We start from the raw sequence: 133,852 nt of genomic DNA, 5'->3' as shown, positions 1-133,852 counted from the left end.
ATCCTTTTTTATTTCTGTAAAGTAAATAGTAGTATCCCCTCTTTCTTTCCTGGTTATACTAATTTGAGTCTTCTCTTTTTTTCTTGGTAAGTCTAGCTGAAGTTTTGTCACTTACTGATCTTTTCAAAACAACTTTTAGTTTCATTGATTTTTCTCTGTTGTTTTTCTGTTCTCTATTTCACTTACTTTTGTTCAAATCTGTGTAACTTCCTTCCCTCTGCTTGCTTCGGGTTTAGTTTGCTTTTCTTTTTCTAGTGATTTAAGGTAGAAGGTTAAGTTACTGATTTGAGGTCTGTTTTTCTTTCTTGTCTTTTGCAGGGAAAAATTTTAATCATATATATATATATATATATATATATATATATATATATATACACATTTTTTTAAAAGATTTTTTTTTTTATTTATTTGCGAGAGAGAGAGAGAGAGAGAGAGAGAGCGAGCACAGGCAGACAGAGTGGTAGGCAGAGGCAGAGGGAGAAGCAGGCTCCCCGCCGAGCAAGGAGCCCGATGTGGGACTCGATCCCAGGACGCTGGGATCATGACCTGAGCCGAAGGCAGCTGCTTAACCAACTGAGCCACCCAGGCATCCCTATATATATACATTTATATACTTACACATATGTACATGAGTACACACAAAAAAAGAATATATATATTTCAAATACATATAAGTACAGTTGACCCTTGACCAACACAGACACAAGTCTGAACTGTGTGGGCATACTTATATTTACTTTCAATAAATATATTGGAAATTGTTTTTGGAGATTTATGACAATTTGAAAAAAACTCCCAGATGAACCACGTAGCTCAGAAGGATTGAAAAAATTAAGTTAGGTATGTCATGAATGCATGAAATATATGTAGGTAGTAGTCTATTTTACCATTTGCTACCATAAAATATACCCAAATCTATTACAGATGTTAAAATTTATCAAAACTTATGCACAAACTTACAGACCATATATGGTATCATCCGCAGTATAGAGAGGTGTAAACAAACAAGGATGCCATATTAAATCATAACAGCTAAAACCACAGGACATACTGGACGACTGTAATGCTTTCGAAGCCACCTCCTGTTGCTGTTGGGATGAGTGTTGCTCAGGTGTTGCGGGTGTCTGCTCAAAACTCCGGGACGCTCATCATGTCTGCAGGAGCAGTGTGTCTCCAGTAAATTGTAGATCGCAGTAAAAAGTGAGCTCTTATGGCTCTTGCTCTTAGTAGTGAAGCTGGGGTGGGGCGGTGTCGGAAGTTCTGGGCAGATTTTTGACTGTGGAGAGGGAGGTCAGTGTCTCTAACCCCCCCGCATTGTTCAAGGGTCAACTGTATCATATCTGTATCTCAAATGCATGCAAGGATATATATGCTGTATTTATATAGAGGAAGAATGGGAAACACAAACTGGCTGGTTATCCACAGGGAAGCTGCCTGAAATCAATACCTGTTTTTACCACTTACCAGTGGTCAGCCTGACCGAGTCCCTTATCCGAGTCAAAACTCGGTTTTTTGAGCCACAAACCTGAGATAGTAATCCGTCCCTCGCTAGGTTTTGTGATGATTAACAAAGCTGGTGTCTGTAAAGTGTCGTCCGCACGGTGTAGGCACAGCACCAGACACACAGTTCGTGCTCGGGAACAAGTGGCTGCTGCAAGAACAAAAACTCACGGGTAGCGGTCATTACCGTTTGTCCACCCTCTCTGTCCTGGCAGTTCCTCTGTGACGAGGGTGCTGGTATTTCTGGGGACTACATTGATCGTGTGGATGAGCCCTTGTCCTGCTCTTATGTGCTGACCATTCGGACACCTCGGCTGTGCCCCCACCCTCTGCTCCGGCCCCCACCCAGTGCAGCCCCCCAGGCCATTCTCTGTCACCCTGCTCTGCAGCCTGAGGAGTACAGGGCCTACATTCAGAGGCAAGCTGGTGAGTAATGAGAAGGGCGAGATACAGGGAGGGACCAGCAGAAGATAAGGGATTGAGAGCCCAGAGGCGGGTGGCCTTGTCCTGCCCACACGCTGTTTCTCAGTAGACTCCAAGCAATACGGGGATAAAGTCCTCGAGGAGCTGCAAGACCTGGAGCCGCACATGTGGAGCGAGGTCCAGCTGGGAGCAGGGCCCTCAAAGAGAGCAGGTAGGACCTTGTTAGTCCTGTTCCACGACAACTCTCTCTGGTCCTTCCCTTCCCCAGTCTTACTGTCCTGGACTGACTGTTGGGGGTGGGGAGGAAGTGGGTCCTGATTCCTTAGCAATAGTGAAGGAGAATGGACCCCATTCTGCTTGGTCCCTTCCATTTCTCTCTTCCTTCCCAATTCCTCCCTGTTCTCTGTATCCCAGGTGCACATCCCACCAAGGACGAGAGTAAGGAATCAGATTTCTGGAAGATGCTTCATGAGCCAGAGGAGCAGACCCCTCGGGTGGAGGAGGCTCAGGTTGAGGTGAGAGCCAGCTTCCTGGCCATTATTCTGATGAGGCTGGCCCTGGGCAAGCTGCAGTCATCACGAGATGACCTATACTGGTCTAGGGAGGCCAGGATCTACCCAGAACCACCACCTTAAGAGTGTGGTAGGCATAAACACGCTTGTGTACTTGACTCTGCCCTTTTCTCCTCATCGGGAGCAGGAACCCAACCTTGAGACAGCAGATCCAGCTCCTGCCCCTCCCCAAGGTGAGCGAACCGTCCCTGTCTCCTTTCCTGGTTTGCATGTATTCTGAGGTTGGCGGGGGTGGGGGTGGGGTGGAGGTAAACATTGGTTGGGGAGTTTGGGCTGCCAGGCCAGCATCGAATTCATTTTTACAGGAGGTAATACTGTTGGCAGACAGCAGTTCTGTTCTAGGGAGATAGCAGGACACAGTGGTTCCACAGCTTGCTGACTTTGTAATCCTGGGTGATTTCACTTAACCTCAATTTCCTCACCCCCAACAGTGGGTAATACCCCTACCTTACAGGGTGGTTGTGAGATTAAATGAGAATGAGTCTATAGTTCATAGCACAGTGCCTGGAACAGAGTGGACAATAGTTTATATTTGTGGAAAGAGGAGAACAGTATCCAGGGAAGAGGAGCCTGTGGCCTCAGAATCTCTTCTGTAGTCCTAAAAACTGGAGTCATTACCAGTGGGGCTCCGTGGTGCCCTCGCCAGCAGCTTGTTAGTGTTCCCTCTCTCACCTGTGGGTCCCCCTTAGGACAGTGCTCTCCAGGGGGTTACGTTGGCCCCTAGCTCACTGACCAGACAGGTGGCTCCTGGAGGCTGGGACCATGTCCTTCCATGGTCTCCTCCTCTCCTCTCCTTAGGAAATCAAAATAGAATTTAGGACACAACTGGTTCACTCCTGCTCTTTCATTGCAGATTTTCAGAACAATGTGCAGGTCAAAGTCATCCGGAGTCCTGCGGACTTGATTCGATTGATAGAGGAGCTGAAAGGTGGCGCAAAAAAGGTATGCGCCCTGCTTAAGGGAGGGAGAGAGCCCACCTCGCCTCCCTGTAGGGAGCACTTAGCCAACCGTCCCTGACCGGGGCCTGCAGTAAGCCCAGCGGGGGTGACTCCCTTTCTTTCCCCCTCCCGAGACCCCCACCAGTGCGCTCCGGCCACTGTGTTTCTGCTGAAACAGCAACTGTCCACCTCTTTCTTCCGGTCCCCATCCACCCAGGGTAGGCCAAACGGAGGCCCAGAGCAGCCTGCAGAGGATGCCCCTGAAGGCCCTCAGAGGGAAGCAGAGGTGAAGGAAAAGAGTGACACAGACCATCAGAACGAGGTGGAGGAAGAGGAGGAAGAGGAGGAGGAGGAAGATGAAGATGAGGATGAACAGCAGTTACTGGGAGAGTTTGAGAAGGAACTGGAAGGGATACTGCTCCCGTCTGACCGCGAGCGGCTCCGGTCAGAGGTGAAGGCTGGCATGGAGCGGGAACTGGAGAACATCATCCAGGAGGTGCGCGCGGCCCTCGCTCCCGTGTGCACCGGCCCACTGCCCTGTGGGCTGAGGCGGGGTGGGCAGAGGGGCCCAAAGGGAGCACAGGGCAGCCTCCAGGAGGTTGTTCACTTAATGAAAGGGGGACAGTAGGGAAGGGGGACCCAAGAGAGGGCTGAAACTTAACTAGTGCTCTTCTGTAGAGCGTGGACCACTGACTTTCACCCCCCAGACCCTTGACTCTCCGCTCCTGCTTTGGGCATTCCAGACAGAGAAGGAGCTGGACCCAGATGGATTGAAGAAGGAATCTGAGCGTGATCGGGCAATGCTGGCCCTGACATCCACTCTCAACAAACTCATCAAAAGGCTGGAGGAAAAACAGAGTCCAGAGCTGGCACAGAAGAAGCACAGGAAAAGGAGGGTTGTCCCCAAAAAGCCTACCCCTTCCCCCAAAACCGCAGGTAGGAGCTGTCAGACAGGGAGGGGCAGTCAAGCCCACTGTCTTTGGTCCCTCAGCTGGTGGACTCTGGAGGGCATCATGTTCTTTCCTTTCCGAGAAAGCATACTCCCTTCCCTCTTTCTGGAACACTGTTTTCACACCTGCCTTCCCACGGCCTCCATCCCTTTGCCTCGTTACCTCCTATTCATTCATCTTCTTGGGAAGCAGCTTCTGGAGTGTATCTGTCTTGTTTTCTGGCTTGCTTCTGTGCACCCAGCGCCTAACACTTCCCTGGCGCATAGTGGGTAGTCAGGAGACAGTAAGGGAATGACTGCAAGCAGGCCTGTGTGCTGAAGACCACACAGGGGGGAAGGAGGCAGCTTACCAACACTGAGCCCTGTGTGCTGGGGGAGGCCCCAGCTGGTGGGGTGTGGACACACAAGCCCAGCTATTCCTAAACTGACTTCCTGGACAGACTTGCAGTTACTGCTGCTTCTCGTACTCCCTGATCTCCCTTCCACAGGGTCATATGAGATCAGACATTCCAAATGGAATATTCTCTTTTCAAACCGTCCATCCCACTATCTCTATAAACACTGGAATGTCTTTCGAGTAGCAGCATGTGGAGTACCAAACCACAGTTTTCCAACCTGCTTCTTAAGAGACAAAACTTCTTTGTTGGCTTGGGTGGCCTGATTTTTGCTTCAGAAAACACAGTCATTTTTCCTGTGGGGGAGAGGCAGAGACTTCCCAGTCCGGGAGGGGAAAGGGAGGCTGCCGCTGGTGGAGGAAGCTGTAGAGGACTGAAGGGGAGGGCATTAATTTATTCTGAGCCCCCGTTCCTCTATGTGTTTGTGATGGAAAACTGCCCAAACCAGTGGATGGCCGGGGGAGAGGTGACCACCACCGCCCCTAACCTGGAGTCACGGCTCTGCTTTGTGTCTCCCTGTGTGTCTCCCCCTCTAAGAGGAGGATCCTGAGCACAGAGTCCGGGTCCGGGTCACCAAGCTCCGTCACGGAGGCCCCAATCAGGATCTGACTGTCCTCGAGATGAAACGGGAAAACCCACAGCTGAAACAAATCGAGGGGCTGGTGAAGGAGCTGCTGGAGAGGGAGGGGCTCACAGCGGAAGGTGGGCCCTGGGGCTGGCTGGCTTCAGAGCTGTTGGCAGGGCCTGCTGCTGGAGGTGGAGGGGCTGGGTCAAGGCGGACTGGAAACCTCGCTGGGGACCTGGGAGGCAGAGGGCCCTGCACAGAAGCGCCCATCCATCCTTTCCCCTCACTACCCTCACGGCTCCTTTCCAGGGAAAATTGAAATCAAAATCGTGCGACCAGGGGCTGAAGGGACAGAGGAGGATGCACGTTGGCTAACTGACGAGGACACGAGAAACCTCAAGGAGATTTTCTTCAATATCTTGGTGAGAGGCAGCCTACTCCCCAGCCCTGGAGCTCCAAGCCTTCACCCCGCTCTAGTGCGGTGGAGTGGAGAGCATGGCCAGGGGCATCCTGGCCAGTCCCAGCCTCACCACCTTCTGAGCTGCGGGAATTTCTGGCAACTGGATGGATGTTCCCTTGCGAAGTGCAGGTGCCAGGTCCCTGCCCTCCCCACATGGCCAGTCCCTGGATGCTCTAGTGCCATGCGTGCCCTTGCCTCACCACCAGCAGCCCCTCACCACGTGCCCTCCCCGCAGGTGCAGGGAGCAGAGGAGGCACAGAAAGAGCGGCAACGGCAGAAGGAGCTGGAGAACAATTACCGCCGAGTGTGGGGCTCTCGAGGCGGGGAGGGCACAGGGGATCTGGAGGAGTTTGACTTCTGAGACCACCTCTGCCAATGGCTGGCCAAGGAGTCCAGAGCCTGCCTAGACTGGCCCTGCCTCCTCCTCCCCTCACCGGCGCCCGGGGCCCTGAAGGCCAAACAGCAGAGTAGAGCTGAGCTGTGGACCTGGCCTCCTTCTGCCTCCCTCCTGGGGGGTATAGAGAGGCCCTGGGGTGAGCACGCCACCCCCCGTCACCACTGCTGCTGCTCAGAGCCACCCAAGACCTCGCGGGCCTGTGGGGTTTACTCTCCCAGGCTTCTCCCCATAGCCCCTTACTTTCTCCCTGGCTCCCTGGTACCCATCCCCTAACTTGTCGGTTCCTTTCCCCTCCCTCCCTGGAGAGTTGATGAGATCTTTTGAGTGAAGGAGGGTGGGGAGAGCAAGAAGAGTGGGGCAGTTCAGCAGGCCCCTCACACCCTGCCTGAGCTGCTCTTTGGGGCCACCGCCTTCCCTTGGATCGGCTCAGGATGCCCTACTCCTTTCCCTGCCCACACTGTTCCCTACAATCCGGGCTTCCGATTTGAGGTGCCTTCACCTCTGTTTCTGAGGAAATGGGAGAAAGTTGCCCACCACCTCTGACACAATCCCACTGAAAAGGGTGGGGTACAGAACCACCCACCATGTTCTTGAACAATCAGGTTTCTCAATAAAGAACTGGACCATCAATCCATCAATCTGTGTTTTCTTCTCAGGGGTGGGTGGAGCCGGGGCTCTAATAGACCTGAGGCTTCATATTCTCCTCAGGGTGGGGTGCACACTCTCCCATCCCATTCTGTGCCACCCCCACCCCTGCCAGGTGGCACCAGTGGGGACTGGGACACACAGGAAGAGACCAGGACAGAGAAACAAAGCCCTCTGACCTGCCAAGGACTGAAGCACTTGTAGTTCCGTTGTCCCTTCTTTTCCTCCTCTTTCTATTCCTTCTTTCCCCCTTCACATCTGGAAAGTGGGGTGCACAGCATGGAGTTACCCCATTTGAAAAGTAACTTTTCATGTGATGCCCACCATAGCGCGCTGCGGCTTCTGTTGGCTGCCTGCACCCGTGCCCACCTGCCACACAGCGTCATTTCACCAGGCCCAGTGCCTGCCTACTCCAGCTGTGACTGTGCCCAGGCCAGGAGGGTCTGGGTAGGTCTCTTCATCTCCTCCCTGTTGCCAAGTGCAGACACGGGGGCCCTCACTTCCCCTTTTTCTCGTCTTGCTGTCCATCTCTGAGAGGTACAGTTTTCCTGCTGAAGATGGCACCAACTCACAGGTAAGCTGGAGCCCACTGAACTCTTGGGTCTCCAGAAGTCAAAGTGAGATTCAGTTGTTGAAGAAAGTTGTCTGAGACCCGCCCTCTTCTTTCTGAATGTCAGTGGGTGCTTATTTTGCATGTTATGCTTACATTGTTTTATGGAGAACTGTAAATGGGAAGACTTGTGAAACCCTGCTTCCTCAGGTCCATTGGGGGTCTTGCAGGGAAGGAATGCTTCCCCAGTGCAAGATCTGAGACATGGCTCACGGGCAGCTGTAATTGGGGTGCTGGGTTCAAATCCTCTCTTTACTCGGCGGGGCTGTGAAAGACTTATTTAACCTTTCAAGTGCTATTTCCTCTCGGGCAAGTTGTGGATAACATACTGGTCTCCAATGGTGGTTTTGAGTATTGAGCGGAACCTACTGTGTGTTTCATGCTCTTAGCACAGCACCAGGCCCACAGAAAGTGCTAGGTAAGTTCTCATGAACCAGCTCCTGAGTTCTGAAGACATTAGATGGTCCTTGGAGGCAAGAGTCTTAAAGGCATCTCGAAAGCTGATCTGAAGCTACAGTGGAATTTGATGAGGATAGACACGGAGTTCTGGAAACCTCATTAAGTGGAATAATCTTGTCCTTTCAATAGGAAATTCCTTTTTGCTTTCCTTTAGCTTTTAGTGAAACTCCCATGGAGAAAGTTGGTCTGTCCCAGCTGTGCTAAGGCAAACAAAAGGAGGGGAGCAGGGTGTGTGTCAACAGTTTGTGGCAAGAGTGGGGGTAAAGAGGGGCAGCAGGAATCTAGGTGAGGACACCCGAGGTGAGCTGGGAAGGTGGCATGGATGTGAAAGGGCAGTAGCTCTCCTCAGCAACCCCCCCCCCCCAGGAGTCTCCTTCTAGAGTCCTATTGTGCATAACCCGGAGAGCGTGGCGTTTTGTGATCCCACACACTCCACCTTCACATTTCCCACAAAGCTCAAGAGGGAGCCAATGATAAAAAAAAAAACAGCCAGTGGATTACTTAGTGTTGGGATTTGCGGTGGGGTTGCTGACACCCTGACCACCCTTCACTGGCTGGAAAGGAAAGGAACTCCCCACTGGCTTGTGGTTCCCTGTGGTAATTCTATGCTCTCTGGGGCCCTTGCTTCCTCCACAAACTCTCTCACACTTGAGCTTCTGAGAAAGATAGTGAACTTTTGCCACCAAGAAGTAGAGTGGAGATGGATTGTGGGAGTCCAGGGTCTCTGAGCTGAAAGAGGGAATAGCCAGGTATTCCACCTGAGGTTAATTCCTTCTCTTCCCTTTTTTTTTTTTTTAAGAGGGGGGGGGAGGGGCAGCAGGAGGAGAGAGGAGAGAATCTCAAGCAGGCTCCATGCCCATCAAGGAGCCCGACACAGGCCTTAATCCCACCACCCTGAGATCCTGACTTGAGCTGAAATCAAGAGTCGGACACTCAATCGACTGAGCCACCCAGTCGTGTCACCCCCCTCATCCCCCTTCCCCTTTCTTTTGATTTGCCCTCCCAGAATACACACCTGCCTCTGTACATGTCACTGCACCTGCATCCCTGAGCTCACCTTTCCCTATGTCGGACTGCTATGCTGGGTGGTCCCCATCCTAGAATCCTGGGTAATAAGGGCCTCCACGTGATTGGGACCTGGGCCCACTGCTGCCACCATGCCTTGTTAGCTTGATGGCACACCAGCAGTTGTCTGTCGTTGTGGGGTGGGAGGTTCTGAGCCTCTACTGGAAGTTCTACCAGAAGACTCAGGGCCATTGACTGAATGACATGTGGTGGCTGTGCCCAGCCTGCTTTGGCTGCTGGCCAGTGCCACTCCAGCCAGCCCCTCTATTGGAGCAAACACTTTTTGCTGCCCACGAGAGACAGCAGGATGGGCTTCATGCTGAACCAGGAAGCACTGCAGCTGTTGGGGGCAGCACTGGCCTCAGTGGCCTAGAGGACATGGAGGGAGGCAGATGTCTACTCCATCAGCTGGGCATGAAGTGTGTGAACACCAGGGACCTGTGCGGTTGTGAGATTTCCCAGCTCCTACCATAATGAGCTCTACTTCTGGTACCAGGTCCCTAGGGCAGTTCTCCATGGCCAGTGTTGGAGTCCTCACCAGGTCCCTCTGAACAGATGGTTCAGATTACCAATAAACAGGTGCCACCAAGGTAACCTGCCCAAGACCACCTAGCCATGAAGTGGAAGGCCCGGCTTTAAAATCAGATCTGATTCCAAAGATCCTCCTCTCAACCAAAGCTAGCCCAGCTTCTCCCCCTCTCTAAGCAGCCCCCTCCCCTGTCATCTCCTCTAAGTTCCACACCCCAGCTCCTTCCCAGAAAGGGGGTCATGCTGGGAGTCATTGACTTTTCAGCTCCCTGGATCCCTACTTTTGCTCTGACCTTTCACTACAGGGGGAAGTATCTGACCTACCAGCTGATGTCCTGCCACCAGCCCCAGCAGGGGCACCCGCTGCGAGCCCTCTCCCACCTCCAGTTTCCCACTTTGACCAAGTCCATTCCCTGGCCCGCCTCTTCAAGAAAAAGCCAGCAGCTCCCCCCTAGACAAAAATCACTTCCTCTTTAATTGTTGTTGAAGAAGATTCACACCATCTGCCTCAGAGGAGATGAGGGCATTTCCCTCTGCCCCCGTCCCTCTCCCCTCCCCAATTACCTGGTCCTTTGCAAAATATTTTAGCTGAGAAAAAAAAAAAAAAAAAAAAAGACCGGAAACCACTGACACAGACGGTCCAAGGGCTGGATTGATTAAAGGAGGCAGGGCTGGGCCAGGTAAATCCACCCCACCACCCGCTTCCTGGGGATGGGGAAGGAGGCCTGGAAACCCTCCCAGCCACCTCACATCCTCTTAGCCCTGGCTGGGAGGGATCATGGGGTTGAAGGACGGGTCTGGAGCTGCTCCAGTGGGAGGGAGGGGCTGGACAGGAAGAATAGTGGGGGAGGGGTCCCATTGCAGGGGTGCCCCCTACCCCAGATCACCATGGGCGCTGCACAGTCACAGGTACGCAGTCACGGTCACAGACACTCACAACCCGAGAGCACCCCACCCCACCCCACCCTCTGCCCACCCCTGGCTTCCCCTACCCTGAAACGCCCTCCCCGAGTCCCTGCCCGCCCCCGCCCCCTTGTTGGGGAGCAAAGCAATAAATTACAAGGTCCCTCCCCTGTCCCCTTAGCCCGCTCTGCTCCATCTCTTCTCCTTCCCGAGATAATAGTGAGGAGGGACCCAGGCTCTTGGCTCCCCCGGCCCTTTAGCTTCCATCCATGGGTGGGTGTGGGGGGACGTCCTGATTTCCACTCCTCATGGTCCCTTTCACGGAAAGGGTTGGGGACCCCCCTACCCCCTTGGGCAGCAGGGGTCCTGCCCCTCGCTGCCCTTCCCCCTTCACTGGGCAGTGAGATTAGCATGGAAGGGGTGGGGTCCCCGGTATTGGCCCCAAGTCCCAGGGCTAGCTCTCCCACGTACTAACCCCTCCCTCTGGCGTGGCGTTGCCCCAGGAGCCAGCCTGGGTATGTGCTCCCGCCTTGGGATTGTCGAGCACAAGCAGGACTGGGTCTTCCCCCCTCCACCCCTAGGGGGCGCAAGCGGGTAAATCCAAGCTCCCAGGAGCCGGTACCGCGACTGGGGGTCTGCTTCCGCAGACACCCAGCGGGTAGACCCAGAGCAATCCGAGTGTGGAAACGGTGGAGAGGGGCGTGTTGAGCTGGGGTCTCCATGCCTCGTTGGGGAGAGGGAGGTGAGTTTGTGTCTTCTGGGAGACGTGGGGGCTGTGCCCTCGTGGGGGAAAGAAGTGCTCCCGTGGGGCGGGGTGCGGATTGGAGAGGTGAGTGGGTGCATCTGTCCAGCGGTCCGCCCGATGTGGTCGTGCCCGGCCCGTGTGGGAGTGGGGGTGTCTCTCCCGCTAGGCAACTATACCAGCGCGACGGGGGCGTCAGCGCGACCCATGCTGGCGGCGCTGCTCCGGCGGCGGGGGCTGGGCGTGGCGGTGATGCTGGGGGTGGTGGCTGCGCTGGGGGTGGTGGCGGTGCTGCCGCCCTCACCCGGGCAGCCGTGCTGGAGAAGGATGTCGGCGCATAGCTGGCTCCCAGCCTGGCGGGCGTAGAACAGCGCCGTGTGGCCCTGTGCGTCACGGGCGGCCACGTCGGCGCCGTACTAGAAGGACAGAGACGGCCGCGTCACCAAGACTCCCCGTAGGGCCGACACCCGCACGCCGTCTCCCCAGAATTTCCAGGCCCGCTTCCAGGGTCCTTTTAGGGACATCAGGCTCCCCTGCGCCTGGCTGTTTCCCAGCGGGAGCCCTCCAAAAGCCCTTTCCCCAATCCTCACTCACGCACCCACAGCAGCAGCTGCGTGATGACAACGTGGGCGAGCTCGGCTGCCAGGTGAAGGGGGGAGCGAAGCTGAGGGTCCTCCACGCTGGTGTCGAGCGGCCCGTGTCGCGCATGGGCCAGAAGCAGGAGAACGGCGGCCACGTCCTGGGCCTGCACCGCGGCCCACAGCTGGCGGCCCAGCGGTTCCTCGGAAGTGCCCAGCGGCGCCAGGAACAGCAGCTGCTCGTACTTGGCGCGAATCCATGATTCACGCTCCTCCCTACAAGACCAGAGATGAACAGGAAGGGCTCTAGACCCCCCACCCAGGACCTCTGCCTCTCACTCGGGTAACCTCTCGGGATCCGCACACCCTAAGCGCCCCGCTTCCCTACCACGTACCGCGAAGAGTCCCGCGTGGGTTTGGTGCGGCCCCGCGTGTCGCTCTCCCACACGCTGTTGGCCATGTCGTTGCCAATGGCCGTCAGCACCAGGGTCAGCTCCCGAGGCCAGTCGTCCAAGTCCAGCGAGCGAACGCGGGACAGGTGTGTGCCCAGGTTCCGGTGAATGCCAGAACACTCTATGCAGATGAGTGCGCCCAGGTTCAAACTGGCCCACGTGGGGTCTGGGAAGGGAGTGCAGAGGTTGGCTTCCCTGCGGTGCAGGCAGCATGGGCACCCCAGCCTTCCCCAACCCCAGCGAAACACACTCCCTCCCAGACCCTTTCACTGCCCCCTTGCGCTCACTGGGGGCCCCGCAGTCCACGCAGATAGAGTTCCCCTTGGCGTTCCGGATCGCCTGGATGGCCACTGCTTCACTTTGGCTGTCTGTGCGCAGCTGCAGAAAGGGTTGGGGTTTGTATTGACTCTCCCTTGTATTGAGCCCTTCTCCAGACTCAAGACACCTCTGCTCACCCCCGACCCTCACTCCCCACCCATTACCTTGACTTTGCTGCTCTCACAGCATTGCAGACTGGCTAGGATCTGACTTTCGATAGCCTGGACCCAGGCATCCCGCTCCTCAAAACTGGCGGCCTCAAAGTGCCACGTCTGACCAGTGCTGGACACGATCAGGAATTCGAAGTTTTCCTCTGGGTGGGGGGATGGGAGGGGGTCATGAGGGATGGAGTTCAAACAGGGGTGGCCTTCCCCAAACCCTTCCCCCCTGATGTCCATCCCAAGCCCCTGGGAGTGGGGCAGAGGGGTTGGGGAAGCAGAAGGTGGGGGAAAGCAGGAAGCCCGAGCACATGCAGGGGAAGGCAGGGGCACCCCCACCCCTCTGCACCCCAGCTGAGTGCCCCTCCCAGCTCCCCGCTTGTTACCTGCTTTATAAATATTTCTTAAACTACCAAAGGATTTTAGTTTCCACATTTTGCGCTTGGCTGGTTTCCCGAAGCGAGGGAGATAGAGATAGAACGGAGAGCAGAACAGAGAAAGAGACCAAGAAAGGAGAAAAAGAGAGGCAGATGGAGAGATGGAGAGAAATAGTGACAGAGTGCCAGAGACAAAGCAGGACAGACAGATGGGGAGAGAAAGCAGAACTAAAGTCAGTGGCCCCGGAGCAGAGTAGAGCGGAAGCCAAGAGCCATGAGAGTAGGCAGATCTGGAACCTGGGTCTGAGCACCCAGCAGAGAGCAGGGCATGGGGACCAGTTATCATGACCAGTGAGGAGCCAGGTCTCTGGGAAGGGAAGGGATGGTCAGGATCCAAGTGAACACAGGTAAGGGGGACAGAAGTTTAATCACGGGCCTGGGACAAGGGGGCTGTGGGGTTCCGGAGGAGTCTCAGAGGCCTGGGGAGGTCACTGAGGGCAGGAATGGGGATCACTGTGGTCAAGGGCTGTTGTGGGAGCTTGGTGATTATGAGAAGCTATTGGGAACAGGGGCCTGGTCGTCACCGAGTCCCAGAGCTGAGGAGTTAATGGGTGACACTGAAGTCAGGTGCTGAGTCACTGAGGGCCACAGGGGGTTCTGGGTGCAGGGCCTGGGATGATAAATGGGGTTGAGGGCAAGAGCAGAAAGTAGGGGGTTATTAAGAGAGGAAGCAGGAACTACAGACCAATGATAGTCATTGGGTGTGGGAATGGCAGGACTGGGAACTACTGGGGGGAAAAGCATTGCCTGGGGAATGGGAGGAAGGACAGGAGCTGAGGGATCTTCTATTTTTCACTAAGTTATGTGCAGAGTGATAATGATAGTCAAGCACTCAGCTCAGGCACTTGTCCTCCTCCTGCAGGAGCTGGGCCAGGGATCTGGAGTTGGGGGTGAGGGTCCGGGGTGGGAATGGAACTGCCCACCAGGGCCTCACCTTCAGCCTGCCCAGCCGAGCCTTCAGTCTTGGATGGTGTTGTCAATTTTTTCCTCCTCTGCTTCTTCACCATGGGAGAAGGAGGGGGTTCCCGATTCAGGGGGCTCAGGTCTCCAGATGGCGTACAGTCTTAGGAAGGGGGGACACAGCTGCCTCAGTTGCCCCCTCCACAGATTTCCTGATTTCTCCAAAGCCTGTCTCCTCCCCTGAACTAGCTCTGGTTCCCCTCCTCTCCAGGAGGTCCCCCTCGATCATGCCTGGGGAGGTGGGCAGATGAGTGGTTTAGAGTCAGACCTGCACTCAGATCCTGGCTCTGCCACTAACTGGCCTTGAGACCTTGAGCAAGTCACTTAATCTTCTGAGCCTCAGTTTCTTCATCCCTAGAATGGGGATAATAATCTACACCTGACAAGGTTGCTGTGAGGATTGCTGTTACAGTTTACATGTGTGTGTGTGTGTGTGTGTGTGCATAAGTATATTGGCATAAGTATATTGTAAATTGTAATTTTTTTAAAGATTTTATTTGTTTATTTGACAGAGACAGAGATCACAAGTAGGCAGAGAGGCCGGCAGAGAGAGAGGAGGAAGCAGGCTCCCTGCTGAGCAGAGTCCGATGAGGGGCTCGATCCCAGGACCCTGGGATGATGATCTGAGCCAAAGGCAGAGGCTTTAACCCACTGAACCACCCAGGCACCCCGTAAATTGTAATTATATATAAATACTGTAATGTTAATATAAATATGTATATAAATCATACATAAATATAAAACCTTATATAAATATAAAGTAATTATATATAATTAGTTATATATAAATATGAATTATATATAAATACTTGTATATAAATATTAAAATGTACACAAACATATGTATATAAATATTTACAGTAAGTAAACTGTAAATTGCAACTGTATATACATATTCTACCTATGTATGTGTGTATATATATATGTATGTATACATCATATATATATATATATCTTCAAACACTCCAAATACTGATGGCTGACTATGTGCTAGACAGTGTTCTTAGTTTGTTTAATCCTCAAAGCAACCTCTATCTCCACTTTACAGATGAGGAAACTGAGGCACAGAGAGGTCAAGTAACTTGCCCAGTGGCGAGCCAGGATTTAAGTTCTAACCATTTAGCTCTAGAACCCACTCGTGTTAACCATTATGATAATCACGGTATGACTGAGCTTAGTGCCTGGCCCCCAGTAGACGCTCAGTGTGTCTGCTCATGCACTGATTCCAGCCTCCAAGCCTGTACCACAAGTTCCTTTCCCACCCACATCCCATTCACATCAGGAAGATAGTGGATGGAGGGTGGGTCCTCACTTACCGGTGCTGAGGGCTCGGGCCAAATTCCGGTCTGGCTTCAGCAGGTGCTTGGATGTCTGGTCTGGTGGTGGCTGCAGGGAACTGGGGCTGGGGCTTGGGCTTGGGGTGGGCGTGGTGGCTTCTGTTGGAAGGAGAACAAGATAAAGCTTCAGTGAGCCCCTCTGTCTATGGGACACACTTCTGATGTAGTCCCTCTTTATCACCCACCTTCCCGCTTATCCAGTCCCAGCCCCCACTTCCCTATTACCCCTCCTCATCCCCCAGCTCTGGCAACTCTTCTGCCTCTCTGCCATGAGCCCCACTCACCAGGACCTTCACCCATCTGCACAGTGCTCATGTCCTTGACCAACCCGTTGATGCTGGCTGAGGGACCAAAAGCAGAGATGGCTCTTGGGGGCCTCTTGCCAGGGACCTTGACAGTTGTTCGCAGCAAGTCCATTTCCTTGCCATGGGTACTGTGGATGTAATCCTGGAGGGGTACCAGAGGTTGAGAGTGTGGGAAACCTGAGGTCCTTGGTGGTGTTGGGAAGCAGCCAATAGTATGGGCTAGAGAGGACCTGGAGAGGACTGAGTTCAGATGAGCTTCTAGGGGATGGGTTCCCCAGATTTGGCCCAGTACTATCTCCACCAGAAAGCATTCCCTGGGGGCCCCTGGGTGGCTCAGTGGGTTAAAGCCTCTGCCTTCGGCTCAGGTCATGATCCCAGGGTCCTGGGATCGAGCCCCGCATCGGGCTTTCTGCTCAGCGGGGAGCCTGCTTACCCCTCTCTCTCTCTGCCTGCTTCTCTGTCTACTTGTGATCTGCCAAATAAATAAATAAAATCTTTAAAAAAATAAAGAAGAAGAAAGCATTCCCTGAATGGCAGACCAGGTGGAGGTCCTTCCTCCATTCTCTTCCACTAGACTGCAAGTTTGTCAGGGGATGTCTCTATTTTCCCCTCTCCAGCGTGGGTACATAGTGGGTGCCTAACACATGTTTGCTGAACCTAAGAAAATGGGACTAGGGCTCCCCAGAAGTGATGGTAAATTTTGTCAGAGGCACAGATTGGTACAGGTGGAAGGGTGTCCAAGGCCAGCCAGTGTGGCCCAGCCAATCTAGACCACTCACATTAATGCTGGGGTGGTAGAGTAGGAAGCCATTACTGGACAGGGTCACATATTTCTTCTTCCATTCTTTGTTCAGGGAGTTGCCACTTCGCTTCAGTAGGAAGCTCTGGAGGATGGAAAGAGACATGTGGGAGAAAAGCCCAGTCAAGACCAGGTATGTCCAGCCTGCCCCCAGCCCCTGGACCACCCACCTGTTTGATGGGGATGGCTCGTCCACTCCCTGTTGTCTCTCCCCGACTGTCCAAACTCCGCTTCTCAGAATCACTGCCCCGACGATTCTAGAATGGTTATTGGCATCAGTTAGAGAATGAGGAGAGGAATCTACTGATGGAAGGACAGGGAAGGCAATGAATGAAAAGGGGCCCAACGGTGGGGTTTAGGGACCAGGGAAAATGGGCAGGTAACAGCCAGCCAGAAGATGGGGGAGTCATCATGTCCAATACCGCGAAGAGGCTGGTCCTGCGTTTGGCTGCCCGGTGCAGGGAACCTGGGGTGCTCAATCCAGCCACTGCCGCTGCCTCAGCTCGGAGCTCCCGGTGACCAACATTGGGTGAGGATGGGAGGGAAGAAGAGTAGTCGCTAGTGTGGCCCCCATTGCTAGCCTGGGGACGGATGAAGGAGTCAGCAGAACAGCTCAGATCCCCCCACCCCACCAAGCTATAGTTACATTTAGTTAGGAGGAATTCCAGACATTCCTTGATCTCATCGCCATTTGATTGCATTATCGTTCATAATAAAACTCCTCACTGTCATATGCTTTCCATTTTGCAAGTATCAGGCCATACAATTTTCCTGAAACCTTGGGAGGTTTAGGTGACTTGCTCGAGGACATTCCAAACAGCATTTCAAACCTGGTTGACTTCCAGTCCAATGAACTTTCTACAAATGGTGTCACTGCCCTTTCCCTTTGCCCTCCCCCCCCCCACCCTCGACCTCCTTGGTTGGTACTCGGTACCTGTTCCTGGATCACCAGCCCCTCCTCTGCATCCTACCAGCCCCTCTGTGGACCCTGAAACCCTGACTCACCTGCCCAGCTACAGGAGTAGAAGCAGCCGAGTGGCTTGGAGAGCTGGGCAGGGACTTACAGGCGGCCAGAAGCTGTTGCTGCTTTCGCAAAGTCACCACCTTCTGGGCCACTGGAGGAAGGGGGAGGGGAAGGACGCATGAACAGGGCAGATACCCAAGACCACCCTCTGTTGCCCAATTTTGAGAACTTCCCAGGAGATAACATGGCCCCAACTTCATTGTCACCGTGGCCTTTGTGCACCTGGAGTCTTGACAGCTCATCCAGCCCAGAAAGACCACGGGGTTATTAAGCAAACCTTTTCCGACCTCCCTGATGTCTCCTCCCTCCCACGCAGGCAGGCCCCTAGCTCCCTGCTCCCCACACACGCAGGGAGTCACCGTACTCACCCTCCTGGAAGACACGGTCTACATTGAGCCCATAGGTTGCACATGTCTCGTAGTAGCTGCAGCGTTTCATTTCTGCGCACAGAGCCCTGGCGCGGGCATCACCCACCACTCGAGGGGAGGAAGCACTAATCCTGTCTGAGGGGACAGGAGAGAGGCAGGATTGGACAAGGACATCACTTCCCCACTCTTCCTACTTGCTTTTCCCTTCGGCTCCAGTCCCAGGCCGGACACACCAAGGACAGGCGAAGAGAGAATATCCCCCTCTTCTCTAAAGACTGGGCCCCAGCTCACAAGTCCAGCTGCAGGAGGAGTAGGCTGGGAGAGCTCTGTATAGGTGTCCTCAGAGAATACCCAAGAGGGGAGCAGAATTTCTTGACCAGGTCTGAAATGGCTGAGACTCAAAAGGGCCCGTCACCCTGCCCTGCAAATCCAATGACCCCTGAGCTGAGTGGAAGTTCACCTTGGAAAAGGCTGAATGTCCACGGGGAACAGGTGGACTGTCCACTCCACATCAAGGAGACAGGAGGCAAGGGGCGAGGGGAAGTAGACTCCTGCAGGATAGGCATCCAGGCAGAAAGTCGAGCCAGCTCCATACAGGTGGGTACTGGAAAAGTTTCTCCTGGACTTGGCTCTGAGAGCCCCTGAATCACTTCCTTGAGAACTCAAACTTTAGGACCTCTGTATTTTCTCCATTGTTTCTTTTGAGATACATTCCTTTGAAAAGTGTCAGCCTGACCCAGCTGTAGCAAGGGGAAGATAGAAGGCTTTCTATCCGCACTAGAGCCTGAGATTTTCTGTGTTTGCCATGGTGGTGACAGGAAATAGCAGTGTGAGAACGCAAGGTAGGTGACATCTCCGAGGAATGGAGATTGCTCCTATAGCTGTCCCCGTCTTCCTGGAGGGTCCTCTTTTCTCTGCTTAGACCCTGGGAAGTTTTTTTGGTTTAATGACTCCCTTGTGGGAGACCGAGGCTCCTTCCAGAGGGTTCCTGCAATCCAAGTGACCATTTCCACATCTTACCAAGCTCTCACCTGTGTTGGTGAGAGCAGTCATCTCAAGGACTCCCCCCGAAAGCAGTGCTTTCCCAGGCCCTCCTTACCTTGTGTCCCCACCAGTGCCAGTGCCAGTCCTCCTCGTCCTTCCCCCCGAAGGGAGCTCAGCTGCCCATGGAGACGGCTCACGGCCTGGAAACTGTTTTCATCCTCCAGGCTGAAGACCAAGATGACAGCATCTGCCCAGCCTGAGAACTTGCGGGGGGTGAGGGAGCAAAAGGGGCGGGGGGTCAGACAAGTCTACTCCTCTGGACACTATGCCCAGGGAGTTCTGGGAAACCAGAGCTTTCTCCCCTGGCCAGTGCTGACCCCAGCCAGCCTGCCTATCCCAACATCTCACTACTCACCTTGGCATCAGGTGCCCCAGCTTCCTCTCGGATCAACACCAGATGAGTCTGTCCATCCACCAACATCTCTTTCTTGTGCTGCTCACCTGTCCAGAGGGGTGGAAGTAGTAGTAGGTCAGAGGTCACAGGTCACCAATTTTTCCTATGCTCCCTGTATTTCAAACTATTGCGGCTTTATCCTTTCCTCTGTTCTCCACAGCTGCCTAGTCATTGATCCTGGACTCCCGACCCAAAACATTAGCTTACTATGGCTCCTGAGAACTCACTTTCTGTCTTCTCCAGCACTTGGTAGGAACCTGTCAAGAATCGGTGGATGAGCGATGACTTCCCACTCCTGGCGTCACCCAGCACACCCTGAGAACAGGTTGTGGAGCAGAGATTGTGAGAATTAAAAGGAGGCCAAATGGTTGGGTCTGAACACTCCTGAGAACTCAAAGAGATTGGCAGTGTCAAATCATTCAAGCTGGATCCTGCAGGCACTGGATGATGGTCAGAAGAGAGCATTTGGGAAAATCAGGTGAGTGGGGTAAGAAATGATCCAAAGCTCAAAGTGGACCACAGGCTGAAGATTCTTAGCAACCCAGTCCGTGCTTGGGGGAGGGGGGGAGAGGGGCGTAACATCACAGCCCTAGACACTGGTTGGAAACTTTTACTCAATTCTAGGCGATAGAACATGAAAGACTAAAGGGGAGATGCCAGAAATAAAGAGAAGCCTGGACAAGGACCATGAACAAACAGGAAAAAAGAAGGAAAAATGGCAAGGATATATCAAACCCCAGGAATGTGCTGTGAAGGTAGACTCTCAGTAGTACTAGAAAATCATCCCCCATTCCCACAAGAGAGGGAAGGGAAGAGGTGAAGGGGAGAGAGTTGAGAGTGCGATGCGTGGGAGTTCAGCCTTCATACAGACCAGGGGACTGGGTTACCTACCAGGCGCAGTTCAGGAATGGAGCGGCTCAAAGTCCATTCCTGGCTATTGACCACAGCCTCTGAAACAGGAAAGGAGCCGTAAGAGAGGATGCTCCCAGCCCAGGAGCACCCCTCATCCCTCAGCCACCCCTCCTCCTTTTGCAGCTTCCCTTAACCACCAGGACTCTGCCTGGGCTGGAGAACTGTGTGGAAAGGCTAGGTTTGAGAGTGGTCCCCAGTCCTCCCTTCCTAGCCGCTCTCCCCACAGCTGTTGCTGCCGCTCAGTGGTTGCTTAGCAACGGAACCAGCTAGACAAAAATACTTCAGTTGGCATCTCCCTTAAAGCACATCCCCAAACGTAAGTCTGCCCCAGACCAGGGACCAGGGTTCTGACAGTGGCGGGTTTTTCCCCTCCGGAAGAACGGGAGAGGGTCTCCTTCCTACCAGTCTGACTGGGATTCCGAGGCAGATCCTGGGAGAAGGGGCTGGGTCAGGGGAGGGAATGGGTGTTCCTCAATCTCCATTTCACAAGAAAGAAACTGAGGTGAGGGATATCCCTCCCCTTTTTCAAGGTCAACAGCATGGTGGCCCTGACCGCTTTCCACAGCCCAGGCAATGGAGCTTGTACTTGCCTAAGCTTCCCTCTCCCATATCCTCCCCACAAGCACCCTCTGAAACAAGTATGGGGAAGGGCTCCATTCCTTGGCCGAGAGAAGCCACAGGCCTGGGGGCGGGGGGTAGGATGCTCCTTCCGCCTGCCGGGTCCAGCCCCCGCGCCTGACACTGGCCGGACGTTCCCGGGGCGCCGCAGCTGCGGCGGGAACTCTGGGATCCGGAGCCATCTGCTCCCACCCGCTCCAGAGCCAAACCCCGGGGGCCGCCCCCGCTCCGAACCCGCCTCCCCTCCGGGGAGTGTAAACTGCACCAAGAGTCCCTAGACTCTTTCTCCCAGAAAAAAAAAGAAAGACACCTCCCTCCTCCCCCCCAAAACTACCTTCTCGGTACCCCCTCCCAAGTCTCCAGGGTTAAGAATTGCCTTTGCAGCAGTTCCGTCCCCCTGAGTCACTCCTGGGCAGCCCCCTGGGGGTTTCAACTTGGCTGTGGGGCCGGGGTGGGCAGCGTGGGAAATGAAGCCTCCTATCCGCCCCCTCTCACTTCGCATTCAAGTATTCATCACGTTCCAGCCCCCGCGCACTCCCGTCCAGCCCAATCCACCTTCACTGCATGGAAAGAAACAAGAGTCCCTTCCTGCTGCCTCACTAGCCTGGTCTCAGCCCAGGGAAGACCTATCCCCTGCGAGAAACTGCCTGCAAGGTCACTCTCATGCCACCTGCTCCAAGTGCTCTGGAGAAACTGAGGCTTCCTCATCCTCTTCACCTTCACTGTTCATCTAGGCAAGGCAAAGCTGTGTTCCCCTGCTCCCAGAGTCCAGCTGAGACTAGAAGTGGGGTCTGGGGCTTCCCTGGGAGTAATTTCCTATAGTCACTCTGGCCAAGGGCATTATTTTCCCAGAAAGCTGAGGCTTTCTGGGTCCCCCTGAAACCAAGTCATCTCTCCCCGACGCACGTTGTAGCTACCCACCCCCTTTTAGGACTGCTTAGTCTTTGCCCCAGGCCTTGACAGAGGAGTGATTGTGGTTCATCCACCCACCCAAGAGAGAAGCTTCCCTAGTTCAACCCTGCACACCTCTCCTCCACCCCAAGCTGAGCATTCCACGTGCCCTCCCCTCCCTGTTCTCAGGCCCTGGTCCTACTCACTAGGGGAGGCGCGGAGCTCTGCGCCCAGCAGTTCCCTGGACCCGTTGCCAGAAGACAGGCCCGGGGGACCAGGAGGGGGCCCGGAGCCAGGAGGCCCCCCTGTGCTCTTGGTGAAGATCCCGCTGATAAACTTGAGCATCTTGCGATCTCGAGTGGATGCTCGGCCCCCCTCCCGGCCCCGTTTCAGCCCTGGAGCTGGAGGCTCCAGAGTGATGGGAGGTGCAGGCCCAGTGGGCTGCGCGGAGGCGGCGGTGACAGCAGCGGCAGGAGCCGGGGTTGCTGGGAGGGTTAGCGGAGGAGGAGAGCCAGCAGTTGGTCCGGGGTGCAAGTCACTGTTGTCCAAGGTCTTACTCTTGCCTTTCCGAGGGGACAGCTTCCCTCGGGCTCCCGACCCAGCCCCGACCCCACCAGAGGTCGGGGCTGCCGCTCCTCCTCCCCCGGCGGCGGCGGCGGCGGCAGCGGCAGCGGCAGAAGCTCCAGTCCCGGCGCTGCTCTTTGACCCCTTGACCCTGGGCTTGCCTTCGCTTTCGGGCCATGACAGGCGGCTACCCGCGCCCTTGCCCCCGCCGGCTTTGGCGCCACTCGTGGTTACGGTCTTGCAAGGCTTGGGGGCCGGCGGAGGAGGCGCCACCTTGAGCCTCCGACTGCCGGTGCCGGGGTGCGGGGAGGATGAGCCCGGGACGCCGCCGCCCGCCCGGCCTTCAGGTTCCGGGCCCCCCCAGCTCGGGCTGCTGAGCAAGGGGCGCCGGGAGGTGGGGGCGCCCCCGGGCTTGGGGTCAGGGCTCAGCCCCCCGGAGAGCGGGGGCCCCGGAGGGGCGGCCCAAAGGGAGAGGCGGCGGCCGGGAGCGGGGGAGACGGGATGGGCCGGACTGGCCGGAGCCGGGGACAGGGCGGGGGGCTCGGCGCCCCCGGCGCCCGCGCTGCTCGTGCTGATCCACAGCGCATCCTGCCGGTGGAAGAGACGCTCGTGCCGCTTCTTGCCCGGCTCCTCCGCGCCTCGGGGGCTGCCAGGATCCCCGGTCTCCGCACCTCTGGTCCCTGGGGCGCCGGCTGCGGCCGCAGACGGAGAAGGCGGCGGCGGAGGCACCGACTCGAGCTTGACCAGGGTCAGCGAGATGAGGTAGGTCGTTGTCCGGCGCTGAAGCGCGCCCGCGCCCCGGCTCATGGGGCCCCGAGACCCCCGAGCTGGGGAGGGGAGGGGACTCCCCTGGACTGCCTCAGGGGGGCCCGGCCATGGGGCCGCCCTGCTCGCTGCCCCCAGCCCCCGGACCCCGCTGAGCCCCCAGCCCGGCTCCGCTGTCGCCGCCGCCTCCGCCGCCTCCGCTTGCGCCCCCCTCCCATCACACGGGGCGCCCCCTCCCCATGCTCCCCGCCCTGCGCCCCCACCCCGTTGGAGCCCCGGGACCTTGGTGCTGCTCCAGGGAGGCGCGCCGGACCTTGCGCCCCGGCCTGGGTGGGGGCGCCGAGATGGGCGGAGGAGGGCGGGGAGGACAGTAGTGGGGGCAAATAGGGGAGAGGGAGGAAAAGGGGACAGAAAAGAGGGACCCGAGGCTGGGGGAGAGGAAGAACCAGTGCGGGGGAGGCAGGGGCGGGGAATGGGGACAGGGGACAGGGGCTGTGGGTGGGGGTCGGAGAGGGGGTCTGAAGGAAGGTGGGAAGCTAATAAGCTGGTCGTGCGGGGGATTCGCAGGGGCGCGGGGAGGATGCTGGGGATGGAGATACAGGCGCCGGCGGGGGAGGAAGGAGGGAAGCCTTAGGGGGTGGGAACCCACGGGTCTGGGGTCTGGGAAGGAAGGGGCGTGAGATCCGGGCGAAGGGTCCGGGGGGCTCGCCAGGGCTCGGCTCGGTCCGGATGCGCGCTGTGTCCCGGCGCTCCCCTCACATTGAGGAGGAGGCGGCCCCCCGTCCCCCCTACCCCATCTCCCCCCCCCACCTTCTCTCCACCAGCTCGGCTGTCTGAGAAGGCGGTGCAAAATCCAGGACTGGATTTCCCTCCCAAATCCTGGGCTGGATTTCCGAGAACTTGGACTCACCTACTCCAACAATCTAGCCCCCTCCCCCTAGCACACCACGGTTAGGGAATGCGACTGTTGGGTGTGGCATTTAGGGATAAGGGTAAAAATCCGTACACGGATGGACAGTCCGCAGGGAAAACGGAGTGATTTTAGCGGTCACTGCCAATTATGGGCAAGTTCAAGTGAGGAAATGGGGAGTCCTCAAATCCCTTTCCCAGGACCCCTTGTCTCCCACAGGTGATTGCACGCATTCTTTTTCCCATCACCCAGCCGCCCTGACCACCCCACTCCACCCCCCACACGCAGTATATTGATGGGGCCATGACTTGAGTGCAACTGTCCCAAAGTGAACTTGTAAAGTGTTCCCTGGGGATGGAGACAGACATGGAACTTAGCAGGGTAGGAAGGAGGGGGGTGTCTTAGGAGGGGAGAGATCCGAGAACTCCAGGAGCCCAGGCCAAAAAGTGAGTCAAAGGCTCCAGCTTGAGGTGGAAGAAGAAGGAATATGTCTACAGATTGACACCCCCCATACCAAAATGCATCCAGTCTCCATAGCAACCGTAGCTCCAAGAGTGCCTCAGAATCAGCGGGGATAAGCAGAGAGGAGAATCGGTGTATATGGTGGGTGGAGGGACCTGCCAGGGGATTGGGGGTTCATGGAGGCACCATCCTCGCATCTAGTTAGCCACATGTGGGGTATTTAGTACCCCTGAATATAAGGACCCCTTCAGTTGTGGTGGGAGCCGGCCTCTTTTGGGTTCCCATTCCGTCTCCTGAGGTTTTCCAGGTGGAGCTCTTTTAGAAGGTTAAAGAGGAGATAGAATGGAAAACGTCTGTCTGCTCTGTGTTCACCACCTTCTAGGGACCCTGGAATTCAAGGCTCACTGTCCTCTATCCTGGGGAGAAGGTTGAAGGGGGTAGGCCAATGGGGAATGGAGGCTGAGACTTGTCAGGGACAGACCAGAGTGGTGGGAGGGCTTCCCGCAGGCTTGGAGACCCCTCCCTGGACTCAGGAAGTCTCAGCATTCCCCTAATTTGGCATCCCACCCTCCTGACGCAGCTGAGACTATAATAAGTGCTGTCGTGGGCGGCTCTAGGAGGCAGGAGCCAGCAGTGTGCTTGGCCTGGTAGGGGGTGAGGGGGGGAGTGGAACCAGCATGCTGGATGCCCTTTGTTTTCCCTGGGACCTGTACCCAATCCTGAGGTCAGCAGCCCCCTCTCCACCCCACTCCAGGAGGACACCATTCCCAGGACAGGGGATCGTTCAGTAACCTTTTCTGAATTTTCTGGAAGAGAAGGTGAAGGAGATTTGCTAATTCTGCCTTAATTTTCCTTCCTTCCTTTGGTGGCCTCAGTTTTCCTTTCTGTTAAGTGGGAACATAATCCTGACTCTTAGAGAAGGAGTGGAACAAATCACTTATGAAGAGTGGAGTCTTCTGGGAGATTTCAGCCTCCACCCCTCCTCACACCCTCCTCCAGAGCTAAGCAGAACTCCTCCACCAGGACTAAACCTTTTTCCTCCCCCTCTTTTTTTTTCCTACAGGGGTGGGGCTTGGAGTTCCTCCGTAGGAGGCCCCATAGGGCCACTCCCCCTAGGTCTGCCTTTCCACCCACTGAGGCTATAGGATAGGTGTCAGCCATTGTTCTTGGCAAACGGTGGGGACAGGAGGTGAGGACACTAGCTTCAGAAAGGCAATGGGAAGGGGATCAGACTGTCCCCTTAGGATCCCAAACCAAATGTTCCTCCCCCAAGTTATGGTCTGGGGGCCTCTACCTTCAGAGAGGTCTGGCAGGAGGTGTCCCTGATGGAAAGAATGGCCTCTTGAACCACCACCCCACACCAGGTAGGCAGCTAAGACTGGAGCGGCTGGGAGACCAGGCTATGATGAAGGATGTATTTCTCCCAGACACCTTTCAGGAACAACATAGCTGGCTTTTGTTAGCTCTTTGCCACCTCAGAGGTAAATGAGAGGAGAGTAGGCTGGAGATGACTTTCAGTTCCACCAGTTCCTTAGTGCTGGGGCCCTGTGGATAGAGAGAAACTGTTCCTACTGGGGCCCCACCACAGGACTGAAGGCTGGGGTGGGCAGGAGGATGTGGCGGATGGTGTTGCCATGGCAGCACTTCCTCCCTGTGTTGTCATCACTTGCTCTAATGGCACTAAGGAGGTAGAGCGGAAGGTGTATGTGTTGGGGGTGGGGAGAAGGACAGGAACAGGAGCATGGGGAAGAGAGGGGACCGAAAAGAGTCTTGGGGACTTCTTTACACTTTGGCTATGCAAAGCATACAGTCTGAGCGATAGCGTGTGCCTGAGAGCCTGGGATTCTCTGTATGGTGTATTTCAGTGTGTGTGTGTTTCTCTCTACAGCTGGAGAACAAGAGGTCACCGATCCTTTGTGGGTCCTGGGAATGAACACATTATCCAGTCCCAGAACCTCCTGCCCCACACTGCTTCCTGCTCTGGACTTCCCAGGCAGGGTCCAAGTCTACCATGGGTCTGTCACAGCCTCTCTTCCCCATGCTCACCCACTTCTCCATTGCCAAGAAGGTCAGTTCAGCACTGACTTGTTTTTTTATCCCCTGGGAGAAGGATCAGAGTTGAGGAAAGAGGAAGAACAACACCTCCCATATCTTTTTTCCATCCTGTCCAAATGTATTCTTCCCCTGAGTCCCAGCTCCATCTAGAGGACTAGGAAATGGCTGGTTGGGAAGTGATGTATGACACAGCAGGCCCTTCTATGCCCCTGCTGGTCCCCGATACACCCAGGGTGGGAGCTAACCCTTCTCTTACCTTGCACACTGTCCAGTGAGGCCTGGATGCTGTCCCGAAGTTCAGGATCGCTCACCCTCTCTGCCAGCTTCCTGAGGCGGCTTAGAGACTGCTTGGCCACCTCGTGTCGTCTGACTTCTGCTCTCACTGCAGCGACAGCCAGCTGCCTCTGGGCATGCATGTTGCCCAGACCTGTCTTGCCGGGCTAACAGCAACCTCTGGCCTTGAGGCCCATGGCCCCGTAGTCCCCAAACACCAAAAGGCCCCTTCTGCTGTGCCCCAGAACTCCCCACTCCTGCCCGCCCTTCCGTCTGTCGGCCTCACTTCCTGACTGGTGAGTTTCAAACCCACAGCCTGGGACAGCACTACCTGCTGCACCTCCCACCCCCTCTAGCGTTGGCCCATGAGCTCTGCCAGCCAGCCCCTAGGATTTCTCAGCCAGGTGGTTGAAGAGACCTTAACAAACATCCTAGAGCCTCCTGTGGGAGGTGGCTAATTAAGATGGGTGTTGGTGCTAGGAAAATGTGCCAAGCCAGGTCCCAATCTCTTGGGTGCAATCCAAAACTGTTGGTGACCTACGGATTTCTGTTCAGTCTCAAACTCTGACAGGAACGTATACACACACACTTGGTCTCTCACCCTAACAGTCCTGCATTCCAGCTCGCAATTGTACTCACCACCCACTCTGTACCCATCACATCCAAAGAGCTCGTGTACCTACATCTTGCTCCATAACCCTTCCTCAGACAGCTGCCCCACTGTAACCACCTCCTGCTTCAAAAGGCCACGTAGTTATGGAGAGAACAGGTTATGGAGGAGAACAGCAACTATAACCAGACAAAACCACCATGCTCTCTCAATTACTTTCATAATAATTGTCTATAACAATAGTTTACGACACACTTTCAAATATATGGTCTTTATGATAGGCCCAAGGGGTACAGGAAAGGAAACCAAAGCTCAGAGAGGCCGATAAGAGGTGAAACAAATCTATGGGTCAAGGTCTTTTTTTGTTTTGTTTTGTTTTTTTTAAGATTTTATTTTTAAGTAATCTCTACACCCAAGATCACCCTGAGATCAAGCATTGCACACTCCCTTCACTGAGCCAGCTTCCAGGCACACTTGTTGAGTCTAGGTCTTCTGATTTCAACTCTGGTACTCTTGTTCACTATACCACCCAACTAAGATGCCTGCCAACCAGTTCCCCTTATTCCTAATACCATTGTCTTGCCCTTGATTTAGGACCTGAAAAAGAATAGGGTGAATGAGGAATTAAAGGACAGAATGAAGATGCAGGGTGTATATGGTGGGGGGTTGGCTAATTTGATCTAATCATTTTGTTTCAGGACTCAAACCTTTCTGGCCCTGCCAACTGTCTCTTCTGCATATGTTCTTGATACTAATTTATGAAGGATAGGGGATTATACCTATGTGACTCTTTGTATAGTTGGAGATAAGGGAGTTGGAGGCTAGGATTACCCACTGGAACTTATAGCCTGATGAAAATAACTGAGTGTTGACTGTGTGCCAGGTCCTGTCCTAAGCATTCTGCATATATCAACTCATTCAATTCTCACAACAACCCAAGAGGTGGGTGTATTGTTATTTATCCCTATTTACAGATGAGGAAACAGCCACCAGGAGCCAAAGTTTACCAGGCAGGTAAGTGGCAGAGTTGGAACCCATGCAGTCTGACTGGCAGACTCTCCTGCCTCGGCAGTTATAGAAACTAAAATCAAACTGAAATCATCCCGTGGGGTTGAAGGGAGGTTTTTTGTGTTCCCATTGCGACTGTTTCTCTTGGGGGAAAGAGGAATTATGCCTTTTCCCATCTCCATGAAAAGCATTTATTCAATAATAAGCATACTGATCAACCTCTACGCCCAGACCCAGAGTGAAAATGCGGAGACCCTTCCTTCCCCTATTCATATTCCAGAACCTTCCCTTTGACTTTTCTTTCTTTCTTTTCTTTTTTTTTTTTTTTTTTTTTTTTTTGCAAGCCCAGGATCAGGCACGGGCTCTGAAGATAACCGAGCACACTCAGGTCTGCGTTTGTGGCTTTGTCACATACAGGAATGCCCTGGCTCAAGGCAGCTGTTTTTCACACTTAACTTCTAGCATATTCACACCCAGTTAGGAGGGGATATGAAAAACGGATGTGTGTACTAGTGGACACACCTGCAAATGGGTGACGATTTGTTGGACGTTACTGTGCCCAACCCGGGGCCTCCGTGGCCGGGCTAAGAAGCTCGATGTTTTGCTCCTCGGGTGTTCCCGAGTGTGATGCAATAACAACAAACAATGGCGTCATCATGAGATCACTGCAGGACTAGGGGAAAGGGGCGGGGAAGGGCGCTCCCTCGAGGGGAGGAGCCCTTTCACCCTGCCCTGGAAGCGGCACCTTCTCCTCTTCCACTAGGGATCTCCTGAGCCTCCTCCCTCGGATCAGCCCCCTCCCAGGGACGACCACCGAAAGCTCCGCTTTCAATCCGGGGTTTTGAAGTTCAGGCTCAGGTCCCTATAAGAATCTATGGAAGCCCTACCCCCAGTTTTAAGTTTCAGCCAATAAAGAATCTTAAGGAGGGGCCAGCAGGCGAGTCAGTGACGCAATGCAGACTGATTGGCATTCAGGCCACCGACGTCCTGGATTAGCCCCGAGTTTCGCCAATCCAGAGGCAGGGGTGGGACGGTGCAGGCGCAGAGGATTGGGTTTGGCTGGACTCGATTTAAAGAGACAGAAGCTGTCGGGATCTAAGAAGGCAGTCCCCAAGACCCTCCCCCCAAGTCCTTGGGACCACTTAGGTCCCCAAAGCTGGGGAGATGGTTTGCGGTGGCTTTGCCTGCTCCAAGAATGCACTGTGCGCTCTCAACGTGGTCTACATGGTGAGGTTTTGGAGGTGGGGGGAAGGTTCGGGGCGGAAAGAGGAGTGGGGAGAATCTCTAGGGGACTTCCGGTGGGAAAAGGGGTGTACTGGGGGTGCCGGGAAGATTCCCGAGAACTTCCGGCGAAGAGGGAATTCCAGGGGACTTCCGTGGGAAGAGGGGAGACTTCCGGTGACCACAGGGTTTGTCTGGGGGTGGGGGGAATGAACTGAGGGATGAGGGAATAAAGCCCCATTCCGCCCTCCTCTCAATTTATTTCTCCAGTATAGAAGTGATGCATGAAGCTAAAGGTTCCTTTTTTATGCTCAAAGACTCTACTATCCCTGTTGCCCCCACTCCCATCCCAGCCATTCTGACCTCTGGCGGGCGCAAACACCTCCTCTCCTTCGCACACTCAGTTCTTTTTTGTCCAAGACTCCCTGTATGGCTTTTGGCTGTGCTAGAGTTCTTTAGAGAAGTAACCTACTCTGTTTCTTGTAGCTGGTAGGCTTGTTGCTCATTGGAGTGGCTGCTTGGGGTAAGGGTCTGGGTCTGGTGTCCAGCATCCACATCATCGGAGGAGTCATTGCCGTGGGAGTCTTCCTTCTTCTCATCGCTGTGGCCGGACTGGTGGGTGCTGTCAACCACCACCAAGTACTGCTATTCTTTGTATCCTGACCTTAAGTGGGGCTCTTGGGAGGGCTGAACTGGCTAGGAATGTTCGAGAGGTAGACTTGGAGGATCTTGGGGACATGTCTCCTGGCCCTGCCCTTTACCATACTTCATGAAACAAGAGCTGATGGTTTTGTTTTCAACTAACATGGCTTTGTAAGTTCTATGAACAGATGACATCAGATGGTTATTATAGGTGCAACATAAAGGAATCTAGGACTTTTTTTTTTTCCCGTAACTTCCTCTCAGTACATGATCATCCTTGGTTTGGTCTTCATCTTCCAGTTTGGAATCTCTTGCTCATGTCTGGCTATTAACCGAAGCAAACAGGTAAGTGCACGCCCTCTCAAGTACTTGTTTTCCCCTCTATCCTCTTAATTGCCCCCCCTTCCCTGCCCCCCATCCAGTTTGGACCTCTTAGTAGGCCCGCTGCTTCCAGACTCTTCAGTTGTTTTCTTCCTCTGGGAAGCCTGGGCAATTTTCCATGAGTATTTTCCAGAAGAACCCAAGGTAGATTCTTACAATTTTCTGTATAATACACCTTTGTTTCTGAGGGATGTTGACTTGACTTTGCCGGAATACAGAGATTGAGGCACTTGAACTAAGAGCAAGATGTAAGAGACCATTCTTAAGGTCAGCAGCATCCAATGACTTCCCTCTGCCTATATTCTCCAGACAGATGTTATCAATGCTTCTTGGTGGGTCATGAGCAACAAGACCCGGGATGAACTGGAAAGAAGTTTTGATTGTTGTGGCTTGTTCAACCTTACAACCCTGTATCAACAGGATTACGCTTTCTGCACTGCAGTGAGTTGGTGCAGAGATTGGGAGGTGGGGGGAGGTGCAGGAAAGCTGATTAAGGACAATGCCCAAATGGGCAGATTTAAGAGTTTGAATGTGATTGTCTCTCTTTAGCAGCTCTCTTGCCCTGAGGCCATGTGCTGGTAGCAGGAGGGAGGTATGGATACAAATGTTAAGAGAATTTGTTAAGTGGGATTTCAGTCTGTAGGATACTGATCACAAACTAGTAAATAATTTCTGGGACCCTTCACCACAGGTGTTGGGACAGGGAAGCCTAGCAACTCTGCATCCTCTAAACACACATACATGTTTTATCCTCAGATCTGTAAGAGCCGGAGCTCCACGTGCCAGATGTGTGGAGAAAAGTTTCTTAAGCATTCAGATGAAGCCCTGAAAATACTGGGAGGTGTTGGACTCTTCTTTAGCTTTACAGAGGTAACATTCTTCAGTTCTCTCATATATACCCTTTCTCTGTCTGGTTTTGCTCCAGAGATTCGGAATTGCTGATAATCTCTTTTCCTTTGCTTTTTACAGATTCTTGGTGTTTGGCTAGCAATGAGATTTCGGAATCAGAAGGATCCTCGAGCTAACCCCAGTGCCTTTCTATAAGACTCTAGATCCTTTTGACATCTCTCCTGCTCTCTATTCTCCCTAAGCTTTTCTTCCTCCCTTAGGGAAAACCTAGGGTCTGTAGCCCTTTTTGTTTGAGAAAAAGGAAAGATCCTTTGCCACATCCCCCAAAGATGACCGAACAGCCAGGCTGTATGCCTTGACATGTTTAGCGGGAACAAGATCACAAAGAATAAAGAACAACTTCCTCCCTCTCTCCCTAAGAGAATATGGGAAGCTCCTGGAATGCATGAAATGGGATGGGGGCTGGAGTCATTCCTAGCTCTGTTTCCCCTCTTTTCCCTTCCATATGCCAGACCACCTCAACACATCTTGGCCTGGCTTCAAGGGTAAATCAGGGATGGAACCAGGGGAAAAAACCACCAAGAACTCTTTCTTACAATACACAGGACCCGGTATGGGGAAGTTCAGTGAATATAAAAATAAAAGCCATTTAAACTCCATATTCAAAGAAACAACTTAAGTGCCTTTTCTTCTCTTGCCAGTTGAGGGGCTCTCTGCTTGCCTATATAGGCCCTGTGACCTAGGGAGAATCTCTTAAGATTCTATAGGGAAATTCCATCTTTCAAATGGTTTTTCCAAATCCCCAAATGGCAAAACCCATCAGAGAAAGAAATATTTAAAAAAAAAAAAAAAAAAAAGACCGTATTTCTTTGTTTTGTTTTGTTTTTCCTGTATAAAAAAGATCCCAATATCAAGATAGGAAAGGGGAGAACAAGGGACATACCCCTTGGTGTATGAAAATAAGGGAAGAGGAGAAGGATAAGCCTCAAAAGGCAGGGAAGGAGGGGAATGTCATTAAGGCAGCCAAATATTCAGTAAAAAGTGGGAGGAGTTGTTTCCATAGCCTCAGAGATGAAGGCCAAGATGGCCTTACTCAACTGGGGAGCTCTCCACTCAAGTGTTCAAAGGAAGGGAAATGACAGCTTCTCTTCTCACAGTCCTGTCGCAGCCACTCCACTGCTCACTCTGGGTTACCTTCTGGCTTTTGTAGGTAAGAGTGCTGCAGGGCTCGGAAGGCAGAGATTCGCTTGTGTGGGTTAAAAGTCAGCATCTCCTGAGAAGGGGAGGCAAAGATCAAAGACCATGAAGACAAAAAAAAAAAGATAAGACAGACTTGCTCACTCCCAACAATACCCAGGATAGGCTGTTTTCTACATCCCTCTTTGTGGATGGCCTATTCACAGCAACCGTAAAAACTAGCCCATGAACCAACCAAGTCTTAGTTACGTGACGATCTGGGTCCCTTTTATACTGCTTCATTCCCACCCCAACCTCACCCTGTGCCCATGCCCAGGCCCAGTACCAGCAGCAGCTGTGCTCCAGACTCCTCCATCTCAGGTACCACGGACTGCACCGGACGGGGCCCTCTGGGGGAAAAGGCTCCTCGGGGTAGAGACACATCTCGAGGCCAGTCGTCCTCTGGAGGCAGCCCGATCAGGCTATAGGTAACAGGAGAGCTCTGGTCAAGAGGGTCCTTCTCGGGCGCCTGGGTGGCTCAGTGGGTTGAGCCTCTGCCTTCGGCTCAGGTCATGATCTCAGGGTCCTGGGATCGGGGCCCGCATCGGGCTCTGCTCAGCGGGGAGCCTGCTTTCTCCTCTCTCTCTATGCCTGCCTCTCTGCATACTTCTGATCTCTCTCTCTGTTTCAAATAAATAAATAAAATCTTTAAAAAAAAAAAAAAAGGGTCCTTCTCCAGCCCACAACTCCAGAGGCAGAGCCAATTGCCACCCAGGGCTCAGCAGAAAAAAGATTCAGAATGGAAAGTTTTCCCCATGCTGGTCACTTACTCAAAGATTTTGCCTAACTGGTCGGCTTCAGAGTTTCCACAGAAGAGAGGCCTAAAGTAAGAAAAACACAGGTAGCAGTCATTCTCAAAGATATGGTAGTGGAGTCATTATTGCTAGTGGCTCAAAACCGAGGGTACGGACAGGAGAGGGATATGAAGTTCCTAGTCCAGGACATTTCAGAGTTTCTGGTTAGGGACAAAATGGTCAGTGATACTTAAATGTAAGAATAGGCAGGGAATGGATGTGGTTTATGATTACGAGATTTAGGAAACTCCAGAGAATTCAGGATACTTGGGTCCCATACTTGCGACGAAACATCTCTGCGAAGATACAGCCAACGCTCCACATGTCCACGGGTGTTGCATATGTAGACTGCAGAAGAACTTCTGGAGCACGGTACCAGAGTGTAACAACCTTACAGGAATCGGAAAAGTACATGAGGACCCTATGGGTTACGACGAACCACAACGGCTTGACTAAAATCACAAAGCCCATGATTTCTCAACTGCTATGGTCAACCACTCTTCTACCCCCATCTTTCTACTGACCACAGGTGTAAGTGCCATCTGGTAGCTGTAGATTCTGGCCAGGCCAAAGTCAGCTAGCTTCACTGTCCCACCACTGGTCACCAGAATGTTCTCTGGCTTCAGGTCTCGGTGAACAATGCAGTTGGCATGAAGGAAATCTAGGCCTCTTAGAAACTGGCGCATGAGATCCTGGTTTGGAAGGGGAAGGAACAGAGGAACTAGAATCTAGGCACCATACCTGAAATCAAAACAGGTTCTACTACAAAGGTCTCAATGTACCTTCTATGTCTACCCACCCTACTCACCTTGATGGTGTCCACTGGCAAGCCTGGGGGGGGTGCCTTATCCAGATACGTCCTCAGGTCTTGGTCCACGTGCTCAAACACCAGGGTCACTTTGGTCTCCCGGTCAGTTCGGGCGGTGGCACAGACATCCATCAGCCTGGCCAGAACAAATGGTCACTCACTTACTTGATCAATCCTTTTGGACCCCCTATTTTCTCAGGATCCCCACTTCTCTCCTGACCCCACTCCCCACCAAAAGTTGTCTTTTCCCCTTTACTACCCACTTCTAACCCTCCACCGTCTCACCGGACAACGTTGGGATGCTCAAAAGCCTCCAGCCGCCTCAGTAAGGCCACCTCACGAACTGTGCTGATGGGAAGGCCCCCTCCAGCACCTCCTCCATTAGGGACTCTCACGCTCTTGAGGGCCACGAAGTGGCCACTGTGGGGATCACGGGCCTTGTATACCGTTCCATAGGCACCAACACCAATCTCAGCCACTGGCTCATATCGAGGAGTAGCCATTCTCAGAACAGAGAAGACCCTACAATCACAAAGACCCCTGCCACCGAAAATCCCTTCCAGAGTTCAGATGGTATGAACCTACAGCAATAAAGTGACTCCCACAAAAGACATCACAAAGACACCCCACCACCATCTCGTCCCTTCTCCAATCTTCCATGAGGCTAGCCCCTCAGGCAACACAATGACAACACAACCCCTCCAGCCACGTAAAACCCTAAAATAAAAAATTCCTTTTCCTTTGGGACGGACCATCGCGCCCCGCACAGGGTTCCATCTCACACGACACACCCCCCGCATCGAAGACCCGACATCCAGGCCCCAAAATGACACCTCCATATGACCACAAAGACACAAATTACACGCTGCCCCACTTCCCGCCGTTGAGCGACCCTTCCATAACTTGTCCGCGTAGGCAGCCGTGGAGAGCGAAAACGGTCTCCATTCCTGGGAAGGGGATATACTTACCTCACTCCGTGCCGGGAGCTGCGGGGGCGGCCCGTTATCGGGGCCGCGGAGCCAGATCCTGCAGCGCCATACACTCGAGCTCTGGACGGGTCAGCAGGACGCTACGGGCCCGACCATAGACACAGGCCGCAAGCTAGAGCGGCCCCCTTACCCCCACCCTCACCATGTGACCAGCTGCCAGAGAGGCGCGCGGAAACTGGCGGGGCGGGGCGAAAGCCGGACGTTCGGGGCACGTGACAAGCCACTCATGCGCAGAGGAGTACCCAGGAGAGGCTATGACCGGGAAGGGGGCGGGGAGGGGAAGGGGGCGGAGTGGGGAGATGGCAGCCACGTGATCTGTTGCTACCACACGTGACCCCTTGACTTAGCTCTGAAGAGCCTAGGTGTGGTTACGCGGCGGCGCACGTGACTGACTACCAGACCCTGGCGGGGTTGGGGGGGGCGAGCGGCGGAGGAGACGAGAGAGGGTGGAGTCCAATGCGGTGCCATGGCAACCTGGGCCACCCAGATTCCCAACTCAGGGCTGCAGGCCGAGCCTGAGCGCTGCTACAGCCTCACTACATATTACACGTCTCTCATTCTCTATATGCTGGTCAGGGATCGGAAGGATGGGACGGAGAGCCAGAGGTGGTGCTGTCGCCTCTGTGCTTCACTGCCGTGGGAAAACATTCTCATTTGTGTCTTTGTTTCATTCATTCACTCATTCAACAAATTTTTACTGAATGCTTGCTTGTGTGAATGCGGGTGGTTTTTTTTTTTTTTTTTTGGTGTCTCAGTCACTAGCCCTTTAAAGTAATGATGAGGCTGTCTGTAAAGATGTAGCCAACAGTGTGTGTGGTCGTATAAGAGAGTAGACAATACCCATTTGAGGGCAAAACTAGGATTAAAGGATTGATGGAGGGTAGATTAATGCAGTAATCCAACAGGAAGAGAGTCAAGGTAATGCCCTCCCCTCTTCTAACTTCCACCCCTTCCTGGTAGTGTTAAAATAACGCTTTCTGGCAGAGAAGGTATCAATGAGCAAGAGACAGGAATATTTAGCCTTTCAGGTTCTTTCCAACACTAAGATGCTATGATATATGTGTATCTGTACATGTGTATATATGTGTATTTTACACATTATATATAGATGGATAGATACGGGAGTGAGCATGTGCAAGAAAGTTACTTCCACCACCACCTCAGACACTGGCATTGCATGAGAATCATTTGTGCTCTTCTACAAACCCTGTCTGGGGTCGTTCTGCTTCTCTCTTTTCCCCATTGCAAGCTTTCTTAGCCCTTGCTCCTGCCCAGAACACAGACTTTTCTAAATAGCTTCTGTTCATAGACACTTAGGTAGACAACAGAGAGGTTTCTCTGACTTTCTTTGTCTTACTGGTTCCAGCTTCCTTTCTGATCTCCTAACACTTTATGGGAAGGAGAATAAGGAAGAAAGGGATCAGTATCTCATTTGCAAGAAATTGTCTAAAATCTGAAACCATTTTATAGCTCTATTTACCACTCTTTCCACCTTTATTTTTTATTTTTTTTAAGATTTTATTTTTTTAATTTATTTGACAGAGAGATCACAAGTAGGCAGAGAGGCAGACAGAGAGAGAGGAGGGAGCAGGCTCCCTGCTGAGCAGAGAGCCTGATGCGGGGCTCGATCCCAGGACCCTGAGATCATGACCCGAGCTGAAGGCAGAGGCTTTAACCCACTGAGCCACCCAGGCGCCCCTCTTTCCACCTTTAAAAAAATATTTTATTTATTTGAGAGAGAGAGAGATCAATGGGGGAGGGGCAAAGGGAGAAGCATAGTCCCTGGGAGCAGGGAGCCTGGCACAGGACTCTAACCCAGGACTCTGGGATCGTGACCCCAACCAAAGACAGACATTTTACTGACTGAGCTACCCAGGTTCCGCTGGCCACTTCTTCCACCTTAACTTCTATTCTCCCTAACCATCTAGTGGAGGATATAACAGCTCAGGCTTGAGATGACTATAAACCACGCTCCAGGGCAAAATGGAATACAGGTCAGTACAGATTCCCCTTTTTTGCATTCTGATAGTTGTAGCTCTGGCCTTTGCAGGCAAGCGCAGCTGGGACACTGGAAAAAAAAACCTCAAGGTCTAAACTGGCTAAGGGGCTTCTGACCTGAGGTGAATGTTTTATTGGCTCTTTTACTGGGACTGGTTGGTTTATAAACCTTGTGGCAGGCAAAGTGAGTTTCTCAAACTTCTTTCCTACACCAGCAAGGTCTACTTCAGCTTCACTTTCCACACCTTACTGTCTTTAGAATAAAAGTCATCCTCTATGTTGCCTTAGGTTCTAGCCCCCTTTGCGATTCATTCATCCATCCACCCAATACATTTGAATACTTCATTAAAGCATTACTCTCCTTAATCACTTTTATTGAGGAGACTTAGTTTGGCAGTCTGTCCCTGGTTCCATACCCTCCCTTCTCCTGTTAATTACTCTTTTACTAATTAATTTTTTTTCAGTGCATTTGACCCAAAGGGCTCCTCTGGAATCCCTTTTCCCTCAGCCTTGGAGAGAAAGGATATCAGTGTAAGGCAGAAATAATGTGATGAGGGGGAAGAACTGGTTCTTAGGGTCAAGACCTCCGTAAAAGCAAAACCAAAGAGCTGCTTGCGCGTAGGTGTGTGTGTGGAATTCACTTCAGTGTAGGGTGGTGGGGCAGGAGAGTACCAGGAAAGACACTCTCATCCCTTAAGCACGCTTGTTTCCCTTGCTCACTCACCTCCCTCACACATTACAATTACACTCTTCTGTTTTCATACAATCCAATTGCATTCCTTACACACTCATCTATTTTCCGCCGTCGGTCTTCTGTGTGAAAGTGTTTATTGCTTGAGTCCATCTCTGGCTCACCTTCCTCACACCTCAGACACTTGCATAGCTCTTTCTTTGCACACTCCCATCTTGCACAAGCTTCTCCCTCCCTGATGCACCTGTCTTTGACCACTCACCTTCCATCCTCAGCCGCTCCCACCCCTCCCCCGACCCCCATTAACACACCTATTCTTTACCCGTGTGCACAACCCCCCCTCCTTGGCCATTCCCCTCCCTCCACCCTCCCCCCGGGCTCGCACACTCGCCCCCGCCTCTGGGGACACCTGCTCGTGCGGGGCAGGGCGGGGATGCGCAGCCGCGGCCACTTCTCCTCTCCCGCTCCCCGCCCCGCCCCTCCCTCCATCCCTCACCGGCTCCCCGGCTACCCGGCTCCCGCCCCGCCCGCCCCGCCCGCCCGCCCGCCGCTCCGGGGGGGTCTCCGCCGCCGCCGCCGCCGGAAGGAGCCGCCATTTGCCACCGCCGAGCGCGCGGGCCGAGCCGAGTCTGAGCCGGGAACCGGAGCGGGACTGGAGCCAGCAGGACCGCGATGGGGGGCGGCCCCGCCGCAGGAGGACTGGGGCGCGTAACCCCGGGGGCCCGGCCCGCTCCAGACCCGGACCCGTGGGGCGCGGCACCTTGAGCCCCCCTCCCCGCCCCCTGCCCCGACCATGGCTGCCCGCCCCGCCGCCCCCGGGCCACCAGCCCTCTCGGCCCCGCAAGCCCCGGAACCCCGGCTGTGGCAGCCGTGAACGGCGCTCTCAGGCCCCGAAGACCCCAGCCGGGCTCGGCCCTCCAGCGCGCGCCCCCTTCCCGGCCCTGTCCTCTCCCTTCCCCCCGCCGCCCGAGAGCCCCCCTTGCACGCCGCCTCCCGCCCCCCGGCGCCCGGACGATGCTCAAGTCTCGGCTCCGCATGTTCCTGAACGAGCTGAAGCTGCTGGTGCTGACGGGCGGGGGGCGGCCCCGGGCCGAGCCGCAGCCCCGGGGGGGCGGGGGAGGCGGCTGCGGCTGGGCGCCCTTCGCCGGCTGCTCGACCCGGGACGGCGACGGCGACGAAGAGGAGTACTACGGGTCGGAGCCGCGGGCCCGGGGCCTGGCCGGCGACAAGGAGCCGCGGGCCGGACCCCCGCCGCCGCCCGCGCCGCCGCCGCCGCCCCCGGGAGCGCTGGACGCCCTGTCCCTCAGCAGCAGCCTGGACAGCGGGCTCCGAACCCCCCAGTGCCGAATCTGCTTCCAGGGCCCGGAGCAGGTCAGGCCTGGGTACCGGGCCGGGCGGGGAGGGGTGGGGGCGCGCACCTGGGGCGCTCAGGCCGACCAGGAACAGGGGGCGGGGCCTGAGGAGGCTGGGCGGGACCCAGGACTCAGAGTGGGTACCGGGTGCGTCTAGGGTTGGGGGGTTTTGGCTGGAGAGTCGAGGAGCGCACGTTTGGGGTGGAGGGGGTCGGGTTCCCAGGGAAAGGGTGGGGCTTTCTCCTGGAGGGCTCAAAATCCCTCTCACCCACAAACGTGGAGAGCCTTTTTGCCCAACTTCTCTCACCCCGGGGTCCCTGTAGGCTGAGGGGCCTATTCACTCTGAGGTGGGCAGAGTGCTTCTGTTCCCCCTTTGAAGGGAGGGGCCCTCCTGACGCCCTTGCCTTACTCAGTATTTCTCTCCATGGGGCACTTTTCTTCACTTCCCATACCGTAACTTTCCATCTCATTCCAAAGAGTACTCTTTGTTTAAATGTTATGGACAAAGTTGTCCCGGGATAGTGCTGGGAGTGTACCTACCTCACGAGAAATATTCCTTGATTAAAGGGGGAAACCCTCCGTTCCCACACCCGGAACCCTCCCCCCTTTTTGATACTTGGAAATTGAGGACAATAACCCATCCCAGTCTGCACCACATGTGTGAAATACTTTACAGCGATGGGAAGGAGGAGGAAGGCATGGCTCAGAAGCTCTGACCCTCCTGTCCCTTCAGATCCTAAGGAGTAGCTTTCCATTTGGGAAGCCTTAAAGAGCACCCTCCCCAAATTTGAGGAGAGGAGGAGACACAGTCACTCCCCAACCCCATTTCTTTTTATCCTTCGTCTGTTTGGTCAGGGAAGTTTACCTTGAGCTGAGTTGTTTCTTTTTTGCTGTGGTCTTAGCCTCTTGCCCTGTTTTGGGTGAAAGGCTTGAGGTTTTTTTAAACGTTGGAGAATGACTGGCCAGGAGAGATTTCCCTCTCTTGGAGTGGACAGGAGTGGGGTGGTGACAGCTGACGAGGACCCTCCTCACTCTTCCTCCAGGGGGAGCTCCTGAGCCCCTGCCGCTGCGACGGTTCAGTGCGCTGCACACACCAGCCCTGCCTCATCCGCTGGATCAGTGAGAGGGGCTCATGGAGCTGTGAGCTCTGCTACTTCAAGTACCAGGTCCTGGCGATCAGCACCAAGAACCCACTGCAGGTGAGGTGCAAGGAGAGAACTTCCAGACGGGGGCAAGGGCCTTTCAGTAGTCAGAATCAGGGACTCTCCAGGGAGCCTATTTATCCGTTTCATCTTTCCCCTACCCACCCTTACCACAATCTCCTGTCTGCCTGTAAATCCTCCCTTCCTTCATTTATTCACATTTATTGAGTGCCACCTGTATTCCAGGCACTGTTCTAGGCACTGAGACAGAAAAAAAAAAAAAAAAGCAGCAGCAGAAGAAGATGGGGCTGATGATAGCAAACCTGTAGTGTTTTCTATGTGTTACACTCTTGGTGTATAGTATTATCTTCATAATAATCCTGTTAGTTATGTGCCATTATTATCTCCATTTTAAAGATGAGGACATTGATGCTCAAAGAGATTTGAAAGCTTGCCCAAAGTTACTCAGCCAGTAAGTGATGGAGTTAGAATTTGGAATTCAGACCTAGATGGTCTGGGTTCAGAGCACTTGCCTGATCCTGCCTTTCTAAAATAAGATGGGAAATGGTCTCAAACAAAGGGTAAAGTGCTCCATACTAGGCCTGATCAGGTCAGAGGAGACGGATTGCCAATCCTGCCTGAAGGGGTGTCAGGAAGGCTCTGCAGCATCTTCCTCTTTAGGGCCACTTATCACCTGGCCCTCCTTCTCTTTCTGTGACTTTTTGGAGCCCTTTCTCCCACACAGTGGCAGGCCATCTCCCTGACGGTCATCGAGAAGGTCCAGATTGCAGCCATAGTTCTGGGCTCTCTCTTCCTCGTTGCCAGCATCTCCTGGCTCATCTGGTCCTCACTCAGCCCTTCAGCCAAGTGGCAACGGCAGGATCTGCTCTTTCAGATCTGCTACGGCATGTATGGCTTCATGGATGTCGTCTGCATAGGTGAGGGCACCTCTCTCCCCCTTACCTGCTCAGTGTTTTCCTTCAACTCACATACTTGACTTTCCCTGCCCATTCCTTCAGCTCCACAGCCACATTTTTTACCATTGGGAGCCTTGAGGGCTATCTTGGTGCCCCTCCCTTCCCTGCTTCTTCAGGCCTTTTACAGACCCCATCTCCTCACTCTGGAGAAATACTTGCTTCAGTACCTCTAGCCTAGGTCTGGGCAGCAGGTGACCCTGGATTTCTTATCCCTTTTGCTCAGGCCTCATCGTCCACGAAGGCTCCTCTGTCTACCGCATCTTCAAGCGCTGGCAGGCAGTGAACCAGCAGTGGAAGGTCCTGAATTACGACAAGACCAAGGACATAGGAGGAGATGCAGGGGGAGGGACGGCAGGGAAGCCGGGCCCCAGGACCTCACGGACGGGCTCCCCCTCTGGGGCCACCAGCCGCCCCCCGGCTGCCCAGCGCATGCGGACGCTCTTGCCTCAGCGCTGTGGTTACACAATCCTGCACCTCCTTGGACAGCTACGGCCACCAGATGCCCGTTCCAGTTCCCATTCTGGCCGAGAGGTTGTCATGAGAGTCACTACGGTCTGAAACTGAACTTCAGGAGCAGGGATCTTGAGTCGATGCATTGGCCAGAGATGAGCTGTCATGGCTGCTGGAGGTACCTCCTGGACAAGGTGTTTAGGGCACACTGCCCCCACCACTGAGGATCTCTGGGGGCAACCTCAAGCTGGAGACATTGTCTGGCCTGTGCTACCCACTGGGTAGAGACACCTGGATGACATTCCAACCCCACCGATAGCTCCTCACACTCATCCTGGGGCAGCCAGTGGGCAGGTGGGAGAGCATCTTTTCTTCCCTAGAGAACCGTCCTTACCTCAGCTCCTAGGGCCTCCAGCCCCCCAGCTCCACCATGGTGACTTGGTGAAGGGGGACCAATGCCAGAAGAAAGGGGTTGTAGACCCCCTATTCCCCACCCTATGGCCACAGGGCAGCTGGCAATAAGACTAGTATACATTGACCTCCCGTTCCCTGCATGAGGGCGGGGGGGGGGGGGACTTCGCCCTGCTCCACCCCCCCCATTGCATGGGGGGAGGGCATAAAGAATCATTTATATGCACGTGGAGACTCCTTTCTCATCTGGGGCCTTTCTGGAGGGTTGGGAGGTGTGGGGAGGTTTCTCTGCAGAGGTTGCAAATCCTAAATGCAGCAGTGGGTTCTGAATTGGAGGTGTAACTCCCACTTGCTGGCGAATAATTCACAGTGGCTGCTAGGTGGCAGTGCTCAGAGGTGTCTAAGGGGTGGACCTGCCACCTGCAAGTTGTACGATTTAGGAAAAAAAAATCTCTCCGCCGTGGCTTTCCTGTCTACCTCATAGGGTTGGAATGAGGATAAATGAGGGACAGGTTGAAAGCCATTGCAAAGAAAATTAGTGATGGCGTAAAAAGATTTCTAGACTAGTTGGTTGTCCATTTGTTTCAAATAGTAGCTGGTTAACAAATTCCAGAATGTGTTTTTCACCTGGAGTTTCACAGAGCCTTGGAAATTTGTGTTGAGTGTCATAATACAAATGGAAATATGGGGGGGAAATAGAAACTGCAAATATGAAGGATGGCGGTTATTTGCAAAAAAAAAAAAAAAAAAAAAAAAAAGAGCTCCTGCAACACCCTAAACCCTGGGAGCTGGGGAAGGATGGAGCTATCCTTCTTGCTCTGGGGATCTATCAGTCCTTCCAAGATAATGTGTTCCACCCAGGGAAGTGGTGTGAAATGAATCTGGACTTATTTGGAGTGAGACAGAATGTCCCAATGTTATGGATCTCCAGCCTTGGCTTAAGCTTCTTCTATGGCAGTTCAGGGTCACAGGTCTGACCATGTGCCCCAGCTAGTGGTATTCACTGGAAGGTGTTGTGCCTGGAGGCAGCAGTGTAGAGGGCTGTTGTTATAGAGAGAGGGTTTGGGAAGGACTGGTTAAAATGTGGGTCAGCCTGAGGCCCACTTCCTTTCTCCTGAGGCCTTGGGGCTGTGTATTATATGAATTATGGTGTCTTTTAAGTGAACTATTCATCAGCAATTAAAATAATTACTTCATACATTGTTAAGTCAGATCCAGACGCCTTTCCTATTATTGGTCCTTTTCTCAGGAAGGTTCTGTTCTGCCTCCTCCCTGGGGATGTTTTGGGGGAAATGCTTCTCTACTAAAGGTCGCACACCCTAGCCTTGGAAATGGTCTTCCCTGTCCTTCCCTAAAATGGTCTTGGCTGCTGTCCATGGTGCTGGCACCCAGACTTACCTGGGAATGTTCTCATTGAAACTAGACTCAGGCTTGAGTCACCTGGAAGTATTGAGGTGTATCACTTCTAACCTCTGAAGAGATCAGAAAGAGGGGACAGAGGCCAAGTGCCCCATTTTTTTTCTCGTGAGATATTATTTCTGTAGAGAGACAACCTTCCATATTCTCCACCTGGGAAGACAGAAGTGCCAGACTTTCCTGATTTGCTGTTCACAAAATAGCTGGTGGAGGTCAGAAAGGAGAGGGCAAATCAGAGTGACTGCTAGTACCTGTCCTGGCAAATACGACCGGTAGGTATGCCACAGGTGGGGTTTCTTGTGCCAGGCCCAGACTGTCCCTCATGATGGCCCTCCATGGAAGCTTAGATGTGCTGAAGAACACACAAACACAAACACACCCTCTCCAATTCCACTCTGTGTCCTAAAACTGGGCCAAGCGAGATAGGATGTTTCCCTCCCTTTCAGTCCCATCAGAGGTCTTGCTTGGTATGGGGGTTGGGACCAGCAATAAGTATGGTCCCTTCTCCTTCCCTTTTTCCAACCTAAAGAGATTCTTGTCATGAAGGGGTGATGGGAACGGCTATCCTCCTCAAGTAAATCAGTCATACTTGCCCAATGAGGAATGTGGGTGTACAGAATTCTCATCACTGATTCCAGGGGGAAAGAGTGTGAGAGGAAATTGGGTTTATTCTCCCTCAAAGTTCGGATCTGCTAAAAGTCAGGGCACTCAGGTTCAACTTAAGCTTAGTCATAGGGGAGTGGGGGTGGACAGAATACAGTAGAAGAGTCGAGAGGTGGGGCAGTGAAGGCACAAAAACCTTGGTCTCTGCATAAGGCCTCGGGTAAGCTGTACCCCTCTGTAGATCTTACAAAGATAGATGTCCTCAGAAGGCCCAGTGGCAAACAGTGTCTGTAGTCAGGGAGCCCTGTCTAGGGCAGGGGGCCAAGCTGGTGGAGGAGGAAGAGGAGGAAGTGTCTCCATCTCCATCCAGCTAATTGGAATGGAGAGGAGCAGGAGACAGGGGGCAAGTCCTGACATGGGGAGGGTAATCTAGGCTAGAGAGGGGCGGCAGGGAGTGTGCTGAGAGATTTATTTGTATGGAAGATGAGTTAATCTGTATACACTGCAAGGGGAGAACTGTGCCCAGCGTCTGGGGGGGCCAGAGAATGCTGACTCAGGGAAACAGAGGATCCTTCTGCCCTACCTGCTTCTGCCTCAGTGCCCCAGGGCTTCTGGATGCCTCCACACTCAGCTTTCATCCTGTCTGTCTAGCTTCACTTCTGTGCATGTATCCCTGTCTTTCTCTGAAGGAAATTACCTCAGAGCAACTTTTCCAGAGAGGGCAGATACCCTTTGGTCCTAGCAGTCCAGGTTCCAGAAATACTTCCATCAGAGTCAGTTGCCTCTGGCCATCTCTGCAAATCCCTAGCTCCCCAACCCATTTCTACAGGCTAACCCTTGGCATTACTTTTCACCACCACCCCCTTAATCTCTTACAGGGAGCCAGACTCTGGCTCTTCCCAGTACAGACAGAAACGTGTTGGGTTTGTGAGGCGAACCACTCTCCCAGGTGTCTAGACCTCCCATGGTTATGGAGGTCACTCCCAGGACAAGAGAAATCAAAGCAGGGGATTTGGGTGAGGGTCTTGCCTCCTGGACTTGTAGGAAGTAGAAATGGAAGAGAAGTAAGTCAAAACCAAGGATGGAACATTTGATTCTTTTATTTCAAAACTATGAATATTAAAAAATACCAATATATAAAAGGAAGGCTTAGGCAGGTATAGGCCCAAAGGCGTCTCTGCCCAGGAACTAAGTGGTGAGACAAGCCAACCTCTAATGGTGACCAGAGAGACAAGGAGAGTTTTAAAAACATTATAAACCAGGTGAGGGCTGACTCACCTTGCTAGAGACAAGATGAGGAAAAAGGAGAGTAGACAGTTCCTGGTAAGCTGCTTATCCCTTCTGCCACATGGTCCAGATTCAGTCTGAGAGCCTGTATGGCACCACCCAATCAGGGGATATAAAGACGGAATAAGGTCTCATTCTTCCTCTCAAAGAGCTCACATGCAAGAAGAAAAGACCAACCAGGTGCAGACCAGATGCATAACTGAGCTCATGTGGTGGTAAGTGCTTACCCAGCAGCTCCTGAACACCGTGGAAGCCTAAAAAGGCAGTGGTGGAATCCCTCCTCAGCCCACCCAACACTATGAGTTCAGATCTGAGCTGGCCTTTGAAGGATGCGTGTGATTGAAACCAGGAGAAAAGCTGAGTAGGCAGAGGAACTCTGGTTTTCTCAGGACCCGAAGGGTCAGGCCAAGGCATATTTCACACCTTGGTCAGGGCTGCTTCAAGCAGTTTGCTAGGGTCCTTCCAACCAGTCTAGTCAAATAGGTCTCGGGGAATCCATATCTCTTGGTCTTGTGGCTAATAAATCCCTACAATGAGAGAAAGGGTGATGATGATAGCCTCCTTCCACAGGACTATCTATCTACAAACTGTAGGTTGATGCTTCTCTCAGGTACCAGGACAGTCCGGGTCATGGGTCGGATTGGGGCAGCGCCTGGCTCAGGCTTCACCTCAAACTGGGTCAAGATCTGGAAAGGGAAGAAGAAGGCTCTCACTTTGGGAGGGGTCTATAATGGTGGGTTTGATTGGTAAAGGGTATTATTAGTGTTAGGTTGGTCAATTCTGAAATGACACCCGTGGTCAGTAGGGAATTTCTTAAGGGATTATGGCAGGGCAAAAAAATAGTCCAAATATCCTTGCTTACTCTAGACTTAAAGCAGAATTGCTAAATTTCAGAGGATTAGGTTTACCAAGTCATACATTTTGCTATGCTTGTCAGAGGAGACCTCATAGCTTTAGAGGGTCAGGGTCTCTCATGTTTGGGGAAGGTATGTCCAGATCACTCACCTGAGCCAAAGCCATCTGCAGCTCCAGCTCTGCCAGGCGTCTCCCCATGCAGCTGCGCTTGCCGAAGCCAAAGGGAAGAGAGGCAAATGGGTGGGGGGCTGGACCTTCCCCCAGCCATCGAGCTGGACGAAAAGAATTTGGTTCTGGAAACTGGGTAGGGTCCCTTGAAGTGGCATAATGACACAATGTGACCAGCGTCTGATGGGGAAGGAACATAAACTTGTCAGTTTGGGCCCACAGAAGCAGGGAGGGACATGGAAAAGAGGATATATGGATTGGAGAAAAGGCAGGCGCTGGTTGGTGATGGGGTAAGTTTTCTGGGGCTACTTTTGGAATGATTGCTCCATAGCCCCAGTACATTCCAGAGAGAGGCATTCAGGCCAAAGGGAAGGTGAAGGGCTTATATGGAGTGTTTGAAAACAAGATGGGGCCTATGATTGTGAGGGATGGCTTAACAAAAGGGGCCCATAGCCTCTACTCACGTTTTTGGGGATAATATAGTCACCCACGCGAATGTCTTTGTCTGGGACACGGGAATTTCCAGGTACCACAGGGTACAGTCTGGATTGCAGAACAAGAGGGAAATAGCAAGGTGACGCTGGGGGCTGTAGCCTTCCTCTTGACTCCAAGCCCTCCACGTCCAAAGCCATTCTTGGTCAGGAGTATGCATTTTCCTTGCACTTCCTCCCCACTCCCATTCACCATCTCCTTCCCCAGCCCTTCCCAACATTTTCTTTAGCTTCTCCTCTCCTGTCCCCTCACCTGAGCACTTCCTTGACTACTGCCTTCAGCAGGGGCAGCTGGGATAGAGCAGTAGCTGAGGGGTGGGAATTGGAGCCAGGGCCCAGGGCCGCTGTGATCTCAGAGTGGAGAGCTGTCTGGACTTCGGGGTGCCGGGAGAGTTCATACAGAGCCCAGGAGAGTGTGTTGGATACCTGGGGGCAAAGTTGAGAATCTCAGAGGTGTTGAGAGTAGACAGCCAGTAAAGGGGGCAGAATATGAGGCCATCTGGAGTTCAGGAAATGTTAAGCCAAGCTGGCTGAAAGGGTCACAGTGGATCCCCTGCAGCAGCAAAGTGGCCCCTGAAACTGGAAAGGCTAAGCTCTGGAAGTGGGGCTCCCAACATGGAGAAGAACCTCACTGTGTCCACTCCAGCCAGCAGCAGCTCCGTCACATTGCCCAGGATGGACGGAGCAGGCAACTCTTCCCGGAACAGGAAGTAGGTCAGGTGTGTCCCAGATCCCAAGTCCTCCTCAGGCTTTCCCTTGCTCCTTAAGGCTACCTCAGCCTCCCGCCTCTCCAGGTGCTGCTGGGCTGTGTGGGGGAGAAGGTACAGGGATGCCTCACCATCCATAAACAGCTTTATGTTCCCCTAACCCCACTTCATTTCCGGGCCTTACCAAATGCAAACATCTGGTCCCAGTCTCGGCAGAGGCGGTCCCAGGGTCCGGGGACGAGGCGGTGAAGCCAGCTGGGCATCGCCAGGGTCAGTAGCGTGGACACAAACACCGATCCCACCGCGCGGATGAAGGTCTCTGTGTCCGGAGGCACTTCGGCCTCCAGGCAGCCCAGGCGGGAACCCAGGAGCACCGCTGCTATGCCTGGGCGGGAGGGGGCGCTGTCAGGGCACCCGGAGACCAGGCGGGAGCCTCCGACGCTTGCCCCTGTCTTGGGACTCACCTTCTAGTCCAAACTTGTAAAACTCTCCAGCCACGTCCCGAACCAGGGTGGGCGGTCCAGCACCGCGTCCCCGTTGGTGCCGTAGTCGCCGCACAAGGTCATGGACCACGTCGTCCAGGGTCCCGGCATATCGGGAGGCCGCCTGAGGCCGGAGGAGCAGCGGGGCCAGGAGGCTACGGAGCTTCTGCCATTCTTCGCCTTCCCTGCGGGTGTGCAGAGAGGGGGCGCATCAGGGCGGATGGGGGTGTGTGGAGGCGGCCGACCGGGCTGGCTGCGGTGAAGATGGAGCGTATTCGGCTGGGGTGGCCAGGAAAAGGATTGCAGCTGCTCCCTTGGGGTACAAAACCCTGCTCCTGCCTGCGCCTGCTTTCCGTCCCCCTTCCTCGTTACTCATTTCCTGGCCGGGGGGGGGGGGGGGGGGGCAGGGAGGGCTGCGTTCCTGGGTAACTTGAGTCACGGAATCTTACATTCCATATAGGTCCTGGTACCTTCGCTCCTTCAAGATTTCCAGGATTCCGGACTCCAAAGACAAGGAGATGGGTGGGGGACCAAGGCGGGGTTCTACCTGAGCCTGAGCGAAACAGGCTGAGGTGGGAAGCACAATGTGCCAGAAGGTTGGGGGGGAAAGGCCAGTCTCCTTCCACACCCCGAGACAGACTGTTCCCAGACCAGCTACAGGAGAGGGACGCAGCAGCCGGGCGTTGGGGCTTTTGGGCCAGGGAATACTCACGCGGTGAGCAGCCCGCAACCCCGCTGCTGGCGGCGACGGTGCTCTGCCCAGGGTGAGAAGCTGCAGCGCTCCGGCTGGGGCCCCTCCTGTCGCAAGAGCTGCTCGACGAGGGCAGGGGCCGCCACGTACACAGTGCGCACGGTCCCGAAGCTGGCCAACCACACGGGCCCGAAGCGTGAAACGCCCTGCACCTGGGAGAATGGGCATGGAGGACACTGGAGACCCCAGCCGGGGCCCTCCAGCTTGGTCCACGTCAACGTCAAGGGTGTTGGCTGGGTTTTGCAAGAGGGAGCTTGTTTCTTCACTGGCTCCCAGCTAGTATATAGCCGTGATGCTGCAAACCCTTCCTCCTTTTCTTTCCCCCACTGCCCATCCCTAGGAAGTTTGAGTGTGATGGGCAAAACGGAGGGGCTCTGTACAAAGCAGATATTCAGGACTTCTCTTAGGTCACCTGGCCTGAGCCCAGGCAAAGAAATCCTTGAAGGCTCCTCACGTGGACTATCTCAGAACGAACCCCTAGTAACTGAAGAGCGCCTGTAGCTTTAAGTCTGACTCGCGGGGAAGGTACTGTGCATTTCCACCTCCCCCGCACTTGTTCTAGACCTACCTGGCCCCCATTTCAGTACCGCAAGAAGGCGCTTTTTGAGCGCACTCTTCTGCTGGCTGTGGGGATGGACCCCGCGCAGGTCCAACCACCGCCCGCAGTCCCAACTTTTCTAATTCATGGGCATCTGTTGTCACTGGCCCTCCTCCTACTTTGTGTACTAGTCTGTCTTTTCTGGTGTTGTCAAAGCCCGTTTCCCCAGCATTCCATTCCCATGAATGTCCACCTCTACCTGCAGCTCATGTAGGCGTGACAGACCCCCCTTGCAGAAGAGTTCAGCAAGGAAGACTGGCATGGAGGGGCCTGGAATGTCTGCCAAGCTCCGGGGTGCTGAGTCGGAGCCTCTGGAACCCAGTGAGGTGCCCAGCTTGGGAGCACAGTGGACACGCTGGAACACTCTGGAGGCCAGCTTGAGGGTCTGGGTCATGGTCTGCTTCAGGGAACCCACGAAGGAGAGGACTTCTCCCAGGCATCTTGCTTGCTTTCCTGAGCCCCTATTTAACCTTTGGGTGAGATAGTGGCAACGCCCCCTCTTCAAGCTCCTCAGCCAATCCCCTCCTAAGTGGTTGAGCTGAAGATTAGCTCCCAGGCACAGTAGGCGGGGCTGGGGTTATCTTGCAGCTCTCTTGGGTCTCTTGTTGCTATGACCCTCTTGGGAAGGGAGGTCTGCCTTGGTTCCCCCTTTCTGGGCTGGTGCCCTGGTCCAGTTGCTTAAAGATATCTTCCTGGTAAAGGCTCTTTGGTGAGGTTTAGGATACTGAGGTACAGAGTCAGTCTCTAGTATTCTCACTTCCCCAGGGAGCCAGGCCCTCTTGGGACCATTGTCAGGAATTCCCCATCCTTCAGCCTTTGGGAAGGGAAGAGGCACAGCTGTAGCTGTCTCCATATTCTTGGTGTATGGGGCTGTGCCTTCTCCGTAGCTAAGCAGAACTTGCTGGCACTCCCACAGCTTTCCCACCTCCTGTACCTGACACTGGGCAGATGGTGGGTAGGTTAATGGGTTAAAATGGCTCCAGGAGACTTCATCTTTGTTCCTTTGGAAGGGGTTGGTCTTTTAGGCCAACAAACACTGTCTTTCCAGCCATGGGAACCTAGGGCTTCAGGAGCAGAAACAAAGGAACCTTTTACAAATTAGAAAAGTTGAGAGATTTCTCTGGGCTCCTTGATGGAATAAGGGCTATGTGAGTGCTCTGAATCTCCAGCTGACTCAGTCCTCTTTGAGAGGAGGGGGGATTTCTAGTCAGCAGTCCGTTTTTGCTTTTAGCCTCAGAATCCTGCACAGTTTAGTTCTCTGCTCCTCACTCCTCCACCCTGCTGCCACTGGGCTCTGTGCCAGTGAGTTAGCTCTGAAGTTCTGGAATCGAAGGTCAACATGAAAAAGGAGAGGGTCTCCACCACCCCGACCCAGGACTCTCCAGAGACAGCTACAATAAAGACAGCAGATTCCTCAGGTCAAGTTTCAGGCAGGGAGAGGATTGGGGGGTGGGGATGGGAGAAGGCATGTGATACATGCTCTAGCCTTTCCCTAGAAATAGCAGCATGGGCAGGGGCACACGCACACACGTTATCCCCAGGACTGCAAAGTAAACACAAGTAGACAGGCAATTTGAGTCTAGCAAGCTGTTTAGATGGATAGTGGAGAACTGCATTCCTCACTTTCGCTGAGAAGGAGAGATCCCAGAAGAAGGGAGTGCTAAGGAAGAGCAAGACCCCACACCCTTCCAAACATCCCTTCTGGTCCAAGGTCTTTTGACCTTCCCAGTTAGCTTCTTTTGCTTTCTGTTGGTGGTAGACAGGCAAGAAGATGAGAGGTCAGTTGTCAATCTCAGGCTTCTGGCTTGGGAAGTTCTCCCAACTTCTTTGAAAAATTGTCCCCTCTTGGCCCTGGCAGTCTCAGCTAGGAAGGTCCTGTGGTCAAGCTAAGGCAAAGTAGGCTGTCAGTGGCCAAGAGGGGTGGGACTGGGGGTCACTGGCTGGAGGGTGGGATCCTGTATTCTTCGGAAGATGGCTGGGAAATTCTTGCCTCCGTTGCGTAAGACTTTCTTTCCTTCCTCAGTTGAGGTGCCCAGATGTCCCACAATGGGGTCTTCACTCTGGGAAAAAGAAGGATTCCATAAGTCCTTGCCCACCTTTCAGACGGCCCCCGGCCCTGAGACTCTCATCCCATCCTCCCGGCACTGAGCTGGGTTCAAAGAATACAGACCACTCTGGAAAAGGCCTGCATCGTCACAACTCCCCTCAGGGCCCCTACCTACCAGTTCCTCCAGGGGCACGCGCTCAAAAAGGGGGTGCCTTTCAAAGTGGGCGCACATCCAGTCATGTAGCTCCAGCACATCAGTTATGGTGTATACGAGCCCCTGCAGAGGCAAAAATCACCCGAGGTGGGGGGGCTGCATGCAGCTGAGCAGGGCGATGATGGGAGTGGTGGCCTGCGTCCTAAATGCTTAATTTATTAATTAAGTGGAATTCTTAGTGGAAGGTCTCTGAATAGGCCACTCACCCCTCCCTCCCTCCCACTCCCAACTCACCCCGACTCTAAGCACGTAGGCATATTCTGCCAGCAGTGTGGGACTGATGATTCGCCACTTGTGCTTCGTCCGCTTGAAATGTGGGTCAGGGAAGAGGAAGAACATCTTTGTCAGCTGTGAGACAGATAGGCATTGACAGGGTTGAGAGCCTGGCTTCAGTGCCATACCTGCCTACCAGCCTTACCCACCGGAGCCCCTCCCCACCTGGCCCTTGCGGAAGAAGTTAGGAAGGTGTTTCATGGCATTGCTACGGAGACAGGCGATGTTCTGGAAGCCACCTCCAGGAGCTGCTCGAAGGGCCCGAATCCGGTCTTGTACATAGTCTGAGACTTTCACCCGGATCTCCAGACCCAAAATCAGTGTGTCCGGGAACAACGGTGACAGTTCCACTGGACACAGAAATAGGAATGGAATCGTCAACCTCATACTTACAGGAAGTACAAAGGGGTCAAGAAAAGAAAGGAACTGCCAATCTGCAACTGCCAAAATCACGAATGGCAAGTGTGGTTGGAGAGATATGTACGTGGCTGGTTCTACGTTGGAGAAGAGGGTTAAGGTTAGGGTTAGGCTTAGATCCAAAGACTATTACCCAGACTGGAAGTGGGAGGGTCTGGGAATACATGTATTTTTGCAAGTGCTTCCGAGTTTTCAGTGTTTTCACACATTGTCTCAGTTAATCCTCCTAACACTCTGTGGTAAATTGAGAAGATGAGGATACTGAGGTCAGAAATGCCCAAGATCACAGAGCTAAGAAAAGGCAGAACTTGAACTTGAAACGAGCTCTTCTGCCCCCAAGAACCATGTTTTTCCTCTCTCTGTCATACTGTTACCTCTATGGGAAGATCTAAAAATAGAGAAGTGGCCTGGCATGCAGGGCTGGGACAATACAGACAATACAGGAGGAACTTGAAAACACGAGAGTAGAGCAGAAACGATGAGTTTTGGTGAAGGAGGGGGGAGGAGAGGGAGAGTGGTGGAATCCCTCAGAAAGACAGTTCAGGATCACTGGCTACAGTGACTAATCTCTGACGCTTGTGCTGACCAGCTCACTGACCCGGCACCTTGCAGGGGAAATGGCTCAAGGAGGGACTGAGGCCAGGGGTGGGGCCAGACAGGACAACCCAAGTTCTAAGAGGCATTTGAGTCAACACCCTCCCTTCTCCAGGACAAAGGCCACAGACCCAGAGTACGGGGAAAGCAGAGGTTCTCCACACTGATGTCACAGCACTGGTGTCTGGTCCGAAGGGGAAAGGCCAACTGTGGCCCCCACCAAACTTGCTGAGGTAGCAGAACCTAGACATTGCCTCTCCATGCCCTAGAGAAAAGGCCAGAGTGTTACCTAACAGGCCACCATAGCCACAGCCTATGTCTGCAAACTCCACTTGGGCCTGAGCTCTCTTTTCTTTCTTATCCTTTGGGTCATCGTGGCTCTTATTTTGAGTCAGTGGAGTGAAGAACTCTGGGTATAGCTCGGACCAGTCCATCTCTTCAGGCTTCACAGGGCTATTGGAGAGAAGACACGAGGGACATGAGAAGGTTGGTCAAGCCATTGGGGAAGTGGTACTACATGTGTGTGGGCAGATGGATAAGGGTGGGAGGTAATGGGAAGAGCTATTCTCAAAAATTCTGTAACAGTGGGCTCTGTGGTCTCTAGCAGACACAATGGAAACCACCCTTAAACCCCAGAGTGAATCATAGGCCCATCATGAGGCTCATGATTGCAGACCTGCCCATCTCCACTTCTAGGAGTTGATGTGACTCTGGTCAGGCAGCTCTCCTTCCTGGGTCCCAAGTTCCCTTCCCCCAGAGATTGGCTGCCCAAGGCACTGGGACCTTACTTACTCTGTTTATATGCTCTGTGGGAAGAGGATGGATTAAGGTGTGGGTGAGATGTGTGTTTATGTTTGTCTTTTTATTAAATCCGATAAACGAAACCGAAAGGTGGAAACAACGTTCCGCCTGCAACACTCCAGTCTAAGTTACTCTCTTTTCAGACTTACACCACAATGCAGATCGCCACGCCCCCTCCCAGCCCTCCAACTCCGCCCTCTCCTAAATCTCCCCATCCACCTCTAACGCTGACGTCACCCAGCCGAGCCTCCTGGTCCCTCTGTGACCCTGCCGACCGTCCCGGAACAGCCCTTCCGAATTGCTGCGGGATGCTGCAAACATTCCGCACTCCTTTGCCTCCCCCTGCTCCCGCCCCCTGCCCTGCTCACTCACTAACGCAGCGTGTGGTCAGCCATGGGGTTGGAGTGAGCACGTTGCCGATAGTAGCGCTTCTGGGGCTGCGGGGCCTCCGCTCCCGCCGCGTCCCCACTCTCAGCTCCCGCCATGATCCCCAGTCCGGGGTTTCTCCACTGAATACACGTGGAGACCAAGGCTCGAGGCGCAGGATAATGACGCAATCAGGCACGTTGCGAGTCAACCCCGCCTCTTAAAGACCCAACAGTATACTCCGCCGACCTGCGCGGCGAGGGTGGGCGGCGGCCGGAGCGGTGGGCGTTCGCGGCGCGGGTCTCCAGCTGGACTGGCAAAGTCAGTCCTGGCACCCTACCCCTTTGGTTAGCCCGCTTCTGCGTGGTCTGGGTTATTTTCCTAGTTGCAGGCACCTGTGCATCCCGCAGGTGAGAGGAGTCCCAGGACTCCCCCTTCCTACAGTAAAATCCTCACTCCTCTCCCCTCTCCCCGGGTCTCAGACCTGTCTGCCCCGTCTGCCCCGCGAAGTCCGACGTGAGCCCCGTCGGGTGTGCGCTGGGGACCGGAGCGGGAGGGGCAGCTTCTCATCCCATCTCCAGGAAGTCAAACTGGAGGGAGGAGGGCAAACTCGGGGAGGCGGGGCTCGGTGCCACGGAGAAGCCCAGGCAACCCGCAGCCCCTCACCCCCAGCCGGTCCCAGGTCCGGGATACCAGCGCTGGCGAGGGGGTCCGCGTGCGCTCTCATCCGGATGGCCGACCCCTGCTCAGATCGTGAATCAGAGTCCGAATACGTGTTCCCGCGGGAAGTCGGGCTTTTCGCGGACTCGTACTCGGAGAAAAGCCGGTTCTATTTCTGTGGGCACGTGCTGAGCATCACACAGAACTTCGGGTCCCGCCTTGGAGTGGCGGCGCGCGTGTGGGACGCGGTGAGGGACGCGGTGAGGAGTGGGCGGCTCTGGGCGAGGGCCCCGAGGTCCGGACCCTGGACTCTCCCTCTGCCATATGGAACCATCCACGCAACAGTCTTTTTCTTTCTCTCTCCCCCTTTTCCCCCGTAGGCTCTGAGTCTGTGCAACTATTTTGAAAGTCAAAATGTGGATTTCCGAGGCAAGAAAGTGATCGAACTAGGCGCAGGGACGGGCATCGTGGGAATCTTGGCCGCGCTGCAGGGTGCGTGAGCTTTGTTATAGGAGTGAGTGGGGGTGGGGACTGGGTGGTGGAGAAATTTGTCACTCCCTGGATTCTTGGGAGGGGAGTGATTTGCGACCCGACCAGTCTCTTTTTAACAAACGGGGTGCGTGTGTGCGCGCGCGCGCGCACCCTCTTTCTGTGTGCCAGAGAAAACACCCAGGGTGGTTGATTTGGGGGCAGGAAATAAAAACCGGGCAGGCCTTAGAAGGAGTAGGACTTTTTTCTACCTTTTTGCTCTTTGTGATTTCATGAATAATACCGTCACTTAAAACCGCCTTTGCTTTGACATGGTGTTTTGTCAAAATGCATCGTTGGGGGCATTCTGTAGGGGCAGCAATCTGCTTGTATTAAACCCGAGGAGGGCTTTATAATTCTAGTATGAATAGATATTAGGTTTTTTAGGGTTTTGACTGCTTGGGAGAAATAAGCGTGAATTCTTGAGGGTTAGGGTGTTTTTTGTGGGGGAAGTGAGGGTAGGAATTAGGCACCGCAGACTTCGGGAAGGAAAAGGTAAGGAAAATTTTGCTCCCCCCTTTTTTTCAAGGATCCAAAACTACAAAAGAAACAGCTCCTCAGTTTATAATCTAATGGGCAGGCAAAACCTCACACCCAAAACACTCATTTAAAACACTTAAGATGTCATCTCCCTAGTAATGCAAATGTCTTTGTTCTTGGGAACACAACTAGGTCACATTCAGGAAAGTCTTCCCAGAGACAGGCATTCATTCTTGTGTTCATTCAGTCAATATCTGTTTGGAGCCTTCTATCGTGCCAGGTACTGGGATATAACAGTGAGTGAGACACCTCTCCTGTTCCTGAGGAGCTTATGGTCTAGTGGGGAAGGTGGGGGCAGATGTTATGGTACTGGAATTATGGTGATGTATGCACAGAGCCAGCGGACATGCTCTGGCTATGTGTCCCTTGATCCCTGGGAATTCAAAGAGAAGCACAGTGAAGTGAGAAGGTGAACAGTGCGAACACAGCAGGCTCACAAAACCAAGGGAGTGTTAAAAGCAATTTTCCATGAAGGAAGAGCAGAGGAGAGGTATACAGTTATGCTAAAATGGGAGAAAAGCATGTAATATGGATGGGAACACCTGCTTCCACTTGCTCCAAGACTGGGTTCTCCTCCTTTGCCCCCGTCCAGCTGCCAAATAAGAAATCTAGGTGTCATCTTGTCCTTTGCTCTCTCCTACTCACATCTCGGCAATCAGTCAAACCTGTGGGTCATAGATCCTTAATAGTTCCCCAGTTGTCTGCTCCTCTTCCTACCATCTCCAGTTCAGGCCACTGTTGTTTCTTCCCTGGGTTTTTGCAAGTGTCTTCAAGCTTTTCCATGGGAAGGTAAACATGCCAAAAGTAGATCTTGTGTTCTTCCTGCACCCAGGCTGTTTCTCCTTCAGGCGTCCCCATCTCAGTGAACCAAAGCATCGTCTACCCAATGGGAAACCTAGATATCACCTTTGACATGTCCCTTTTTCTCACCCCCATAGCCATTACTCAAGTCCTACTGATTTTATCTTCTAAAAATCTCTCAAATCTCACGTTTTCCCATCGACACTGATGGCTCCCCAGTCCATGTCACCTTGGGCACTTGCCTGCCCTGCTACATTTAGGCCAGCTCGTCTTCCTGCTTTGACTCCTTGCCCCCACCCAGACCTCTGCCCACTCTACCCAGCAGAGTGATCTTTTCAAGATGCACCTGTAATCACCTCTCACTCCCATCTTTCAGTGAGTGCTTGTTCTTTCAAGATCAAACCAATAACTTTGGCATGGCTTCCAAGGTCCCGCCTCCTTCTCTGGCCTCTTTCTGTGCTTCTCCCTCCCTTGTGCTCCTCATGCTGTCAGTTACCCTTTTCTCAGGGCCTCAAGTCTGTCTTGATGTTCTCATCCGTGGAGCCTTCATACAGACTGTACTCTATGCCTGGAATCCTTGAACCACCTGGTTTATTCAGATGCATCCTTCAGTGCTCAGCTCAAACATCACTTCCAAGGGAAAGCCTCTTTGGTATCCCCATCTCCAGGCTAGCTTAGGCCTCCTAGTATATACACAACCGTGCTGACTGGTTTAATTTTGAATTTGTCATTACTAAACTTAAGTCCTTAAGCGCTGCCCAGTTAGTCTGTTACTGGCAGTGCACGTGTTCTTCCATTGTGCACGTATTCTTCTGTTCTCCCAAACATCTGTTTTACCTTCTTTCCCTTCAAACCTCCACTTGCCTCCTCCCCATCTTCACCCTCAGCTGATGGCTTTGTTGCCCATCTCTCCTGATTGCTTCTGTTTTGTTATAGAAAATTTTCCACGTTCCTGTCACAATGTCTACTTACCTAACTGTGTGTGTTTTAAGTGCTGCCTTCTCTCCTGTTACCGTCGATAAACACACTGCGTTCCTAGCTAAGTCAAGCTCTCCACTTGTCAACAGGACCCTGAACTATCTACTCAAAGACATTGTTCCAGCAAACCTCCTCCCCATCCCCTGTCCCCCCTGCATTACCAGTTTTTTTTTTCTCTGGAACATTCTATACACACACACATGTGCGCGCGCACACACACACGTATTACATCTATAAATATGCCATATTTTCTCTTAGAAAAAAACTGTTGGTCCTACATATTCTTTTAGTTACCACCCCATTTTTCTGTTCTGCTTTATAACAAAACTCCTCAAAAGAGTTAATCTTCTTCATCTGTAGTTCCTGTCTTACTTTTCCCTCAATCCATTCCACGTTTCTGCCCTTATTTGCAGCAGTCCAAGGTGGTGAGCTTCATTTCCAACTCCATGTTGGTAAGTACAGGAGTCGATTATGAGCCCACTTGACTTGACTTTGCAGCATTTGACTCTCTCTCCTCCTTGAAATGCTTCCTTTCATTTCCAGGGTACCACACTTGTGCTTTCTGCCCACCTCATTTGCACTGGAGTTGTCCTTTGACCCCTTCCCTTTTCTTTTTTTTTCCTTTTTGCTTTTATTTTTTAATATTTAAAGATTTTATTTATTATTTGACAGAGAGGGACACAGTGAGAGAGGGAACACAGGCAGGGGGAGCGGGAGAGGAAGAAGCCGGCTTCCCGTCAAGCAGGTACCCCGATGCAGGGCTCCATCCCAGGACCCTGAGATCACAACCCAAGCCGAAGGCAGACGCTTAACTGACTGAGCTACCCCGCTGCCCCAACTGCTTCCCTTTTCTCTCTGTACTCCCCACTCCCAAGCAATCCCATCACCTCATGGGTTTAAATCCCGTTTCTATGCTCATGACCCTGTAACTCCCATTTCCATCTCCAGATTTGTTTGTGGAACATCCTACCTACCCGACATCTTCATGTGGTTGTCTGGTGGGCACCTAACACATAGACAGGAACTCATGATCTTCCTCTCCAGTCCTGCTCCTCCTATAGCCTTCTTCCTTTTAGTAGATAGCAGTTCGGTCTTCTAGTCAGTCAGCTCAAACATCCCCTTTCTCTAGTATATCATGTCCAGCCTCTCAGCACATCCTGCTGACTGTACCTTCAGAATCATTCAGGATCTGACCATTTCTCAGATGTGGCTACTGCCCTGGTTCAAACGAGCATCACCTCTCAGCTGGGTTAGCTGCCTCCTAACTGGTCTCTTCACTTCTGAACTTGTCCCCCTGCCATCCTTTCTCATCACAGCAGTCAGAGTGATCCTTTATTCATTTGTTTATTTTAAAGATATTTATTTATTTACTTATGTATTTAAGAGAGCATGGGGAGGGGCAGAGGGAGAGGGAGAGAGAGCATCTCTAGCAGACTCTGCTCCAGCCACTGGCCTTCCTGCTCTTTCTCAGACTTACTGACACACTCCTGCCCTGAGGTCTCGGCAGGTATTAGTCCCTTATTTGATACATTTAGCCTGAGAGTTCCACATGGTTTGCTCCATCATTTCCTTCAGGTCTTTGCCTAAACATAATCTGTTGAGCGAGCCATTTCCCAACCACTCAGTTTAAAATGACATGCCCCGCCCCATCCCTGAAGCAATTCTTATCCCCCTTCTCTGCTTAATGCTTCACTGTAGCATCTGGTGTACAGTGTATTTTCTTTTATTTGTTTTGTTTGTTGTCCATTTTTTGCTGCTAGACCATAATCCTTGAGGGGAGGGATTCTTGTCTGATTGGTTCACTGCTGTATTCTCAGCACCTGGCATAGAGGCACAAAATAAATATGTATGAATGAATGAACTTTTCCTGTGTTTGTAACAGTCGTCATGATCAGGGTCTGTTTTGCAGTACCTTGTGTGTCTCTACCTCTCTAACAACACTCAAGGAAGGCTGAGGTTTTATCTTGCTCACCACTGTGCTGCCAGAACTTAGTAGGGGCTCAGTACATGTATTTCTGGCATGAATGAAGCTTTCTGAGGTGCTAATCTGATTATCCTCACCCTCTGCTTCTGCCTTTAAAACCTACCCCCCTCAGAATCAAACCTGAGTCTCTTAGCATGTCATCATTATTCTCCAGTCTTGATACTTCTCTCTTTCCTTCCACATCCCCTAAGGTTCAGCCTTCCTTGAACTTGTGATGCTCTCGCCCCCAAGCCTTTGTACTCTCTGTTCTCTGCCTGGAAAGCTCCACCTAACTAACTCCTGCTTGTCCTTTGAGGCTTGCTGAGGCCATGTCTTCTGGGAAGCTTTCCAGACCCATGAAGTTTGGTGTGGGTCAGTATGGGCTGGATGCATACATAGCCCTTCTCCAGCTCGGTCCTGCCCAGGCTTCTGGTGACGCCCAGTGGTTGTATGTTGGACAGAGAGGTTGAAGATCAGCTCAAAGACAATGTTGATGTTGTAGAACGTAAAGCAATGAGGACAGCAGCAGGTGAAATGGAGGTTAGGGTAACTAAAAGCCACTAAAAGACACTGTTCTCTAGGCCCTGCGGTCTCTGGGCCTTCTGGGTAGGAGCTGAGACCCCTTGGTTGGTCTGTCTGACTTGCATTTCTCCTCCTTCCTCTCTCTCAGGGGGGAATGTTACCATCACTGACCTGCCCCTGGCCCTAGAGCAGATCCAGGCCAATGTCCAGGCCAATGTGCCGGCTGGAGGTCAGGCCCAGGTCCGAGCCTTGTCCTGGGGGATTGACCAGCATGTTTTCCCTGGAGACTATGACCTGGTGCTGGGGGCTGATATCGTGTACCTGGAGCCCACCTTCCCACTGCTGCTGGGCACCCTCCAACACCTATGCGGGCCCCATGGCACCATCTATCTGGCCTCCAAGATGAGAGAGGAGCACGGGACAGAGAGCTTCTTTCAGCACCTCCTGCCCCAGCACTTCCAACTGGAGCTGGCCCAGCGGGATGAGGATGAGAATGTCAACATCTATAGAGCCAGGCACAGGGAACCAAGACCTGCTTGACAACACCCTTCTGCTCCTCTGAACCCCTTGTCCTAAGAAAAGAACTGCCGGATCTCCAAAGCCATAAACACGAGGAAGAGAAGTATGGGTTTCCTTTGCCTCCTCTTTTCTCCTTCCCTCTTGGGCTGGTGCAGGGAGGTGCCTGCTTGCTAGGAATCTTAGAGCCCTGATGGCGCTGGGTTAGAGCACAAAGGAAGTTCCCAGTTCCTGTTCCCAGAGGATGAAATGAAGATTTTTAGGGATAGGGGAGACAAATGGGAGGTGAGAACAGTGGTTGCAGATAGACTGTCCCTGAACCCTTCCAGTCCTGCTGTGTTTTTTGTTTTTTTTTTTTTTTTTTAATGCAGAATGGACTTTTTTCCCTGCCAGATTTGAATGGAATTCTCTTTTAAAGGGAAAGAAGATCACCTCTGCATCCAAAGAATTCAGGCTTTTGCCGGGGGACTAGGAAGGAATGAACCTCAGACCACCCACTTCTTGCTTCTGGAGACAGAGTCTGGTGGGACCATGGCCCTAACTGGGTCAAATCCTGCCTGCCCTGAAGCTGGGGACATAGGCAGCAAGCTGTCCTTTGGACTATGGCTTCTTCATCCTTTTTGGAGCTGGAACTGGGATCACTAAGTACTAGGTTCTTCTCATCTATCTGAGTTTTCTTCAGGTTTCCAAGCCCTGTTGGTCCTTCCTTGCTAATGTGTTTTGTCTTCTCCTCTTTTTTCTTCCCACTGAGCTACCTCTGCTTGGGGCTCCCTTTTACTCCTTGGGCCACATATCACCTCCTCTGGATTCCTGGCCTCCATTCCCTCCCATTCAAGCCACTTATCAAACTCTGTTGATCTTCCCACATCAGCTCTGATTAGCTTCGGATGCCTACAGCAAGAGTACACACTCCTTGGCTTGGTACTCAGTGCATCCTGTGTGATCCCAAATTACTCTTCTTTTTCATTTTCAACTGGTTTCCTATGTGTATTGCAACCTCTGGACAAATTCCAAATGTCTACTCTTTGTTCCCTATTTCCACACCTAAATTCCTTGTTTTCTTCATTCTTCTTGGTGATTCTCTGCCTGGAAGGGCTATGTCTACTTGTCAAAATCTTTATTACTCTTCGCCTCTTTCCTGAAAAAAACTTTTACAGAGCCTCCTGTTTGGGTGTGATTTCTTTCTCCCTGGAGACCCTTTCACTGTTTGTTCATCTTATGGGACTTACATGATCTTATGTGGTCACTTGCCTGTTCCCTATTTTCTCACCATCAGATTATCTTGGAGGGTAGGGCTGTGGTTTACTCTTCTCTAATTCCCTGAAGTCTAGCACAGCTCCCAGCATACAGTAGATGCCCAATAAAGACTTTGCTCATTCAACAAATATTTACAGGGTTTGTTGAAAGGACTCCACTCTTACCTCCCCAGGTGCCCTTGACCAAATTTCTGAACCCACCCACCTACCTCACAAGTTTGTCGTGAGTCCTAAATGGATAACTATGAAAGATGAACGGAAATAAAGAAACATAAAATGTTGCCACATGTCTTGAATTGCTATTTTGCGACAACTTTGTCCCATGGTTTCTGTTATTTTATCTATGGTGGGAGTGGGGAGGTGAGGGGGGATAAATCCTTTGTGAAATAGTCTACAAAAGCAAGGTAGAAGCGGCGAGTGTGCCCACCCCGGCCAGCAGGTGGCGCAGTCCTCGCTCGGCGCGTTGCGGTGAAGAGATTTGGCCCTGCCGCCGCGCCGTAGGCTAGTGGTCTCACCCGTGCGCCGGGCGGCGGCAGTGTACTCTGGGGTCAGAGAGATGTCGCTGCTGCGGTCGTTGAGCCTCTACCTGGTCGCGCGGGCCGGGAGCTGTTCGGTGAGGGGTCTGGGTCCTCCCACCGTCCCGCCTTCCTTGCAGATCTCCCGAGCGCTCGGAACGCAGTGTTTCCTTCCGTTCCCCGTTCGACTCCATCCTTCTCCCCCCCCCCCCCACCCCAACCCCCGACCTCATTTTCTCTGTGGGGTCCAGTCCCCAGTTGGCTGCCTTCCCCCACCCCCGGAGGAGGTGTCTCCTAAGGTGGCCTCCTAAGGTGGCATTCCCACGTGCTGTCCACCCGCCCGAGTTCCTGGCTGCTTCCTGCTTCTCATCCCTTTCTTCTTACCTCCGCAGGCGGGACCCCTTCGGCTTCAGTCGCTTCAGCCGTGGCACACATTTCACACTGGGCCCTGGCTCTCTTCTGCGGCCACCAGCAAGGAGCTTCTCATGAAGCTGCGGCGAAAAACAGGCTACTCCTTTGTAAACTGCAAGAAAGCTCTGGAGACTTGTGGCGGGGATCTCAAACAGGTGTGGGGGAGGAGGGCGAGGGGAGCGGGGCGGGGTACTAGGGCCCGAACTCAGTCTCTCAGGGAGATGCTGCTGGGAGCAGTGAATCAGACCTGCTACCCAGGGACCCATAACTGCAGAACTCTGGGTAGGATTCTGACTTAAATGACAACCTCACCCTTTGACCGTGTTTTGACTCCGGAAGCCGTTAACTCGGGATCCCATGGTTAGCAAACGCTATTCCAAGCACACGGCTATGCTGTTTCCCTGCTGCTTGGAGCTCAAAGGGCTCGTGTGGGCTTTGGGAATGAGACCCATCAGGACTCAAACTCTGGTGCCCTCACACTAACCCTGTGATCTAGGACACCTTACTCTTTCAGAGTGGAATTGTTCTTGTCTGTATAATAGAAATACTACTGTCTGCTTCATGGGGTTGTTGTGAAGATGAAATTTATCCAAAGCACCAGGCACAATGCCTGGCATTTGGCATTCAGTGGTAGGCTGCCAGAAAACGATAGATACTTTAGTTTCCATTATAGGACTGAAGAGAAGCAGAAAGAATTAGGGAACCTGAACATATTTTAGAGCTCCGTTCAGTTCTAAATTCTATGACTTTATCATCTGCTCTATTTTTAATTTATAGGCAGAGAGCTGGCTCCACAAACAGGCCCAGAAGGAAGGCTGGAGCAGAGCTGCCAAACTCCATGGCAGGAAGACCAAAGAAGGTCTGATTGGGCTACTTCAGGAAGGAAACACAGCTGTGTTAGTAGAGGTGAGTTGTCAGAATTCCAGATAACCAGGAACAGCTGCCCCTTGGGTGGAAAGAAGAGGTGTTTGAGAACCGCAAAAGGTTGTTGACGTTAAACCGGTGAGACCACAGTTAGGAATTCACTGAAGTATAGAAATGCACAGGTATGTTGACGAATAAGGGTCTAGAAGTCAAAAAGATTACAGATATCTCCCACTTTTCGAAAGTTTGAGTTACTCACTTTACATTTACAAAAGACCTACATTCGTACCTGTTTTGTTTTTGGTTAACCAAAAGAAATTCAAAGAGCACTTTCACTTTTATGGAAAAAAAAAAAAGGCAAAAAGTGAAAATAGCATTCCCTGTTGGTTTTGCCCTGAGTTGCTTTAGAGGCAGGGGCACCCTAACGGCAAGAGTTGTGCCCCCAAACTCCTCCCTGCCCAGACTACACTCAGCATCAAGCTGCCATACCTTTGAACTTTGTGAGCCTCTGTGTTTTAGGTCGATTTATTTTGTGCGCCCACGTCCATCTGAATGAATGGTAACTGATTTTTTGCTTTATGCCATTTTGGCCGACAAAAGGTTTCATAGGAATATTCTGCTTTGAGATGGTGGAGCAAACCTGTGCTTCTACATGTGAGTCTCGTATGGCCTTATGACTTGCCACTGATTGTTTCCTGGAACACAGTTTCAAGCTAGGAATTGTATTAGTTGATGGAGAGCATGTGGCTGTTTTAGAGGAGGCTTAGGGGCTTCAACTGGTGAAGAGTCAGATGTGGGTTAGTTTAGAGTGAGAAAAGGAGACAAGCATGCTGATAGCCGAAGTGGCTTGGTGTTGGAGGAGCCTGGAGAATTAGGTGTTCATGGCCTGCAGCCACAGGCAGGTGGTGAACTTGTCCTTTGGGGGACATTATGGAGCCATCTTTTGAAAGTGCGGGTCATTCCCAACTCATTGGCGGAGCAAGAATCACTTCATTCAGTTTCTGGCCTCAAGCTAGGAGAGGAACTGCAGCCTTAAAATTCTAGGGTCTTTTATTTCTGTTTTGTTGAATCTGCAGCTTGTTCTGCGGTACCTTGGTTTACTCTCCAATTTTATGGCACTTTTGCAAACTCTCCGTAAACAGCCTATAAACAACATCAATTTGTTCCCACCAGGTAAACTGTGAGACGGATTTTGTTTCCAGAAATTTGAAATTTCAACAGTTGGTCCAGCAAGTTGCCCTGGGAACCCTGTTGCATTGTCAGAACCTAAAGGATCAACTTTCCACGTACAGTAAAGTGAGTTTTGGGATTATCTGTCAATATGCTGGATTTACACACACACCCCTTTCTTTTTTTCTATTTTTATTTTTAAAGATTTTATTTATTTGACAGTGCGAGCACACAAGCAGGGGAAGCAGCAGTCAGAGGAAGAGGAACAAGCAGGCACCCCTTGCAGCAGGGAGCCTGGTAAGGGGCCTGATCCCAGGACTCTGGGATCATGACCTGAGCCGAAGGCAGAGGCATAACTACTGAGCCACCCAGGCACCCCGACACACTGCTTTCTTAGGGTCTTTGCTGTTCCCTGTTTTTCAGACATCCTCATGGCTCACTCCCTTACTTCATATCCTTGCTTAAATGTTATCTCTTTGGAGAGAAACATCCTGTTGTTCTAGCCCCTTATTTTGCTTCATTGAAAAAGTTTTGTTATAATACTATGTATTTATTATATTTTTACTTATTTATATATTGATCGTCTTCCCCAATAGAATGTGTGAGTTTCATGAGGCAGAGAATTTGTCTTTTCACTACTGTGTCTTTGGTGAAAGAGGAGTGGGCCCAGCATTTGGGTGGGGCTCATTAAATGTCGAACGAATGAATGAATGCCAGTGGTGTAGAGTCCTTCAAATCAGGTGAAGCTTTTTTTCTTTAAAGATTTTTTTTTTTTTTTTAATCATTTGATACAGAGAGATACAGAGAGAGCATGAGCAGGGAGAGAGGCAGAGGGAGACAGAGAAACAGACTCCTTGCTGATTAAGGAGCCTGATGTGGGGCTCGATCCCAGGTCCCTGGGATCATGACCTGAGCCAAAGGCAGATGCTTAACTCTCTGAGTCACCCAGGTGCCCCACTTTTCTTTTCTTTCTTTCCTTTTTTTTTTTTTTTAAAGACCTACCTATTCTAGAGAGAGTGAGAGTGGGAGCCCGAATTGGTTGGGGAGGGATGAGGGAGCCGAAGAAAATCCCAAGCAGACTCCCTGCCAAGGGTGGAGCCCTATGGAGGGCTCCAGGCTCCCCTGGGGTGGGGGATGGGGGTACGGCTGGGTGCAGGGCTCGATCCCACAGTAAGACCTGAGCTGAAATCAAGAGCCAGAAACTTAACTGACTGAGCCACCCAGACACCCTAATCAGGTGAATGTTTCTTTGTATTCAGAAATCTAGAATAGCCTGGGGAAAGGATTTCTTCTTCTTTTTTTTTTTCTTTCTTTCTCTTTCTCTCTTTTTCTCTTTCTTTTTTAAGGAAAGGATTTGTAAATACAGATATTGGAGAAGGCACAGTTTAGGAAAACAAGCATATTCTTGTCCATAGGAGAATCAGGATGGAATTATATTAGTTTGCCTTTGGTTCGTCCTTAAGGTCAAGACAAAAATGAACCAACTACTCATTTTTTTATGTGTGTTTTTACTACCTTTTTTCTCCTTTGTATCCTTCTCTTGAGAGCTTGTGGTAAATGTTCAAAGATGAGCTACTTAAACTAGAAGTTCTAATCTTCTATTTTCTTTCTTTTTTAAGTAAACTCTGCTCCCAAGGGGGGCTTGAACTCATCACCCCAAGATTAAGAGTCGCATGCTCTACCAACTGAGCCTGCCAGGCACACCCAGTTGTTTTTTTTTTTTTTTTAATTTTAAATTTAAATTTAATTTTTTTTATTATGTTCAATTAGTCAACATATAGACATCTAGAAGTTCTAATCTTGACTGCCTATAAGTCTGTAACCCTGAGCCATTCACTTATTTTGTCCCTGTTTCATTATCTGTAACAAGAAATATTGGTTCATTTTAGCTTCATTTATTTTTTTCCCTTTTGGCCTTTAATTTTTTTTTTAACTTTTATTTTGAAAAAAATTCAAACTTACAGAAAAGTTGCCAGTGTTCTGGAATAAGCTACATTGTACTTTTATCTAGATTCACCATTTGTTAACATTTTGGCACATTTGTTGTATTACTTTTTATATACTTATTGTTATCATCGCTCTTTCATTTTATTTTATTTTATTTATTTTTTTTAACATTTTATTTATTTATTTGACAGAGATCACAAGTAGGCAGAGAGAGAGGAGGAAGCAGGCTCTCCACGGAGCAGAGAGCCTGATGGGGGCTCGATCCCAGGACCCTGGGATCATGACCTGAGCCGAAGGCAGAGGCTTTAACCCACTGAGCCACCCAGGCGCCCCCGCTTTCATTTTATTTTAGTTTTAAGTAACCTCTGCACCCCAACGTGAGGCTGGAGCTCACAACCCCAAGATCAAGAGTTGCAGGCTCAAGGGGCTCCTGGGTGGCTCAGTCGTTAAGCGTCTGCCTTCAGCTCAGGTCATGATCCTAGGGTTCTGGGATTGAGCCCCATGTCGGGCTCCTTGCTCAGTGGGAAGCCTGCTTCTCCCTCTCCCACTCCCCATGCTTGTGTTCCATCTCTCACTGTGTCTCTTTCTATCAAATTAAAAAAAAAAAAAAAAAGAGTTGCATGCTCAACCAACTGAGCTAGCCAGGTGTCCCATCACTATTTAAAGAAATTCTTTGCAAGTATGTTGCAGACAACAAGACCATTATTCCCTTGAATAGGTTATTTCCTAAAAATGACATTCTCCTATGTAACCACAGTACAATAATCACAATAAAGAATTTTAACACTGATACAATATTTTTATTTATATAATATAGGACATATATTCATATTTTGCCAGCTAGCACTTTTTCTTCTGATCCAGGATCCAGTCTGGTATCATGTGTTGTAATTAGTTGTCATGTTTGTTTAGTGTCCTTTCTTTGTTTCACAGCCTTTCTTTGTCTTTCATTACAATGACCTTTTTTTTAAAGATTTTATTTTTTTTATTTTTTTATTTATTTTTTTTTTTAGTTAAAGATTTTATTTTTAAATAATCTCCACACCCAAGGTGGGACTTGAACGTACAGCCCCAAGATCAAGAGTTACATGCTCTCCTGACTGAGCCAGTCAGGAGCCCCACACTGACATGTTTTTTTTTTCCAGTAAGCTCCTTTTCAATTTTTTTTAAAGACTTTATTTATTTATTTGACAGACAGAGATCACAAGTAGGTAGAGAAGCAGGCAGAGAGAGAGGAAGGGAAGCAGACTCCCTGCTGAGCAGAGAGCCCAATGCGGGGCTCGATCCCAGAACCCTGGGATCATGACCTGAGCTGAAGGCAGAGGCTTTAACCCACTGAGCCACTCAGGCGCCCCACCCACACTGATATTTTTGAAGTGTAGAGGACAGTATTGTAGAAAGCCCTTTAATTTGGGTTTGTCTGGTGTTTCATCATAGTTAGAGTTTGGGTTTTTAGCATGAATATTAAATAAATTATCCTGTATATTTCCCAGGATGGTGAATCAGGAGGTATGTGATGACCATTGGTCTCATTACTAATGTTAATTTTAATTTTTTTATTATCTTTTAAGATTTTTTTTTTATTTGAGAGGGAGAGTGAGAGAGAGCACACAAGGAGGGGGAGGGACAGAGGAAGAGGGAGAAGCAGGCTCCCCACTGAGCAGGGAGCCCAATGCGGGGCTTGATTCCAGGACCCCGTGATCGCGACCTGAGCCATAGGCAGACACTTGACCCTCTGAGCCACCCAGGCAACACCAATGGTACTAAGGTTTTAAGATTTTATTTATTTATTTATTTTAGAGGGAGAGTGAGAATGAGCTTGTGCCGGAGCGAGCAGGGGAGGGGCAGAGGGAGAAGAAGAGAGGGAATCTCAAGCAGACTGCACTGAGCTAGTAGCCCGACCTGGGACTTGATCCCACAACCCTGTAATCATGACCTGAGCAGAAATCAAGAGTTGGATACTAGGGGCGTCTGGATGACTCAGGCGATAAACGTCTGCCTTTGGCTTGGGTCATGATCCCAGGGTCCTGGGATCGAGGCCTGCATCGGGCTCCCTGCTCAGCGGGAAGCCTGCTTCTCCCTTTCCCAATTCCCCCGCTTGTGTTCCCTCTCTCTGTCAAATAAATAAATAAATAAGTAATTCTTTAAAAAAAAAAAAAAGAGTTGGATGCTCAACCAACTGAGTGACCCCTTTGTCCCTGATGATGTTAATTTTGGTCTCTTCTTGGTCAGGGTAGTATCTTCCAGGTTTCTCCACTGTGAAGTTACTCTATTTCTCTTTGTAATTAACCAGTAGTCTGTATGGGAGATTCTTTGAGACTGTGTAAGTGTCCAGTTCATCAAAAAACTTTTACCTGAAAGTATTAGCATCCATCCATGACTCTGTCAGGTTCAGTTATGACTTAATTATCAGTTATGACTGATAATTACATAATGGTTACTTTTCTATCTCTTACAATTTCTTTTACATGTGTTCGTTTTATTAGTTGGCATTCTGCTGCTCCTCTGCTCCTTCAGCAGACAGATGCAGGAAGTGTGTGTGTGTTCCAGTTCTAATCCTGCATCCCAGGTTTTTCCTTTCCTTCCCCTATTCTATTTTTGTATCTTCCTTCTTGCACTGTTAGTACACTGGCTCTTAGCAACTTCAGTGTTTACTTATTTTCTCATCGTTCCAATACACACTAAATCGTTTTAGTGACTATACCTGACTGCTGCAAATAACAAGCCTATTAAGGAGTTCAAGATTCCTTGGATGTTGTTTCTGTCTTTACATTGGAGTTACATGGTCAAAGGACTGTATTCAAAGTTACTTGGATTAGTTTTTCCCTCTTCTGTGAAGTTACATTATTCATTTGAAATACAGTTAGAGTCTTATGTTTCTGTGTAGTTAATTTTGGTTTTACCCCCAAATTCTTGTTAATCTAATTTTGTTTTTAAATATGTAAAACATTGGGGCACCTGGGTGGCTCTGTGGGTTAAAGCCTCTGCCTTCGGCTCAGGTCATGATCCCAGGATCCCGGGATTGAGCCCCGCATCGGGCTCTCTGCTCAGCGGGGAGCCTGCTTCCCTTCCTCTCTCTCTGCCCGCTTCTCTGCCTACTTGTGATCTCTGTCTGTCAAATAAGTTAAAAAAAAGTGTAAAACATTAACAAGATTGTGAAAGTTAAAGCTGTAATATACATGCACACACGCATACACACAAAGAAGTCTCACTCCTCCTCCTCTCCTTTCTACCTTATTCTTGTCCACTCCAGTAGATAACTAGTTTCATTGATTTTGGGTATCCTTTAAGTCTTTTTTTTTTTTTTTTTTTGCAAAAATAGCATATTTATATAAATCTTTCTTACACAAATGATGGCATAATATATACATAGTCTTGGGGCACCTGGTGGCTCAGTGGGTTAAGCCTCTGCTTTCAGTTCAGGTCATGATCCCAGGGTCCTGGGATCGAGCCCCGTGTCGGGCTCTCTGCTCAGCAGGGAGCCTGGTTCCCTTCCTCTCTCTCTGCCTGCCTCTCTGCCTACTTGTGATTTCTGTCTGTCAAATAAATAAATAAAATCTTAAAAAAATATATACATATATATATACACACACACACACTCTTTTTTTTTTTTTTTTTTAAGGATTTATTATTTGAGAGAGAGAGTGTGCATGCACGGGGGAAGTGGCAAAGGGAGAAAGAGAGAATCTCCAGCAGACTCCTCACTGAGTGTGGAGCCTGATGCAGTTGCCCCTAGATATGTACTCTTTTAATTTGCTTTTTTTCATTTAATAATATAACCTGGAAATACTTTGTAGCAGCTCATGCAGATCTTTTCTTTTTCCCAGCTGCATAGTTTTTCCATTATGTGGCTGTGCCACGGTTTATCCAATCAGTCTTTTAGCTTTAACATTTTATGATTGTTTGAAAAGACTGTTCCTAATTTCTTGGAAACTACAGTCGAAGAAGTTAGGCCAGAGGATGGGATTGAGATAGAATTGGGGGTGGTACAGTGATAGAATATAATAGAGATAAAAATAGACTCTTAATAGATTTGTAACATCTTTGGCTTAATGAAAACATTCATTTAAGGGGCACCTGGGTGGTTCCGTGGGTTAAGTGTCTGACTCTTGGTTTCAGCTCAGGTCATGATGTCAGGTTCCTGGGATCAAGCCCTGCGTTGGGCTCTGCACTCAGCAGGAAGTCTGCTTGAGAGTCTTCCTCTCCCTCTGTCCCTCCCTTGTGCAGGCTTGCTCACTAATGCTTTTTCTCTCTCAAATAAATAAATCTTAAAAAAAAAAAAGACCCAAAACATTCATTTATACTTAGTTGTCTTAAGTCATTTTTTGAGAAACACACTATTTTTGCCTAGTCTCTTTGTAATTTAAGTGGGACAGAACAGATTTGTTCTTTTTGTGTGTGTGTGCACTTAGGGCTTCTTGAATTCCTCTGAGCTTTCTGAACTTCCAGCTGGGCCTGAGAGAGAAGGCTGTCTCAAGGATCAGCTAGCCTTAGCAATCGGTGAGTATTTGTAAGGATTGTGGGAACTGGAAATCATGAACTGGACCTCCTGGTATCTTTGATATTCCTCCACACCTGATGAGGAATTGCAAGCTCATGTGCCCACAAGGGTCAGGAAATATGAATGTGAGAAGTGGGTTGTGTTGTGCGTTAGACATTAGCAGTAGGGTCCCTGAGACTTTCACACTGGTGAAGGAAACTGCCACCAGGCTCTAGCCAGTTGTTACCTTGGGGTCCCAGCGTGGTCAGAATTTTTAAATTCCTTCAAAAGAATTTAGCTTTCTGTGTAAAAAGTTCAGTTTTTAGATGTTTGCAGCTAATTAAAATGATTTTCCTCACTCTGCAGGCTGACCAAAGCATGTCTTTAGGCAGGGATGGCTTTTGACTTCTTCCAGTTGACTACCTCTCTATACCCTGTGGGAGACACACTACATCAGAAGTCATCTCACCTTCTTTATAAAGGGATCCAGGAATATTTGGGGGCATCATGTGTAGGAATTTGAGCTCTTTTTTAGAAAAAATCTGATCCTGAATTTGTGAAGGTTTATTCTTTCAGAACCACTGGGCACAGGAACCATAGCTGGATCATTGTGCCAGAACTAGTGGGAATTTTGCTTTCTTCCTACGTGTCCTTGATGGAAGGAGGGAAGTAGGGCTGGGTTAGAGCTTGCTGGGAATTTACTGCTCATCCATCGTTTCCAGTCAAGGCATCAATTCTGTTTTTATCAGGTTATCTTGAAATATGTATGATGTTTTAGTGAGTCATGGCTGAGAAGCCAGGCAGACAGCTGCGAATGGGACTTATTAAGAAATTCTGGAAGAACTGGGTGTTTCAGCCTTGTCAATTTCTGAGAATTAACTACTGTTCAAATGCTTTGAATTGTTTTAAGATTTCTTCCCTTATTAAGACTTTTAGATATAACTATGGCTAATGCAGGGATATTTACCTAGACCTTTTGGGGTCTCCTAACCTCTTTCCTACCCTTTGGCTTATTTGGACTTATGTTAGAGAGGATAGCATCCTGAGGAGACAGGGAAACCTGGAATTATATTTGATTCTTAAAAACAACGCTGGGGGCAACTGGGTGGCTCAGTGGGTTAAGTTCCTTCCACTCAGGTCATGATTCCAGGGTGCTGGGGTCGAGCCCTACATCGGGCTCCCTGCTCAGTGGGGAGCCTACTTCTCCCTCTGCCCCTTCCCCTGTTCTTGCTCCCTGTCCCTCTCAAATAAAATCTTAGAAAAAAAAAAAAAACTGAGAATTTTTATTTTTGCTGAGAGGAAGTTGAAACTATCTGATATTATGGGGTTTGGGTTTTCTGGGGCTTTTAGTTGTGGACTTTTTCCTGCTATCATGGATGACGAAGAGTTGTGTCAGTTATGGTGATTTTCGGGAGGGATGGTAATTTCAGGGGAAGAAAACACCTAATTGCTTTGGAGTGAGATGCGGGCTTTGCTTCCAGCTCTGGCACGTAGTAGCTGTGTGAGCTTGGGCGGTAGCTCGAGCTTTCTAAGCCTACATCAAACATAGTAATGATAGCTGGCATGTGCGTGCCTCTCTGTGCTAGGTCATGTAATTAAGTGCATTTACATATGTTACTTTATTTATGTCTCCTAAGAACCCTGCTTTCAGGTTATTTTAAGTGATGTCATCTCTGTGTTGTGGAGGAGGAAACAAAGGCTTGATAAATTCATAAATGGGGTTATGTCACTTGCATAAGGTTACATAGTTGGTAAGGGGCGGAACTGAGACCCGAATCCAGGGTCTGTGGGACACCATAGCCTGTTTTTAAGTACCAGTGTGGGACGTTGTTGGTGTTCCATAAGGGTGTTCTTTATTTCTCCCACCCCTACGCACTCCTCCCACATACCTTTTCTTTAAATGGCAAATGGTATCTTTCCATATTCATAGTGTAAACGTGGGGAGAGAGGACTATCTCCCAGACTCGGCCACTTCTATGCATATTTTGGTAACTGCCACGGGTGTCATGTTCTAGAAGTGTGTTACTTGTTTTTTCTTTTTTATAGGGAAACTGGGAGAAAACATGACTCTTAAACGAGCCGCATGGGTGAAGGTGCCAGCTGGGTTCTACGTTGGCTCTTACGTCCATGGAGCAATGCACAGCCCGTCGCTCCACAACCTGGTGCTGGGGAAGTACGGGGCCTTGGTCATCTGCGAGACATCTGAGCGCAGAGCAGGCCTGGAGGACCTGGGCCGCCGCCTGGGGCAGCATGTGGTGGGCATGGCCCCTCTCTCTGTTGGCTCTTTGGATGATGAGCCCGGCGGGGAGGCAGAAACCAAGATGCTGTCCCAGCCGTACTTGCTGGATCCTTCCATCACGCTGGGACAGTATGTGCGGCCTCACGGGGTGTCTGTCGTGGACTTTGTGCGGTTTGAATGTGGAGAAGGGGAAGAGGCAGCAGAAGCTGAATAGGTTCCAAAGACTTGGCTGGAGGAAAGGTTTCTCCTCAGCTTTGGACATCATTACGAAAAGAAGTTATTTCCTAAGCCTCTTCAAACCCAGAAGTTGTTTTTCATTGGTGTTTATAAAGAAATGATAGACTCGATGAGCGAAGCTTTAAAGAAAATTGCTATATAATTAAGAAGAGTAGAATCTTTTCCTTGTTTGTGTAGTGCTGGGGGGTTAGCTTTTTTTGTGCCTGATTTGTGCCAGGTTGTGGAAAACAGCAGGGGGCGCTTACTGAAGGCGCCGCCAGTACCTGGAAGGACAGATGTAAGCCGTTGGGCTGCTGCTTCCTTCAGCCAAGACCTATCATGGTAACCCTAAAACGTCGAACCCCGTTGATCTTAGTGCTTCTGTGACCCTGCACGGCGCTTCTCTCCTGGTGTGTTCCCCAGTACCTTACTTCTGCCACACAGATTCCTTGGGAGTTGTTGACTCAAACTTGGAGCTGTCTGGAAAATGTGGTTCATATGTTGCTGTCTATGGCGTGCTTTGAAGGCTCTCCGCTGTGGTGTGCACACTGGTTCTGGCCTCGTTACTGAAATTAATAACACATGGCCCTCTTTCTCTTTTGGACAATGGGGTAGAGACGGGTGGGGACTGAGGTCCCCTGGACAGCTGTAAGGCAGATTTTGGCATTGTGCCAGAAACAGGACTTCACAGTGGTCCGGTTACCCAGAGAACTCACTCAGTGCCTCTTGCCTACCCCAGTACGGAGATGTTTCTCCCTGCATCACAAAATAATTACCATAACAGGCAAACCCCAGATACTGAACTACATTTGCACATACAGATATTTTTATCTGAAAAGTTAAAAATCTCTGGTACATACAGATCTGAGCATTTGGATTTTGCCCTTGGGGTAGATAATAGAAATACCTTCAGTGATTGGTGGGTTAAATAGATTTTGCAAACACCGATCTTACAATTTAAAACAACCTTATGTCCTTGGCCCATTATTAAAAACTTTAAACTTAGCTGGGTTTTTTTTTCGTGTTTTTTTTTTTTTTTCTTTTTTTTTCTTTTCTGACTTCTCTGGATTCTTGCAGTTGTGGTACTTTCTGCTGAGACTTTAGCTGGAAGGCCACAAAAATCAAAAAGTGGGTATTAACATTTTAGGTCTATGACAACTATGGAAGCAGGGGTGAGAAAGATGGAGAACATGCTGCGATTTGCAGACCTTACTGTATCTAAATTAAGTAGTTGGCTATTAGGCAGAAATTGGTAGATGAGTTCTTTCCTGTTACTGGCTCTTTCTGCTCTCTTCTGTGGTCTTACAATAGGCAGAGAGCTTCTTGCCTTAGAAAAGCCCCTTTTCTTTCTTCATTTGGAGTTGCTTCCAGCCAGGCAGAGCAGCAAATTGCCCTCTTGTGATGCCAAACACAGAAATAAAATCCTGTTCAGAGAGGTAATTCTAGGAGAGAAAACAGTCTCTAGTTAGGAAGACATGGCACCCATCAATGACAACAGGGTGGGGGAAGGTGGAGCCAGGAGAGCATCTTTGAAGGGGGAAGAAGGAATTTTTCAGAAAGGGTGTAATGCACTTAAATTATTCACTGGAGGGTTCTTGGGTTGTGGAGTCCCATTTTGGCCTGAGTAGAAGCTGACCAGATTTGCTGCTCTCGTATCCCACCTGGTACCAGTTTTTTGCCAAAAGAACAAGACTTGGGTTATATATGATGAATCCTAGACATCAGGTTTTGACTGAATGGAGAACTAAATTGAGAGTTGGTTTTCCTTGCCTCGTGCCCTTATCTACCATTTTTTATTCAGACATTTTTGAATGCATGATCACGTGGATCTTGTTCAGAGCATAAAATTCTCCTAACGTTTATTTATTGAAGCTTACTGAATATTTGCTATCTGAGTAAAATTATTAAAATATGGCTTCTGTTTTTAAGAAAGTTGTAGTCCAGATCCTTAAGAGTTGGTTAGCTAAGACACTGTACAAAACCCAGAGATCCTTCCCAAATCAATTCCTTCAAGGGGGAAATTAGTGCATTCATTCAGTATCAAAGTGCTAATTCATTTAACCAAAACTTCAAGAATGCATATTAGATGCCAGGCACTGTTTTAGGTGCTGAAAAGCGGAGAACGTGGAGGTCAACAAGATAGAGAAGGTCCTTGCTCTTAAGCAGTGTTAGGGTGGTCAGGGAGGGCTGTCTGGAGGGAGGCAGCTTCGGAGCCAGGACCTGACCTCTGTGATGATCTGTGAGAAGAAGGATCTCAGGCGGTGTAAAGGCTCAAAGGCTGGGACGGAGTGTGTTTAAGACAGAAAGGGAGCCCCTGGCTAGAGGGTGGCGAGTAGAGGCCAGTGGTCTATGAGATGACATCAGAGAGGCGGGTGTGGGCCAGATTGTGTAGAGCCACGGAGGCCACAGAAAGGATTCTAGATTCTTTTGTTTGGAGGTGTTTTGAACAGAACAGTTTTGTCTGCTTTAAAAGCCTATTGGCTGTTATGCAGGGAGAGAACTGATGGTTGGGACAGGGGTGGAAGCTGGTTGGGGGACTATTACAGTAGTCCGTGATGGCCGGACAGCAGAGAGACGGGGAGGAATGGACAGAGGCTAGCTGATGGACTGATGTGGGAGGTGAGGAAAAAAGGAGTCCTGAGTTTTTGTCTCGAGCCACTGGGTAGCTCAGATGTCTGTTGAGGGGCCAGCAATGTGCCAGAGCTGTCCTAGGCCACGTGCCAAGACGGAGAGCTTCCCTCGTGGAGAGCTCCACTCCCAGTAGACACAATTCCTTTAGCCTCTCACCTCCTTTTTGGCCGGGTTCACATCCTCAGGCAGCTCCTGATTTTGATTTTTCAACAGGACTTCTAGAGGGTAATATTTTAGCTCAGAATTCAGGGAGAGGGTTGCATTCCTCATGTCCTAGGTAAGATAAGAACGTAGGCAGGATGAAAGACTGTTCAGGGTCTGTGTAGTTCAAGTTCTGTGTGCATAATTTTTAATATTCCGGCTGATACCACTGCCCCCTTTGTGATCATCTTTTAGAGCAATGATTCCCTAAAGCTGGCTGCCTGTCAGAATCATCTGGGAACCTAAAATATTCAGATTTTGGGGTCAGATCTTGGGAAATGCTGATTCAGTAAGTCTAGGGTAAATCCTGTATAAGCAGTTGGGCTTAACACTGTGCTTAAATCTCATTTCAGTACTGTGATCACAGACCTTCTTTTGGCCCGGTGTTTAGGCTCTCCATTTCCAGCCTTTAAATGACTTCAAATAGAAGACATCCTGTTGTTAAACGCATTTTAAAGATACTACCTGGCCATTAGCTTTGGAATCCGAAGTTTGTAGAGCACAAAGGATGGAGCCCACTACAATGCGTTCATCCTAAGACTAAAGAACTGTTGGCTTCCTGGCCAGAGGCTGCCCTTCTTTTCACCATTGGAATAGGGGCAATGGCCTGAGTTTTTGTGGACTTCACAGTCAAACTGGTAAGCACATCATTTGGCTTAGAAGCTGCTGCTGCTTCTTCTTTTTTTTTTTTTTAAGAGATCACAAGCAGGCAGAGAGGTAGGCAAGAGTGAGGGGGAAGCAAGCTCCCCATCGAGCAGAGAACCCAACTTGGGGCTCGATCCCAGGACCCTGAGATCATGACCTGAGCCAAAGGTAGAGGCTTTAACCCACTGAGCCATCCTGTCACCCCTAGAAGCTTCTTATTTATGAAAAATACTACTATCAGTTTAGTCTGTCCTGAATGATGGAACTGAATAATAAAATTAGTTTTTGTAGTTTTTGTTTGTTTGTTTTTTAGCTTAAACAACAAACATTCATTTCTCATAGTTCTGGAGGCTTAGAAGCCCAAGATTAAGGTGTCTGCTTCCTGGCTTGTGGGTGGCATTTTCCCAATGTGTCCTCAAATGGCAGAGAGCAAGACAGCAAGTGCTCATAGCGCTCCCTTTAAGGGCATTAATTCCGCCCTAAAAGCCCCACCTCCTCATACCATCACATGAGGGGCTAGGGGCTCAACATACGAATTTTGGAAGACAAAACCATTCAGTCCATAATACTAGGTGATTCCTAGGTTATAATTATTTATATTTAAATATATATATGATATATAATTATTTATATTTATGTTTATATATGTATATGATAGATATATATTTTTAGGCAACAAGTCTATTCTAAATTCTGGAAGGCAGTAAAACGAGGAACTTGGCTTTAAGGCCTGCTTTGCTATTGATTAAAATGACCTCAAATCCGAATAGTCCGCTAGAGTGATACTAAAGGAGGACACGATAGGGTTTCGCCTGTGCTGTGTCTGTAGCGTTTACGGTTTCTCCCTGGCTCCAGCTGCCTGTGTGACTTGCTTCTGTCCAAGAGCAAATGCAACTCACAGCAGTGATTCTCGTGATAGCAGCAGCATCTCCCAGCTCTTCTTTTAACTGTTCATAGGATTTTCCTGCCTGAAACAAAAGAGACAAGACAGGACGAGGTGCTGCTTTCAGGGGGAGGGACATCTTGGGCCTCGTCTACCCTTGAGGAAAGCAAAGTAGCTGGGGAATCAGAAGACATTGCAGGGCTAAGCAGAAAAGAAAATACCCCTTTCTGGGTCCACGCCAGGTCAGAAGCTCCTTCAACCTGATCTGCATTTTTTGCTGGTGTTCCCTAATCCTCCATACAAGACTGAAGAAGACAGAGCAGTTGACTAGGAGTCAGAAAACCTGGCTTCTTCCTAATTGTGACTTTGGACAAATCCCCTTTCCTCTAAGCTTCCACCTTTTTAACATGGGAAGCAACATTTGCCCCAGCTGTCAGGGTGGTTGTAAAGCTCAGAAAGGAGATGTGTGTGGATAAACTCTCTCAACCTTTGGTTACTTCCACCCACGGCTTAGTCCTGAGACAAGCTGGGAATTCTCTAACTGGACCTAGTGCCATGGTGGGCGGAGAAGAGAAGGACAGTATAAATCAAGGGAGTGGAGGAGGGTGGGGGAAATGTGGTCCTGGATTTATTCAGCCTTTGAGGCGGTACCCTGCCTTCCCACTGAGTTATTCGTGCTGAGCTCCCGGGCAGTAGGGAAGTCTCCCCCATTCTCTCTGTTCTTACGCTCCAAATATGAGGGTCCCAGGCCAAGAACCAGCCTGTGAAGATGGGAGGTTCAAAACCCTGTTTGATGATCAGGATCGGTGTGTCGGCGTCCCGGCCGCTAGGGTGAGTACACAGGTATTCCTGGGCCGTGGCAAGGGCTTTCTCCTTCTCTGCGGCATTGGCCTCAGCCCCAATCCACAGGAACACCTGTTGTGGTAGAGGGAGTGTCTTAATGGGCTTTTAGCAAGGACTAAGTACTAAGTGCCCTTCCTTTCCCTGCTCAGCGAACCACAGCCTCAGAGAACTTTCCCAGCCTCGTTTGTTCAGCAGAGAAAGGTTTTTCCCAGAATCAGCTTGGTGTTCATGATGTTAATTAAACATGTATCTCCTAAATCTACATGTCCAGTCCTGAGCTCTCACTGAACTTCAGCTTCCTAAACTCAGCTTCTTGCAAGATACCACCTCCCCCCGCTACCGGCTGTCTCTAGGAAGCTCAAACAGAACCCCAAAATGTAGCTCTTCTTTTCTAGACTTGTGTCTGTGTCTCCATTCTTGGTCAATGCCATTTACCCAGTCACTGAGGGCAGTAACATGGGAGCCATCCTCAATGCCCCTGTACTCAGCGAGTCACCAAGGCCAGCTGTTTCCCTCCTACACATTTGTCATATGTGTCACCATTCCCTCCATCCTGACCCCACGGCCCCTGTGCAGCCCAAGGTGGCCCTTATTCCTCTTATTCGACTGGCCTCCCAGTACATATTCTTCTGTCGCTTCCCCCCCCGCCCGTCCCTCCTCTCCCACACTTTGCAGGGTGATCTGTCGAAAGCACAGGGACTGTGTCATTCACCTGCTTTCCACGATAAAATTCAAACTTGACATGGTAGGTAAGGCTCATACCTACTTCTTAGCTTCATCTTGAACTCTTTTACTCTGTCTTATGGTCTGATGATATTGTCGGTAGTTCCCTGTATACTAGACTATTCCATGCCTTGCTTTTTACTTGTGCGATTTCCTTTGCCCAGGATGCTCTCTCTACCTGATTAATGCCCACTCGTCCTTTGAGATTCAGCCTGGAAGCCGTCTCCTCTAGGAACTTTTCTCTGAACCCCTAAACTATGTTGAGTGCCCCTAATTTGTGCTCCCATGGCACCATACCTCCATCATAGCAAAATGAGATTTTTCTGTCCAGCTCCTCCATCAGCCTGTCGACTCTGAGAGCAGGGCCCCTTCACCTTGGTGACCCTACCCCCACCACGGTTACTGGAGCACGGAGGAAGTGCTAGTATGTTTGCTGAGCTGAGCTGAGGAAAATAGGGTGTTAGGGAGTGGTTGCCTTGGAGATCTCCCCTTTAGGGCCCTATATTCCCTAAGAGGCCCATCGCTGAGTGTGGAGCCTGTCGCTGTCTCTTCTAAGAAAAAGAAGTGCATGATGATAAGATGGACTGATTTCCCCAGGGTGGTCAGTTTCAAACAACACTCTGTTCTCCCCATCCCTGGCAAGAAGTGGGCTCTTCCTTCGGTTACCACTGACAGATGTTTGGTTTGTCACTTGTTCCAAGCTCTCTGGCTGTGTCTTACCTGGTCCCAGGTATCCAGGAGCATCACATCACCTGGGTTCAGGTCATCCTGGGTGAAGTCTGTGATCTCCGTGACAACGAACCGCCCAGTCTTATTGGAACATTCAAAGAGACGAGGCTGTACGTCCAGTATTTCCTGTTGTAGTCTGCAATACAGTCTCTTTAGAGGAACTGAGCTACTGAGAAATCATGTGTTTCTTTAAAATTTAAATTCTAGTTAGTTGACATACACTTCATTATTGGTTTCAGGGGTAGCGTTCAGTGGTTCATCCAGAAATCAGGGTTTTCAAACTCTAAGGCATTCTAGAATTTGTGCAGCTCACAAACCCGGGCGGCAGGGGGAGCCCGTAGGAGGTGACACCGCGTTCCCATACCTTTTGTCGTTAGCATAGGCAGTTTTCCCTCCCAGCAGGTCCCAGAACTCAGGCGGCTCCTGGCCCTCGGCCACAGTGTCCTCGGTGCCCTCGCAGAGAAGGCTGGCCAGCTCCTTGGCCATCGCCCGCTCATCTCCACTAGACCCCTGAGAGGGGGATGAGGAGAGCACACGTGTTAGTCGCACACAGACACATTGATGTTGGGGAGGGGGGACCCTGAGTGTACTTGGATCAGCTACCGGGCCAGTGGCTCAGGATAGGGAGCTAGGTTTGGTCTAGTGCTGGGAAAGGAGCCATAGGGAGAGGAGAACAGCATGGTGGCAAAGAACAGGACTGGACTCTGAAACCCACAGTGGATGTTGGTCAGAGGCCCCTTTGTTTCACCTTCGGTTGGAATCTCAGCACCTCCTTTTGACTTTTTTTTTTTTTAAGAAAAAAAATTTAAATTTATTCTTTAAATTACATTTAAAAAGATTCACTCTTGTTGATGTACAGTTCTACGACTCTTGACCAACACAGAGAATCATGTTACCGCCATCAAAATGCAGCTAGAGAACATTGCCTCAGCCCTGCCAAAATTCCCTCAGGCTACTCCCCCTCTGTCTTCAGACCCTCCCCAAATCCTTAACCTCTGGCAACCACCAATCTGTTCTCCATCACTGCAGTCTGCGTTTTCTGGAATGCTATAATTGGGATCATACACTAGATAGCCTCTGAGTTTGGCTTCCTTCACTTAGCAGAGGACATTTGAGATTCACCCTTGTGAGGATCAACAGCTCTTTTCTTTGTGTTGTTGAGTAGTAGCCTACCATAGGAATATACCACTGTTTTTTTCATTCTTCATTTGGATTGCTTCCAATTTTGGGTCATGATGAATAAAGGTGCCATGTATATTTGTGTGAAGGTAGATTTTTCATTCTCATGGGTAAATAAATGCTTAGGCATGGGATTGCTGAATCATAGGTGTGTGTTTTATAAGAAACCGTCAAATCGTTTTCCAAAGGCTGGATCTGCATTCCTACCAGCAATGCCCCGAGTCCCAGCCTCCTCACCTGCACTTGATATTGTCAATTTTTTTTTTTAGACATTCTGCTAGGCATATGACAGCATCTCTGTGGTTTTCACTAGCATTGCCCTGACGACTATGGTGCAGAGAATTTTCCCTGTCCAGTTCTCTTTTGTAAGACAATTTTGGTAAACCTATTTGTAAAACAAATCTGGCGTTTAGTGTAGATGCACTCTGAGTGGACAAAATCACATTTTTAGTGTTTGTGTTCGATGTTAATGCCTGTCCTATTACAATCCAGTGAACTGGTGTGGAAGATTGACTTATCCAGCCTCCCTCTGTGTAGAAGTTTACGGAGCATCTCCTGAGCATGAGCAATGCTGTCAGTGAGTTTCTAATCCTGGGGAACGCTGGCAGATCCTTTAAGAAAAGACTCATCTTGAGGACTGCTCCAGCCTACCCCTTAGTTCCTTCACCCTTGCTGACAGGAAGGTAGGCATAGGGCTGGTCTCCAGTGGGCTGATGTGTCCCCTAGGCCCGGCTGTCTTACCTTGCCATACCACAGGTAGTGCTCTGCCTGGGTCCGCAGCAGAAAGACATCATTAGAGTTTAGGGAGGAGGCAAAGGCTGGAACCTCTACCGCTTTGGTGTTAGATTTGTCATTTCCTTGAATCTGGAAGAGCCTTACTGGTGGATCAGGCTCAGCATTTCCTTTTCTGGAAGTCCCACCCTAGAGAGAAAGAGAAAAGCCAAATCTAGTTCTAAGGGGCACCATGTGTACAGAGCACTGGGCTAGACATTGTAGAGATTATGGATGAATTTAACCCTGCCTTTGACCTTGGGGAGCTCCCATGCCACAGGGAGAGGTCAGATGAGCTGGAATTATGGTACCAATAATATTAACTCTCATTCTGAGACTTTTATTATATACCAGACTCTGTGGCTGGTGCCTTACCTGTATCATTTTGTGGAACCTCATAATAACTGTGAAATAGGTATTTATTTTTAAAGATTTATTTATTTATTTGAGAGAGAGAGCAAGAGAGATAGTGCATGTGCTCCTGATCATGAGGAGGGACAGAGGGAAAGAGAGAGAGAGAATCCCAAGCAGATTCCCTGCTGAGTGTGGAGCCTGATGTGGGGCTCAGTCTCCCAGGACCAAGATCATGACCTGAGCTGAAATCGAGAGTCAGACCCCTTAACTGACTGAGCCACCCAGGCACCCCTGAAGTAAGTGTTTTTTATTCTATGGTACAGATGGGAAAACTGAGGCTTTGCAACCTGGTAAATAAATGAGAAGACTCGGACTTAACCACAGGCTGTGTGATACCAAGCATATGACATTACACATTACTGGTATTGCTTCCGTGAGGGGCTCCATGGAAGAAGTGAGACTTGAATTTGAAGGGGCACATCCAGGGGCGGGGCTGGACAGGGCTGTGGCACATGTGAGGTCTAATGGGGAGATCCCCTTCACTAGGGTGGGGAGTGTGGGTTAGGGCTCTGAGAGTAACACACCTGCATGGGTGATACAGGTCAGATTGTGAAAGACTTGAACTTTAGCTAGGCAGAGTTTGGACTTGAAGCCCCGGGCAGCTGGGATTCCTGGGAATGTCTCAGAGAGGTTAACCTTCTCGTCTGTGTCTATCCCCGGCCCTGGTCTCCGTCACTCCTCTCCTATACGGAGACTGACTGACTCGTCTGAGTATTCCTGCTCCTGGTGTCACTTTATCTGAGGGGTCTCACCTCAAAGATAACCAGCTTCCCTTTGAAGATGGCCATGAAGTGGCGGGGCTCCTTCCCCATGGCAACTCGGACCTGCACAGGTGCCCCGTCGAACTGCTGATCCACTTCCACTGCCTGGTATGCCGAGGCTGTCAGCTCGTCCTTTGAGGCGTGGCGGCCCTGCAGGGGTGAGAGGGGAGTAGTGGGTCACGGCAATGCCTTGGCCCTGCCTGGTGCCCGGAGGAAGTATGGGGAGCCCAAGTTCAGAACCTGTATCAGGCCTACCTGCCAGATATACAGGATGTAGTGTGGCTTCCCATGAACCTCGTACGTGTAGAGAACCAGATAGCAGTCTCCCCCATAAAAAAAGCCGTACCACTGATGCTCCACGGGGACCAGCTCCAGGTTTTCAATCCTCCAGACCTGGACACAGAAGAAGACGCAATTTCCCAGAGATGGGGTCCCTATTTGAAGAGATGGCCGCCTGAAGGGAACGGGGCCATGCTTCACGGAGAATCCAGGCGGGTGAGGCCCTAACATCCACCCACAGCACAGCTTCCCCCTCTGGTTCTTCTTTCCCAGTTGTGAGGGCTTTTCCTGTTTGCAGTTTGCATGATTTGAATCCCGAGGAGAACTGGGTCATTCTGGCTCAGGTGCATCCCTGCCATGGCTCTGGGGTAATTTGACTGTTTCTGCCAGTGGAGTCATTGATAGCCTGCGGTGGGGGTGGGGGGTAGCAGCCTCTCACTTCCCTGAGGGGTTGTTGGAAAGCGTGGCAGACTGTGGCCACCCCTGAGAGATGACTCCTGAGTTCCCAGAGGTGAAACCGAAAGCAAAGCGGAGCAGAGTCACCGGCTCCTCTGGCCTCTCCAGCAACATGGCTAGGAGGGCTGCAGCGGCCTGCCCTGAGTTGCGCATCCCTGATTTACCTCAACTTTCCCATTGCCGTCGTCCACCATTCTTTCCTGGGCTGCGACCTCGGGCTTGGTATGCAGCAAAGTCACATCAAATTTATCCTGGAAAACTTTTGCTGCAGAGGAGGGGTTGGGAGAAGCCAGGTGAGTGAAGAGCATCTGTGCCTGCCTTTCTAGAGAGTCCCTGCTGTGGGAAGGCCACCGGGGGAGCAGTCTCAGTCTCACCAATTTTACCGACACCAAAAGTTTTCCCCAGGCCCACGGTCTGGTCCTTCTCTGACCACTTCTGGAACAGCTGCTTGAACATGGCCGACTCAGCACCGTCGTTGATGGTCTCCACGTTGGTGCTGCCAGGGTAGCCCTTCATCTGGATGAAGTGCTGAAGACACCCCCCATACCCCGAAAGGCAGGTCAGTCAGGGAAGGCACTGGGTTCTTTGCTTATCTGGTGACTCGCCCCTTGGAAGCCAGCTGGTGGGACTGCCCCTTTGTGGGAGCCGGAGTCAGATGCTAACTCACTCATGTCTAGGCACCAAGTTACCTGCCTCAGGGAAAGGACTGAGGGGAACATTTGCCTATCTCTGGCTTGGTCTGTCATGATTATTATTATTATTATTTTTTGCAAGATCCTCTATATTGTGTTCCTGCCGCCCTCATGCACTCCACTGATTCTGTGCCACATTCATTTGTTCATTTATTGTTGTGTAAGTGCATCCTGCTGGGTTCACCTGCGTAGGTCTGGACAGCATCCTGGGCCCCTTGAGGACAGGGCTGTTGCCCATGAGGTGATATCCCCTTCGATAGCAGCAACCATGTCTACGGAGCAGGTGCAGGCGCTGGGTACCACTCTAAGAGCCTTACAAACGTTACTGACCCCTCAGAACAACCCGGGAATTGTCTCTCAAACCTGGATTTATCCCCAGGTTGTGGGTCTGACTGAAGTCCGTGTATGTAATGGTGAGGTTGTAAGCCCAAGTGCCTCGTCTGGCTCTCTGGACACATCTGACGTGGTCCTGACAGAATTCTGTGGACAATACCGCACAGCTGTAGCTCCTACCAGGGCTTTAGACATGGCTGTCTGTTTCTCGGTCTTCGTGGCTCTTCTTCCCTTCCACACATAGATCTTGGTTCCACTTTGGTCTAGGATGTAGCAGTCCTGAAGTAGGCAGGGATAGAGGTGGTTACAGCCAATCAGGACCATAAGGAAGATCTCTGAAGCCAGGTCTGGCCGCAGAAGCTGCACCCACCCACACTCTACTCACGTCATGGTTCAGTAAGTCCTGGACCAGTGGCCTTGTCGCTACCTCTGTGACCGCCAGCTGCCCAGTGGAGTCTGAGACACTGGAAAAGGGGAAAAATTAGCCTGTACCCTCTTAGAAAAGGAAAAAAAAAAAAAAAGCGTCTTGCAGTCAATTTGGTATTTTGTTGGCTTCGTTTCAGTAGTTTCTGGGTGAAGTTTGACCTCTTATGACAGGCGTGGCTTGAATGCAGACAGGAGTGTGATGGATTCTGTTCTTGGGAGGACACTTGGGTGCATCTCTCTCTCGAACATGATCTCCTCCACATCCCTGGGCATGGACAGACCCAAGTAAAGGAAGGGTGTCCTCAAGAGAACAGGAAGAGTTGCTGACAAGAACAGGAGATAGCTGCCTCCTTGAGTAGGGAACACTGAGCTCCTTCTGAAAGCTGCATTTGAAAAGGATTAAAGGAAAACCAGATGCCTGGGGATACCTGGGTAGCTCAGTCTGCTTTTGGCTCTGCTTGGGTCAGGATCTCAGGGTTCTGGGATCGAGCCATCTCCTTGAGTGTGTGTGTGTGCGTGTGCATGCGCACTCTCTCTCTCAAATAAATACATAAAATCCTAAGATAAAGCCAGATGCCTGTACCCAAAGTGAGGAGCCAAAGCACCCGCTACCCCAGCTTCCAGCCAGCAGCCAGGTTTAGTTACTCACTGATACAACATGATGTTTGATTTCTGCTGCTGATCTATGATCTCATCAGGCACGGCAGGCTTGATAACAGAGCGCCGGCCGAGGGTGTCCTGAAGGACCTTCATCAGCTCTGGACTGGCTGCCTCCTTGTCTCCCTCGATCACACCTATCTCAGCACGGCCCCCTCGTTCCCTGTCCCGGATATCCTTTGCCAGAAGCATAGCCTGTCAAACAAATAAGGCCAAGGAAGCACTCAGTCCTGCTGGGCACCTCCTGGCACTTGCTGGCTTTGGTGGGGGAGTAACTTGGGTCCCAGACACAGGAGTTATTCTGTGGCTTAAGACCCCGGTGAGGGGCGCCTGGGTGGCTCAGTGGGTTAAAGCCGCTGCCTTCGGCTCAGGTCATGATCCCAGGGTCCTGGGATCGAGCCCCGCATCGGGCTCTCTGCTCGGCAGGGAGCCTGCTTCCTTTCCTCTCTCTCTCTCTGCCTGCCTCTCTGCCTACTTGTGATCTCTGTCTGTCAAATAAATAAATAAAATCTTTAAAAAAAAAAAAAAAGACCCCCGGGTGAGTCACAGACTTAGGCACTTGGCCTGTCTCTGAAACAGATTCTGCTCCAAGGCGCCTGCCTTGGGAGTCAGCAAGGAAGGATGACGGAAAAGTCAACTGAGAGAGTGCACGCCCCATGAGTGGGCCTGAGGGGGAGAAGGTGCTGATACTGGGAAGAACCGCACCTTGAGTCGCTCTCCGCTGTTGCTCTCTGGGCCATTCCACTGGATGATGACCTTCCCAAGGTCCAGCAAGAAGACATCGCCTTGGTTAAAACTGTCCCAGCTCATTTCCACCTGTGGACAAGGAGACATCGCTCAGGAGGAATTCTGAAGTACCTGGTGGGGAGGCTCCGGGCCTAGGACCGACAGTGGGCAGGGCTTACCTCCGTGGCTCTGATGTTTCTTTTCCCCTTCACATGTAAGAGCCGCTTCACATCGTAGGTGTTAGTCTCCACATGCTTCATCCCGGAGGACACACCCCCCTTCTTGTAGCTGAGGGGATATCCAGATAACCCCCAGTTACTTAGGTGCTAGGGACTGGGGAGACTGGTTAGATAGACGCAGCCTCTGCCCTTGGGGCAGCAGTACATAAGCAAGGGAAACAGAGAAGGTGGTAACTGCCACCCCAGAAGGAGACTCCCTGACAGCCTTTTTGACAGAGTGGTCTGGGCAGTCCTCTCCAGAGGACTGACATTCAAGCTGACGTATTAGGAGGACTAGTGTTCCAGGACTATGCGGTGAGGACCCCGTAGCATGAGCTTCGTTGGTTCTAGCAACTGTCTGAATCTCAGCATGGGACAAGGAGAGGGGCACAGGGAAGCAGTCATGACACTATGGCCTTAAGACAAACCGGCTCGGGGAGTCCGACCTCCTGGCCCCCAACTTTCCCCCAACCCCGCCTCCATCCCAAATGTCCTGCACCTACAGGACGAGCCAAAATCCAGTGGGACATTGGTCTGTGGGCTCTCTGGTGACTCATGGGGCATGCTGTGCCCAGCAGGTCCTCAGTCAGTGACTGCCAACCAGCAAGAAGCGCCTTGTCCCTTGTCCCAGATCTCTCCAGCTCCTTGGAATTCCTTTTTGTTTTCAATCTCACGTGCAAAGTTTGGATTTAAACCCCTCAGTTCGTGGAACATTATCACTGTCCTTTCCAAGACCCCTCTCTTGTTTTCTTTCAGTATTTACGCATTCCCTCTTCTCTGCGTATGCTCCACCATTCCTCTCCCCACCACAGGCACCCCCTCCAACCATAGAACAACTGCCTTTTAATTTTCATTCGGGTAAATGTTTCCTGTTGTTTTGTGGGTGTGTATTTTTTTTAAAACAGAAGTTGGCACTGTCATATATTTCAGGCCCGTTTCTTTGGTCACCAAGTACCATGTTTTTAAGGGCTGTCCACTACTCAGCGGGGCATCTGCTCCACGGCCTCCCATTGCTGCCCGGACCCATGCAGTACTTTTCCCCGTCCTGTCTCCCCATGAGGAGCCCTTATGGTGCCTACGGCTTCACACAACCAGTCCTGACACCGCTGTGAACATTGTGGCTCATGAGCCCTTGTGGAGCTGGGTGCATGAGAGGTCCCCTGAGTTATACACCCCGGAGGGGGACTGGCCTCAGTGACAGCAGACTGCCCTACAGCGTGCCGTGCTGATCCTCCACCCTCCCACCCCCGCTGCCCGGGGGGCACTCAGGCTCCTCTTTCCCCACAGCCTTGCCGCTGCTGGCCTCCGCCCTGCCCTCTAGTCTGCCCTGCTCTGATCTAGGTGGACGCGATAGCTTTGTTTCGATCTGTGTTTCTCTTTTCTTCATATACCGATTAGCCTTTTTTTTTTTCCTCTTTAGTAAACTGCCATTTATGTCCGGGCTCTGGTGGAACTACTCACATGATGCCCTGCTTGAAGTAGCCATGGAAGGTGTCAGACTCATGGTACTGGACCTCTCGGTGCTGCACGGGGCTGCCCCCCAGGTAGTCATCCAGCTGCGTGGTGTAGATGGCTGCGCAGGCCTGCTCGTCCTGGGAGGAGTCCTTCCCGATCCAGAAGTGGATGTCCTGGGACAAGAGGCTGCCCACCCTCCGTGTCTGGGGTGTCCAGAGAGATGAGGTCAGGGGCCAGCTCACCCAGCCCCTGCTCTGCTGCTGGCCCCCGGGCGTGGGAAGAACACAGCCATGGTGGCTCGTGGCCCACTGCAGGCAGGCTCTGGGTCTCTCTCCCTCTCTGCAGCACCCCTGTCCAGACCTGGTATGTGGCTCAAGCACTGGCAGGGCCCAGATGTCCTCCCGCATTTGGCGAGAGTTGATAGCATACTGTTCTCCGACTACATGGAGACCCGTGGGGATCTTCTCCAAGCTAAGCCACAGACAGGCCTTGCTGGCCCTTCACGCCCTGCACTGCCGTGCTGACACAGAGCCGAGCTGTCCCTCTGCCTGACTCTGTCGGCACCTTTCCTGGGTGATACTGTTCCCTCTACTAGCATGAGCACTTGGAGGCGTGGCCTTGGATTTACCTGGCCTGCCTCCGTACCATGTTACCGTGGGGGCTGAGCCCCAGGAGGGAGGGGTGCTGCTTGCCGAGTCCTCCCTGAGGTATAGACCAAGGGCCCCATGCCCTAAGAATGGCCTTTGGTAGTCAAACTGGGGGCTTGTTCTGTATGACACCAAGGGAGAGTCAAGAGCAATACCAGGAAACGGATTAGCACCAGCAACAGGCCTGTGGAACCCAGGAATGGCTCTCAGGGGAGAAGCTCATGGGAACCAGAGGTGGGGGTGCTCACCGAGAGGATGACGTAGCAGTCCCCCTCATAGAAGTTGCCGTGGGCGCTCAGGGGTACTAGCGCCAGCTCCAGTTTCTGGAAGGACAAGGGCTGTGTACAGTCCACTGCCCACCCCCCAGCCTCCCTGTCCATCATTTGGCACAGGTGGCTGGGGAGAGGTAGGGAAGATGTCCCTGCTGATCCTATGGGGCATGGTGGCCAGCCACAGGATTAGCGGGCCCACCCCTCTAGCTTCTGCTGAGCTCTGCCTGCATGGCCCCCGGGGCTGAATCTGGGTCCCTGTCTTCACCCTACCCCCTCCCACCACCTGCTTGCTCTCACTATACTGGGAGGAGCCTTGTGAGCCCCTCCAGCCCTTTGCAGGGAGAAGAGCTGTGTCAAATCCCACTCTGAGCAGCTGCACCAGTGTCTCCAACACAGTTCTCCAACCCTGACCTCCCAGAGCCGGGCAAGGGTTATGGCTGTGAACGGAACGTGGGGATTCTGGGGGGCTAGGAGAGGTGAGTGCCAGTGGTGTGTGGGGCTCCACACCCAGCATTCCGCATTGGAGTCTGGGGGTGAGGACTTGATGTGTCCCTTGCACATATGGCTTGTCTCAGGAGAGTCATTCACATGGCCTCAGGGACATTCATCACTCTCTCCAAGTGACAGACACCTGTAGTCATACTTGCGTATGTATATTCTACACGTGTGTTAAAGGTGACAATGTTAAATATACCATAAGTAACTTTTAGTTCCTATTTTGAAATAAACAGGGAGCCTTAAGGGCTCTGGGTTTTAGGCAGCCACCCCTCCCTGGCCTCAGAGCAGGGAGGAGGGGTGCTGGGAGGGGGGTTTCTTATATCCGACAGGTGGAGTTGCCCAGGCTAGGGCTGTTCCCAGCTAGATTGCTGGAACTCGAGGTCAGCCGGAGGAGCTCAAGCCCAGGTGGGGGAGGTGATGAGCGGCACCCTGATCTACGCAGGAACCTCCGTGCCCCCCCTCTCCCTGCCCCACTAACACTTGGCAGGAGCCAGGGTACCCTGTGAAAGACAGATTCCCTTTTTTTGACAGAAACAGCCAGGAGTCTTCCCCACCCATTTCTCTAGGGCATTTACTGAAGTGCAGACTCACTGAGCAGATGGCAGGATAAAGGGCAAGCTTTATTTTGCTTGGAGCCCTGCTTTCCAGGGCTAAAAGCATTTCCTCCACCTGTCACCACCTGCTTCAAGCACCCAGGAGGGGTCAAGGATAGGAAAAGTTGACTCTGATGTTGCCCCGTTGCTGTTTCCAAAGGCAGGAGACTGAGGGAGTACCAGGGCTGTCGTTTAGCAGACTGGGGTGACCAGAGACCACCCCCACCCAGATCCTGTGTGAGTAGGAAAGTGTGTCTGCAGCCCAGCTCACCTCTATTCTCCAGGTGATGATCCCGGGCTCGTTGCCCACAGCCCTGAAGGCGCTGCTCAGAGACATGGCGCCCGCGTCTTTCCAGGACTGCAACATCACAGAGTGGGGGGGGGGGGGGGATGATGCCTCTCGCAGCAGGCGTCCCTCCAGCTTTTCCCCTAAGTCATTTCCTAGTCTCTTGTCAGTCATCCTGCCACGTCCTTGTGGGACACCCTGCACCGTTTCACGGCAGTGGGGGAAATGACTTGTCCAAGTTCCCACAGTAAGCCTGGCTGCACTGGGGGGCTCCCCTCCCAGAAAGAAGGTCGGCTTCCCCCTTACCACTTCCCTTGTCAAGAGCTCTGGTAAAAGCCATGGTTATCTACTGTGCGAGTTCACTTTATGTTATATCATTTAATTCTTGTAAACGGAGTAGATTTTCAGCTTACATCATAGGCTAGTTGAGGTTTGGAGAGGTTAAATAGTTTGCCTGATGTCACACACTAGAGTAAAATCTGTATCGGCCCTAAAACCTGTGCTTTTATTCACTTTGAAGTTGTGTAACCCTTCCTAAACTTGTCTGTCTGCAGTAGCACGCGGGAAGAAAAGCTTGTATCAGGGTATCTCCAAGCGGGGCTGCTTTCTCTCATTCGTCCAGTCCAGCTCTGCCCAGGGTCCTCACTTACCAGGTCTGCTGTCAACTCTTTGATTTCCTCTTTAGGCTTTTACTTTCCAGACTTTCTCTTTTAAGGAAACTGTCCTAAAAGTCAAACAGCCCATCTTGCTTTTGTCCTCTGACAAATATTTTCCCCGTGCCTCGCAGAAGAGGGAAAATAACATGTCTGAGTGGGGTGTGGGACCGAGTTTGGGGCGCCCCCTGGGTCCCCTCCCACACAGACCTGCAGGAGCTGGTGGTGGCCATGGCCGCCTACAAGGCAGGGTGGGGAGAGGGAGGAAGTGGAGAGAAGTACGGGAGGATGGGGCACCATCTGTGTTCAAGGCGTGTCTAGGATTAGCAAGGACTTCTACACATTCATGCTCGTGGAACGGCTTTGTATCATCAAAATGCCTGCCTGGTTCTTGCTCTCAAGAAGCTTGCATTCTGGTAAAACCTATAACTGATGAAGGCTCTCAAGAGGCATAGGAAAAAAGATGTGCTTAGTGGATTTACATAAAGTAAATAAGCAAACACAAAACCCAAAACACGACCCACCCAGAAAGGGCTGCACCAAGTTTTGCTATCCAGAGGCATAATGCGCTTTTAAGAGAAGCCTGTCTGGCCATTGATCCTTGAGCCCTGGTGGATGAAGTCAGGTCTGGAGAGTTTGTGCCATCATCTAGCATGGACTTTGGCAAAACACAAAAAACCAGACTCCCTTTGTGTTCCACCATAACAAGGCTGAAGCAGGGCAGTGACTGAGCAGCCAATGTTTGAGGATTTAATTTGATAACTTGTGCTGCCTCACCCTCCCCTGTGCAGCTCCCAACTGCCAGGAAATATTTGTTCAGGTTTTCCTCAGACCCTAGATTTCATTCATTAAAGGCAAATGCTGTGACCCAACTAGGGGAAGGGGACAAGGGCCAATGAATTCATTTCTTGAAAATCGAGAAGTTTCAACCTGGGAAAAAACCCAACCAGCTGGCATTAACGAGGGCTGTGACTCTCCAAGGCCAACAGCAGTCCCATTTCCCTGCAGGGGCTTAAGTGATGGATCGGAAAGGAGCTCACTGGGCCAAAGCGCCCTGCCCCCTCCCCAAGGAGAGGACACGCTCCAAGCCGACACTTCCTGCCTCAGTGGAACACCGGAAAATGTGACTCCATTTGTGACACTGAAGTCCCCCAAGCTGTTTCTCTCTCCCTCTTCCCCAAGTCCTTATTTAATTCCCCAGCACTCCAGAAACCCTTGGGGTGGTGTGGGGTGGGGTTCTGAAATCCAAGGCTAAAAGCCAGTGGCCCTCAATTCTTATAGACAGCTCTGTGAATGGACCCCAAGCAGAGGAAGCTGGTTTCTATCTTACCCCACACCATCTTTCTGAGCTAGGTGAATGGGGCCCTCTCCTTATTTCCCAGCTTTTGAAAAAGTGCCCTATCTGCTCAGTGGTTTCTAAAAAGGGCCTTAAATGCTCAGCAGGAAGTTAGCAAAACTAGTTACAAACTCCTGGTTTAACCCTTAAAAAGTATCATCCAAGAAGACAAAGGCACAGAAATTTCAATCTCCTCTTCCTTTCTTCCTCCTTCAGTAGAATTGCTCTACTGATGCACACCCATCCACTAAGCCCACTGTACCTTGCCTTCGCTCCCGCAGGGCCTTCCTGAGTTGTTTTCCAGCGAGCAGCAGCAGCTACCAGAGAACCACCCCAAGTGCCGAGGCGCCAGGTCCCGCTGCCTTAGCTTAGTAATGGCTTCGCAGACATGGGGGTTATATTTGCTTGTGTTTGCATCTTAACCTCATTTTCCCAGTCCTGGCCAATCACAGCCAACCTAGCCCTGGGCTTGACTTATTCAAACCAGAGGGGAAGCTTTATCTGCTCCTATTCAAAACAGCAGAAACAAGAAGAGCGAACCTTTAAAGGCTTCTTTTCTCTTTTGACTCCAGCTCCACACCCTGATCTAATTGATTTTTTTTTTAAAGTGCATAGCCCATCAATAATGCAGGAAAGAGGGTGGGAGGATATGAAATTTGCCATATTATAGATATGGATGCATTATGCTGATGACAGGAGGCAGGGGCCGGAGCTGCCCCTGAGTGCCTGGGATGTCTAGGCCAGCAAGTGCCTCCTTGAGAAGCTTCTGGGCATTTTTCAGAGGGAGGGAAGTCCAGGAGAGTGGCCAGGAGTGTGTCATCCTGTTTTGCTCCTGAGGGTTTCCTTGGGGTCCATATAGCAGTCCAGTCAAAATCTGAGTGCCTACTATGTGCCAAGAACCCTGACAGGCTCTCAGTTCTGGGGATCCCAGTTTGGGAGAATGAAGTCTCTCAGGGCTTCTGGTTCACCCCCCAGAAGTCAATAGGACACTAAGTGTATGCTTATTAAGCACCTGGATGGCAACGGAATTGGTTCCAAACGAGGGCCAGAAAGAGAGTCCAACTTCTGTAACCTTGAGCAGAGCAGCACTGCGGTCCTGAGTGCATGGCTGGTCCCCAGCTGGAGGCAACAGCTCGCCCAGCCTGGGGGCGCCAACTCTATCTGATGCCAGGGATGGCAAGGGAAGAAGCATGTGCTGGTGACTGCCCAAATGAACAACAGCAGGGACAGGAAGCAGCTCCCATTTCTGGATGGTTTTTAAAACCCGCTTTTATTAATTAATTGTAAGTAATACAAATATTCCAAAAATATAAACACTTAATGGCGTTCTACATTTCAAGTTTTGAATACAACAAATTTATCAAACCATGAATATGTAAGCAAGGTAGTCAGAGTCCCATAGCCCAGTCACAGTGGGAAGCAGATCCTCTGCCCTCCACATGGCATCTTGAGGGGGAAAGCAGCAGGACGTGGAATGTGTTGAACTTGGGAGAACGATAAGTGAAGCTCATGGGGCCCAAAGAGGAGGGTCTGCTCCAGGGGCAGGACCTAGAGCAGGGCGTAGGACAGCAGGTCACCCCCCTGCCTTCCCTCCTCTGCTTGAATGCAAGTATTTATTGGCATTAAAAAAAAAAAAGAAAAAAAAAAAGACCAAAACTAACCCCATTTTACAAAAAGTGATTGAGGAATAGCAATGGTAACCAACAGAAGACCTGAAGGGGAAAAGGGGCTTACCTTCCACAGACACTTGGCCAGGCTGGCACATGGGATTTAGGACAGCCCTATATGGGGGGCTGCCCTCCTGAAGGAGGCCTCAAGAACAGGGCAGGGGCAGCAGATCTGAAGAGGATCTGTCTCCCAGGGAACAACTGCCTTTATAGACTTCCCACGCTTTTAGCACAAAGATGCTTCTTGGCCACTGTTCATAGAGGTGAGCTGAAACACTTAACAAAATGGTCAAAATCTTTGGGAGGCAGGAGGTAACTAAACAGAAGGTCCTGGGTTAACTGAAGGCAAATTTACTCAACCTCTCTAGAGGAAAGGACCCACGGGCCTACAGAACATCCCCTCTACAATGTGCAGAGTGGAAACTCTTCCCTGGACTGTTTCCAGACTGGTCCTGTGTCCAAAGCTCCCCCTATGAGAGGGACACGAACATCAGGCTTTTGATTTAGAAGCCCAATCAGAGAGACACACAGTGTCCCTGAAGAGGCACCTTGAAGAACTGAAGCTGGCAGGTGGGCAGATTCTGGGTATGGCTCGAGTTGGGGCTGACCAGGCACAGTGGCCTACTGCCTCTTGAGGACAGCCTCCAACAGGAAGGGCTGACGGGAAGCCCCAGAACAGATTCTGGGCTGAACCGCTTCCCTCCCAATCTTGCTCTTCTCCCACACAGAGTCTGGCTGATCCCTCAGAGGAGCGTTTGGCAATCATCACTCGCCCCTAACACACTGTGACACTGGAAACCAGACAGTAAATAATGACTTCAGGCTGGCTCTGGTCCACATGGATGGACCCTGTTTAGGTTTATTTGGCCAAGTTCCTTCTCTGCCAGTAGCAGGAGAAGGGGGAAAGAGGGAATAGCATATTCCTGCTGAGAACCTGCAGGTGGGCAGGGCAGGGTTCTGACGGGAACAAGGCCTAGAGAGCAGGGGTTTCATGCAGAAGCGGCAGGCACACCCCTCACCAAGATATCCTGGGCTGTAATCATGAGTCACACTTGGAGCATTTGGATGAGCCTGATAGGAGAGGGGGGGAGGGGCACAGGCTCTTCCCTCACTGGGAAAAACATGGGAGACCCAAAGGAGGGCAGAAAGGGTCCTAAAACTGGATCAACTTAGAGCTGCTTATTGCTTATTTAGTCAGAAAAGCTTGGCTGCCCCCCCCACCGCAGATTTGGCCCAGAGGCTAAACCTCAGGGCGGGGCCTGGGAGAGAGGCTCCTTCCACAGTATTAGGATAAAGGCCCAGAGACAGCCTTAAAAAGTCCCATTTCCCCTCAGGAGGTCTCGTTCCTGGCTAGCACCGGACCCCTCTTCCTTTACCTGTAGGACCCCAAGGGCACTGGGGAATGGTACTGGGGGAAAGGACCACATGTCACCAGGGACTCTGTTCCACTTCTGTGACACCAGTGGGAAAGACATGGCCATACAACCTTGGGACAAGGAGGGGAGCGGATACCAAATGCTTAGAGAATGATGCCAGTCAGCCCACTACCTCTCAGAACACCAAGCTGCTGCTCCACCACTTGGTTGGCTCAAAAACTGGCCAATTCCTCAGGCTGAACCCAGTGTGTGGACATTGAAAAGGATAACAGGGAAGAGTCCTGAGTGGGGGGTATCCTCAAATGCTTTGTGACCCCCTGCCTCCAGGGAAAGCAGAGATGGGGAGAGGAACTGCCTCCTGCCCCAGGAGGAGGGAGGGAGGGGAGGAGGAAGGGAGAAGAGGAGACAACCCCAGCCAGCCCCAGGGGAGGCCATAATTAAGGCAGTGATGCTGGGGTGGGGCTCCATTTTGGGATGTCCTTGTGCTCCCAATTACAGCAGCACTTCCCCTTCTCCATCCTCAGGAAACTTCCATTTTGTGGCAATTTTTAAAAGCATTCGCTACTAAGAAACTCGGAAAGCGAGAGACACGCAAAGCTCAGGTGTGTAAAAGGCTCGCTCACACCTGTCACGGGAGGCAGGAGGCATGTGCATTAGCGTGGCAAAGGAAATGAAGAGAAAGCCCCTCTCCTCAGCCAGGGAAAGCAGGAGCGCCTCTGAGGCCCTGGAGCAAAAAAGCAACAGCGCAGGAGGGACTAGACAGAAGCAGAGTGAGAGGCATAGGCCAGGCCCTGGGGGAAGACAACAGGAAACAGCCCTGCCCAAGAGGCAGGGCGGGCGTGGGCGCCTCCCGGACTTTGGAACAGAAGTCCTCACACCAGCACCAGCAGAGAATCCCTGAAGAGCAGACTTAGGGACATGGTCCCATGCTCAGCTGATCTACAAGCCAAGGGGACACACATTCATGGTTTGGGGGTTTTCCTCCTCCCTGCACCTCCAGAGCCTCCCACATTCATCTCAGGCCCAGGACTGCAGCTTTGTCAGAAACAAAACAGGCCCAACACTCCTGTGTTTAGAAAGAGAATTTTAAAAGAGAGTCAAAAGAACGGAAACATTATTTGTCCTCTTCAGGCCAGGGAGAAGACCTCCTTTCCCAAAGGTTCAAGACTATGGCTAGGTAATAAGGAAGGCAGGCCCGGCACCCAAGCCTTGGGGAGACACAGAAAGGGTCCATGCCAGGCACTTGGCTAGAGGCATGTGCAGCCCTCAGACCACAGGACTTGATGGATGCTGGGGCTACTGGTTCTGGAAACAAGCTTTTCTTTCCAGAAATGTTGTCATTCTGTCTGCAGTTGCTGGCTGGAGAAAAGTATCAGAAAGGCGTGTGCCTGGGATACCTGAAGGCAGCCTCTGTTTTGCCCTTTCTCCTTGGCATGAGCCTTTTAACACCAAGGAGAGGCCATGAGTTTGGCAACAGAGCCTTCAACAGTCTTCATCCCGACCGAGCGCGGGGGCTCTCAGGGTGACTGGAGAGGAGGCAGACTAACTTGGAGAGTCTTGATCTTTCAGTTTTTCCCTCAACCTGAACACATAGGGTGAGACACAAAGACACATAGACACAGACACACACACAGACACACACACACACTCACATTTGGGAACCCAACTCAGGGAGCAGGCAGCTCTGGGAGTCGTCAGTCCGCTACGTGCCCACTTGGCACCTATCCTGTCCTAAAGCCCTTTCCAGTCACTTCTCCTCCAGGCCCCACTTGGTGAGATGCTTCAGCTTCTGCTCCATCAGGCTGATCATAAAGGCACAGTGTAGGAAAGTCCCCTACTGGGATGGCCACTGTTTGGAAGCAGAGAAGGCTAAGGGGCCCGCAGCTGCCCAAGGCTGGTGTAGACATCCTCTGCTCCGCTCAATTCCTCAAAGATCGGGATCAGGTTCAGCAGCTCAGTATCTGCCATGTCATCAAACCAAGACTGCACGGGCACCTGGGATGGGGAAAAGGCAGCATTAGTCTCCTGACCGACAGTTCTTCCCTCCCTGGCCCCAGCCCCAGGAGGCTGGCTGGGAGCAGCTGGGTGGTACGCTCCTCTGGAAAAGCCCAGGTTTCCATTGCCCTGCCCCTCCCTCGCACTGGGGTAGAGGCTCCCCAGTCCCTGCAGTGTGGGTGTGTCCAAACCACTCACCGCATTCTCCGGGTGGAAGATGTAAGAGGCGGGCGAGTTGTCTAGAATGAGGGTTTTCCTCAGGTCCCTTCCCAGGCGGCTGAGGTCCTTGACATAGCAGCCCTGGTGGAACACGCAGGACTCCCGGAACAGGCGGGCCCGGAACACGCCACACCGGTCCAGCAGATCCGTCACGGGGTCGGCATACTAGCAACAGAGAAGATGCTTTTGTCTAGGTGCAGTCCTGGCTCCCCTTGGGGCTGCCCGCAGACCAGCAAGGAGCTGCTGGATGCCCCCCGACCCCATGCAGCCACCACGGGTGCTCTTGCTTCCTCCTCCCGCCTCCCCCCCCCCCCCCCCCCCCCCCCCCGTACCTTGGCTAAGCTGGCAGTGAAGAGCACACATTCAAAGAGTTCCCCCATTCGTCTCAGGAACTCATCCACGTAAGGCCTCTTGAGCACATACACCTGAGGAAAAGCAGAGAGGCCTGTTGGAGGCATCCCCGTTGTGGGGGAAGCATGCAGCATGGGTCACTGTCCCCACTTCCACAAAGAGTGGCCAAAAGGGTCACACCTCACTGTCGGCCCCTACACCCTGGAAACCTTCTGCCCCACAGACTGGGACACTGCTACCCCCTCCTCACAAGGCTTCTGTGGGGTTGGCGGCCCACCCAGGACCCTGCTAAGGCAAAAACGCACAAGCCTATGTCCCAGAAGCCATCTCGGTTTCAGCCGGCGAACCATCAGCTGCCTCCAGAAACAAGTAATCAAGAATAGGCCTCACAGACGGAAACAGCCTATCCTGGATTACTTGAATCCAGCCACAGCCTCTGTGGGAGCTTCCTGTCCTTGGCTCTGGCGGGACAGTGTCCAGGTCACCATCAGGCAAGGTTGCAGACACTTGTGAAACCTCTGTGACACAGTTCTTGGGAATGTGCCGGGGAGAAGTGATTCTTTCTCCTCAGGGACTGTGGGTCAGATACCCTGCATGTCCTGCTCTCTTGCCCCACCGTTTGCGCCTGGTCCAGCCGGCCACCCTCACTCTCATGTCCACCTCTCACAGTCTTGCACATTTTGGCCTCAAAGGTCCGTCAACTACATGTCCCTCACCACTCCGCATCTAACTGCCTCCCCGCCTCCAGGATCTCCCCCTCTCAGCCAGCCTCGATGTTACAAGAAGCATTCCTTCAAAGCTTGTTATCCATGTCACTCCTTGCTCAACCGGCACGGGCCTGCCACGCCTCTCCCTACTTGGCGGTGGCCTGAACTGGCCACCAACTCACCAGACACCGGGGGGCGCTGCAGCAGGACCCCTCTGCTCTGAGGAGCCACAGCTTGGCTCCCTTGCATGTGCCACTTCTTCAACCTCGAACAGGTCCCTCCCTCTTCCTGGCTGTTCATCCAGCTTGGCATCCCCTCCCTGCTCTCTGCTGAAAACCCGCTTTCTGTAGGTAGCCGCCCAATTTTAGTCTCAGCCCTTTCTCATGAGGCAGGGTTCTCCCTGTCAACCAAGAGTTCACTGTGTGGATCTGCCTGTCTGAAAATATGCCTCCTTCTTCTCTCTGCAGGTTCTCTGCATCTCCATGACCTCAGATGGATGTAAAGCTCAGCTGGGCAGACGCTGGGCAGTCCAGGGCCATCCCTGGGTCCGAGCAGGGGCTGTGCTGGGCCTGATGCCACCTCAGATGGAAGGGCCGGTGGTGTTGGGGACGAAAGCTTCGAAGGGACACAGGACAGTGGTGACTCCCCAGGGAAGCCTCAGGTAAGTCTTCTACCCCACCGGGCCATATGGACAGTTTCAGGGCTAACAAAGCCTTGTTCTTGATGGTTCTGCCTCTCAGGCCGGCTGGCAGGCCTTCTGGGCAGGCGTTCAGAGTAACTGCTTTTTCACTACGAACACTGCACGAGCCCGGACTGAGCAGGTTATGCAGGGCCAGAGGCTGGGCTTACTTGGATTTAAGTGCTCTCTGACAGCATTTACTGGGGCGGAATCCAGGGTGGGGACCTCAGGGAAGGGGAGGTGGAGACACTTCAAGATGCCGGGGCAGGGACGAAGAAATCCACTTGCTAGACGGGAGTCAGTGGGCACGGGGAGGAGATAAAAGGGAGAGCCCTGGCTTCCTTGCCTGTGACGGGCAGACAACCAGCATTCCGGATTAGAGAAGTCGCCACTTAACAGCACTGGCTACCTTGGCTTGGAAATGGTGTTCAGTAAATGGCACCTATTACTCATATTGAGAAATATTTAATTTTAAACAGCTTGGCTGCAAAGCAAAAAAAGTTGACAGCTAGAGGGTGATGAGAGGCTGAACCGTTTCGAAGATCAGAAAGCCCAGAGTGCAAGAGATAGCAAGAAAGAAGGGGCTGAAGTTGCAGGAGAGGACCCTGTGATGGTGCGCACCAGAGGGGCGGAGGAGCCCGAGGCCTCTGGGCCGGCTGCGGCCTGGCAGGCAGCTCACCTGGTGAGTGGTCCCCTCAATCTCTACAGGCACTATGAAGTCGGCGTTGTTGATTGGCTGGAAGGTAGAAAAGTTAATGAGGTCAGCACAATGGGAAGGAGACAAGAAACCTCTGCCACAGCTGCTGCACTATCCCATGGGAGAGCTGTGGAGGGACGGAGTGCAGACACTCCAGGAAGCTGCTCCCACCACCCCATTAAGGGGCACAATAGCCTCTCCTAGTTTTCCCTACTTACCGCCACCCCCAATTCTACCTGAGCTGAGACAGCTTCAGTGCCTGAGTTAACAGACGACCTGAGGGAATGGAGGGAGGCCAGGTCCTGGGCTGAATCCAACCCTCTCACAGGCCTGTCCTGTCCAGAGCCCTGGTGGGATTCCGGGCTATGTGACTAGGGGCAGATGAAGACTGTGGGCAGTGACCGGGGGGAGCAGGGATTCCTACTCCACATTCTTCAGTGTGGCCTCTGAGCACCTGTGATGCCAATATGGCCAAAATGCTAGAGGCCCCCAACCTGCCCTCAGCTTTAGGCTGCCCTTAGCACGGGCAGTCAGGCACACAAGACAGCCGGAGTGGCGTGTAGGAAGAACTCCAGATGGGGAACTACCTTAAAGGAGCTATGTACAAGTGTTTCATCCAAGTCAATGACCACGCAGATCCTTCCTTGATCTTCCTCTGTCACCTCTGGGAGCAGAGAGGTCCCCGGGATCTGAAACCAGAGCCAGATTGCTGAGGTCTGCCACCAAGAAAGCCCAAGAGTTCTCCTCAGCAGAATTCTGAGAAGTACTGGGGTCATCGCAAGACACAGAAGACCCTCAATTTCAACCCAGAAGAGGTGCCATTTGAAGGCCAAGAGATAGAGAAAGAGAGTTGGCTCCTCAGCTCCAGCCTCCCACTGGACTATGAAATGATCTGGACACTGAGATGCAGGCCAGGGCTGGTGTGGGATGGAGGTCAGCTATCCCCTCATAACCTAACACCTTGTACCAAGTGGGCCCTCAGCAAATCTCTGGGACAAATGGCTTCCACAGGCAGTGGCACCAGCCAGGCACTGAGGAATGAGGGTGTCACCCGATGTGAACACAGGTCTGGGGCTTCTGAACATGTACCCTATCCGATTCACCTACCTGATAAAACTGGTACTGGAGACAGTGCAGCAGATCCGACTGTGGGGGAAAAGGAGGCAGTCAGTGCCCACCAGCCAATGCCATCCCAGCTCAAGCCCACTGCTTCTGCCTCAGGCCCAGAGGGTCATTTTTGTAGCAAAACCCCAGCCCCCGGGAAGGTTCTGACATAAAACAGTGACTTTTTTTTTTTTTTAAAGATTTTATTTATTTATTTGACAGACAGAGATCACAAGTAGGCAGAGAGGCAGGCAGAGAGAGAGAGGAGGAAGCAGGCTCCCTGCAGAGCAGAGAGCCCGATGCGGGCCTCGATCCCAGGACCCTGGGATCATGACCTGAGCCGAAGGCAGAGGCTTAACCCACTGAGCCACCCAGGCACCCCAATAGTGACTTTTTTTTAAAGTAAGCTCTAAACCCAATGTGGGGCTTGAACTCATGACCCTGAGATTAAGTGTCTCATGCTCTACTGAGCCAGCCAGGAGCCCCAAAAGTGACTTTTCCTAAGAGCTGGACAGGAAAGGGGAAAGGCCAGAGCTGCCTTTCGACATCAGATTCGATGAAGGACGGAGAAGGCAGTATCTCTGTTCTCAGCTGCCACTGCCTCTCCATTGGACAAACTGAGTAGCAGGAACTCCAGTTGCTGATGCCGGGACACGGAATCAGAGGCAGAACCCAAATCGGAACTCCTCACTGTGGTGTGTTTTCTAGACACTCTGTTGTGAGTGGGTGGTTGGGGTACACCGTGTGGGGAGGGTAGCAGAGCCCCTATAAAACATCAGGTATGCCAATGTGAACCTACACTATGAGTCCTAAAACATGAGGGGAAGTGGAGTATAGAGAGGTCAGAAAGCTTCCCCGGCCTTCTGCCAGTAATAAAAATGTTAGGGTTGTAAAAAGTGATATGTGTTCTTAATAAAAACCCTGAAGAAAAATGAAAATCTTAACGTTGGCATTTTAGCGTATTTCTTTCAAGTCTGTTTTAGCAGTTTCCCCCCCATAATATGTAATTTCACATTCTGCTTTTCAACTTAGTATTGCAACTCAATACTTTTCCATGTTATCGTGAACTTTGTAAAAATCAATTGCTAAGTAATACTGTCACATTGCACTTTATTTACCAATTCCCCCATTGGCTAACGCGCTGATGCACATATCTTCAGCCTGGTTTTGAGAGAGAAAAACAGCTAGACCTTGGTGTTCCTGAAAGAAGTGGCACTGGGGGCAGATGGGGTTTTGGTCTGCGCTGTCCCCATCCTTGAAATGCCACACACACCCTCTGCTCCTTGTGAGGCTCAAAGACACCCACACATTTCCCAATATCCCCCCCAGGACAGGTGAGAGGGCTAGAAAAGGATATTGAGAGTGTGGCAGAATTTCAATTCCTTGCTTCCCAGGGAGTCAAGTAACTTGGAAGACAAGGTTTGTATGGTACATGGCCACAGAGCTTGGAGCTCCAACTCTATTTATAAGCTAATAACTCTTCGGGGGCTACACACACCCTCTGGATCTCAGTTTCCAGGTGCGTAAGTGGGAATACTGATGAACTTCTGGATCACATGAGACAATATACACCAAACGCCTTGCACGTTCCTGGCACCTGGAAGGGTCTGAAGTGCAGGGGCCCTCAGAAACTACAGGGAGAGTCACACAGCCCGTATCACAACGAGAGCCAAGAGAAAGGAGATGGCCTGTCTGGGAGTGACAGACAGGGGCCTTTGAACCAGAGATCTCTGAGACTTCAGGGCAGATTACCTTGCCCACATGCCACAGTTGCAGGGGCCCCCACCAGTAGCCCCCTCCTTGCCAGCACCTCGCCACCCTCCTCTAGCTACCTTAGCAATGGTGTTGGCTTCCTCCTTGTATGCAGAGAGCTCAGTGGACGAGCTTGACTGGCCAACATGCTGGGCACGAAAACAGCAGAAAAAGGCCTTGAAGATGTTCCGTCCACGAGGTTTCTTAGGAGAGGACTTGGAGACCAGGCCTAGAGCAGAGGGAATGATGAGGCATTAGCTACAGAGCCACTGTGGCCACAAGCACCCTATACTCACTTCCCTCCAAGCTGTAAACCCTAGCAGGGCCCACAGCATGGGCCTGGCCGGTCACCAAGTACAGTCCACAGTGGAGGGTGCGGCTTTAGTCCAGCATCACTCTAGAGCAGAAACAGCAGGAATCACCACTCTCTGGTTTGGGAAATGATATGCAGAGAAGTTGGTCTTCCTTCCATGGCAGGGGACAGGCACTCAGGCAGAGGCACTCAAAGATGGGGCCAAGTACAGAATCCAGGGGTCCCATCACTCTGGTAGCATGCTGAAGGTCCCCTCAACAGTAAAAGTTACCAAGGCCAACCCCCCAGTCCCCGACCAGCCCTAGTTGGTTCTCTTCTTTGCAGAAGAACTAGCTGCTCCAGACAAGGGAGACACTTAGACCCTTTTGGGGCTAAGTGTGGGGCTGTGGGTCTGTTCCGGGTCAGTGTCCCCAGAGGCCGGGTCAGCAGCAGCAGCAGCAGAACAGCCCAGTCTGCAGCTAACAGAAGAGAAAACAGACAGCTGCAGCCCCAAGGAAGAAGCTACAGCCTCTCTCCACTCCCCCAGAGTGCTGTCCTTTCTCCTCTCTCCCCTCACAGGTAGGAGGCCTAACCTGTACACCACAGGAACACCAACCCCTGGGGAAACACACCTGGTGTTGGGTTCTAGACCGATGGCCCAGCTTCTAGACTGTAGGGGCTCATTCCTACCTTGGTAATTCAGGCTTTGGAAATACTAACCCATTTGAATAGGAGGCTTGGTGAGGCAGCCCCAGAAAAGCCAAACTGATACAAATAGCTATGGCCATTATGGGATCAACCAGAAATGGACTTCAGAGTATCTTTAAGCGCCTTTTGCTTTTACAGGAACTGTTCTGGCAACTGTGGAGCAAGTGTAGGGAGAAACGATGGGGACTGTGGCCAGGAGGTGGCGCCACGCAACTGCGGCCCGAATGGTCCCCAGCCACGGTCTCAGCCTGGGTGGGAGGGGCCTGAGGTTTCAACCCGCCCACTTCACCGTACAACGCAGGCTAACAGTGCAGGAAATAGAAAATAAATCTGGAAACACCTGTTACTGTGGGGGTTAAAAAGGCAAACACAATGTGGCACTAAGGACAACTTGCCTTGAGTTGTTCCCTTTAGGAAGGGAAGGGGGAGACAATGTGGCGGGACCTATCCAGAGTCAAGGCAGGGCTCAGTCCTCAGAGCCCAGAGGCCCTTGCAAAGAGGTGAGGAGAGGGTCATTTAATAGCCAGGTGCGGGCTGCCTGTGCTCCTGGAGTGGAGGAGAGAGAACCAAACCCTATTGGCCATGACCAAGGGTGAGGGAACGGCCGCAAAGTGGCAGGCAGCGCCGCCCAGGCCAACCCCTCAGCTCTGACTCAACAGCTGCAGAGGGCTTCCTGCAGGTGCGGGCAGGCATCCCCGAGCTTCAGAGCTCTCTGCCTCCCTGGGTGACGCCAGACACCGCTGACACTGGGATGACCATCAGGATCCTTTCTGTAAGTGACCAGGCCTCCCCAGCAGTTAGCTGACAAACCCAGTATCATTCTTGAGCTCTTGGCCCTGGTGGAAGAACCAAGATTTCCAGGGACTGGGGATTTTGTCACAAATGAAGAGGATGTACCGGGGCCCCCTCACCCCCTGGCAAGGCCCCTGTATCAAAGAGACACACCTCAGAGCAGAGCCTAGCACCTAAAGAGCAGGATGAGAGAGGCCCCTTGGACTTTTCCTGACTCTTAATAATCTAGGCAGCAACCAGAGGCAAAGGATGGCTTCTCCACCTGCCTTCATGGCTCACCTTCAATTCCGAGCCCGGGCACGCAGGCAGACGCTGACACAAAGCTCCAAGACCAAAGCTGAACCATCACTCTTCCTTTGGTTTATGGTTTCTTCACGCAGAACCACAATCAGAGGCTTAACCCAAGCCTGGAGCCTTTTTTAAAAGGCCACACAGCCCAGGCCTTTCCTGGAGAGAGGCCGTCAAGAACGCACTCAGCATCTTAGTGACAGATGCTGTGAAGGCTAAATAATCCTGAGAGGCAGGGGGGTGAAAGGGGCAGCTGGCTGGGGCCACAGAGAGGCCTTGCTGGTGCCCACTGCGGGAGGCCCAACAGGCAGACGCACTTCAGCCTCAGACACAGAGCTTGGCGGGGTGGGGGTAGGGGCTCCTCAGCTTGGTTTGGACTCAGCAGGGGATGAAGGTCTTCTCAAAAACACAATGCAACCAGGCAGCCCCTGGGCCCCAGAGACTGCAAATGCCTTGACCCTGGGGGCAGCCCTTGACCCTGGGAGCAGAGCACAGAGCTGTGGCGCCTGTGGAGGGTGCCCCAAGCCCACGGCAGCAAGGTCAATACCCCACATGTCCCTCTGTTGGGGCCCCACTGCCCTCAATCCTTCTCCAGGCTCTCTGTCCTCCTTGCCCTTATGAACACTGTCTCTGAGAATCCATCACAGCCTCTTCAGCCTCCCCTCAACATGGCTGCCTCCTGACGGGGCCTCCAATGGCCTTGGCTAAGTACATTCCCCAGCCTCTGGCTCTGTGTACAGCAGGTGCTCAGTGACTGTCACTGGCGGAGTGAATGACTCTGAGAACTCCAGGGCTCTGTCACCTGTACAGAGCCAGGACCTGTGGAAGCCTTCACTGGTGTGCAACAGCCCAGAAGAGGCAGAAACAAAAAAAAGAATCCTTTAAGGAATGACAGGAAGGTGGGCACTGAAGGAGCTGAGCCCCTATGGGAAGCCACTTAGTCTTTCTGGGCCTCAGTCATGTTTACTGGGAGTGTTTACTGAGATGCTGTGCCAGCTCTGGGTTAGAACACTTGACACCATTACCTCATTTAATCCTTAGCACAGACCCAACTGTAGGCACGAATTCCCCATTTTACAGAAGGGAAACTGAAGCAGAAAGGTCACACCGCTAGAGATCACACAGGGAGAGGCAGGATTTGAAGCTAGATCTGCCTTAACCCAGGGCCAGAGTTCTTACCCACTCCTCACCCTGACGGGCTCAGGGGTATCACATGTATTTATCCCTACAAAACCAGCGAGGTGGTGGGGCCCTCTCAGTCTCTTAGAAGGTTTGTTCTACTCCTCTCTAGGCTAGGATGGTAAAGGATTAGTCTGGGGCCCAGCCCCCTTCTTAGCTGCTCCCTTGGGCAGACCGTGAAAGGTTGTAAGGGGTGAACAGTACAAGGCTCTGGGATTCCACTGCAGGGCTCACTTCACCCCCATCCCAGCCCTGCACCTGCTCTGACAGATACCTCTGGGAAATCAAGAGGACAATGGGGGAGGGAGAGGGGGAGGGGCTGGAGACAGGAGCTTTGGCCCCAAACCTGCTTTGTTCAGTGGGTTTAAGGGTGAGGGGGAACACTCATCAGAGTGGGATCTGAAACCTGTGTCAGAGAGCCTTTCAAAGGGCCCCTTTAAGCCAGCACTCAGTATTGTGTCCCTGACAGCCAGGGGCCGGCCACCCCTAACCCTTCCGCATGGGACAGGGAGGAGCACTGGCCCCCCTCGCAGACAGGAACACCAGGCACAAGATTTACAGGCCCTTGGGGATTTTGCTGCACACGGTTTCCCATCCAGGGAGGGCAGGATTCCAATGGGTGCCATGCAGCCCCATAACCAGCTGCTCTCTCTCCTTCACCCTTCCTGCTCTCCACGCTCTGTGGAAGCCCTCCTCCTCCCCTGGCCAGCTGCTGAGGCACACCTGCTCTCTCTGCTCCAAACATCTGGTACGGGGCTCAGTGTCAGAGAGCAGCACAGACCTAATGACAGGAGCTCTGGCTTAAGAAGAAAGTGAGCAGGTGGCTGAGGACAAGGAAGCCAGGCCTCACCTCTAGTTCACTACTGCAAGCCTTCCCACCAAGCCAGGGGGTGAAGACAAGGTGGGACACGGGACGTACCCCTTGCTCTGAGGGTCACCTGGGCTGGGGGCCAGACTCTGCCAGTGACTGACTGTGACACACAGCCTCTTTGAGCCTTGGTCTCTGCATCCACGACTTGGGACAACACCAAGACCTCTCCTGAATGGAGAGAAACAATACTTGCTGTGCGGACTCTAAGGCTCAGTGCTGTGCTTGTTTGAATTATCTAAGGGGCGATGACCACCACTGGGCAACACTGGACCTCACTGCAGGAGCCCCGCAACAGGACACTGGGGGCCCTCCCACCCCTGGGAGATGTGAGGAAGGTGTCAAAGGAACTCCGATCATGAGCAGGTTTCAAAAAGTCAAAACAACCCCTATACCTACTTCTAAACCCACTAGGAAAGTTGCTCTCCAGCTTGCAAACACCATGGTTGATATTCTTCAAGAACAGGAAAGCAGGTGAGGCAGTTCCACCTGAGATGAACAGTGCCCTCTCCCCTTTTGTTGACCACTGCTCCCCCCAAGAAGCACTAGATGAGGACGATATTTGCTTCCATCACGCAGAAGCTTGTGCGTGTACAGGTCTGCCACGCACACGCAACACCCCACCCCCAACACACACACACGGAGACTGGCTTTGCCAGGACAACACTATTTTTAACCTTCTTCTGAAGGTCAGGTTCAGATATCACTGTTGCCAACAACACAGCTTCGCGTTCCAGCGAAGGAACTCCTCACACATCCGCCTGGGAGCCGGCAGAAGGCAAGCTCTCAGGCAATTGGATTTTAACAAGCCCATTCACGTAGAAGGATGCTTTCTTGGTTCCCTCAGAAGTACTTCCTTCCCCACCATTTCCCATCCCCCCATAGCAAAGGATTTAGTCTGGCTATCATTGTAAAATGGCCTCTCTCAGGGGCCTCCCTCCCCTTAGCTATTGGAGGAAGGAGAGTATTTGGAGCATTTCCGGCCCTTCTTGGCCAGCTGCCTGGGCCCTGCAGCCAAGACACGTCTGATTGGGGCTCCCCACAGAGAGGAGTCCTCCCAGGTCCACAGCAAGGGGCATCTGGGACTTGGCTAAGGATAGCCCTGAAGCGCCACGTGGACAGAAGGGCTCCTTGGACGAGCAGGTGAGTCGGCAGGAGTACAAGAGGCTGAGAGATGCCTAGACATCCTCCCCACAGAAGAGACTGGAAACAATGGGAAGGGTATTCCAGTTCCCACAATGCCCAACTGCTGACACTGTTCTCTTCAGGTGACAAGGCAGACAGGGCCTCAATCAGCTCAGCACCAGCTCCCAAAATTCCCCAACGCAGCTGTGAATCTGACCACACAGACTTTTAAAAGTAGTTCTAGCCATGCTGTTTAGCTCACACCAGCACATTCTATACTGGGGCCCTCCCTGCGGCTGGCATCCAGGCTGTTTTACTAGGGGGTATCTCCTGACAGTCCTCCTCTGGGCCGGAGGGCTCCTTGCATATCTCTTTCTTCTAAGACAGAAGGTCTTTTCTCAGTCCTGGGTCCTAAATGCAGCCTGTAGTGGTGTGTGTGTGTGTGTGTGTGTGTGTGTGTGTTACAGGTCACTAGCTACCTGTCTCCTGCCCCTTCCCTGTCCCCTCAGCAATCTGGTCACTGATCTCAACACATGGCTTCAATTTCAGGGGTGTTCCCTTGAGAAGGACTGGTTTGGGAGCAGGGGATTCCTGGCAACTTCTAAAACATGATCGAGATACTTTATCCATCAGCCTTTATACAAACTATTGTCAAAACACCCTCCTAGGTCACTCTAACATACTTTAAAATCCTACTTCAGGACACCTGGTGGCATAGTCAGTTAAGTGACAGACTCTTGGTTTCAGCTCAGGTCGTGATCTCATGGTTCTGAGATGAAGCCCCCCCATCGGCCGATGATCAGCGTGGAGTCAGCTTGGAATTCTCTCCTTCTGCCCCTCCTGCTCGTGCTCTCTCTCTCTAATAAATAAATAAATCTTAAAAAAATAATAATAATACTTCAAAAACATGCTGGGGTGGGGGCAGGGCTCCCAGAAGGAGCAACAGGTCCTGGACTCAGGATGGAGGGGTGGTTTCCTCACACAAGTGTTAGCAGCAGGCTCGGCCCCCACCCCCATGCCAAGAGGGCTCTCAGTGGATGTCAGGAAGTGATCAATGGCCCAGAGTGGCAGCTGAGACACACCAGAGACACCACCTGGGAGAACCCGAAGGGCTGGATCCTGTCCTGCGTCTGCCAGAGGCCTTGCCCCACACATGCCAGCGAGGGCAGAGCTGTCCTTGTTGGGGACTGGAAACCACACCTGCCCACCTCCCCGGGAGGAGGTGCTGAGCAGGCCCCTGCCAGAGGCTGGGAGGTTAAGGGAAACCTGCAAGCAGGACACAAACACATTCTCAGTGGCTGTTTTGGCCCTGCTTTGGCTGTCTGGCTGACTCCTGGAATGCCCGATTTGGTGGAAAGCATGAAGAATCCAGTGCCTCTTTACCCTCCAGCTCTGTAGGCCTGCTTTTGGGGACATATGCATGAGTAAGACGCAGATGAGGCAGTGGAGGCACAGGACAAAGGGACCCTCAACCACCTCTCCTCCAACCAGTGAACAATATAGTGGTCACACAAAGTGCCATGGACTTGGATTTAAATCCGGCTCTGCCACATGTAAGGTGTGGCCTTGGGTCTCAGTCTCTTCATCTGTAAAATGGGAAGACTAACATTACCTATTCCGCAGAGCTGTGAGATTTATAGGGACCTCAGGGTATGTCCTGGCTCTAGTGTCAACTCTTAATGTCTAGTCTTTAAGGACAAGGTACTGTCATAACCTAATCTCAGTCTCAATCTCAAAATGTTCCACTGGATGAGACCACAGAGATATCTTCTCATTCCAGAGGTCACACAGAGGTAGTGGCAGGGCCAAGCCTGGGAACGGGCCTTTTCTGGGACTCCACAAACCAATCACAGTGTGTCTCTGTCACACACACACACTTTCTCTCTCTCTCTCTGTCTCTCTCACTTAGGTTGGCCAACCAGTTCCTTCTTCTTCTAGTGGCTGGCCTCTGCAGAAGGACTGAAGGAGTCCTGCCAGAGAGTCTGTCCTACCTCCATGGAAACTCGCCTGCTCTGGTCACACCCTTCAGCTGCCCCAGGGATCAGCCAATCGGTACCAGTGTGTCGGCTTGAGAAAGTACCAAGGCAGAAGTCAAGCAACCCAGAGCTTCCCCCACTTCAGCGTCTCCAACAGCTCTGTGGTCTCACCTGAGGCACAACCTCTCTGAGGTAAAGTTTCCTCACAGGTCAATGGGAAAAGGTCTACTCGACAGGGTCCCTTACAAGGTGGCTCCAGGTTACTTTAAAAATTGGGGATGCACAATGCAAATGAGAGGCCATGCAGGTCACGGTTGGGCCAGACTCTGGAGTCGGAGTCCTGGCTGACACTAACCAGCCATATAGCCTTGGATGAGGTGCTTCGGCTCTTAGCTGGGGTTTTGCTCATTTGTGAAGTACAGCTTAACTCCTATCTCCCAGGTCAGTGTGAGGATTAAGTAAGATACTAGATATAAAATGCTAGGAACCCTCCCTGGCCCATGGTAAATGCTCTATAGTCTGTGATCATTACTGGGTGAGAATCATTACTCTATCCGTTCATACTCAGAAAACTTTAGGACTTCCCTTTAGGAGCCACAAGATCTTTAATAAACAGCAAAACTGGATCCCTCCAGGGGACTCTTTCTGCTCAGGGCTAAGTAGGCAGTTGGGGCCACTGCTGTGTTTACCTGGCTCTTCTCCAGGGACACTTGTCAGAATCATAGGGAGCATTTGGAACACACACATGCCCGGCTCACCTGCTCATGCTCTGATCCGGCAGGATCCAGGTGGGGTCTATATTTTTAGTAAGTGTCACAGGAGATCCTGATGTATGTCCCTGGCTGAGGGCCAATGCCTAAAGGTTGCCAGTGGTCCTTGACTAACCCTTCCAGGACTGGAGAGTGCTTCAGCCAGTGTCCCCTGGGTCCCTTTCCCCACCATATCTCACTGGCTCAGTGTTTCTGCATGTCCTGGAGGACTTGTACCCGAGGGTCTGGTTTTCCTTTCTAGGAGTACCTGCTCTATCACTGAATCAAAAGACCCAAGCCTGCTGTCTCTTCTTACAGGCCCCTGTTCCTGTGAAGGAGGGGCCCCAGCCCCATTTTGCTACAGAAACAGAAGAGCTGGGAACTACCACACTGAGAAGGCATTTCCACAAGCCTGTGTTAGGCGATTTGGACCTTCCCATGAATCTGCTTGGTTCACTGGGAATAGGGCCACACTTGTTCCTTGAGAACAGTGTGGGTGGGGGAAGAGCAAATTCTACAGGATGCAAAAGCTATTCATACGTCAAGAGATTAAAAAAAAAAGGTATAGAATAAAATGAGAGTAAGAGCAAGTCTGATTTTTAGGGGGCAGAGGGGGAGGGTCAAGAGCATCTGGAAAGGGAAAGGAAATGTCAGGAAGTCTACTCAGAGATCAGGTTCAAGGATAACCCCTAGAAGAGCTGACCCATAAACAAGACATACACAGCTCCTGCCTAGAGGGAGACTGGGTGCTCCCTGGAATACCCATTCTGTAACAACAGACCTAGGGCAGGCACACAAACCTGAAAGGGCTGGGCACTTTGCTGGACAAAGAAACCCTGTTCTAGTTGGCCTCTGGTCCAGAGCGCCTTCCAGTTCTAAGTCAATTCCTCCACTTTGATTTCTAGCTCCTTCATAAGAGTTACATGTTAATGAGTTCATCTATATCCCAGTTGGGAACCATGCCTCCTTTTCAGAAGAGGGAGGGGATCATGTCAGGGCCACACCCAGTCCCGTGACCCCAAGATGAGCGAGTTAATTCTGTGCTTTGCAAGCAGGCTGGCCTGAGACAGGGCGAAAAACAATTTTCTTGCTGCTTTTGTGCTTTCTCAGTGTTGTACTCCAAAACCAAGGCAGCAAAGACACAGCTTAAGAACATCTATTTCTTTTCAAAACCCCAGCTTTTTTTTTTTTTAAGATTTTATTTATTTTTCAGAGAGAGAGAGAGCGAGCGAGCACAGGCAGACAGAATGGCAGGCAGAGGCAGAGGGAGAAGCAGGCTCCCCGCCGAGCAAGGAGCCCGATGTGGGACTCGATCCCAGGACGCTGGGATCATGACCTGAGCCGAAGGCAGCTGCTTAACCAACTGAGCCACCCAGGTGCCCCAAACCCCAGCTTTTTATTTCTCTCCTTATTACCAGAATTCCCTAAAAGAAATGTGAATCTCACTGGGTCCATTAACTCTCAAAGTGAACACAGCCAGGGCCAGAACACAGCACACAGTTGTCTCAAGCGTTCATGATAACCGTTCCTGAGAGGCTGAGCCTTGCTCAGAAGGTTTAGACTCCAGAGACTCTTCCCAGGAGGTGCATGGCCCCCCGACCTCCTCCCACCCCCAGATGCCCAGGCGCCAGGCAGAGCAGCAAATGCCCCAAGGCACAGGCTGCTCCCATTAGTGCAGATAAAATCCCATCCCAAGTCACACAGGCACAAAGACAGGGTCTGTGCAGCAACAGTGTTTGTGAGGCTCGGAGGTTGATCCTTCCAGAAGGCCCAAGCCCCCACATCAGTGTCCCCTCTGACCCCAGCCACCTGTCTTTAACAATAAAGCCAACATGATCCCGTGCTGTTTGCACCGTGTCCTTTGGGGGAAGGAGAAGGAACTAACGGAGCGTGGTCTAGCCCTGCAAAAAAGAAGGGCATTATCTCTCAATCACCTAAGTATGAGGCATTGCGGAAGTGTAAATATCAATATTTCTATTTTACAAAGAAGTCACTCCAAACACTAACGTGATTTGTCAAGTCTCACTGTGAATAGGAAAAGTAGGGATGTGCATCCGGGTCTGAAGAACTAACTCTGCTCCTGGGACAGTTCTCTGTCCATCTTACTGCTGCCCGGCCCGGCCCTCCAGCCCTTCCCACTTCACCCAATCAAACACCAAACTTCCCAAGATGGGAATAGAAGACACTAGCCTAAATTACCCAAAAGCTGGCCGGAAGAAGGCCCAGGAGGAAGAGGAAGGGATATACATCTGTACATACATATGTACACATTTACATGCCATCCTTCCTCCCTGCCCCCCCAACCCCATCCACTGCTGTGATTTAATTCTCCACGGAAAGGCAGCAATGCACCTTGGCTAGAGGTGTGACTTTTGACAATAATCACCATTTTGACAAAGTCCCTGACCGGAATGGATGTGGATGTCCCCATGGAGGATGCAACGGCCTCTCCACTGCCAGCTTCTATAAGGCCTTGACGGCTGAGAAGGGAGGAGACAGAACACCAGCCCCGTGCCAGCTCTGAGGGGCTTTTCCCGGCCCTTCCAAAGTCCTGCTCCACTGGAAACCCACAGGAAGCAGCAGAAGCTCCAGCTCCCAGCTTGGGAGGACAGAAACCCACCAACTTTGTTGCTCAGTTAGTAGCACTCTCCTGGGGGCTTCCAGAGGGAGCAAACCCAGCCTCTAAGTCACCACAACAGGTGACTTCCAAGATGGAGGAAGCATCTCCAAAGCAGACTTGGGGGGAGCCTCAGAGCCACAAAGAGGCCAAGGTTGAGCTGGGGCAGGGAGAGGAGAGGAGAGGGGCAAGGAGGGCAGGAAGAGTTGGCGGCACATGTGCACCCCGGGCTCACATAGAGCCAACCAAGGAGGAAAGCTCCGGTAACACCTGTTCCTACAACTACAAGGAAAGGTGTTTGAGCTTTTCCATGAGAAAATAAGGCAGAATATATCCCTTATGGGGAGAAAGCCAGAACTGGAAAAACCTTGCTGGCATCCTCACTCTTACGGAGGGTCAGCTACTGGCACCTGCGCAGTTTCTCAAGTGAGAAGACGACTCACCACACCACCATCTCTCACTGAGAGGGTCACTAGGTCTCCTAGAAAAAGAAAAAGGTCCCGACTACCCCACAGGACCCATGGGTCCCAACAAGCTCCAAAAGAGGCTGCCTCCACCCTCTCACCTCACTCTGGGAGGTTACAGGCTTGATCCCATTTTTTTTTGGCTTTCCCCCATCTAACTCCAAAGCCCAGGGCATAACCTCCCAGTAGTGGGGCTACACCCTCATACGGGGCTGTAATAAATGGCCATTCTCTGGCCAAACTGGTATCAACTTTTCTTTCCGACTTCTGATGTTACACACAACCCTGTCCCCACTGTACCAGGAAGCCATTTCACCCATCTGTCTGGGAAGATGATCCAATTTTGGTCCTTTTATCATCAATGCTTTCAGTAACTTTGTTCTATCTCCTTTACTGTAATTACTTTTGAATCATCAACACACCCAGCCAGCCTTAAGGCTCCAAGAACTGAATGCTAAAGAGGAAAAACAACAAAAAAACACACAAAAAGAACCCAAAACACAAAACAAAAAAACCCCCCAACAACCCCGTAATGGCAAACAACTTCACTAAAAAGCCACCCAAACTGGGAACTATTTTTTTTTTCTAGAAATTGACTTATTAATAACCTGTATCACACCCCTTCCCCTTTTTCCAGAGGGAGGCAGGGCAGAGATGGGATGCTGGGGAGGTGGGGGGGGCAGCAAGGAATTCCTAAAGGGTATCATTAAAACATCTACTCCCCACCCCTGCTTAAAAGAGGGGAAAAAAAAAAAAAGGGATACAGGATTTGTAAATAATGGGAGACTCAGAAAGTTGGCTTGCTGGTTGCTGGGTGCCCAAGCAGCCCAGGAAAATAGTATGTCTTCTCCGGAATGCAGTCAAATTACATGGAGAGAAAGAGAGAGCGCCATGGCTCCTGGCTTGAGAATTCAGATTCCTCCAGGGATAAGTCTGAAGGACAAACCACACACACAAAAGAAAACAAAAAGTGTAACTCCAAGAAAACCCAACCAACTTCAACTGAACACTGTCAAGAAGCCAGCTGCTCTGCTTCCTGCTGTCATCTCTTCTGTTCCCTGCCACTGGCGCTGGTGGCTGAAACTTGCAACTCTGATACATAAGCAGCCCCTTCAGCAGTCCTGCTCCCTCTCACTCCTGGTGTGTTTCCCTCACCAGAAAGGCACCCTCCAGAGCCTCTGCAAGAGCAGGACCAGAGAAGGGAAGCACAGGATGGTTCTTCCCACTCGTCATTACAAGGGACCCCTATGGAATCCTTCCACACCCCAATCTCTTCATCACTTCTGGCTACCTCCTGGAGTCCTTTCCTGGGATAAGACTGCGAACAGGCAGGAGCTAAGTTCTCAACACAGAAAGCCTCCCCTCTTCAGGCCTCAGCACAGCTGGGCAGCCAGCAGAGAGGGGAAGTGGCCCCTGGGGTCACACAGCCTTCTTAGTGATGCAGCCAGAAGCACAGGGCACAGGGAGTAGGGGCTTTGGGGGGCTTGGGATCCTATCAGGCAAAGCTCTCTCCCTCCTCAAGGCAGGCTTATTTAAGGAAGGACCCTCAATGCAGGAAGCATACATTGCCCCTCCACCCCATTCCACTCCAGGAATTAGGGAAAGGCTGACACCAGCAGCTCAGCTTGCCCCTAGGCAAGTTGGGGGAGCTAATAGGGAATGCGAACCCCAGGAATAAGTGACCTGCTGAGTAATGTTTCCAAACGGGAATGTGGGCAACACTGAGGACCCGCAGCTGGCCCCCCACCGGGGTCTAGGCCTCAATATGTTCAAGTGCAGTAGTGGCCCTGCATGTCCTATTCTGGGTGGTCGAGGGAAGGGCAGGAATGCTCCGGATTTGGTACGCAAAGCGTGCTCTCTCCAGGCGCAGGGCCAGGTAGCCCCAGCCCGGGGAAGTTCTCCAGGAAAAAAACAAAACAAAACAAAACAAACCCCAAATAAACAAACAAACAAAAACACAAAAAACCCGACCTAGTCCTTACTCCCCGAGGAAATTCTGTCCGCTATTTTAAACACATTCCTCAAGCCTCGAGGAGGAACGTGGGGGAGGGGGGAAAAAGAGTTTCAGGGCTTCGAGTGACCAAACTAAGAGAGATTCCACCCTCGGGCCGCAAGACCTTTCCCCACCCTCGGCAAAGGCCTCGGCCTAACCCCGCTCCCGTTCCCAGGATCACCCCAGGGTGGGCCCGCGACCCCCTTGCGTTTCCACCTGACCCTCAGGAAGGCGGGGGCCGCGAACTGCTGCCCACGGAGAACTCGCACTTTTTCGCTGCGCGATTCAGAAACACGCCGGGTCTGATGCCATTCGGCGAATTATGTAACCAGGGACACCGCTCCCGGGCTAAACAAACGCGGCTCTGTGTGTGCAACCGCGGCCCGAGGGAAGCGCACCGGGGCAGGGAGGGGCTGCGGCCGGGCCTCGGGGTCCAGCTCGGAGGCTCAGAGAACGCGGCAGGAAGCAGCCGGGCCGGAGCGCCGAGCCGCCCATGTCCCGGGCCCAGGGCAGGGCCTCGCGCGGGCCAGTTGGGTCCCCCAGGCTCGGCCCCTCCCCCACCGCGGCCGCCCCCGCCTCCAGGCGGTGAACTTGGTCCCAAGTCGCGCAGGACCGCCGTCACCGCCCGCGGCCAGAGCGACCTCTGGCTTGAGGGGGGCGTTGGGAAGTGTTGGACTCCAGTTCCGGCTCCATTCCAGCTCGGGACCCCTCGGTCCTCCTCCCCACCCCTCTCCCCAAGGCCCTGAGGCGGCTGAGCGCCGTCGTGTGGGAAAGTGACGACCCCACCTCCCAACTCAGCAGGGAGACCGACGCGGGTGACCCGCGCTTCGAGCGCTACTCTTCAGTCTCTCCGTACGGGGGGAGGGGGTGCAGGACAGGGTGACAGCTGCGCGATGACGCCCCTCCCCCTCGGGCGCCAGGAGCCCGGGCCCCGCGCAGCCCCAACCGGGGTCTGAGTGCGGACAGAGACGCGGGGGCTGATGGAACAAGGAGTCGGGTCGGAATCGCCGGCTCTGATCCCCGGGAGGTCAGGGACCCGGACTCCGGTTCCGGGCTGTGCTAGCCCCCCACCCGGCCGGGGGCGACGCAAAGTTTTGGGAAGTTGCTGCCCCTACCTTGCTTGGTGAGCACCAGGGCGTCTTCCCTCCGCGCCTGGGTGATGATGGAGCCGTGTTCCATCTAACAATCCCGCGGGCCCGGGCTGGCTGGGCGGGAGGACCGGCGGGCGCGCAGGCTGGGCTGGGCTAGGGGCCCTGGGCGGGGGCCCGCTCCGGCTCCGGCTCCCAAGACTCGGACTCCCACAGCTGTTCACATCCCTGCTCTCGTTTCCTCCCTGGGCCGGGAAGGGAGGCGGCCTATAGGGAGGGCAGGCGGCCCGGGCAGCGGCTCCCCCGGGTGCCCCCGGCCCCGATCCCCCGGCAGCAGCTCCGGGCTCCTCAGTTTGGGTCCAACATGGAGAATCCGGAGCGAAAACAAGAGGAGGAAATGGGACACGGGGCGGTTTCCAGGCTCCCCCCTCCCCTCCGTACTCCGGATAAACAACCCGCGGCTGCAGCGCCCACCCCCGCGCGCCTCCCGGCTCCGGACCCGGCTTCTCCACTGCCCGCCAGCGCCTCCCTCTCCAGAGCACCGTCCTAGGCCCCAGGACCCTCCACCCGTGAGCCGCCGGGGCTGCGGAACATCCCGAGCTTTCCTATTTTGTTACGGAAAAAGCGAATCCCCGAGGGGGGTGGGGTGGCGGGCGGGCAGGCTGGCGGGGGAGACTTGAAACCGCTCCGGCGCTCCTATTGGCCCTCTCGGAGAAAAGGGGCGTGGCCCCTCCTTACTATGCGGTGCGAGGACCCAACAACATTCCAGTCGCTACGGCCACGCCCCCGGGCCACTCCCCCCTCGTCCGGCTGAGGCCTCCCAGTCTCCTCGGCCACACCCCCTTCCCAACTACTTAAAAGGACACTCCAAAGCTCACGTTTCCGTACTCGGTGCTGGTGTATTCACGTCTGTGCGTCTGTTCTCGGGTAAGGTGAAATGGTTCCGCCCTTCAGATAATCAGGGCAAGCCTTGAGTCCTAACCCAGGTCCGGCCAGGATGGGAGGGTTCGGGGCAGTTTTCTTCCTGCCTGGCCCTGGAACCGTGGGCCTTCAGTTTCACGTAAAAGTACAACTACAGAATCTTCGAAAGGGATGTGGGTGGGGGGCGGACTCAGGACCCCAGCATATCAGAACTGGAACTGACCTCGGTACTGTCTGACCTACTGTTCAAATGAGACATGAGTGGCAGGGCTTTCCTCAGAGCCACTCACTCATTCCCATTCAGGGTTTACCTCCAGCCCCCCCACTTCCCCTATAGTCCCAGCCTCAGATTAGATGGATAGAGGTCTCCAGAAGGGAAGAGCTTTTACTTGGTGGACTCAATGCTCCCTCCCCTCTGTCTTTGCTCTTAGACCTCAGGTACCCTCCCCTGGCTATGGCTCCTGGACTCAAGGCTTTGGGTGAGGGATATACACACACACACATTTGCTTCCAAGAAGTGAGAACCCTAGAAAGTCAAGTTTCTAGGCCTTTCTAGGCCCTATCAGGGCCTTTCCAGTGAGCTACATCTGTCCATAGGTGACACGGGCTGCCTTCAGAGGAAGGGAACCGTTCAAGCCTGGCAGGAGTGATGTAGAATGAGAATGCACCAGGTGATTTCTGAGCTGCTTCTAGCCCTAACAGTCAATGATTTAATGGAACTCACCTACCAAGGTAGGGCCTTCCAGGGGGTCAGGACTTTTCTGGTCCCTGGCAAGTGGGAACAGCTGATGGCCTTCCCTCTGCAGTTTCCATGGCCCAACTTAACACCAGGGCTCATTGAGGGGTGGAGGAGAAGTGGGTCACATCTTAAATCTCCAGGTACCATCAAATACCTGCCCCCCCCCCAGTCCCTCCTTCACGAGGATAGGTGAGGTTGTGATGTGTATCAGGCTGTGTGCCTTAATAGTGCTCATGCATGCCTGGTTCTTCTGTTCTTACACACACATACACCAGAACCTTTTTATATAACACCATATTAATGGAAATGCTGTTTTTCCAAAATGAAAGCTGTTACAGAAGATCTGAATGATGCTTATGTAACTTTAAAAACTGAGTTTGGGTAGATCTTAATTCATTAACGGAAGGGGAAAGGGAGGAGTTCTTTTTTTAAGATTATTTGAGAGAGAGAGAGAGCACGAGCACACCAGCGGGGTGAGGAGCAGAGGGAGAGGGACAAGCAGACTTTGTGCTGAGTTTGGAGCCTGATGCGGGGGCTTGATCTCACGACCTGAGATCATGACCTGAGCCAAGATCAAGAGTGGAACACTCAGTGGGACACTTCACGGATGGAGCCACCCACACGCCCGAGGAAGGCATTTTTATATACTTATCTCCCCTCATTATTTTATTTTATTTTTTTTAAAGATTTTATTTATTTATTTGAAAGAGATCACAAGTAGACAGGGAGGCAGGCAGAGAGAGGGGAAAGGAAGCAGGCTCCCTGCTGAGCAGAGAGCCCGATGCAGGACTTGATCCCAGGAATCATGACCTGAGCCAAAGGCAGAGGCTTTAACCCACTCACTGTACCACCCAGGTGCCCCTCCCCTCATTATTAAAAGAATCCCTAAACCAATAGGATTCTTAAAGGTAAATCTTCAATTGGGTGTGGGGGAGCCTTTTTGGGCCCTGCCCCCTGCCCCTTTGCCAGGTAAGTTGGGTTGGGATGGGAGGAGGAAGAGTGCAGGCAGGAGCTGAGAATTGAGGATTGAGAGACACCTGCTCCCCCCAGCTCTGTAGTGGTGGGCAGGACACTCCATCTCTAAGTTTCTGTTTCTGTTTCCTTATCCATGGAGACAATTCCTCCCCTATTTATAGTTTACAAAGTACTTTCACATGCACTCTCTGTCTCATTTAATCTCTCATTTCTTTGAGACCGACAGAGCAATTTCATGCCCATTTTGTCAATGAGGAGAGAGGATCTGGAAAAGTTAATTGACTTACCTAAGGTCTCTCACAAGCTTATTAAGAGGAAGAGGCAGGACTAGAATTTGTCTTTAGATTTTTAAGACTAGAACTCCTGAACCTTTCCTGTAGTTCCTTTCCTATGTATAGAATGGAGGAAATACTAGAACCTAGTCACCGTCTTTTCTTGCTAAGAAGTCTAATTGCATCACCTCCTCTGGGAAGCCCTCCCAATATCCATTCTCACATCAGGGCTTTATAGCCTCCTACACACTCTCTTAAAGCACTTAACATTTTGCCCTGTAACTGGCAGTTTGCTTATCAGCTTCCCAACCAGAAGATGGATTGAGATTATTGAGTCTAATGAATTATGTATTATTTATTAGTGTGTCTCTTGTACCTAGCGTGTTGCCTGCCAAGGGCAGGCAACCCTCTGTGTTTGCTGCTATCAGTCTTGACTGTACATCTTAACCAGTGCTCTTTTGTCCAGGAATTTGGAGATTCACAGCAAGAAACACATTTTACATTGTAGGATAACTAAAACAAGTTTTGCAGGACAGTATTTACCCTTGCTATCATGCACTCTGATATTTTCTTTTTTAAGTGTACAAGCTTTTCTTTCTTGCTTGCTTTCTCTCTTTCGTTCTCTCTTTCTAGACTTATTCAAGGGAAAGAAAGAAAGAGGGAGGGCATGAAAGTGTGTGGGTGGGGGTGGGGATTGGGGGCAGAGGAGAGACCCTTCAAGGAGACTCCCCACTGAGTGCAGAGCCCATCTCCCAGGCTCCAACTCACAGCCCATGAAATCATGACATGAGCCAAAAAAACAAGAGTTGGACTTAACTGACTGAGCCACCCAAGTGCCCCCTGATATTTTCTCTTGTATTTCATGTTTTCAAGGTGTTGGCCATGACCGCCTACATTGATTTCATGACCCACAGGTAGTGACTTACAGTTGGAAGGACACTGCTTTGATCTCTTGTCTGTGGGAGAGGCCTTCTCTGTCTAGGGTCTAGCTGGCCATAAGAGATGCAGAGAAGATGGCACTTGATACCTATTCTGAGGTGAAAGCAAGGCTTACATATAAAAAATAGAACCCTTCCAAGACTAGAGGGAGGCACAGGGTGCAAATAGAACCCAAGGTGGGGGGCAACAGACGAGGAGGGAAGGTCCCTGAGAAGCCTGGTGGGAATCTTTGTGCCTCCAGAAATTAAAAGGTATGCCAGCTTTACTGGGGCCTGGAACCCCCAGACACAGGCCACAGGCCTCTTCCTGCTCTGCCTTCCTCTCCCAGATTATAGGTCTCCACCAGAGAAAGCTCTCGGCTATGGGGGTGGTGGAGGTGGGAGGAACGTGGACATTCCCTTTTCTGCCTAAAACAGCCTCTTCAGTAACCTCTTGCCTCCAAGCCCTGGGCCAGTTGCCGGCTGTGTGACGTCGGGTGGGCTGTTTAATGAGGTTTAAGTGACCGTTGAAGCCAGGGCTCTCTGGGCCTGACAACTCTGCCAAGGGAAAGCTTACCTATTTGCTTCATCCCCTGCCTCACCCTTACCTCACCTGGAGGGTTGGTGAGAGACCGTATGAAAACAGAAGCACCCTCCCTCCCCCCCCAAGTGCCAGAACCTTGGTGTGGTGAGGGTAGGGGGTCAAAGGAGCAGCTATCCCTGTCTGTCGTAGCTGCTCCAGCTGGACCTGGTGTACCTGAGCTAAGCTTTGGGAAAGGGTAATAGCTGGAGGGGTTTCCTCTCAGGGAGACGCATGCTGCTCCTTAATCCTGCCCCTTTCACCACAGAAAATAAACACAGGGTTGGGCCAAGGGAGACCTTTCTTGACCTTCTGATGTCACTGAAATGTTCCATTTAAAAAAAAAAATGTTTATTTTTATTACAAACAGAACACATTCATTTTCTTGGTTTCTCTGATTGTCCCTGCAGAGTCTCAGTTCCGTTTTGTGTTATAACTGGGAAGGTGGGGTCTCAGTGCTGTGGTTCCAGAACCCCGTGCCCTCTTGTCACAAGGTTTGTTCAGTCCTGTCCTGGTTGCTTGGAGCAAGGTGCTGAGGGGGTGGCGGGGGTAGGTTGGGTCAGATAGAGGAAGGGGGAATGAGTTATAGTGAGTGAACCGTGGGTGGGGTTGCCAGATACTGGGGTCTGGAGAGGAGCTAATGGGAGTGGGTGTAACTTCTCTGTAGATCTGCCTGGGACACCTCATTGGGGCCTCAGATTTGGGAAGATGCATTCTGTGAGGTGCAGGCATGCTGATTATCCCAACCCGACCACTTAGTTTCTTAACCTTTTGACTACCTTCCTCATAGTAAAATGGGAAGAACGCTAGTACCCACATTATAGGTTATTGTGAGAATTAACTGAGATCATAGATGAAGAGTTAGTGCCTGAAACACTGGGAGTGTTTAGTAAACATTCCTCTCACCATCATCAGCCTTTCCTCCAGAACTGTTCCTTCTGTGTGTGCCCAGTTCCCCAAGCTAGAAACCTGAGGTCGCCCAAGACTCTTCTTCCACATGCCCACCCCCAATCAGTCCTGAGGACCAGGGACTCTTCCCCTCCCAAGTATTATTAGTCAGGCTTTGTCCTTCTTTACTTCCCTGCTGCTACCTCAGGGGAGGCTGGCAACAGACTCTAACTAACTTCTTTCCTTCTCTAGGTCCCCAGTTCAAATCCTAGATCTCCTAGAAGATGCAGATCTCATCCTGTTTTTGTGGAACTTTCAGGATGAAGCTCAGATGTCTAGCTGGGCACAGATGGTCTCCAAGATCTGGCTCCTGTTGGCTTACCTACCCCGTCTCCCACACCTTCCACACATCCACCCATGCTTCTGTCCAGAGGAACCAAACACCTGTGGTTCTTTGACACCCTTTGCCTCCATACTTTTGCACACACAGTTCTTTCTGCCGGGATGCCTTGCTTCTCTGTGGCTGACTCCTCATCCTATCAAATACATTTCAATTGCCATTTCTTCCTCAAATCCTCCCAGGTCTCTCTGAGATGCTTCTCTGTGTTCCTATTTTCATTCTGGTTGTTCTAGATGCAACCCCTCCCCCCCCCCCCCCCCCCCCCCCACCCCCTCCGCCGCATATAAGTTCCTTGAGGGCGGTTACTATCTTTTTTCCTCCGGACTGCTAATGCCCCTCGCTGAGCCTGGCACATAGTAGGCTCTGTCGGAAGCCAGTCCCAGTAGGCATCTTCCTTCTTGCTCTACTCCTGGGGCACTGAGCCAGGAAGACTGGGAGGCAGGATGCCAGCATCCTAGGCACTTTCTCTACCACCCAAGAAGTAGAGTCCTGGGCCCAGAGTGGAACCTGGGAGCCTAACCGGCAGCATGAACACGGCAGCCTGGAACCGGGGAGTCCTCTCTGCCCAGGGCTTTGGAGACTAGGCTGAAGCCAATAGAGGCTTGGTGAAACCAATTGACACGCCTCACCCTGGCATTCCCAAAGGACTCGTTGGGTGCACGAACCTGCAGCAGGGCAGACCCTAGACCTCCCCATCCCATAGTCAGTGTGTAAGATAAAGACAAATGGTGCTGTTTGGGGGGGTGCCCGGACTCCTGCCACCCTCAATCCCAGTTCCTCCCGTGCGCAGCCTCCCCTCCTTTTTCCCACCAATTAGTCGTAGGTGGCCATGTGACCTGCGCCCCTAGCAGCCACTAATCGCCCGGCTCCAGGCCTTCTAAATAAGCGACAGAAGTGGATCGAGTTTCTGGGCTGCATTTACAGGTTCCTTAGACGAAGCCAAACCTCTTTCCCTTGCTTCCACCCCCTTCTACCCCTCCACCCAAACGCCAACCGTCTGGCGCCTTGGGAAAGGGAAGAAGGGGCCCCTCCTGTGCCCCACCTCCAGCCCTCCAGTCATTCCCGCCCGGGTGCGGCCCCTCCCTCTACCATCGCTCTGAGGGCCCCTCTAGGGGCACAGCTTGGGTTGCCACTTTCCAAACCCTTGGTGGGTCTTTTTGTTCACGTGGCCCGGGGAGGGGGGCAGGATGCCCCTGACTCAGGCTGGCGACCTAGAGGCTTTTCAGGGTTGTACATTTTGGTCCCTTCTCGCCAGACCCAGCATAGGCCAGGTTCGCTTTGGCTTCTGGAGCCCTGGGAGTGCTGGACGGGCGGGTTTTTACCCTCCAGTGCCTACTGTGTGTCTGGCTCATGCTGAGCACTCAGGCTTCTTACCTCCAGCTCCCTCTGCACCCCAGGCTGGGCCACATACCTTTACCTGCTGGAAGACAGACACTAGCAGGGAGTCACCGAGGCATGGCAGCTCAGAGGGCTAGAATCTCCGCTCTTGCCTGCAAAGTGGACAAGGAGGTGGGAAGACTGGGTAGAGCCCATCTCTTAGTTTAGGACTCTATCTAGGCCAAGTCATGAGCTAACCATGTTCCCTCTAGTTAGCCTGGGTTCCAGACCTCTTAGAGCTGTACTTTGCGGCTGGAGATAGGGAAACTAAAGGGATTGCTTTCTCTCTGGGCTGGGCAGATGGTCCTGAAACTGCTTCCTCCATTCTGGTGCCAACTCAGATACTTAGAAAGCCCTGTACTGGAGAGCTGACCCTGGCCACACCAAGGAGCTTTGGCTTCTATTTTGGCTGAGGTGCGACTGAGCGGATTGAAAGGGCGAGGGGGTACTAGCCACAGCCACCCTGCTTGAGAGGTATGACCCTGTAGGAAGGAGAGTAGATGGTGGAATGGAGATGGCAGAAGGGAGCCACATTTTGGATAGAGGGAGAGGTCTGCATTTTTTGCTGAATCATTAATTCACTCATTCAAACTTTTTTTTTAAAGATTCCATTTACTTGTCAGAGAGACAGGCATAGCAAGAGACAGGCAACACAAGTAGGGGGAGTGAGAGAGAGAGAGAAGCAGGCTTCCCGCAGAGCAAGCAGCCCTATGTGGGGCTCGATCCCAGGACGCTGGGACCATGACCCGAGCTGAAGGCAGACGCTCAACGACTGAGCCACCCAGGTGCCCCTCATTCAAACATTTATTGAGCCCTTACTAAATAAGAGTTGTGTATTCAATCATTTGTGTAATCATTGACTTGCATAATCATCAGCCTGTCCTGAGGCTCCCGTGAGTAAAACAGGATTGTTGCCCTCATAGAGCTCGAAGTCTCATGGGAAAGCCAAACATGCGAGGGGCATTCACAGTGCTGAGAGCACCCATGGGGCACGGGGGCTGTGGGAAAGAGGAGCACTTAGCCCAAATTAGGTTGGGGGGAGGCTGGCTAAAGACAAAGTGTTAGAGGCCTGAAGTACAAACCATCCTTAATCTGTTGGGCCCAGTGACAGTAGAGAAGGAAAGAATGAATAGCCTTCCAGGTACAAGGCACAGTGCGTGCAAAGTCCCAGAGGCACATTCTGGAAACTGCCAGTGAAGTCGGGTTGGCACAGAGCCACTCAGTTGCTGGCTGACAAAACAGGAGGAGATGGAGAGACTGCATTTGGGAGAGGAAGAGGGCTGAGCTGATAAATAATGCCGCCTGGGAAGGTGCCCCTTGGAGTCCCACCTGGGGTCTTGCAGGAGAGCTGTAGCAGAGGATGGGACAGTTCCTTTCATAGTTGCTCTACAAAATCAATATTTATTTTTATCAAGATACTACATACACACAGCTTAAAAAAATCAAATAGTTCTGAAGGGCTGTAACAAAAACAGAAGTCCCCTGGCCTTTTTCCCAATCTTTATCCTACTCCCTAGGGGCAACCACTTTCAACTGTTTTAGCTATTTCTTCTGGTATTTCCTTCCTTATTTCCAAATAATCTATGCACTGCCATTCTGAATTCATCCAGTTCATTTGTTGACTTGTTTTGGTGGACGGGGATTTTGATTCTTGCTCCCCTCTTCCCCAGTTCCACCCCCTTGATGTTTAGATCATAATTTATGGTTAAATCCTTGTTCAGTGATTTCATTATTGACTTTGAAAATATTGTTTACTTTTGAGGCAAGTATTCTGGATTACATTTCCTCTTCTAATGTAACTTTTTGTTGGATGCTCTGTTTACATTTCCTTTCTTGTACAACTTTCTTGTTTTTCTGGAGTTAATTGCCTCATTTTTTTCTTTGCTTAGATTTCTTTGAATCTCTGGCTCTGTCTTCCCACACTCTTCAACAGTTCTGTAAAACGCCTTCTCAGTACAATTTTGCATATGGCCAAACGTGTCATATAATCTTACCGGTTCTGTTTTGTTTTTCCTAGGAGACATTTGTCCTGGGGAGCTGCCTCCTTCTGCTTTTCTCTGGGTGCATTGCTCTCCGGTTGAGGTCTGTGGCATATCTGTCACCCTGGGACTTCTCATTGCCAGTAGTTAAGAATTCCCTTTGCCCTGGGTTGCCTGGGTGGCTCAGTTGGTTAAGCGTCTGCCTTTGGCTTTGATCATGATCCCAGGGTCTTGGGATCAAGTCTCACATTGGGCTCCTTGCTCAGCTGGGACCCTGCTTCTCCCTCTGTCCCTACCCTTGCTTGTGCTCTCTCTTTCTCTCTCTGACAAATAAATTAAAAAAAAAAAAAAAAAAGAATTCCCTTTACCCTGTTCCTCTTTCAAGGACTCAGTGTCTTTCTTTCTCTCTGTACTTCTTTGTTTGGATGAAACACATCCTCCAAGAGCTTCTTGAGAGAGTGCCTGGGAGGTATAACATTTTGCCTACCTGAAATGGTTTCATTCCCACCCTCGCTTTTGCTTCATAGTTTTGGGCTGGGTATAGAATTTTAGGTTGAAATCATTTTCCGTCAGAATTTTGAAGACATCGCTCCTTTGTCTTGCAGCTTTGAAAATTTTGCAGTTGAGAAGTTTCATGCTACTTTGATTCCTGAGACTTTGAATTCATCTCCCTCCCCCACCCCCACTTTTAGGACTTTCTCTATTATCCCTGATATATAAAAACATGATAATGTATCAGCATGGGTCATTTTTCATGGCACTTGCTAGGACTCTTTAATCTGACAGTGGTTTTCAAAGTGTAGTCCCCAGGTTGCTACATCAGTATCACCTGTGGGAACATGATAGGTATCTATGCACATCGTGAGCCCCACCCCACATTTAATGAATAGAAACTCTCCTTAGGTCCCAGCAACCTGTGTTGTTATTGTTGTTTTTAAAAAGATTTTATTTATTTATTTGATGGGGAAAGAGAGTGAGCACAAGCAGGCAGAACAGCAAGCAGAGGGAAAGGGAGAAGCAGTCTCCCCGCTGAGCAGGGAGCCCAATGTGGGGCTCAATCCCAGGACTCTGGGATTATGACCTGAGCTGAAAACAGTTGCTTAACCAATTGAACCACCCAGGCGCCCCTGCAGCCTGGGTTTTGTTGTTTGCTTTATTGAGAGGTAATTGACATATATCATGGTACTAGTTGCAGGTGTACAACATAATGGTTTGACATTTGTACACACTAGGAAATGATCACCGCACTAAGTCTGGTTAACATCTGTCGCCATACAGAGGGACACATTTTTTTTTTTTAGGATGAGAACTTTTAAGATCTACTTTCTTAGCAACTTTCAAATATGCAATGCAGTATTATTAACTGTAGTCACCTTGCTGTACATGGCGTTCCTGGGAAGTCTGTACCTCCTGACTCCCTTTACCCACTTGGCTTACTGCTACCTCTGGCAGACATCAGTCTGTTCTCTGTGTCTTCGAGGTTGGTTTTTTGTTTGTTTGTTTGTTTTTTAGGTTCTGCATATAAGTGAGATCTGACAGTATTTGTCTTTCTCTGTCTGACTTATTTCACTTAGCAGAACACCCTCAAGATGCATCTACATTGTTGCAGATGGCAAGATTTCCTTCTTTTTTTTTTTTTTTAAAGATTTTATTTATTTATTTGACAGAGAGAGATCACAAGTAGACAGAGAGGCAGGCAGAGAGAGAGAGGGAAGCAGGCTTCTTGCTGAGCAGAGAGCCTGATGCGGGACTCGATTCCAGGACCCTGAGATCATGACCTGAGCCGAAGGCAGCGGCTTAACCCACTGAGCCACCCAGGCACCCGATTTCCTTCTTTTTTATCGCCGAGTAATATTATATATATACACATATGTATATATATATATATACACATATATATATACACATATATATACACACACACACATATATATATATATATATACACATATATATATGTAAAATCTGCGTTTTAATAAGCTCTCTAAGTGTTTTTGTGCCTGCTAAGGTTTAAGAACCTCTGTTTTAACAATTTATGTCTTTACTTCTGGGAATTTCTTATTTCTTTGAAGCATCTATAACTCTTATTTAGATACTGGATCTCTTAGAGTGATCCTTTAATTTTCTTATTATTTCTCTCTTATTGGCCATCTCTTTTTTCTATTTTCTGGGAGGTTTTGTTAATCTTATATTCCAATCCATTTACCATGTTCTCATGAACCTTTTCCTTCTTTCCTTTCTCCCTCCCTCCCTTCTTCCCCTCCCCCCTTCTCCTCCTTCTTCCTCTCCTCCTCCTCCTCCTCCTTCTTCTTCTATTTTCAAGAGTGCTTTCATGTTCCTTGTTCTTTTCTTTTCCTTTCAAATGGTTTCATGTTCTTGGTTCTCTGGATGCATATGCCGTGTCATCTCTTTGAAGATAATAATTTGAATTGTTCTCTGTATGTTGTTTGTTTCCTCCAATTTCACATTTTCTGTTGTTTTGCTATGTATCACACTGTAGACTTTCCATAGATGTCTGGTCTTCCTTGGCCTTCATTCATAGTTGAAAAGGAGGCACTGGGCGCAGTTGGAAAGTCTCAATGTGGGCTCACGGTAGGGCAGTCAGGTGGCTGGCTGGACTCTTTCATTGGGGAGCTCCAGTTGTCAGTAGCAGTGGCACAGTCTGGTTTTTCCAGAATAGGATCCTTTGGTCTAATCTCCAGCTAGAAGGGTATAAGGCCGCCTGCCCAGAGTCCTAGAGCTGGGTGTAGTGTGGAAAGTGGGGAGCCATGTGTGGCAAGCAGGCTGAGTAACACAATTCAGAATGCTGACTTTCACTCAGTTTTTGTTCCCACTCATTCTCTCCACCGCCTCCCCCAGGAAAGTTCAATATCTCCAGAATCCATCTTCCTGTTTCCTGCAGGAGTGGGGAAGGGGACACAATAAGTCACTTGATTGTGTTGGGTACAGCTGACTTTCCTGACTATCGAATTGTTCTTTAAATAGATCTTGAAGAGGCCCCCAGGTTTTTAGACCCCTGTCTTCTAGTTTACTTGCAACTTACAATTCCCAAGCTTCTCTGGGGTTCTGAGGGAAGAGTCAGCTTGCCTTTTTTTTTTTTTTTAAGATTATTTATTTATTTACTTGAAGGGGGGGCAGTATGATGGGGGGAGGGGCAGACAGGGAGGGAGGGAGAAGCAGACTTCCCGCTGACCAGAGAGTCCAACAGGACACTACATAGGACACTACATGTGGCTCGATCCCAGATCATGACCTGAGCCAAAGGCAGACGCCTGAAGGACTGAGCCACATAGGCACTCTAGCAGCTTGCTTCTTATGGGTTTGTGCCTCTGGACATTTTGGGCCTGCCTTTTTTTTTTTTTTTTTTAGAGAAGTATTACTTATATTTAATTAAAATAATAATGACCTTTATCCTTCTGTCCCATATTTTCACTGTTTTCCTTTTCCAATATTACTTATCTGAACTGCTTACAAACTTTTTTTTAACATAATGGTAAAACTGAGCAGTAAAACATAAAATTGGACTTTGACTTATAGTTTTGCTCTTTTTTTAAAAAAATTTTTATTTTTTAATTAACATATAATGTATTTTTAGCCCCAGGGGTACAGGTCTGTGAATCGCCAGGTTTACACACTTCACAGCACTCACCATAGCACATACCTTCCCCAGTGTCCATAACCCAACCACCCTCTCCCTATCTACCCCCCAATCCCCACAACCCTCAGTTTGTTTTGTGAGATTAAGAGTCTCTTATGGTTTGTTTCCCTCCCGATCCCATCTTCTTTCATTTATTCCTTTCCTAACCCCCAAACCCCCCATGTTGCCTCTCAACTTCTTCATATCAGGGATATCATATGATAATTGTCTTCCTCTGACTTATTTCGCTAAGCATAATACCCTCTAGTTCCATTCACGTGGTCGCAAATGTGGGCCTGCCTTTCTTAGTTGTTGGCCATTTTTGCATCCACTTTCTGTTTTCATATGATGTAGTTCAGGATTTTAAATGTCTCCTAGTTTGGTTAAATATGGAGTTTTTTTTCCTATTTCTTATTCTCCATGTGATTTTGGGGGGATTGATTTTTGAGGAGAAAAAGGAGATGGAAAGAGCTTTACTCCACCACTTTGTGACCAGAAGTCTGAGCTTTCTCCTCCTCCTCCTTCTTTAAGATTTTATTTATTTATTTATTTGACAGAGACACAGCAAGAGCAGGGGGAGTGGGAGAGGGAGAAGCAGGCTTCCTGCTGAGCAGTGCACTTGCTCACATCTTCCGAAGGAAAGGCAATGGGTGGGAGAGGCCAGTCATTTAGAGGCATGGCCCCCTGGACACCAAGGAAGGATAGAATTCTAAAAAGGGAGGGCAGTCACTTTAGTCTACTTTAGTACATGCTGAACATCCATGGAGCGCCTTGGCCAGGTCACAGAGCGTGGGGGTGCCTGTGTAGTCTGGGCCTCTGTCTCTGACTTTCGTTTTCAGAACCCACCAGGCATTTTCCAGGGTCTTAGGGCCATTTCATCTCTTCTTCTGTGTGGCCATTCTATATCTCAGACGTGTGCTGAGATCCTCCTGTCCACGAACGCTGCTCCTGTCACTCGTCGCTGCATGGCCCCAGATCTGCATCAGTCAGAATCCTGTGGCCACAGGCCTCAGAAACCAATGCTGGCTAACGGAAGCAGGAAGACCATTGAGTGGAAGGTTAGCAGGCAGTTCATGGATTCAACAGCACTCCCTATCTTTTTTTCTGTGCTGGTAAGCCTTGATTTTGTTCCTGAATGTACAAAGCCCTGTCCCCAGGAAAGGAGATCCCCATCAGCCACAGGAAAGGAAGGTTAAGTGTAGGCCCCCAGTTAGGGTGCTTCTGCCTCCTCCCAGCCCCTGGCTTAGGCCCAGGCATGTGGGGTGGCTCTGGCCAATGAGACACAGGGGAAGCCTGCTAGGCCGGGGTCCTGACAGAGCCACAAGCTGTCTGGAAGTTTGAGGGGAGCCTTGACTTTACTGAAGATGGAATTAACCCTCTCTGCCTCTGAAAAATGGTATACTTGCTCATTGTTTAAGTCACTTTTAGTTGGTCTTCTGTGGCTTTCAACCAAAAGGTTCTAACTATCACATAAATACCAGGTATCTTCCCTGGGTATTTGGTGGACTGACTGAGGGAAAAGAAACTGATGGTTCAAAGAGTAGCACTAATAAGATTTCAAAATAAAGGAGGCTGGGGCGCCTGGGTGGCTCAGTGGGTTAAGCCGCTGCCTTCGGCTCAGGTCATGATCTCAGAGTCCTGGGATCGAGCCCCGCATCGGGCTCTCTGCTCAGCAGGGAGCCTGCTTCCTCCTCTCTCTCTGCCTGCCTCTCTGCCTGCTTGTGATCTCTCTGTCAAATAAATAAATAAAATCTTAAAAAAAAAAAAAAAAGGAGGCTGATGCATCTTTTGGACACACAAGAATTACCTAACGGCTAAGAATGGCTGGAAGATGCTAGAGAATAGGGGAACCACTCAGGGAGGAGATCACACTCATCAAGTAGACACTTGTTGTATACCGGGTGCCGTGAAAGGGGCGAGGATGAGCATAATGATGAGAAGACAAGATCCCCTGCTGTTGTGAAACTTTCAGCCCACGTGTGGTGGGGAGACCACTAACGGGCAAATAACAAAATAAATAGGGTAAGATAATGTAAGGTAATTCCAGGAGGGTGGTTAATTTTGATGGTAGTCAAGGAAGTCCCCTCAGAAGAAGAGACCCAAAGGGACAATGAGCCAGACGCATGAATAACGACACAGAGATTTCCCGAATGTTTCAGGGCAACAGTTGGCTTTCTCCTGGCTGAGAGTTCAGTGCCCATTCCAGAAAGGGAAGGGGTGGCAGTTGGGCTGGCCTTGGAGGCTCATGCGGGCTGGGAGTGACAGAGTAGCTGGAGACCTCCTCTGCGGCAGGACAGGCTGGGAACTTCAGTGTCACTAACTTTCTAGGGGCTGGAAAAGTTTGAATGGAGTATCTGGAGGAAGAGCCTGTGGGTTGAAGGAAAGACACTTTGGGTCAGCAGATGACCCTCTGGTCTCTGAGGGCCTAGTTACTTGCTGTCTCCCCTTGCCCATCCAACCTGGAGTTCCAACCTGTTCCCCTGTTTTAACATGTCCTTTTTAAAAAATTTTTTTATTTTTATTTTATTTTTTTTTTTAAGATTTTATTTATTTATTTATTTGACAGACAGAGATCACAAGCAGGCAGAGAGGCAGGCAGAGAGAGAGGAGGAAGCAGGCTCCTCGCTGAGCAGAGAGCCCGTTGCGGGGCTCGATTCCAGGACCCTGAGATCATGACCTGAGCCGAAGGCAGCGGCTTAACCCACTGAGCCACCCAGGCGCCCCCAAAAAATTTTTTTATTTTTTTAAAGATTCATTCATTCCTTTGACAGAGAGAGAGAGAGCGATCACAAGTAGGCAAAGAGGCAGACAGAGAGAGAGGGGGAAGCAGGCACCCCACTGAGCAGAGAGCCTGATACCAGTGCTTGATCCCAGTACCCTGAGATCATGGCCTGAGCCAAAGGCAGAGGCTTAACCCACTGAGCCACCCAGGTACCCCTGTTTTAACATGTCTTAATTTGGGCTGCTGTAACAGAATGCTATAGACTAGGTGAGAAATGTATTTCTCACAGTTCTCCAGGCTGGGAAGTCCAAGATCAAGGTGCCAGCGGTTTCAGTCTGGTGAGGGTTGCTTCCCGGTTCAGAGAGGGCTGTCTTCAGGTTGCATCCTCACATGGCAGAAGGAGTGAGAGAGCTCTATGGGGTCCCTTTTATAAGAGCCCTAA

General features: G+C 51.4%; 11 protein-coding genes across 34 annotated transcripts in view; 5 read left to right on the top strand and 6 right to left on the bottom strand.

Annotated features, from left to right (window-relative positions):
* The window catches only part of OS9 (OS9 endoplasmic reticulum lectin), a 32,498-nt gene extending 25,669 nt beyond the window's left edge, over nucleotides 1-6,829 (top strand). The window contains exons 6-15 of one of the 11 annotated variants that reach the window (XM_047741807.1): nucleotides 1,716-1,926; nucleotides 2,033-2,134; nucleotides 2,338-2,438; nucleotides 2,617-2,668; nucleotides 3,349-3,437; nucleotides 3,651-3,929; nucleotides 4,177-4,369; nucleotides 5,315-5,479; nucleotides 5,652-5,764; nucleotides 6,038-6,829. In XM_047741807.1, the coding sequence (XP_047597763.1) occupies nucleotides 1,716-1,926; nucleotides 2,033-2,134; nucleotides 2,338-2,438; nucleotides 2,617-2,668; nucleotides 3,349-3,437; nucleotides 3,651-3,929; nucleotides 4,177-4,369; nucleotides 5,315-5,479; nucleotides 5,652-5,764; nucleotides 6,038-6,163 (1,431 nt within the window). In that variant the 3' untranslated portion in view covers nucleotides 6,164-6,829. Of the gene's footprint in view, nucleotides 1-1,715; nucleotides 1,927-2,029; nucleotides 2,135-2,337; nucleotides 2,439-2,616; nucleotides 2,669-3,348; nucleotides 3,438-3,635; nucleotides 3,930-4,140; nucleotides 4,370-5,314; nucleotides 5,480-5,651; nucleotides 5,765-6,037 lie in introns of all 11 variants that reach the window. The other 10 variants (XM_047741798.1, XM_047741806.1, XM_047741799.1 and 7 more) reach the window with 10 other exon arrangements.
* A 3,124-nt stretch (nucleotides 6,830-9,953) lies between these two features.
* On the bottom strand, nucleotides 9,954-27,025 carry AGAP2 (ArfGAP with GTPase domain, ankyrin repeat and PH domain 2). 4 transcript variants are annotated; one of them, XM_047740388.1, is made up of 19 exons: nucleotides 26,759-27,025; nucleotides 20,217-20,275; nucleotides 19,553-19,640; nucleotides 19,287-19,372; nucleotides 18,987-19,134; nucleotides 17,888-18,022; nucleotides 17,501-17,610; nucleotides 16,918-17,076; nucleotides 16,666-16,752; nucleotides 16,476-16,580; nucleotides 15,676-15,838; nucleotides 15,371-15,490; nucleotides 14,029-14,157; nucleotides 13,044-13,103; nucleotides 12,664-12,812; nucleotides 12,469-12,559; nucleotides 12,125-12,347; nucleotides 11,750-12,005; nucleotides 9,954-11,567 (listed from the first exon to the last, which is right to left on the bottom strand). In XM_047740388.1, the coding sequence occupies exons 1-19, from the start codon at nucleotides 26,916-26,918 to the stop codon at nucleotides 11,325-11,327; spliced, it is 2,571 nt and encodes an 856-aa protein (XP_047596344.1). In that variant the 5' UTR covers nucleotides 26,919-27,025; the 3' UTR covers nucleotides 9,954-11,324. The 4 variants fall into 4 exon arrangements, with proteins under 4 accessions (XP_047596344.1, XP_047596341.1, XP_047596345.1 ...); XM_047740385.1 differs by lacking the exon at nucleotides 26,759-27,025 and adding an exon at nucleotides 21,953-23,899; XM_047740389.1 differs by lacking the exon at nucleotides 13,044-13,103.
* A 2,330-nt stretch (nucleotides 27,026-29,355) lies between these two features.
* Nucleotides 29,356-32,160, top strand: TSPAN31 (tetraspanin 31). Of its 2 annotated transcripts, none has more exons than XM_047740394.1 (6): nucleotides 29,356-29,620; nucleotides 30,101-30,229; nucleotides 30,557-30,601; nucleotides 30,947-31,078; nucleotides 31,394-31,507; nucleotides 31,607-32,160. In XM_047740394.1, exons 1-6 carry the CDS (start codon nucleotides 29,558-29,560, stop codon nucleotides 31,679-31,681), a joined length of 558 nt encoding a protein of 185 aa, XP_047596350.1. In that variant the 5' UTR covers nucleotides 29,356-29,557; the 3' UTR covers nucleotides 31,682-32,160. The 2 variants fall into 2 exon arrangements, with proteins under 2 accessions (XP_047596350.1, XP_047596349.1); XM_047740393.1 differs by having other exon boundaries at nucleotides 29,384-29,620; nucleotides 30,101-30,268; nucleotides 30,521-30,601.
* A 190-nt stretch (nucleotides 32,161-32,350) lies between these two features.
* CDK4 (cyclin dependent kinase 4) lies at nucleotides 32,351-35,493 on the bottom strand. 2 transcript variants are annotated; one of them, XM_047740391.1, is made up of 8 exons: nucleotides 35,293-35,493; nucleotides 34,610-34,846; nucleotides 34,325-34,460; nucleotides 34,041-34,208; nucleotides 33,797-33,906; nucleotides 33,493-33,543; nucleotides 33,009-33,144; nucleotides 32,351-32,759 (listed from the first exon to the last, which is right to left on the bottom strand). In XM_047740391.1, the coding sequence occupies exons 2-8, from the start codon at nucleotides 34,825-34,827 to the stop codon at nucleotides 32,667-32,669; spliced, it is 912 nt and encodes a 303-aa protein (XP_047596347.1). In that variant the 5' UTR covers nucleotides 34,828-34,846; nucleotides 35,293-35,493; the 3' UTR covers nucleotides 32,351-32,666. The 2 variants fall into 2 exon arrangements, with proteins under 2 accessions (XP_047596347.1, XP_047596348.1); XM_047740392.1 differs by having other exon boundaries at nucleotides 34,610-34,744.
* Nucleotides 35,494-38,853: 3,360 nt separating this feature from the next.
* MARCHF9 (membrane associated ring-CH-type finger 9) lies at nucleotides 38,854-43,547 on the top strand. The gene is made up of 4 exons (XM_047740390.1): nucleotides 38,854-39,373; nucleotides 40,398-40,553; nucleotides 41,242-41,434; nucleotides 41,697-43,547. The coding sequence occupies exons 1-4, from the start codon at nucleotides 39,017-39,019 to the stop codon at nucleotides 42,029-42,031; spliced, it is 1,041 nt and encodes a 346-aa protein (XP_047596346.1). The 5' UTR covers nucleotides 38,854-39,016; the 3' UTR covers nucleotides 42,032-43,547.
* Nucleotides 43,548-44,601: 1,054 nt separating this feature from the next.
* On the bottom strand, nucleotides 44,602-50,955 carry LOC125106498 (25-hydroxyvitamin D-1 alpha hydroxylase, mitochondrial). Of its 4 annotated transcripts, XM_047740611.1 has the most exons (10): nucleotides 49,886-50,955; nucleotides 49,056-49,246; nucleotides 48,326-48,528; nucleotides 48,046-48,246; nucleotides 47,787-47,959; nucleotides 47,408-47,580; nucleotides 47,128-47,206; nucleotides 46,646-46,843; nucleotides 46,199-46,326; nucleotides 44,602-44,630 (listed from the first exon to the last, which is right to left on the bottom strand). In XM_047740611.1, exons 1-9 carry the CDS (start codon nucleotides 50,084-50,086, stop codon nucleotides 46,213-46,215), a joined length of 1,533 nt encoding a protein of 510 aa, XP_047596567.1. In that variant the 5' UTR covers nucleotides 50,087-50,955; the 3' UTR covers nucleotides 44,602-44,630; nucleotides 46,199-46,212. The 4 variants fall into 4 exon arrangements, with proteins under 4 accessions (XP_047596567.1, XP_047596566.1, XP_047596568.1 ...); XM_047740610.1 differs by lacking the exon at nucleotides 44,602-44,630 and having other exon boundaries at nucleotides 45,438-46,326; XM_047740612.1 differs by lacking the exon at nucleotides 44,602-44,630 and having other exon boundaries at nucleotides 45,438-46,326; nucleotides 49,892-50,955.
* Nucleotides 50,956-51,264: 309 nt separating this feature from the next.
* Nucleotides 51,265-55,002, bottom strand: METTL1 (methyltransferase 1, tRNA methylguanosine). 4 transcript variants are annotated; one of them, XM_047740616.1, is made up of 6 exons: nucleotides 54,889-55,002; nucleotides 53,527-53,690; nucleotides 52,392-52,576; nucleotides 52,188-52,301; nucleotides 51,915-52,016; nucleotides 51,265-51,752 (listed from the first exon to the last, which is right to left on the bottom strand). In XM_047740616.1, the coding sequence occupies exons 1-6, from the start codon at nucleotides 54,972-54,974 to the stop codon at nucleotides 51,597-51,599; spliced, it is 807 nt and encodes a 268-aa protein (XP_047596572.1). In that variant the 5' UTR covers nucleotides 54,975-55,002; the 3' UTR covers nucleotides 51,265-51,596. The 4 variants fall into 4 exon arrangements, with proteins under 4 accessions (XP_047596572.1, XP_047596574.1, XP_047596571.1 ...); XM_047740618.1 differs by lacking the exon at nucleotides 54,889-55,002 and adding an exon at nucleotides 54,407-54,851; XM_047740615.1 differs by lacking the exon at nucleotides 54,889-55,002 and adding an exon at nucleotides 54,411-54,850.
* Nucleotides 55,003-55,023: 21 nt separating this feature from the next.
* EEF1AKMT3 (EEF1A lysine methyltransferase 3) lies at nucleotides 55,024-62,451 on the top strand. 2 transcript variants are annotated; one of them, XR_007129339.1, is made up of 4 exons: nucleotides 55,024-55,312; nucleotides 55,445-55,556; nucleotides 60,545-61,018; nucleotides 61,331-62,451. XR_007129339.1 is itself a non-coding variant. In XM_047740619.1 (3 exons), the coding sequence occupies exons 1-3, from the start codon at nucleotides 55,136-55,138 to the stop codon at nucleotides 60,934-60,936; spliced, it is 681 nt and encodes a 226-aa protein (XP_047596575.1). In that variant the 5' UTR covers nucleotides 55,024-55,135; the 3' UTR covers nucleotides 60,937-62,451. The 2 variants fall into 2 exon arrangements, 1 of the variants encoding a protein (XP_047596575.1); XM_047740619.1 differs by having other exon boundaries at nucleotides 60,545-62,451.
* Nucleotides 62,452-62,650: 199 nt separating this feature from the next.
* TSFM (Ts translation elongation factor, mitochondrial) lies at nucleotides 62,651-75,015 on the top strand. The gene is made up of 6 exons (XM_047740614.1): nucleotides 62,651-62,781; nucleotides 63,076-63,249; nucleotides 63,872-64,000; nucleotides 65,132-65,254; nucleotides 71,488-71,575; nucleotides 73,602-75,015. Exons 1-6 carry the CDS (start codon nucleotides 62,725-62,727, stop codon nucleotides 74,006-74,008), a joined length of 978 nt encoding a protein of 325 aa, XP_047596570.1. The 5' UTR covers nucleotides 62,651-62,724; the 3' UTR covers nucleotides 74,009-75,015.
* Nucleotides 74,819-93,880, bottom strand: AVIL (advillin). 2 transcript variants are annotated; one of them, XM_047740607.1, is made up of 20 exons: nucleotides 93,580-93,880; nucleotides 91,314-91,400; nucleotides 89,928-90,002; nucleotides 89,039-89,235; nucleotides 87,539-87,647; nucleotides 87,339-87,449; nucleotides 86,626-86,828; nucleotides 85,936-86,014; nucleotides 85,731-85,829; nucleotides 84,900-85,053; nucleotides 84,690-84,790; nucleotides 84,046-84,183; nucleotides 83,782-83,940; nucleotides 82,586-82,765; nucleotides 81,030-81,175; nucleotides 80,657-80,813; nucleotides 79,097-79,285; nucleotides 78,387-78,455; nucleotides 76,798-76,914; nucleotides 74,819-75,452 (listed from the first exon to the last, which is right to left on the bottom strand). In XM_047740607.1, the coding sequence occupies exons 2-20, from the start codon at nucleotides 91,377-91,379 to the stop codon at nucleotides 75,339-75,341; spliced, it is 2,463 nt and encodes an 820-aa protein (XP_047596563.1). In that variant the 5' UTR covers nucleotides 91,380-91,400; nucleotides 93,580-93,880; the 3' UTR covers nucleotides 74,819-75,338. The 2 variants fall into 2 exon arrangements, with proteins under 2 accessions (XP_047596563.1, XP_047596565.1); XM_047740609.1 differs by having other exon boundaries at nucleotides 80,657-80,801; nucleotides 93,580-93,876.
* A 2,302-nt stretch (nucleotides 93,881-96,182) lies between these two features.
* On the bottom strand, nucleotides 96,183-118,420 carry CTDSP2 (CTD small phosphatase 2). Its single transcript, XM_047741029.1, has 8 exons — nucleotides 118,031-118,420; nucleotides 103,945-104,093; nucleotides 102,116-102,154; nucleotides 101,596-101,697; nucleotides 100,991-101,047; nucleotides 98,907-98,999; nucleotides 98,554-98,739; nucleotides 96,183-98,355 (listed from the first exon to the last, which is right to left on the bottom strand). Exons 1-8 carry the CDS (start codon nucleotides 118,092-118,094, stop codon nucleotides 98,230-98,232), a joined length of 816 nt encoding a protein of 271 aa, XP_047596985.1. The 5' UTR covers nucleotides 118,095-118,420; the 3' UTR covers nucleotides 96,183-98,229.
* Between the last annotated feature and the right edge of the window lie 15,432 nt (nucleotides 118,421-133,852).

The sequence above is a fragment of the Lutra lutra genome, chromosome 8, assembly GCF_902655055.1.
Source record: "Lutra lutra chromosome 8, mLutLut1.2, whole genome shotgun sequence".
Lineage (NCBI taxonomy): Eukaryota > Metazoa > Chordata > Mammalia > Carnivora > Mustelidae > Lutra > Lutra lutra.
Note: the sequence above shows the minus strand (reverse complement) of the source record. Positions and strands in the feature narration are given on the sequence as shown.

Excerpts from the sequence above, each read along its gene's own strand:
- CTDSP2 (XM_047741029.1), bottom strand. The coding sequence starts at position 118,094 with ATGGAACACGGCTCCATCATCACCCAGGCGCGGAGGGAAGACGCCCTG. Across the intron at positions 104,094-118,030 it reads CCTGGTGCTCACCAAGCAAG|GCCTGGTCTCCAAGTCCTCT; the intron begins GTAGGGGCAGCA and ends CCTCTGCTCTAG. Across the intron at positions 98,740-98,906 it reads TCACTGCCAGCTTAGCCAAG|TATGCCGACCCCGTGACGGA; the intron begins GTACGGGGGGGG and ends CTCTGTTGCTAG.
- LOC125106498 (XM_047740611.1), bottom strand. The coding sequence starts at position 50,086 with ATGACCCAGACCCTCAAGCTGGCCTCCAGAGTGTTCCAGCGTGTCCAC. Across the intron at positions 47,581-47,786 it reads TGCTGGCTGGAGTGGACACA|GTATCCAACACACTCTCCTG; the intron begins GTGAGGTTCTTC and ends CTTTGCCCCCAG. Across the intron at positions 46,327-46,645 it reads TGCAGATGGCTTTGGCTCAG|ATCTTGACCCAGTTTGAGGT; the intron begins GTGAGTGATCTG and ends TTCCCTTTCCAG.
- TSFM (XM_047740614.1), top strand. The coding sequence starts at position 62,725 with ATGTCGCTGCTGCGGTCGTTGAGCCTCTACCTGGTCGCGCGGGCCGGG. Across the intron at positions 62,782-63,075 it reads CGCGGGCCGGGAGCTGTTCG|GCGGGACCCCTTCGGCTTCA; the intron begins GTGAGGGGTCTG and ends TTACCTCCGCAG. Across the intron at positions 64,001-65,131 it reads ACACAGCTGTGTTAGTAGAG|GTAAACTGTGAGACGGATTT; the intron begins GTGAGTTGTCAG and ends TGTTCCCACCAG.
- MARCHF9 (XM_047740390.1), top strand. The coding sequence starts at position 39,017 with ATGCTCAAGTCTCGGCTCCGCATGTTCCTGAACGAGCTGAAGCTGCTG. Across the intron at positions 39,374-40,397 it reads GCTTCCAGGGCCCGGAGCAG|GGGGAGCTCCTGAGCCCCTG; the intron begins GTCAGGCCTGGG and ends CTCTTCCTCCAG. Across the intron at positions 41,435-41,696 it reads CATGGATGTCGTCTGCATAG|GCCTCATCGTCCACGAAGGC; the intron begins GTGAGGGCACCT and ends CCTTTTGCTCAG.
- EEF1AKMT3 (XM_047740619.1), top strand. The coding sequence starts at position 55,136 with ATGGCCGACCCCTGCTCAGATCGTGAATCAGAGTCCGAATACGTGTTC. Across the intron at positions 55,313-55,444 it reads CGGCGCGCGTGTGGGACGCG|GCTCTGAGTCTGTGCAACTA; the intron begins GTGAGGGACGCG and ends TTTCCCCCGTAG. Across the intron at positions 55,557-60,544 it reads AATCTTGGCCGCGCTGCAGG|GGGGGAATGTTACCATCACT; the intron begins GTGCGTGAGCTT and ends CCTCTCTCTCAG.
- AVIL (XM_047740607.1), bottom strand. The coding sequence starts at position 91,379 with ATGTCTCTGAGCAGCGCCTTCAGGGCTGTGGGCAACGAGCCCGGGATC. Across the intron at positions 84,791-84,899 it reads TTTTGGTGTCGGTAAAATTG|CAAAAGTTTTCCAGGATAAA; the intron begins GTGAGACTGAGA and ends CCTCCTCTGCAG. Across the intron at positions 81,176-82,585 it reads ACTACCTGTGGTATGGCAAG|GGGTCTAGTGGAGATGAGCG; the intron begins GTAAGACAGCCG and ends TCCCCCTCTCAG.
- TSPAN31 (XM_047740393.1), top strand. The coding sequence starts at position 29,558 with ATGGTTTGCGGTGGCTTTGCCTGCTCCAAGAATGCACTGTGCGCTCTC. Across the intron at positions 31,079-31,393 it reads ATTACGCTTTCTGCACTGCA|ATCTGTAAGAGCCGGAGCTC; the intron begins GTGAGTTGGTGC and ends TTTTATCCTCAG. Across the intron at positions 31,508-31,606 it reads TCTTCTTTAGCTTTACAGAG|ATTCTTGGTGTTTGGCTAGC; the intron begins GTAACATTCTTC and ends TGCTTTTTACAG.
- CDK4 (XM_047740391.1), bottom strand. The coding sequence starts at position 34,827 with ATGGCTACTCCTCGATATGAGCCAGTGGCTGAGATTGGTGTTGGTGCC. Across the intron at positions 33,544-33,796 it reads GCAGAGATGTTTCGTCGCAA|GCCTCTCTTCTGTGGAAACT; the intron begins GTATGGGACCCA and ends TTCTTACTTTAG. Across the intron at positions 33,145-33,492 it reads CAGTTAGGCAAAATCTTTGA|CCTGATCGGGCTGCCTCCAG; the intron begins GTAAGTGACCAG and ends TGTTACCTATAG.
- AGAP2 (XM_047740385.1), bottom strand. The coding sequence starts at position 23,117 with ATGAGCCGGGGCGCGGGCGCGCTTCAGCGCCGGACAACGACCTACCTC. Across the intron at positions 18,023-18,986 it reads GGCACTGGTGGGGACACAAG|ACAGGATTAGTGCTTCCTCC; the intron begins GTAAGGAGGGCC and ends CTGTCCCCTCAG. Across the intron at positions 16,581-16,665 it reads GAGCCATCCCCATCAAACAG|AGCTTCCTACTGAAGCGAAG; the intron begins GTGGGTGGTCCA and ends TCCATCCTCCAG.
- METTL1 (XM_047740615.1), bottom strand. The coding sequence starts at position 54,523 with ATGGCGGGAGCTGAGAGTGGGGACGCGGCGGGAGCGGAGGCCCCGCAG. Across the intron at positions 53,691-54,410 it reads GCTGACCACACGCTGCGTTA|CCCTGTGAAGCCTGAAGAGA; the intron begins GTGAGTGAGCAG and ends TCTCTCCAATAG. Across the intron at positions 52,577-53,526 it reads TGGCTATGGTGGCCTGTTAG|TGGAACTGTCACCGTTGTTC; the intron begins GTAACACTCTGG and ends TTCTGTGTCCAG.